General features: G+C 45.0%; 7 protein-coding genes across 37 annotated transcripts; 5 read left to right on the top strand and 2 right to left on the bottom strand.

Moving 5' to 3' along the window:
• Positions 1 to 7,193: 7,193 nt before the first annotated feature.
• Positions 7,194 to 16,994, top strand: TAT (tyrosine aminotransferase). The gene is given in 13 exon segments (XM_030025250.2): positions 7,194 to 7,335; positions 8,995 to 9,237; positions 9,416 to 9,520; positions 10,321 to 10,388; positions 10,770 to 10,928; positions 11,105 to 11,224; positions 11,226 to 11,244; positions 11,780 to 11,832; positions 12,194 to 12,346; positions 13,261 to 13,389; positions 13,829 to 13,912; positions 15,438 to 15,536; positions 16,312 to 16,994. Coding segments are annotated over 12 exon segments (1,368 nt in total). The 5' UTR covers positions 7,194 to 7,335; positions 8,995 to 9,002; the 3' UTR covers positions 16,456 to 16,994.
• Positions 16,995 to 27,069: 10,075 nt separating this feature from the next.
• On the top strand, positions 27,070 to 33,146 carry CHST4 (carbohydrate sulfotransferase 4). Of its 2 annotated transcripts, none has more exons than XM_030025243.2 (2): positions 27,070 to 27,382; positions 31,299 to 33,146. In XM_030025243.2, exons 1-2 carry the CDS (start codon positions 27,270 to 27,272, stop codon positions 32,449 to 32,451), a joined length of 1,266 nt encoding a protein of 421 aa, XP_029881103.1. In that variant the 5' UTR covers positions 27,070 to 27,269; the 3' UTR covers positions 32,452 to 33,146. The 2 variants fall into 2 exon arrangements, with proteins under 2 accessions (XP_029881103.1, XP_029881104.2); XM_030025244.2 differs by lacking the exon at positions 27,070 to 27,382 and adding an exon at positions 30,077 to 30,220.
• Positions 33,147 to 38,033: 4,887 nt separating this feature from the next.
• On the bottom strand, positions 38,034 to 41,292 carry LOC115345883 (TERF2 interacting protein). Its single transcript, XM_030025394.1, has 3 exons — positions 40,793 to 41,292; positions 40,583 to 40,659; positions 38,034 to 39,956 (listed from the first exon to the last, which is right to left on the bottom strand). Exons 1-3 carry the CDS (start codon positions 41,280 to 41,282, stop codon positions 39,513 to 39,515), a joined length of 1,011 nt encoding a protein of 336 aa, XP_029881254.1. The 5' UTR covers positions 41,283 to 41,292; the 3' UTR covers positions 38,034 to 39,512.
• On the top strand, positions 41,276 to 52,920 carry KARS1 (lysyl-tRNA synthetase 1). Of its 2 annotated transcripts, none has more exons than XM_030025386.2 (14): positions 41,276 to 41,401; positions 42,131 to 42,281; positions 42,494 to 42,659; positions 43,067 to 43,160; positions 43,433 to 43,619; positions 43,794 to 43,919; positions 47,762 to 47,881; positions 48,123 to 48,285; positions 48,385 to 48,558; positions 49,292 to 49,377; positions 50,059 to 50,144; positions 50,492 to 50,618; positions 52,298 to 52,441; positions 52,790 to 52,920. In XM_030025386.2, exons 1-14 carry the CDS (start codon positions 41,340 to 41,342, stop codon positions 52,874 to 52,876), a joined length of 1,773 nt encoding a protein of 590 aa, XP_029881246.1. In that variant the 5' UTR covers positions 41,276 to 41,339; the 3' UTR covers positions 52,877 to 52,920. The 2 variants fall into 2 exon arrangements, with proteins under 2 accessions (XP_029881246.1, XP_029881247.1); XM_030025387.2 differs by lacking the exon at positions 41,276 to 41,401 and adding an exon at positions 41,497 to 41,622.
• A 72-nt stretch (positions 52,921 to 52,992) lies between these two features.
• ADAT1 (adenosine deaminase tRNA specific 1) lies at positions 52,993 to 85,890 on the top strand. Of its 14 annotated transcripts, none has more exons than XM_030025389.2 (10): positions 52,996 to 53,107; positions 53,571 to 53,762; positions 54,555 to 54,623; positions 56,352 to 56,406; positions 57,177 to 57,307; positions 58,815 to 59,430; positions 64,496 to 64,641; positions 67,033 to 67,132; positions 69,839 to 69,925; positions 77,678 to 83,720. In XM_030025389.2, exons 2-10 carry the CDS (start codon positions 53,594 to 53,596, stop codon positions 77,808 to 77,810), a joined length of 1,506 nt encoding a protein of 501 aa, XP_029881249.1. In that variant the 5' UTR covers positions 52,996 to 53,107; positions 53,571 to 53,593; the 3' UTR covers positions 77,811 to 83,720. The 14 variants fall into 14 exon arrangements, 13 of the variants coding, with proteins under 13 accessions (XP_029881252.1, XP_029881249.1, XP_040982131.1 ...); XM_041126197.1 differs by having other exon boundaries at positions 52,999 to 53,107; positions 53,641 to 53,762; XM_030025392.2 differs by lacking the exon at positions 53,571 to 53,762 and having other exon boundaries at positions 52,993 to 53,107.
• Positions 83,527 to 92,278, bottom strand: GABARAPL2 (GABA type A receptor associated protein like 2). The gene is made up of 4 exons (XM_030025396.2): positions 92,093 to 92,278; positions 91,703 to 91,758; positions 86,134 to 86,306; positions 83,527 to 84,111 (listed from the first exon to the last, which is right to left on the bottom strand). Exons 1-4 carry the CDS (start codon positions 92,124 to 92,126, stop codon positions 84,021 to 84,023), a joined length of 354 nt encoding a protein of 117 aa, XP_029881256.1. The 5' UTR covers positions 92,127 to 92,278; the 3' UTR covers positions 83,527 to 84,020.
• A 347-nt stretch (positions 92,279 to 92,625) lies between these two features.
• On the top strand, positions 92,626 to 110,753 carry LOC115345879 (carbohydrate sulfotransferase 5-like). Of its 16 annotated transcripts, XM_030025380.2 has the most exons (8): positions 92,626 to 92,802; positions 92,884 to 93,053; positions 94,116 to 94,244; positions 95,571 to 95,714; positions 96,001 to 96,082; positions 96,216 to 96,321; positions 97,214 to 97,258; positions 109,235 to 110,753. In XM_030025380.2, the coding sequence occupies exons 1-8, from the start codon at positions 92,661 to 92,663 to the stop codon at positions 110,442 to 110,444; spliced, it is 2,028 nt and encodes a 675-aa protein (XP_029881240.1). In that variant the 5' UTR covers positions 92,626 to 92,660; the 3' UTR covers positions 110,445 to 110,753. The 16 variants fall into 16 exon arrangements, with proteins under 16 accessions (XP_029881240.1, XP_040982114.1, XP_040982122.1 ...); XM_041126180.1 differs by lacking the exon at positions 94,116 to 94,244 and having other exon boundaries at positions 92,635 to 92,802; XM_041126188.1 differs by lacking the exons at positions 92,626 to 92,802; positions 92,884 to 93,053; positions 94,116 to 94,244 and having other exon boundaries at positions 109,312 to 110,753.
• Positions 110,754 to 120,773: the final 10,020 nt, after the last annotated feature.

The raw sequence follows: 120,773 nt of genomic DNA, 5'->3' as shown, positions 1-120,773 counted from the left end.
TCTGCATTCAGCTCGTCCTGTCCCTCTGTTCCCTTCTCAAACCCAAGTCCCAGCCTTTTCAGTCTCTCCTCACACAGTAGTGGCACCATTCCCTTTGCTGTATCAGCTGCCCTTCTCTGGACCTTCCCTAACTCCCCTAAATCCATCGTATGATGCGGTAACTAGACCTCTATGCAGCACTGGAGACACGAGTGCACCAGGGGTTTGTATCACAGCAGAATGACTGCCTCTGCCTTGTCCTCTGCTTCTCCTGGCAACACATTGCATTTTGTTGCTTCTCCAGCTGCCCAGGCATGCGGAGCCTGTGTCTCCGGAGGACTGTCATCAACACCTTGGGATCTGTCCTGCAGTGCGACTGCCAGGTTCCAGTTCAGCACTATGCAGGCCACGTTCAGGTAGTTTTCTTTAGATGCATTACCTTATATTTATCCATACAGAATCAAATAGACCTCTTCTGTGTCTTTCTGGAGGCCACTTCAGACAATATGATGTGACCTTTTTATTGGCTGCCCCATTTCCATGTACAATAATGTCCTGCTGCCCAGTGGGACTGGCTGCCATCCCACCGCAGGAGGCTGCTGAGCACAACCATCACCTTCCAGCAAAGGAGGCAATGAATTGTTCCTTTGTTTATTGGTGGTTGCTGGAGTGAAGGCAAGTGCCTAAGATCTCACCCATGCACAAATGTAAGAAGCATTTCCCAGGGCTGGTAAGGGCAGAGCTGCTTCAGGAAAGGCTGTGTGTCATGGGAAAAATATAAACGTGGAACAATTCGGAAACACAGAGGGAAGCGTAGAAAACTCCACAGCCAGAGTGAATGCTTTTATCCAGGAGTTTGACCAAACGCTGCCTGGAAAAGATTTACCATTGCAAAGAAATACTTTAGTTGCATTTCAGGAAAACAGACTTTTAGGGAAACAGGGTTACACCATGAGGTCTCAGACACTGTCTGAATATGTGCCCCAAGAGGTCCAAATTTGTCACTAAGATGCAGAAATACATTTCCTCCATCTGTAAGATTGGCAGCAACAGAACGATTTCTTCACCTTTCTGTCCTTGCAACAACAGCAACAACCCTACAGATTGATACCATGAGAAGCCTATAAACTGCAGTACTTCTGCACCTCAGCACTGTAGGAAAACACTCTCCTCAACATTTTGCCTGACTCCACGAAGGACAGGAGATCTGAAAACTCGTCTTAAAATTTACTTAGTTTGGGAAAGAGAAGCAAAACAAAAGAACTCTTTGTTCAACACCCATTTCAGAGGGGACAGGCGCTGGATGATGATGATGACATAGGAAATGAGGAGACCATAGGGAGCTTAGGATGAGGGCTCTGGAGAAAGTGCAGATGCTCAGCAGTGAGGCTGTTGCACGCACCTTTTGGTGTACATACGTTGCATCACTCATGTTCATGTGCCAGAACCCAGGTCTCCTTGCTGCCATGCATTGGATGAGCTTAAAAGCTTTAGCAACCCATTGTATACTTCTAGGATCACAAGCAGTGCCATTTTGCATAGTAGAGCTTCTAACTGCCATGAGAGGGACACGAACAACTAAGCTGACTAATTATGGGTCACAAGAAGGGATGAAATAAGTGTTTCTTACACAGAGTGTTGCTGCTGGTCATCCACCAACCTGACCTGAAGCTTTCTTTGGAATTTGTGATGTTCTGGAATTACTTGTTCAAAGAGAGAGCTGGGAAGCACTGCTCTGTTGTGGTGATGCATTCAGTGTTTTACTAGAGTGTTTGCTGCCAACAAGTGAGGTACAAACTTCAAGTCATTGTAGAACTGAGTTGATCTTACTCCATTTCTGTTGCTATATCGAGAATTGTTAAAAAAATGCTTTGCATCACTCCTGCTCAAAGTACCACAGCTGAGCTTGGTCAGCGTCATCTTCTGGATTCCTATTCTCACTGCCACAAGTAGCAGTCAGCAGAAGACAGCAACAGGAAGCTGAGGACACCGATATTAATCTTCACCTCTGCTTTGGCTTCTCTTTAATTGTTTTTATTTTTGGCTCTTCTGTTTCTGGCTGCTCCTGATGTCATTGCTGCACTAAGGGGAGGGAAGGGCCTGGCCTGGCTTGCCATGGGCCAAGAGCTCTGACCTGGTTCAGTGCCCTCCCTGGGAACTTGGAGGGCGAAGTGGAAGGAGCAAGTCATGAACTGCCTCATATTCCTCCAGTGTGAGGCAGCTGGGAGCTGCAGCACAATCACTGCTGAACACTACAGCCAAATTTATTGACTGTCCCACATAAATAAATAGTCACGGGAACAATGAGCGCAGCATGATGATGATGCAGCAGTGCTGCAGAAAAGAACTGGAGGTTATTGTGAATGATAAACTGAACTCAAGTCCACAATGTCATCCTGTTGCGAAAAAAACTAACATTGCTAGGGTGTATAAACAGGAATGTCACGTGTAGGACACGTGAAGAAATTCTTCTGCCCCCTGCCTCAGCACTGGTTAGGCCTCCAGTCCTGCACGCTGTGTTTCCAGAGACAAGTACATCAGCTGGAGGGGATCCAGAGGAAAACAAAAGAAAGCTCTAGAAATACAACCTGTGAGAAAAAGATTGATCTCAGTCCTCTCATTTGACACAACAGGTGTCTGTTAACAACTTGCACGCTTGTCTAATAGGGAGATCTCTTAACAACTTGCAAACTTGTAAAAAGCTGCTGTCAGAGGAGGAGAATATTTTGTTCTACCTATCTGCTGGTCAGCAAGCAGCGAGCTTAGCTTGAAGCAAAAAGGATGTGATTTAGGCACTCCCAAAAGAACACAATACTTATTCCACAGACACGGACTCCACCACTTTGTAAGGAGATGAGCAGTTGCTGCTGGAGCAGATCGGTTGGGCAGATGGTGGCTTTCCATCACTGGGGCTCAAATTCAGTCATGAGTGGGGCTAGTTTGTCTGTGCTCTGAGACAAGGAGGTGCCTGGTGCTGCCCACCCCACTCGTTGCAAGCTCATGGTGTTGCCTTGCCCCACAAAGCCACCGTGCCCCTTTCCATCCCTTTCCCATTGGCTGGTCACTGTCCCTGTGGCTTCAAGGCCATCAAGGGGGCAGCTGCCACAACAAAGCGTGCAACAGCTCAAGTCTCTGAAGTCATAACTCAAACACAGGGTATGCACTTACATAATGTTTACCTGGATGTAAGCAAAACACAAGGCTGGACAAGGTGTTTCTCTTCACTGTGCCTGTATCCAGGAGCCACTAAAACTCACACTTTGTGGAGCATTCCTCTCAGCATCTGTAATAGGGCTTGCAAGTCTTTCATTGTGGCTGTTGGGCCTGTAGCTCACCAGTGCTTCCAAGTCTCCGTGAACCTGGAGTGCACTCTGTGTCTCTCAGCATGCCTACAAGGGACTTGATGCCCAGGCTGAGCGTGCAAGGGCCCTGATAGCTGCTGGACTCCTTCCCCTCCCCAGTGCTGCAGTGGTCCATGGCTGGGGAGAGCAATCTGGATTGCCCAGCATAGCTGGTATCAATTTGCAGCACTGCATTTGCAGACACTGGGATTGTGGGAGGCCCACAGGATGCCATGGTCATGAAAGCATTTGTTTTTTACATTCCCTAGTTTTCCTGATGGAGGGAAATTGCAATTGTAGGATGTAGCGCTCATTAAGGCAGGTGTATTAATGCAGCTGTTTTCAGCCTGGCCCAGGGCCTGCAGAAGAGAGCTCTACCAGGAGCCTCAGTAATACCAGAGTATCACTGTTCCTACTGCAACGCCCTGCATTCATGCACGGTGTGAACCACCTTGTTGTACTTTCAAAAGAAGCGCACAGATCAGACAGGCCCCAGGTGCCAGTGCTCCCCTTTCCAAAGCCCAGCTCACATAGCTGGCAAGAGCACCCTGCAAACTGCTTGCTATACACAGGCTACTTTTCCAGAATGAGGCTTCTCTAGCTAGACTCTGCAATTTGCCTTTTAATGTCTTTCCTATTTTCATTTCTGAGATCAAATCAGAATTGATCCTAAGTACAGGCAGATAGATAAAGTAGCTACTGTATATTTTTGAGTCACTTGGTTCCTGGCTTTGAGTCCCTCTTCTGTGGGTTGTGTCATCTTCCTGCTGTTAAACACAATGTTTGCACAGCTTTGTAGAATCTAGCTGGGGTTTTTTTGAGCTCTCTGCTCTGATTATGCAAAGAGATAACGGGTGCTATGCTCCATTTCAAGTGAATGCTGGGCAATTAAGATTGCTGGAGGCACAACCATCATTGCAGTTTCATCAGAGACTCATACAGATATATGTAGGTTTGGCACAGCAGTCCCGTCCACACCACCAGGCAGATTTAACTGTGAATATGTACATTTTCAGAGTGCCCATGGGACCTGACCTGTAACAGACAAGGTTTGTCCCTTGCATTTCAGGAGACCTGCCGCAGTGTTATAGAGATAAGTATGCTGTGGGAATCCATAAACAGTCACAAAATTAATGAGAGCCAAGGAGGCTTCATGGCTGTTTGCTCATCTAAATGAGAGATTAACGATAAATTGATGAAAAAAAGAAAAAGGAAAAAAAATCACATATTTGGTTATTAAAAGCTGATTCAACTGGAAATGCAGAGACCAAACAGGGATTAGGCCACACGCGTATTTGTGGATACCAGCCCTGAACTGGTTGGGGCTGTACCAGTGTCAGAAAGGAGCAGACAGAAACTGCTGAAAATAAAAGCAAAATGTGAGGCGGTAACTGGTAAAGTTATTTGCTATTGACCTTGGTGGATTTTTGTGCAGAGTATCAGTTGGATGTCTGTCCCTGTAGCAGCACACCCTGAATGGGGGTGCAGGGCATATGGGCAAAACTTTACTGGTGCATGTCCTACCTGCAGCATGACAGAGACACAGGTTTGTCAGTTCAGCGTTGCCTGAGCCTGTGCTCCACTCAAGCAGCCATTTGTCAGTCCTGCTTTGTAACTGTGGCTGGTACTGGAAGAGGGAACTGCTTGCTCTTGCTGGCTTGGCCTCTGTTCAGAGAAACGGGACTGGGCCATCCTGGTACCAGAGTAAGGCAGTACTAAAAAGCATTGAAGCCATCACAGTTTCTCCTTCCCCTAGGAAGAGACAAAAATTGCTCAAGCTACACAAGAAAGAAGGAGCTGAAGAGATATGCAACAAGATACGTGTGGGGGAGAGCCACTGAGGTAGAGGAGCAAACTGCAGGGGGGGAGGCTAGTCAGGACTAGTGGGGTACAGAAGTCCTGACAGTCAAGACAGCCAGCAGCCTTGCTGGCAGAAATGCATCCTGCAGGGTATGGCCACCTCTTTCACAGCACCACACAAGGGGTGTCTTGGCCATAGTTGTAGAATATGAAGTGCTGAGCTGTGAGCTCATGCTTCAGCCCTGGGAGGCTCTGTGCACAAGGTGGTGGGGGGCTGCAGACCCCATGTGAGAGCATCCAGAGAAGGACTGAAGTCATGCAGAGAGAGGAGAAAGGCATAGCAATAGCAGAAGAAACCACTGACCCCATTGTACGCCACTGTCCTCCCCCTGCTTCTGGCCAGGTCCTCAGCCTTATGTAAGTGGGTCTACTTATGTCTCCAGAGCCACATTTTTTTTTTTTTTCCCCTCTTGGCAGCAGGCTTCCACTGTGCCCTCCCCTGAACCCCACTGCTGTGTACAGTATTATGGGTAGAGCTCTGGTTGCGTCAGCTTCAGGGTTGTTGCTAGGCAGAACATGCAGCATCGTCCTTGAGGCCTCCCAATGCCACATTTAACTCTGGCAGGGCTGCAGCATGGCCAGAGATGGGGCCAGCTGGGGTAAGCGAGACAATAACCCATATGTGCTTGGAGAGGGTCTGCATGAACTTCTGAAGGTCACTCATGTCAGGCTTCAGTAAAAAGAAGAGAGAAAATAGTCTGGAACTGTGCAGCTCTCAGCAGAGTCCAAGCAGTTTCAACACAAGACATTTCTCTGTGGAGTTGTCCTGGTTTCAGGAGTGTTTTTGAAAGGTGCTATTCCTTGTCCAAAGCTACTGTGAGAGGCCTGCCAGCCAGTCTGGAGGTGAGGACCCTGGCCAGACCCGCTGGTTGCACCCTACCACCTCCCACCCTGCCTCCAGCCTCGAGTCCCTGGCCCCCACTGTGGCCTCAGCAGTGCCCATTGCAGCACTGTGGTCAATGGCAGGCCATGACTCCCCAGCAGCATCACCCCAGCCCCAACACTGAGGGAAAGAGCCACTGTTTGTGCATAGGGAGGTGCAGCCCTATTGCTGGTGGTGTAGTGAGCATGGGTTGAGTGCAAGTGGTCCCTCCTCCTCCCACGCAGGAGCAGGTGTAAACAGGCAAAAATCACAGTGAACGCTGGCCTCTGCAATGAAGGCATCAACAGTCTGGGTGCAAGAAGATTAGCAGGATCCCTCTTGTCCCTGAGCCACTCTTTGATCTCCGGCCATTTGCTGCCAAGGCAGGAAGGGAAGACTTGGAGCAGCCCTTGGAAGACAGGGAGGGTGCAGATGCCTCTCATTTCTCCCAGGCCTGCAGGAGTCAAGGGACAGGAAGGCATAGATTTCACATCACTTAGCAAAAAAGGGCCTTCTGGGAATGGTGTCATCTGTGCTTTGCAGTACCATCAGAGCGGGAAGAATTGCATAATTTCTGATGAATTGCCAAAATTATGAGTTTGCTTGGGCCTTGCAGTGACCGGAAAAAAAAAAAAAAGAAAAAAGAAAAAAAAAACCCTAAACCTATGGCAACTTGAGCTTCCTTTAACCCTTCAGGTCCTGGTGCCTCAAAGACACCAGCTAGGGAAGTGCCTGCCTCCCTTCAGCCTATGGAGTAAGATGTCTCCCGATTGTAATGATGCCACAAACTGTCCTTTCTCAGCTGGTGCACTGGGAGCCCAGAGCCTTTGAGGTCAGGACAGACTGATGCTTTCCGCAGGCTTTGGGGTCCATCAACCCACTCTTGGTGCATTACAAGGTGCTAGGGCTGGACTACCTGGACTCTGTGCAGATTTGCTCCCCGCAGTCTTTGAGGGCTGAGGGAAGTGGTGCCAAAGGGTGACAGCCCAGGGCCTCCAGGAAGCCAAGCTGTGTCCCTCTGTAGGCTGCCCCCAGAAAGAGTTAATGTGCAGGCATGTTCCAGCTGTTTGAAGTTAACACAGTTGCAATGGGGAGGAGAGGGCGGTTTTGGGTGGGGAGAGCAGCCCTCTCTGTGAGCCAATGGCTAAACAATTCAGTCCCAACGCCCAGTTTTGGGGCTTATTTCATGGGCATGAATTTGCAGGAATTTCTTCTCAAGGGGATTTATCCTGGATGAAAAGTAGGGACTGGACCCCCAAGCTTGTTGGTGTCTTCCTCTCTGTGCTGTAGAAGGTAAAGTGCTATGCTCTAGTACCTTGCTTCTTTCAGGGGGACAGGTGGGGAGATCTTTCCTGGCTGCCTACATTGAAGGCATCTATTGTGCCTGTGTCTGCATCTCCCCTTTGCATGAGAACCATGTTGCAGAGTGGTGTGAAGGCTCCGCTGGGATAGACTCTGCACTGTGCATTTGGGACTCAGCCCTGCTGTTGAACTGAGATATATGGCTCATTTCTCTACTCAGTTTTTATGTATCCTGGCTGCATGTTTCTGCAGCTGCCTTTCTTTTGGTCGAAAGGAGACCCAGAAAGTATTAGCAGCAGAGAAGCTTAAGTCTTGCTTTGTGACCCTGTTAGATCAGCCTGAGTTGCTGTAAACAGGCTAATGAGGCACTGCTGGCAGAGTAACTGCAGCAGCATGGGGCATCTCTAGGTGCAAACTTCACTGAAACAGTGAGAAGTTTGTTCAGATGGCAAATCCTGCCTGAACCAGCCAATACTACAACCCTTCCAGCTCAGTCTCTGCAGCAAGGAAGGGGTACCTGTGTTGTGAATATCTGCGAGCATGGAGCTAAGTCATTACCATCAAGAAAGGGCCACTGTTCACTGAATTGCCTTTCAGTGGAGCAGAGAAATAGGGCAGTACAGAGAGCATAAGCAGTTTGTGGCAGGATTACAAGATAGTGTGCTGGTATCAGCAATAACAGGCTTGCTGGCTCAGGAGGTCTCTGCCTGTCCTGTGCCCTATTCCTAACATTCTGCAGGTGGAAAGCCCTGAGTCAGCAGCAGTTTGTAAGTAAGGCTTTTGCTGGCTGGGTCTGGCTTGTGCTCTGGGTATACATGCTGGGGTGTGTGAGTCACTTTTGTGTGTGGTTTTGGGCCTAGAAGGCACCTGTTCCTCTGCTGTGCCTTGCTTGTTACCCAGCCTTGCCCAAGACTACAGGCCCTTTGCTTAGGGTAGTGCCACCACCTCCCTGATTTTCCTCTTGGCTGTACCAGTCTTGCTCCATTTTCTAAGCATTGCCTTTTGATCTAGGGTCTCTGGGCTGGGCTGTTGCTCCGCTGACAGAGGCAAGTGTCTGTAACCTATACCCTGCCGCTGCCCAGGGCATCCTGATAACATTGGACCAGAACTACCTTTTTGGCATCTGAGATCTGATTTAAACAGTGCTGCGTTTCTGTCCACAGACTGGAGGGACTTCCTGGATGTGAACACACACAGTGAGCTGATCCTTGTGGTTGCAGCTTGAGGTGTGCAAGTTGATAGCTGGGGGAGGAGGGGGGTGTCCTGGCCCTGACCTTCTGTCAGTGGAACATTGAATCTGCAGTCAAGCAGTGACTACAACATGCTGCTAACTCTTGACTGCTGGCTTTAGCAGGGCCTGCTCCTCCTCAGCACAGCAAGTCCATGCTAGGCAGTGGTGCAGCTAGCACAGAGAGGTGCCTTTATCTTTCCCATTGCATTGTGCTCTCACTTATGTCTGGGGTTTCACTCCATCCTGGACCTGAACACAGCCCTACTTGCTGCTGCTGACTGAGTTGTCATAGGCAGTAGGTAGGGTCTACAGCTTTCAGAAGTTTTACTTCTGGAGAGTCATGGGCTGTGTCCCCAAACAGCAGATCCCTTGTTTGGCATATGTTAACTAAGCCCAGGAAATCCACTTCACACTGACAGCTCTCAGGATGGACTCATACCTGATCCAAGTGAATGGCCACGGAGATCATACCCCTATGCTGGATGTTCATCTCAAGACCAATGGGAACAGTATGTCGCTGGGGAAGGTGAAGGGCCGGAAGCCAAGATGGGCTGTCAGGGCTTCTGAAATGTCAAAGAAGACTTTCAATCCTGTCCGAGCCATCGTAGACAGCATGAAGGTGGAGCCCAACCCAAAGAAAGCTATGATCTCCTTGTCCTTAGGTGAGTGTAGTGCTGTGGCTGAAGCCTCCAGGCAGTGGGGTCAACTCTGTGGCTGGCAGATTGCAGGGCTCTGAAGCACAAAGCTTGTGCAAACACCCAGGGATAGGCCAGACAACTACACAGCTCTGTGCCTGTCACAGATCAGTGAGAACTTTACTATTTTTCAATCTTTGAAAAGGAGACCCGACGGTCTTTGGAAACCTTCCCACAAATGATGAGGTCACACAGGCTGTGAAGGAGGTTTTGGACTCAGGACGATACAACGGTTATGCTCCATCTGTTGGTAAGTTGACAAGGCTCTTCCTGTGAGAGTAGGATGAAGGCATGTGCCAGCTCCTACCCCACAGCAGGTATATGGAGCCCACAGACATCTTTCCAGCAGCACCCTGCAGCTGCCCTCACCAATAGTCCAATGAGCACACAAGTGTGTGTATCCCCCATATACACCTGAGTGCCCTTCCCTGCAGGATCTGTTTGAGGCCCAGAGCCTCCTGCAGAAGCCATGTTTGCTTCCCCCAGTCATTAGAGCAGGCAGGGTTTCAGGCACCCAGAAGGGCTCAAGACTGTGTCTCCCTGCCATGGGTTGCAGCCGAGTTCCTTTCTGATCTGCCTTGACCAGGGGTCCCCCTGGGCTCCCTGACTTTACAGACAATATGAGCCTTGTTTGCAGTTAGTGCAAGAAGCATGCACAGAGCATAGAGCATGCCTGCCTCACAGGACACTCCATGTGATGACAGGATCATTAAACAATGGAGGCTGTGCAATAGCACCTGGCCTCCTGCTGGGTCAGAGCAGCTCCCTGGCTACCCTCCACCCTGCCCCTGTCAAGTTCTGTGTCCAGGACATGCTGGGGCCAGAGCCTGCCTCCCTGCCCAGGGTCTGTCCCTGCTCTTGGCCTGCCTGGCCCAGCCTTGGGGCTGCACGGTGCTTGGCCTGAGGCAGGACAATCTCTGCCACCTTGGGACAGTGTCACTAACAAATGGGCTTCTGCCGGCTGGGCAGCAGCTGTGAGCCTTGTACTGGCAAGAAAAAGGAAACAGTCTCTAAAAACCTCCCTTCCATGTTTGGCTCTTCTTTCCCCAGGCTACCAGTCCTGCCGGGAAGCAGTGGCCGCATACTACAACTGCCCAGAGGCACCACTGGAGGCCCAGGTACTGATGCCCAGCTGAGGCACTCCCACTGCAGTGCAGGCAGGGTGCTGCTGCCTGTGCCTACACCACACGGCATGGGGGCCCTGCCCCAGCTCTCTCCCTCCCCTGCCCAGCTGTGGGACTGAAGGCTAGCCCATGGCCTTGGCCCACAGCAGCCTCTTGCTGCTCTCATTCCCTGCCCTGAGCCCTTTTCCTCCACCCTCCTCAGGAGGAGGCTGAGCTCTCCAGCTGTTGGAGGTTTCCTGCTTTCAGTCAGGCTCTGGACTTGTCTCTGGCTGAGAAGCTCTAACCTGGCAGAGCCTGGGCATTATGTCACTCCTATGTGGCTGGGGCACTTCAGAGTGGCTGTGCTTTCTGCTGACTCCTGTGTGCTCTTGGTAGGATGTCATCTTAACGAGTGGCTGCAGCCAGGCCATAGAGCTTGCCTTGGCAGTGCTGGCCAACCCAGGCCAGAACATCCTGGTGCCACGACCCGGCTTCTCCCTCTACAAGACTCTGGCATTGTCTATGGGGATTGAGGTCAAACTCTACAACCTCTTGGTAAGTGGTGGCAGGCCTGGAAGGGGCAGCCCTGACATTTCTGTCTCAAATACCCTGGCCCTGCCTGAGAAGTGGGTGAAGAGGACCTGAGCAACCCTGGTCACCCTGTCACACCTCACCCTGTGTGGCAAGTACAGTTCCTCAGCTGTTACTTCTCCTTCTTTTCACTTTACTAGCCAGAGAAGGCCTGGGAAATTGATTTGAAGCACTTGGAGTCTCTGGTGGATGAGAAGACAGCTTGCCTTATTGTGAACAACCCGTCGAACCCCTGTGGCTCTGTGTTCAGCAAGAGCCACCCTCCAGAAGATCCTGGCAGGTGAGCCTGCCTGTGTGTATCTAGGGCATGGTTGCAGCCTAGTGTCTGCCCACGTTGCCTATGTCTCGATCACTGCAGCACCATGGGCCCTGGGCTTTGCTTCTCTCCTCATGACTAACTCCAGCTCAGGAAGCAGGGCTTGCTCAGTGTGAAGGTGTTGCCCTATCTGGGCAAGAACATGCAGAGGCTGTGTCTTGCTCTTCCTCAAACACTCTGTGTGGCTTGGACTGCTCATTTCTTCACTCTGGCTCTGCAGAGGGAGTGTTCACAGGGAGCCCTATGCTTCCTGAGCCCTGGCCTGTCAGTGGGAGGGCTGTGCTGCCTGCCCCCACAGGTGAGAGCAGAACTAGGCTCAGCCAGGGCAGGGATCTCCAATGCTTGGGCTCTTCGAATGAAGAGTCTGTAGGAGGAAGATAGGGACCCTCTGCCCTGGGACAGAGCTTCCCTCAGAGCCCTGCCAGGCCCTGCAGCAAAGGGCAAGTCTGCTCCCATGGAGGATTCAGGGTGGCCCGGCTGAATACCCTCTCTCCTACAGTGGCATCAAGACAGTGTGTGCCCATCCTTGCTGACGAGATTTATGGAGACATGGTGAGTGTCGGTTGCAGTTCTTTGCACCCTCATGCTGCCTGTCCTTTCTGATGCACTTGCCCTTTGGCTGTGGCAGCCAGGTCTCTAGAGGTGAGTGGCAGCTCTACTCCCCTCTACTGTGTCTGGGTCCATGCCTGGAGCTCCCAGCCCTCTGGTCTGCAGTCCTGGAGCTCATGTCCAGCTCCTTTCCTCTTCCCAAACAGAAGTGCACTTACCATGTTCATACCTTGAAGCTGGGAGCTTTCACCATCAATTTCGCATCACTTCCCTGACTCCCTTGTTGTGCCTCATGCATACCTCATGCACACACAGCTCTCACAATAAGAGGCGGGGACAGCCCTAACACAGCCTCCTGTCACAGGTGTTTGCTGACTGCAAATATGAACCCATTGCAACTCTCAGCACCAGTGTACCAATCTTGTCCTGTGGTGGCCTGGCAAAGCGGTGGCTAGTCCCTGGCTGGCGGATGGGCTGGATCCTAATTCATGATAGGAGAGACATCTTTGGTAATGAGGTGAGAACCGCTGAGTGTTGCTGTCATGGCAACAGCCCTGCAGTGTCTTCAGTGTGTGGATCACCAGGGGTTTAACTGATACAGGCATGCACTGCTCTTCTTCTCTCACATGGGTGCCACCCAATTGCTTACATGCTTTTCTGCACCTCTAGGCTTTTCATGTCCCTTCCTTGCTCCATCTGCTCCCATACATGGCCTTCTACCCACATTTACACTGTAACACACTCCTTGTCTCTGCTGCTCTTTCATAGATGCCTTGTCCTTTTTGTATGCTTCTAATTCTCTTCTCAGATAGCTCCAGTGAAGGTATACTGAAGGTATTGCATGGCTTATCCAGCATGTGGACTCCATGTGTGGTCTCTATGTGCTCTTATATGGTTTCTCTTAAAAGTAAGAACAAAGCATCTTGCAGTGCTGCCAGTGTTTTACCTGGCTATTTGTTCAGCTGTCTTACAAGAACAACCATCTACTGCAGTGACCCTTCCACCTAGAGGGCTTCCTGCAGAGGAAGAGGGAGAAGAGAGGACCAACTGAGTGAGCAGAAGAGCTAATGTTGGTTGTCCCTACCTGGCTTTGAAAGTGTGGATTGTGGGCCCAAACTTAAGGGAAATGCAAAGTGGTATTTGGAACAGCTCTGGCTTTATTTGTATTAGCTATATTCCAGCCTGGTTTGAGTCAGATTGGGAAGCTCCAAAGGTTGTCTCTGTTGGCATTACAGTATGCAACTGAGAATGACACTGTAAATAGTCTGTGAATACCTGGCATATAGTCAAGCAAATGTTCTTTAGTACTCTGTATGCTCACTGAAGAGAGGGGTGTGAACAGCTGTAGAAATATGGAGAGTAGGCCTTGGAGGTGTCCCTTTCCTTCAGGGAAGCACAGTCTGAGCTGCAAATATCACCATCTTTTTTAAGATCAGGGATGGCCTTCTAAGACTGAGTCAAAGGATCCTAGGACCCTGTACAATTGTCCAAGGAGCACTGGAACGTATCTTGCACCGAACACCCCCTGAGTTCTACCACAACACCCTCAGCATCCTCAAGGTAAACAGGCTGTAACAGGTCAGTACAGTTTGTTCATGGATTGTTTGGAGGGAGTCATATCTCTCTAGCTCATCATCCCTCCCCACCCTACTTCAAGGTGCAGTTCTCTCTGAGACTAGGAGAGCCCAACGAATCCAACTCCAGCAGGAGACATGGTAACTGGAGCAGAAATATTGGCTGTGATAAGTTTCAGGTAGCCCAGCCCTGCAGCCGGAGCTGGTGACCCAGGGGATGGGTTATTTGGCACTGACCTGCTGACCTCAGCTCAGTCACACCTGATGTACTCAAGGCCATGATCACCCATGCTGTTTGCATTCGTTGTCCCTTTATTTGCAGTGGGCAAACCTGTTTATAGTCCTGGTCCAGAGCTTGGCTTCCATTCGCTGAGCTGCTTCCTGGAATTTCTCCTGTTTTGAAATGTCTTCTTTCTGCTTTTCAGTCCAATGCTGACCTTTGTTATGCTGCCTTATCAGCTATCCCTGGCCTACAGCCTGTCCGGCCAGCGGGAGCCATGTACCTCATGGTAAGTGAGGAGAGTGACATGCCATTTCCAGATCATCAATGCTCGCCCTAGGTCTCATTGCCAGTGCTTGTCAGTGGTTTCAGATTGGTGCTTGGCACCAGGTCTCTGTTACAGTGTATTTTCACATTGCCCTGTGCAGTAGATACATCCCTTGGTCACTTTAGAAGGCCAGAACACGTTGTTCACTTCTCACATAGCAGAGGCTGGTACATTTCATCCACTTGCTCCTGCACAGAACTCAATGGCTTGTACTTTGCAAGACAATATTGTTTTACCTGGATTTGATGCCAGCTGGCAATGGGAAGCCCCTATACTACAAGCCAGACTATCATACCTCCTGTTGAATATGTAGCCTTCTTCCTACTAGCGTGTCTGTCTTCTGGCTATGCTGTTGCCTCTTTTTCTGTGTTTTTCCATACCTGTTTGGGGGTGGGGTTTTTTGGTTTTTTTTTTTAAATTTTTATGATGTGGTGCAATTTCCTTTTTCATCTCAACAAGCTCAATTGAGACATTTAAGTCCCTTAAGTTTAACACATTTTTAATTTTCTCTTTTTTTTTTTTTTGTCTCGTACTGTCTCCAGTTTTTCATCAGGTTTTAAAAATGTGGACCCAGAACTGGAGAATACTGCAATAACAGTCTCACTCATGTTCTATAGATAAGTCTTTATCAGTTGACCCTGTTTCCCATCTTACTGATAGCTACACACATCATTCTGCCTAAGCTCTTTGTGTAGAGGCATAGTTCTAAGATTCTTTCACACCTATTGTATTTCTGCAGTATCTGAACATTTATTTCAAACTTAATCATTTGGTAAAACTTTTCTTCCACTGGCTTTTTCAGAACTTCTGCATGCAAATTATCTCTCACCTGGTTTGTTTAAGAATATTTCCATGAGATGTTTTAAATAATCTTTGGCTATAAACAAATGGCTAGGATATCACTGTCTTTATGTGATAAAGGGACAGCCTCCTTCTTTCCAAATACAGGACAGAAATATTTATTGAAGACTTAAGCATTTCTGTGTCATTTTACCGGTTATATCATCCTACAAGGATTTGTTTTGTTTGTGATATTCTAGATCTTTCTATCTTTCTTTTTTTTGTTGTTGTTTTTTTGTTTTAAACCAAAACATTAGTTTGGGTTTTTCTGACCATATGGATTTTTTCCATGACAGAATAATTAATGCATATTGACTACAGTTCTCTCCCAAGCTCTTTTTTAATACCAGATTTATTCCTTTTCACTTCTAATTGGTTACTGTATCTTTGTGATCAGTTTTTTACTAAAGTTGTCCTTAACTGAAATTCCAGCTTTAGGTAGTTAATGACTACTTCTTAATGAAGCCCCAATTTTCATTTATATGTTTCTGTTTGTGTCTTACATTCCAGTCAGCCCAAATCATGAGCAAAAATTGAGGGCAGACAGCTGCACTTGACTGGGAAGTTGTTGGGCCATGTGGGTAAGCAGGGACACTGCGGATAGTTTTGGTACCCTTGGTTGCTATGTTACATCCCTCTGCTGCAGGTTGAGATTGAGATGGAGCATTTCCCTGAGTTTGAAAATGATGTGGAGTTCACTGAGCGACTCATCTCAGAGCAGTCTGTGTTCTGCCTGCCAGCCACGGTGAGCCTAACGCTGAAAGCCCCAGGGAGCTGTGGGGCCAAAGCATGGGGAGGGAAGAAACAGGGCTTTGCAGCTCTGAGCTCTGGGGACAGGTTGGGAGCTGTGTGTGCAGTGTCCATGGTCTGTAATGGTGTGTATGTGCTGGCTGTGAGCGCCAAGCGCTGTGTGTAGGGATGGGGACTGGCAGCCTGTGGCTGACTAACAGCCCTTGGTCAGGCTGCCAACATCTTCCCAGCTCCAGGCTTGCTCTGCATTTCTCAAGTTGGCAGAGCTGTATCCCTGAACACTATGTACCCCCACACCTCCTTGCTGAAGCTGCTCCCTCAGAGGCTTGGGACTGCTCCCACCTATGTTCCTTTCTTCGCCCTGTTTCCAGTCCCCCACCCCTGTAGGCATAGGGATGGACTACAGGCTGAGAACATCTGTGCCCTGTGCCCACCTCCTTCCAGCTCCACTTCCAGCATTAAATACAGACTGGGCCTTGGACACTCTCCAGCCCTCTCCTTCCCTAGCTCCTTCCAGCCCATTTCCTGGGTCCTGCATAGTCCATAGAGAGTCCTTTGGCCTGTCACCCTTACAGCATCACATCTACACAGATAGAGATGGGAGATTTGCTTGGAGCAGAAAAAACAGTCTGAGCACCCAGCCCTGCTGTCCTCAAGTCTGTCCTACACTGACCATTTTCACTTGCTGATGCAGTACATGGCCCCAGGGCAGGGCTCAAACTACAGTACTATGCCAGGTAATCTGCCTGCTTCATCTTTTCTCATTTCAGTGCTTTGAGTACCCAAACTTCTTCCGTGTGGTGATCACTGTGCCTGAGGAGATGATCTTGGAGGCCTGTAGTCGCATTCAGGAGTTCTGTGAGATGCACTACCAGGGTGCTGAGGGGGCCCAGGATCTGGAGTGTGACAAGTAGCCACAGCTGACCTCCCCCCTCTGCCAGGCTAGACCTTGTGTGAGGCAGCAGCGAGGCAGGCAGGGCTGCTTCCAGCCAGCCCCACATCCCCCTGCCTGCAAGCAGCTGCTGTCCTACTACTTCACTTTTTGTGCTCCACAGACCCTTCAGCACTATGGGAAGAAGCAGCCACTTCTCTTTCTTCCACCACTGCAGCTCGCACACCCTCTGGCATCCAGTGCCCGTGGTCTCCATATATTCTGCATGTGCACCCTGTGTTGGACTGTGCTGCCTGCAAACCAGCTGCAGGCAGGGGCATGTGGCTGCTCCTGTGCTAGGCCCCATGTGGCCAGTAGCTCCTGTGCTGGCTGCACTTCCCCTTGGGGACAGGAGAAGGCAACTGTCTCGGAGCACAAGAGAAGAGTACCCACCTCTCACTTACCTGTGTTACCTTAGGAGGCCACAGCTCTTTATACCGAGCCCTTTGTGTGACAAAGGGAGTAAGTTATTGTGACTTTTTTTATTAATAAACATTCTGACGTGCCCGTCCCTGCACTGTGCTCCTGTTGTGCCAGGTCTGTCTTGGCTGCTGTGTGGGTCACCCTCACTCAAACCATGGTGATGCAGTGCCCCAGACCTGCCTCTGCCTTGCAGCTGGCTGCCCAGGGCCTGCCCTGTCACCAGCAGGGGCATGGTGAGAGCGCTTCAGACCTCAAAGGCACCCACCAGGCCCTGAGGGCAGGATGGGCCCTGCAAGCCTGGCACAGGTGAGCTGGCTACTCCTGCCCTGCTGATGCCAGAGGCTTGCTGTGTGGCCTGGCCCTTCCCCACAGAACAGCCCTGTCTGCACCTGCCTGTTGGCCCTCACAGCCTCTCCCCCACAGCCCCTGACAGAGTGCAGGGTGCTGATGCCCGCTGCTGCTGGGAGGCACTGCCCCTGGACTGGTGCCAGCTACGCCAGGTGCTGGTGCCTAAGCATTAAAGGCTGGGGCAGCCGGCAATTTCCTGCTGCAGCGGTGAAGAAGGGGGTGGCACCCCATGAAACGCTTGTACTGTACAGGGTGTTCATGTCACGCCAGCAGTGCCAGGGCTACTGATTGCTGAATACGTCAGCTCCATAAAGTAATAAGGAACTGGTGGCCTGGTGTCTGTCTGCTCATGTGGTGGAAACAGGAGTGCCTGCACAGTCAAGAGATGATAACGCCCATAGGACCACCTGTTCTGGTGAGCTCTTCAGGGGCTCAGGGAGCCATTTCTGAAACTGATGGAGCGGTGACTTGCGGAGTTGCCTCATGTTGTCACCTACAGCTCTGTTCACCTGTCCTGAATTGGGATTCACAGGTCAACCCTGCCTCCCCAATGATGTGGAAAGTGAGCTAGCTCTAGATTACACACTGCCAGACCTCCTGCCAGGTTCTGCAGACATCTCATTGCCTCGCCTTCCCCTGCCCAGGACGAAGTCTGGGTACCAGTACTCCAGTAGAGGGGAGGTATCTATATGAGAAAGATAGCAGTCTATGAAAAGATCATCAACACATCAGCTGAGTGTCCATGCTACATCCTTTCCCTTCAAAGAAAGCAATTCCAGAACAAAAAGAAAGAGAGAGAAGCTGGGGCTATGGGTGAATAGTAAATGGCTTCAGAGATTTCATGCTATTAGACCTCCAAATAGAGCCAAATAATCTGAGCAGCTTAAGACAAAACATTGACAAATAATAAGTAGGGTGGTGTGCGAGGGGTCTGTTGGGCCTGGAGACCTTTACAGCATGATGCTGCTGCATTGTTTTGCTGTCCTGCATCAACTACACCTGTCTCCTTGAACTCTTCTCCACTTATCTTGGGTTCTGTGGCTTTAATTCCCATTACTAATGAACAGATCCTGGTTTTAGAGAAAGTTGCTCCTTTCAGACTGCTCTCGCTTCATGGACCCCTTTCCTTTCAGAGTCCCCTCAGAGACGTCTATTAACATGCAAATATTCTGCAATGATTAACACCATTCTGTTTCTTCTTAGCCCAGCAGCATTTGGCCAGCGACGCTGAGAGAGCCAGTGACATAGGCATATATATATAGCTCACAAATCTCAAGATACTTAGAGTTCTCAAGGCCACATCCTCTATTGCCATCTTTTGCAAACATAACACTGCCTTTTGACCACTCCTAGGTTTTCCCTGCTACAATAGCAAACTAGCATTAAACCACAAATGTGCTAGTATCATTTTTCAGGCATCATACTCTCAGATGCTTTGCGTCATAGTGTGGGTGTAGCCTAGAGCACCCTGCCAGCCATACAAGCTAGCCTAAGCTGGTGTCTGGAGGTGCTTTGTGCCAAAGAAAACCCCTTCAGCACTGAGGCCAAGGAAGAAGCCAAGACACGCTGCTCTTCATCAGATGCTCAGACAAGGTCTGCACTGCTTTGGTAGAACTCCCTCAGAGCCTTTATGGCTGATCCACAGCCATCCTCCCTGTCTTAGCTGGGCACCACCAGCTGTATACTCTTGAGCAGGCTTGCAGTGTGCTTCTGCTCTTCTCTGCACTGTCTGGACTGGCCATATTTAGGGGGAGGGTGACCTACCCCAGACACGGGGACCTAGGCAGTGAGGCAACCTCGTGCCTAGTGCTTTCCTTGGGAAAGAAAGGAACTTCTCAGCTCATGGGCAAATGAAGGTGAAGTGTCTGAGTCCTCACTTCCAAAGGAGCTGGCAGCAGGGCCGAACCCAGCAGGGCAAACTGGCACTGTGGGTGTGTTGGGCCAAATCACACCTGCCTGCAGTGAGGCCATCAGCTCCCCCAGGTGCCTCAGGAACCTGGGTGCAGCCTAGCCCCTGGCCCTGGCCTCGCCCACTCTCTCTTCTAGCAGCCCTGACTGCCCTCAATGGGGCTGCAGCCTGGAACAGTCCCTGAGTGTCTTCCTGCCATGGGGCCATGGCCTTGGTCATGAGAGCCTGTCTGAACTGGCCTGCTCTCCACTAGCGTGTAGCCACCCTGTACACCTGCAGCGGGAAGATGTGGTCTGCCCTGAGCTGGACCCAGGACTGTTGCAGGGCAGCAGTCTGGGGATGATGGGGGAGGCCCTGGTGAACCAGGGCCCAGCCTGCCAGGGAGCTCAGGTGAGGCTCGAGCATCGAGTGGAGGGGGAGGAGGATGCCAGGGGAAGGCGTTCATGCGAAGCTTCTTTGTACATGAGGGCTGGCACATAACCTCTTTTTCCCAGGCTGTGCAGGACTGTCAGAGGCCAGATGAGCTGACCTGCTCTGGTGGCGTTACCCATGAGGGCTGGAGGAGGGAAATACTTGGCGCATGGCAAAGGGAGGCACAGACAGTCTGCCACAAGAAGTGGCCAGAGGGAGACTGTGGATGTAAGAGGAGGTGGCAGCAGTGGGCTGGGAGACACTACCTTCTTGTGACTGGGAAGGATTTTGCAAACCAGACTGTGAGAGGGTGGAGGAGCTCTGGAGGAGAAGGAAGGCTCAGCACGGGCAAAGTCTTGCTATTGACAGGACAGCCACAGAAACCACAGCCTTGGCAGGGTTCCAGTAGCTGGAAGGTACCTAAAAGCTGGCTAGCTAAGCTTAACAACTGGTCAGAACAAGGTTGGTGTTGTATCTTCTATATTGGCCTTCAGTCTGGGATCGCAGCACTGGGGAAGCTTTCTGAGGGGCAGAAGCCTGGATCTTCCTCATGGTTTGGCTGTCTGGCACGGGCTTTCTCACAGTGCTGGGAGCTCAGACCTACACCAGCCCTTTGTTTTGTCATGTACGGTCTTCCATTAGGTTATTTGACTTGAGTCAGTGTTCCCTGAAGCCTTGCCAGTGCAAACAGGTGCTGTCAATAGGTCTGAATGACTGACTTATTTCCTGGATGCCTGACAGTAGTTGGTGCTAGTATAGGGTCTTCTGCACTCTAGCGCGTTGTGTGGACTATGCACGCTTCAGCTCTGCTTATTGCTGTTGTTCCTCTCAACTCTAGACTAGCTGTTCTACTCCAAGCATCAGTGCATGTGCTGATTTCTGGTTTTAGACTGCCTGTGTACATAAATAAGGCAGAAGCTGACCAGTGAAATGAATTCAAAAGCTGAACAAATGCATTTTTTTTCTTACTATTTTTCTCTTTTCTGTAATGTGTTAGTAAAGTATTACGTGACATCATTCTTAGAGCCTTATTTACATTAGGTTCTTTCTTTCCCTCCTGTTTTCCCATTTTCCCATTTCCCCCACTGCTTGAGATATTAGAGTGTTATAGTACAACGAAGCCAATAAACAAGTGTTGCCATTGTGTTATTTTGTAAGACATGGGGACATGGTCCAGTAAGTTTCTTCCTGGGTTACAGATCACTCCTTCCTGCTATTGAACAGACAGTTCTAGGGCAGAGCTGTCTTACTTGTCCAGCCATGGTGGAATACCTTTTTATGTCATTCTGTAAGAAAATGAAAAGGCAGGTAAATGAAAATAAAATCAATTAGTACACAGGTTGATAGTAAAGAGAAAATAGCAATATTAACTCAAGTAATGGCAAGGTAGGTGATACTGGAGACCAGACAGGAAATGGAATAACGTCAGGCAGATACAGCCAAGAGGTTTGTTTACTAATGCAAGGAATCCGCAGTAAAATAGAGGAACTACAACTCCTGGTACGGGTCGTAGAGTGGGGGAAACTTACAGACTGCCATAGACTGGCAATCATGAATGGAACATATGTATTCAAGGGCATGCATTGTTCATGAAGGGTAGAAACACAAGTAAAACTCATGTGACAAATGAGTAATGATGGGGGTAAAAAACACAATTGCTTGTCTGAAAATATCTTTGTAGAGACCTTAGAAGAAAGCATGATGGAAGGGGTCTTATTGGCCCTGTGTGATTACATACACAGATCTCCATGGTATTAAAATAATAAATACAGTGAGGGACTGTGTGATCATGGAAGACTTTCAGCTTTTCAAGTAGAGACTGGAAAAACAAACATTACTAATAATAATAAGAATTGATTGTTCCTGATATGATGGGGAGATTTGTTCACTGAATTAGTGAGCTAATAAGAAGTGACACTACTTTAAAATTGTTTTGGTAAGCAGTCATCATCTTGTAGAAGAGTCTTATGGAAAATAACCTCCAATCATGTGAACATAAACTGGACCAGTTTGAATTACGGAGAGAGAAACAAAGGTCAGGTGAAGTGAGGAGCACAAATACTAGCATGTGGATGAGGGTTGTAACTGTCCTAGACTATAATGTATCTTCGTGTTCAATTCTGTAGTCTGGAACAAGGGCAATAGTTGTTTGCACTCAGCAATGGTGATTTCATGGTACTTGCCAATGGCTTATGATCTACCTAAATGTCTTCAGTTGATCCAAACTTCTACAGCCTCAATAGCAACATACGTTGGTTCTATTTTCTTTCTTTTCTTTCTACAAAACTAGGGCAAAATGATTCAGTTGAAAACTATGCTCTGACGCCTGGAGGTTGAGCATGTTTCATTATGATTTTCCTGCTGCCTACCACTTACCACTCTAGTTCCTGATGGCTGCATTTATAGCTCATTTGTCTTCACTGCATAGTGGAGTCAAGTCTGCGTACATGTTTTGCAGTGTTTTGTTCCTTTCCCAAGCTGTTCAGCTGTCCTTCTCTTTGGATGCATCTCTCTAAGGCAAGATCCGTTTCACTCCAGTCTTGCTATTGCCATCTGAAATAACAAAATCATGGAGTAATTTTGGTTGAAAGGGACATCTGGATCTTTATAGTCCAACACCCTATTTACACCAGGGTCGATTAGAGCAGGGGCCTTGTCCAGCTGAGTTTTAATATCTCCAAGAATGGAGATCCTACAGCCTGTCTGGTCTCCTGTTCTAGGGTTTGCCCCCCCTCATTGTGAAAAATTTTCTTCTTATATCAAGTCTCTCATCCTGTGCCTGTGCACCCCTGAGAAAGTGTCTGGCTCCAGCCTCTCTGCACCCTCCTGTTAGGTAGTGTCAAACAGCAATAAGGCCTTCCTTTTGTCTTCTCCCAGCTAAACAGATCGCACCTGCTCAGCCTCTCCTTGTGCATCTTGTGTGCTTCCTCCTGACCAGTTTTGTGGCCTCTTCTGGGCTCACTCCACTAAAACAATGTCTGTCTTTTACTGGACCTAGTATTCCAGATACAGTTTCTGCTAAGAGAGGGGAAGGCAACCCTCTATCGTCTGCGAACTTGTCAAGAGCGCACTCTGTCCTATTGCCCATGTCATTGATAAAGACATTAAACAGTATGTGCACAAAGATCTCTCTAATTTGGAAATCTGTACCATCTCCACAGTGATATATAAATGCTGTCTTTAACAGAGGCATTAATTACCACTTCTGCTGCTTGTTTTTTGTGAAAACAATCATATTTTTATCTTTCTGCCACTTCATTTTGTGCAGGGACACTTAGGAAACAAACATTTTCATTTGCTTTGATATTACAGGCTCCACTGTCGTTTGGGGGTTTTTTTGCCTCCTTTCCCACAGTGAAAGTGGAAAAAATAGTTTCTTCATCTGAAGAATATTTTTAACCTATTGCTACGCTTAACCTCAGGTTTTGTTTCCATACATGCAAAGGTTTTCACATGGAAATTCAGTTACCCAGTTTATTTATAACGTTTTGCAAATTTGCAGTTTCTAGCTATTGGCTTTGTGTGTTAATCACACCCTCTTCTTTGCTGTTGGTCTTACCAATCTCTCTGCTCCAGTGTGTTTCATAGAGCATTTGCCGCATGACAATAGAAAAGTTCCTTGCTTGTAAGGGTAACTTAGGTCTTTTGTAAAAGAGTTATTTACAGAGACACTGCAACTGCAAGCAGGGTGGGGAAGGGAGGGAATCAGCCACCATCCTTGCTCTCATCTACTGCAACTTTGTGTCCTCCTGTGCCAATTCAGGCAAGTCTATTTATCTCAAACAGCTTCTAAACCAAAATACAACTTTAAAACTTATCTCAAACACAAGGAAAAGGCCATAGCAACACGAGTGCAGGAGCCACACCAGCCTGCCCTTGGAGACATGTCTCATGTAGGACATCATATCAGTCATTTGCCTCATCTTTCCTTGTTCTGGAAGCCACATGGGGCAAGATCTGCTCTGGCTCAGGAGGAACTTGCTCTGACTGGAATTTAGCATAGACATTGCACCTCTGCTCCTAATCATTCTGGTGCTTGCCTGACCACTACATTTCCTTTCCATCCTCTATGAATGATGATTTCTAAAGCAACCAGAGCAACTGTATACACCCCTGCCAAAAAGCTCTTTCTGAAAGCCAGAGTTCTGCTCTGTTGCCTTCATCCCTATGAAAGCGATAAGCAATTGACATACAAACTTCTTTTGTTTCAAGATTACTCTCAAATTTATTTTCAGCAAGGAGCAGGGTTTTCCCTCTGCATTTCAAAACACAAAAATGCAGCAGTACTCAAAATCCAGTCATCAGTACAGGACGTCATGCATGGTCCTTGTGTGAGTAGCCACATTGTAACTTTCTGTCACTCAATCTTGCAGAGCCATAAACTGCCATCTTTACAGCCTTAGTGGTACCAGCTAGAAAACACCTAAACTCCCTCTGCTTTGAAAGGGAGATCTCATTCTGTGGCAAGTATTCACCCATGCATAGTCACCATGTTGACTCTTACGGCAGCTCCCCGATGTCATACCTTTGGGATGCAGGAAATGTGAGCCATCCCATCACACACCTCTTTCAGGTGTATTGTGACACCAGGATCTAACTGATCCCTCTAAATAAATATTAACAGACATATATGAGAGACTTGTACTCTCCTAAATTTGTCTTTCTGCCAGGAAGGCAAGAAAAAGTGGCAGCGTATCAGTCCTTGTGTTTGAGAGTCTAAATGTTTTTCCAAGGTCAAAGTTGTGATCTGAGCCAGACAGGATGTTGTAAGATAGCAAACTTCCCTTCAAATTTTAGAAGAGAATGCCCCTCTCATCTCTGCCTGGAATCCTGTCAGTGAATAAACATTGTTGTCTCCAAAGGAGGGGGCTCCCAAGGGCAGGGGTCATGAGACAGGTGAGTTGATGTATTGAAGAAGAGGGGAGAAGGATGCAGAATGTATGAAGGCCTTTCACCAGTCTGAGTCCCCTTCTATGTTGTGCAGTGTTGTGATCTATCTTGCATGTGCAGATGTCTCCAGGGTTAATAGTCCTCCTCTGCCTTAATTGTGCAGCCTCCTTTTGCAATTAGTGGAAAGAGACACAGATTTCTGCAACATGATTCCCATGAGCTGCGTTAGGTATCAACCTGATATAAGACGAATTGTGTTCTACAAGCTGTCTAAGAGCAGATGCTAAAATCCTGTATAGCTTAAAGACTGTGAATAGGGAGAAATTACTCATTGCCTCTCTTAATAAAAAAGATATTACCAAATACAGTTTTTATATGCCAGGTTCAAAAAAGAGGGGAGTAGTTCTCGGAATACGCAGCTGAACATATTCTCATTGATTGGACAAGTAAATAGAAAAAAATCTAGGTGCTGTGAAATGCAAAGACAAGCTTGATCTCAGCTGATTTTAGACAGCTTCAGCGCAGATGTCTACTCACAAACATCACCCCCCACTCTTGTCACAGGCAACAGAAAGAAACAGGAACTTTTAGGGCATCACTCTCACTAGCTTATTTTGGACACCTACATTCAGAGAGGTGAATCGTGTACTCCAGAGCCTGCTGCAGGCCAGGAAAGTACCTAGGGAGGAAACGTGCTTCTTGTTCTCTTCCCTGGCCATCTGCTCTTGATGATGGCAGAAGACAGGGCGTGGGGTTGGTCAAACCCTTCAGGTGAACTGGTTCCACTGCTCTAGGTATGCCTGTTTCTCTCATCAGACTATCAAAGACATGCCCTCAGGGAGGGAGTCTTCTCCAGTGTCAGCACTTCAGATTTACCTCTAGGCCATACCTTGGACACTACTCCTCAGCCTACTCCTGTTGCTGCTGCACTGGGTCAGGTGTGCTCTGTGTATGTGTGCTGGGGAGCACAGCACACGTTGTTTGCTTCTTCAGGGTATAAGAAATGGAAAGTCTGGCTGCATGGGCAGTTTGCAGGGCTCACTAGTCTCTGAGTCCCCAGAAAACACCTTTAATCACGGAAGGAGGGTAGAAAGCAGAAATGTGATCAGCCAGCGTGTGAGTTGGAAGCAAAGTGGACAAGGCCAGGTGATATGGGGCTGGCTGCAATTAAGCAAAGCCTGACTACCATATGCTTCTGCTTTGTTTCATAAAGCTTATGAGTTAGACATACAGGGAGAATGATGTCCATTGTTCAGGAGCCAGAGGATTCCTCCTTCGCTTTCCACAGTGTGCAGGTCTCAGGAAATGCAATGTGCCAGAATAGTGTGCCCTCCCAAGCCTCGTCTCCAAAGAAGAGTATATTCTCCTCCTCTGTACAACTGGTCATGCCACAAAGGCTGCCTTCTGGAAAACTCAGCCAAGTAGTTAGAACTTGGGATCTGTGCAACTGAAGAAATCTGTTTGACCCTGTGACTAGAGGACTGTATAGTGGTGTTCGGTGCTGTCATGAAGCCTGAATATTGGTGCGCTAAAGGTCCAGCATGCCTTGAGCAAACTACATACAGGTAGAACAGGAGTTTCGATACATCTCTGTTCATGCAACTGTTGGTCAGGGAGGAATAAGGCTTCAGGAAGAGCCACTCAAGTGGTGTGACCTTTACAAACAAGCTTTGTAACACTTAATGACATACAGGTAAAGCCTTCCTACAAATGGTGTCAGGGCAGGGGATAGGAACACATAGCTGAAATCCAGGTTGCACAGAATATTTTATGCTTCTCTCTGCAGCACCCTACCTGGACTACTGCCAGCCTCTCACCTTGCTTCCCAGCGCAGGGTTACCAGGGCTTGACCACCTGTGTTTGCAATGCAGCAAGTGAAAGGGAACATGACCTGCCCCATTCAGGTTGTCCCTCCTGCTTGAAGGACCAGCCTTGCCCAGATTTTTTGCTTCTGCTGTCTCCTATACTCCGCTTGCCCTCAGAGCAGCTCAGTGAGACCTTTGGGGACAGGGGACGCCATCAAGGGAAGGTCTACACCTCTCCAGGCGGTGTGACAGAAATGATGAGACCTGGAATAGGAATGACCCAAAGGCATTGTCTCTGCATGGTCGCAGAATACCACGGGATTCTCTTGAGACCAGTGCTGCCGTGCTTCACTACCTTACCTGGCACAGGCCCATTGCAGCTCCAGCACCCTTGTGAATCATTAACAGGCCAAGTCCGGCTGCTCCTTTCACAGCTTCTCCTTTCACAGAATTTTCTTTCCTGGCCCCCGAATGTTTAACTTAAGCAAGGCACAGACAGAAATGAGTCAAAAAGACTTTATGTGAATCTGCATCTGCTGACAACATGGCAAGCAGCCAGAGCAATAGTAGGCAAATATGCCCTGTCTCTGCACTTGTGGTGGGCAAGATGGTCCTCCTTGCAACAAGAGATCCTGTTTGTCCTTTGCTCTTACGCGCCACAGACATCCTCTTTTTATGGAGAGCAGTCTCTTTTGGGGCTTGCAGTGGGACTTAACATAGAAGCATGTCTCAGTCTCCTTCATTAATTTCTTGGCCCTTCTCCTTTACTAGCAGTGTTTGGTCATCTGTGCCCCTGCAAGAAACTGCCATTCCTGTGCTTTGCTGCTTAGTGCAGGGTGGAGTTTTATAGTTTAAGGCTGGTCAAAGTAGGCGGGCACTGTAGAATAGTCAGTCTTAGAGCTGGGACATACACAAATGAAGGGGACAGGAGGCAGCAGGCACAGGTATAGGTAAAAGCTGAGTACACGTGTATATGAGAGCCTGGCATGAAGGCAGAGTGCCAGTACATGAATGCACAGCTGTTCGTGTTGCTGCCTGGAGGAGTGTGTACTGCAGCAGTGTATGTGTGTGAGGGTAACTTTGCTTGAACCTGGTGTGGTGGTGCTTCAAGAAGACTTGTTAAGGTGAGATTTTCAACCATTTCTTGGTATCTGGTGTGGATGCTCTGGTGCCCAGAACTGTATTTGACTGCTCATGCTCAGCAGCCTGAACTGGGAGATAATTTTTGTAAAACACTGTAAATATGTGGATGCCAGTAAATTGCTATGTGATTCCTCCTGTAGACAGAAGCTGTTGGTCTGGCTTAGAGGGTAGTTCCTGCTTCTCCAGACTGTCTTCTCAGTGCCCCTTCTCAGCATTTCCCACTAGTGACAGTCATGCCATCTGTTCTCCCCTGAATGGGCAGATGCTATGTCTAATTCTGCAGAAGCTGATCAGGCCAAATTGAAGACAGATTTGATAAAACTATGAGCAACCATCAGTGCCATCAAAGACCAGTGTCTGGGGCTTTCCTGGCACTAGATCCTCTTTGCTATGCTACTGCCACTACAGCAGTAAGGGATCTGTACAGGTCTGGATTGCTCCCCCAGACTTGCAGAGCATTCAGCCACAGTCTGCATAGTACGAGGTTATTTGGGGCTGTACTGTCACTCTCTCCCCCAGACATGCACAGGTTCCACATGCCTGCATTCTGGGGACATGCCGCCCATGCTAGAGTGTGTTTGGTGGGTATGTCTCCCTGGGGCTGCTTTCTGCTTTCTGTAATGCTCTTCCTTTGCCAGGATCAAGCTTTTCCAAGGCCCCTCTGTGTTTCTGGAAAAGCTTAAACCTCTGCTCATTTTTTTGGACACCAGCTGCTCAGGCCGGCAGATCGCAGTTCTTTGTGTACTTGTACGTGTGCTGTGGGAGATTTTAACATGGTGACACTGGATTGTCGTATTTTTCAGTAGTTTCTGTTCTTCATCCTTAGTGCCTTGAGATTCTTTCTGTTCTTTCTGCTCTGAACCAAATCCTGGCTCATCTCTCTGCCAGCAGACAGTAACAGTGTGCCTTTTTTTGTTCTGCAGCTGAGATTGTCTCAATCATTCTGGGCTGATCTTTACTCTGCAACACTGTGAGGGCTTCATATTTCACTTTTGCAATATGAAATGAAGTGAATCACTTGTGAGACTGGATGTTTGCTGTAGGGAAAATGTAGTTAAGACAAGATCTTAGTTTAGAAACATCCCAGCTGCCATGATCGAGAGATACAGTGGTGAAAAATAAGGTTATGTAGTATTTCTTTCATATTAGGAAATGTCAGATAGAACCTTTACCACTCTTTGGTGCTCCTTTATTCCACTTCACCAGGCACACACAACTCATCAGTCCTTCTCCCCTCCCTGTGGGACAGACCGGTCAGGGCAACAATCATCACTACTTCTTGTATAAGAGTGAAGAAGCTGTCGAGGCTGTGGCCTCACATGAGGCCATTTCTACCAAGAGCAGTCACAGGGATGGTCTGCATACTCTGTGAAATGTCCAAAACATCCAGCTGTCCCACCCTGGTTTGGCTCAAGATTAAAAGCATACCCTTGCTTCCCAGAAAAACTGAATCCATTCTCTTTGACTCACACTCAGGCTATTCACACACAGGTTTCTGGAGAAATAATGATTTCTGTGGTTTTAAATCTGCCTGGGTATCTTAATGCCAGTGTTCATGTCTGCTCAACAGAGTTTTTCTTAATTAAGAGCTTCTGGCTGTAGTCCAGGAACTCTGTCAGGAGTTAGAATAACGATATTAATGGTGCCAGATAGAAGTGATATCATCAAAGTTCATTTGGAAGCCAAGACTTTTGGTAAACACTGCTGTATTTATTTGCAAGGAGGAAGCTGATATATAACTTACTTTTACAACAGTCTTTGTTTGCATCTCTTCCTAGGCTTGGTCCAAATGTCGACCTGAATCAGCTTCTTGTCAGACCTGAACACTACAGTCCATTTGTATAACCAAAAAAATCAGTGGGCTTCTTGTCCAGGAGATCAGAAGCATGCTGTCTGTCACTAAATGCACAGCCCCATCCTTGAAAGACATTATTGAAATAAAATTCACGTTGTAGTAGTGCTTACTGGCAATGACCAGGCTTACCCATTGGGCTGGGTATTGTCCTGGCTCTGAGAAATTGTAATTGCTGCCTTATAAACCCTAAGCTCAAAACAAATGCAGAGCAGGTAGATTAGATAAACAAGCCAATTTATGCATATATGCTGGAGGGAAAGATGAGTACCATTCCTAGTTGGTTAGCAGCAGTGACTGTACCTGAAAATCTAAACATCAGTGCTACAGAACTGAAATCATGGGAGGAGGCATCTCCGTGAAAATTAGTCTGAAAGCTTTGCTGCAGAGGGAAATTGAGGCAGAACATAAGGAGGACGTTAACAAAATGTTGACTGGGAACATTCATGCATTATCATGGACCTAGAAGATAACAGGGTAAGCGCGTAGCAGGGAAGCAGTGTCTGCATTGTGGCCAGTTGGGGCACACTTTACACCTCTGCTGCTTTAGTAGGGAGGCAGCTGCTCTTCAAGGGCATGGCTACCTGAATTCTGTGCAATTGTGGGCCGCACAAAAGCAGTGTACAAAGCTGTAAGGACCTGGGCTTCAGTGCTGCTCTGTCCAGAACGACTTCCAGCATGCCCTGCAGCCCTGAAGGCCGTGCTCTCTCTATCTTGTCTGGCTGTGGAAGCACCTAGAAGGAATAACCATGACTGAGAACCAGTAAGGTTTTTTAATTTTAGTTCACCTTCAGAAACATAAAGCAGTTGCACTGGCCAGAGAGGCCCATCTCCACTGCAGCACAGCTAAACTGCCAGCATGGCACATGGTGACAGGGGAGCACACCATACTGTGCGGATTTCTGTGCTATCTGAGGAGCCTGTCTCCAGGGGCAGCCAGCACTGCATACACCCACCTATATTCAAGGTACAAACAGACATGGCTAGTGGAGGCGAGGAGAGCAGAGGAGAGAGGAGTAGATGGCAGATGACTTCTTAAAAATTAAGTCAATCCTTTCTGCCTCAGTGTGACAGTGTACTTCCTGCAGATTCCTGTGCCAGCCAGTACTCGGGCTATGAATTGTCCCCAGGCAGCACAATGGATATTTTCCAATAATGAAGTCATCCTCAACAGGCAGAATAGAGATTTAGTGCAAGAAACAAGGAGCCAGCTTTGGGGAGACCTTTGAGTTGGACTAACACATCGTGTTGTACCTCTTCTCATGAAAGACCTACAGGATGAGTGGGGTTGAGGGAGGGGTATTAGCAGACAGTCTTTAAAAAGGAGTTAGGCTAAGAAAGGGGTTAGTTGTAGGTCAGCCTGCCTACACAAAGTTAGATGAGATAAACCCTTGTGGGCCTTTCTAGCAAAATTTTCTATGATGCTGATTGTGGAGGAGATACTGCTGTGCCTGGATTTATTACAGTGCCAAATGCTTTCCTTTGGTATGTGAGTTTTTACCTGTGATGACAATAAATGTTTCCTGAAATTCCAAAAAGAATATAAGTAAATAAATGGAAACCTACATTGTATTTTTACAGCATTCTGGCATAAAAATAATTGTAAAATGGTGGTCAGAGCAGGAGCTTAAAAGTAACAATGTGGAACTGTTGAATTTGCCACAAAAACTGTTTGTTCCATCTTTCCTCCATAAAAAATCGCAGCGATTGTGTACACTAAGTACACATTTGTGCGTGCTGACTTATTTCAATACACTGAACTAACTCTTAAACTTTGATAAAAGTGCAGACAAGCTTTTCAGTGATCTTCTAAGACTGCATTAGAATGGCTTACTGACAAACAGTGGTTTTGTTACAGAAAACTTTCAGCCCTGCAGTATTTATGTCCTTTCCAAAGATACCTTGTGTTGTGGTTGTCACAGTATCACTCGTAGTATGACAGCTTTCCAAAACCCTGAGCCCGCAGAGGGATTGGCAGGAGCCTGATGCACCACATCCTGCCTTCTTCATGATCCTGTGATGCTGAACTTCCTCTGTCTCTGCAGGTGCCTTGCAACCATGATGAAGTCTAGAAGGGTGCAGGTGCTCCTGATTCTGGCAGTTCTGTCCTTCCTTCTGATCCACTTCCAGTTCCTACCCTGCAGCAACTATGCCTCCATGGAAGAAAAACCTTCTCCAGTCCACATCCTCATTCTCTCCTCCTGGCGGTCAGGATCTTCCTTCACTGGACAAATCTTCAGCCAGCACCCCAGCGTCTTCTACCTGATGGAGCCCGCATGGCATGTGTGGGTTAAGATGTACCAGAACAGTGCCAAAGTCTTACACATGGCAGTGCGGGACCTAGTCAGGTCAGTCTTTCTGTGTGACATGTCTGTATTTGATGCTTACATGTCTAGCCAGAAGAAGAAGTCTGATTTATTTCAGTGGGAGACAAGCCGAGCCTTGTGCTCCCCCCCTGCCTGCGACTCATTCAGTCGCAGTGACATAATCACTGCAGGCAATTGCAGAACGATCTGTGGCAAGTACCCATTCAGCAAGGTGGAGGAGGCTTGTAAAACCTATAGCCACATTGCCATCAAGGAGGTTCGGTTCTTTGACCTGAAAGTTCTCTACCCCCTTCTCACTGATCCATCCCTGAACCTCAAAATCATCCACTTGGTACGTGATCCTCGGGCTGTGTTCAGGTCCCGAGAGAATACAATGGCAGAACTGAAACGTGACAGTAACATTGTTGTGGGGTCCCAGAGGACGAAGGGAGAAATGGGGCCCTACAACACAATGCAAGTAATCTGCAAAAGCCACGTTGAGATTTATAAGGCAGGCAGTCAGGCCATTCCCAGCTTCCTGAAAGACCGCTACCTGCTGGTTCGCTATGAAGACATTGTCAGAGACCCGCTAGCAAGAGCTGCTCAGATGTACAGGTTTGCAGAACTCCATTTCACACCAGAACTTCAGAAGTGGGTGCACAACATCACCCATGGGAAGGGGCAAGGAGCACAGGCCTTTGATATTGGGTCCAGAGATGCACTGAGAGTATCCCAGGCCTGGAGGGAGACCCTTCCCTTCCAAAAAATAGAAAAAGTGCAAAATGTGTGCAAGGATGCAATGGACTTGCTGGGCTACCAGCTCGTTCAGTCCGAAGAAGAGCAAAAAAATATGTCGCTGGATCTTTTGTTTGCCCAGAACTCAGAGGAGTAACAAATTCTGAAGGCAGAAAAGCTGCTCTCTGCATGTACTCTGTGAAGGCTGCAGAGTGCAGAACTGTTTCGTAGAGCAAAAGAGGACAGAGGTGCATGCATATGTGTGTAAGAGTGCGTGCATGGATGTGCTATGCAAGGACAAGTAACACAGGAACCCCGACTCACTCATGAGAGCTTTCTCAGCAGCACAGGGTCACTCTCTGAGGCCCCTGGAGGCTCAGCCACAAAGCAGGCTGAAGTAATGAAAGTCTGTTTTCCAAATTAAGTCCATGGTTTATGTGAAAGTGGATGTGTAGGTTGGAGCAAACAATGCCAAAGGAGCAGGACCAGATAGCAGAGCTCAAAGCCCTCACAGACCACAGCTAAATACTAGTGAAACCACATCGAGCAATTGCACTGCAAAGGAAGAGGAGACATAAATGGAAGCTGAATAAAGAGAGCCTTATTTGTCGTGCTGCCACCCAGGATATGTAAAGCCAGAAGAGATGCAAGGATGACCAGACATTGGTTTCCAGAAAGATCCTTTTTTCAGAATGGTTGAGTTTTCAAGCCCAGTTTTTCTTTTGCTCCATTCCTGTGCTTGGGCATCCGGCCTTGGTGGCAATGTTGGGGAAATGTTTGTGTTTACTTACTATATAACGGGCAAACAGAATAAACCAGCTATAGTTGAAAATAAAAACTCCTGGGTTTGCATATGGGGATCCATTTCTGGGACTACGTGTATCCATTTATTTTTCAGCTGAAATAATTCTGTCTTCTAGCTTCCAAAACCAAGAATAGTTGTTCCCCTGGGAGTTCTCACAGTCCACATGTGTGACTGAGAAGAATTCATGCTAAGGTTGAGACTGTAACGACAAGGTAAGGACACAGATTCCGTTGGTATAAATACTGGAACTGGGAAGAGAGGTTTATGGCAGTGGACTGAAGCCAAGAGGAGAATGGGAAGTTACCCTATTGAATAATTTGTTGAGAGTATTTTCTGTCTTAGAGCACAACAATATTATGTTCAATAGACTATGCCGTTCTCCACCATCTCCATTGGAGATGCCATTCCCCCACCTCCAATGGGAATATGTAGCTCAAACTTGAACATAAGGTAAGGAGAAGAGCTTGTTACCACACTTGGGGAGTGAAATGCCTACAAATACCTCCTTCTAAACATCTTCTTTCAGGTGTAAATTGCAGAGTCTCTTTAACATGCACCTATTTAACAGTGAATATGAGCCAGCAGTGTGCCCAGGTGGCCAAGAAGGCCAATCACATCCTAGCCTGTATCAGAAATAGTGTGGCCAGCAGGAACAGGGAGGTGGTTGTTCCCCTGTACTCGGCACTGGTGAGGCCGCATCTCAAGTACTGTGTTCAGTTTTGGGCCCCTCACTACAGGAAAGACACTGAGTTGCTGGAGCGTGTTCAGAGGAGGGCAATCAAGTTGGTGAGGGGCCTGGAGCACAAGTGTTATGAGGAGCGGCTGAGGGAACTGGGGCTGTTCAGTCTAGAAAAGAGGAGGCTGAGGGGAGACCTCATCGCTCTCTACAACTACTTGAAAGGGGGTTGTAGTGAGGTGGGTGTTGGTCTCTTCTGTCAGGTGGCTGGAGATAGGACAAGAGGAAATGGCCTCAAGTTGAGGCAAAGGAGATTTAGGTTAGGTATTAGGAAAAATTTTTTTACTGAGAGGGTTGTCAAACATTGGAATGGGCTGCCCAGGGAAGTGGTTGAGTCACCATCCCTGGAGATATTCAAAAAGCGAGTGGACAGGGTACTTCAGGACATGGTTTAGTGGGCTTGGTTTAATGGTTGGACTCGATGATCTTGAAGGTCTTTGCCAACCTAAATGATTCTGTGATTCAGATATTGCTCCAGAGCTGGAATATTTCCACTACCCTGCAGACAGCAAGGCAGCTGTCCTAAGGCAGGATCACAAGCATCAACAAGGGATGAGGCTTGATTCTGAGGATGTGCATCCTTGGGAGAAGGTGATCAAGGCAAGGCTGGGCATGGGAGGTGATCTGAGGAGGCTCCAGGCAGGATCAGGGTGTTCAAGGCCATGGGAAGCTGTGTTCCCCTTCCCACTTCACCAACCCCCCCTGAGTCCTTGGTTCATTGCTCCTCCTCCCGGTGTTCCTCTTCCCTATCTGCCCTGGCTGCAGCCCCTTGCCCCACGGCCCTGTTCACTTTGTCGGTCAGCTGCCCTCCTCATGCCAGTGTAGCTCTGGTGAGGAGTGCTCATATTAGACCTGCCAGAAGGGCATTTGGTGCCCACTATAGAAAAGTGACAATGTCTACCTGGAGGACTAGACCTCATTTGCATGTTATTAAAAAAGTTGCAATATCTTCTTAAAAAGAGAAATCTATACTGCTGAATTTTAAAATTAGCGGGTATAGTGACTGTGTTCATGTTTGAAGGTGTATAGGCAAGAAACAGTGTCCAGCCTCTCCCTATTGTGTGTGTTTGAAGGGTGACAAGGGGATTCACCTTAACTGAGTAGCGATCTCTAATAGTAGAAAGAAGGCTCTTCTGATGTTCACAGCAGCTGGGTTGGCTGGGTTTTCTTCTACCAGAGACTTAATGAGGGTTTTGTTACATGCTGTTTCTGCTGAGGAAAGTAGGGAAAGCAACGTTATGGATGGACACTGAGCAGTTATGTTGTTTAGCAAGAGAAAGTAGCTGCTAGCTGAAGACCTGTTGGAATGAACCAATGAGCCATCCCCAGTTAACAGTCAGTTCTGAAACCACAAAGAGTAGCAGCTAGAGAAGTTAGGAGAGCTTCCCAGCCCAGAAGCAGCTCTGGAGTCACTGTAACGGGTAGGCATCAGCATTCCAGATCCCGTGTGTCCCTTTGGGGTAAGGGACCACCCTGCAGCATTAGTAAGAGTTGCAGGATGAATTGTGCCACAGCAAGCAGTGAGCAGGGGACGTTAGCAGCCCAGCAAGGCAGCTCTAGAAGCAGAATTGGTCAGCAGTGGGAAAGTTGATACAGGCAGGAGGGAGGAGCCTTTCTTTCAATTTCTGTTACATTCAGCATTATTGTTAATTATTTAGACTTCACAGGCCGGTGTTTTGTTGCAGCATTTCTCTTATCCATGAAATTATATTTCTTCAAATGCCCCTGTGTATGCTCCTGTGCCTTGTAAGGGGTGGATGGGCAGGGGCAGACCTCAGCTTGTTATCCAGTTAGCAGTGTTTTCCTGGTTTCTGGGTGCAGGACTAGATGAATGTCAGTGTTTCTGAAAGAGCCCTTTGAAATTGAATCCAGACATCTCTTACCACTAAACAGGGTCTAGCACATTGAATTATTCAGATCCACTACTAAGTCTGTACACCACACAAGCTGAATTTCTTCTATAGCTGCTGGTGATTCCTTCAGCACAAAGTCAGTCACTATCCAAATTTCACTTTCAATCATGTTTTCTTTTGGACGAAGCAATCAGCCCTGATCACCAAGACTAAAAACATTTTAAAGCAGCTGTGGCTGATTACAGGATGTTTGCTCCTCCGGGACGTGGTTTCTTTCTGGAGACCGCTAAGACAGGGTTGCTCTGAGTATGTATCCTGTTGTTTAAAACAAAGCTCTTATTCTTAGTGGTTGGAAAGACTTCAGGTGATGTTTCTCTATCTTTTCAGTGTCTGAATTTCCATTTCATTATCTATGAAACTGGAATAATACTGACTCAATTCAGAAGAGGTAGATATCAGTCTTGTATTGTGTAAATAAAGGTTTGAAGCCAGATTCATAAAGGAGACACCAGAAGTTGTATCCAACATTTAGGCTTTAGTGACACTTACAGATCACCTGCTACCATAGCAGTGTGCATATCTAAACCCCTAATCCCTGCAAAGGGTGGGATGTTGTATATTATGGAAATCATAGTCTTATTACTAGGGATCCTGTTGCTGAATGACTAAATCTATGCTGAGCTGGCAGCACTGGCATCTTGGTAGAAAGTCCACTGAAAGCAAGGTATCTTCCTTTACACAGTGTTTATGCAAACTCGGAGCAGGCAGGCTGGCATAGAGTAGGACTCATACTGCACCAGAGAAGCGCACAGCTGCTGTTTTTCTTTTGAAGTCCCTTTAAAATGGACCTTAACTCAACATATTCGGCTAAAAGCATAGCATCTCAGAAGCCTGGTCTGTCATAGTAAAGAGCTTCCTACTTTAAGTGCCAAGCCTATTTCTGAGCAAAAATAGACTCTTTTCAGTACCTTGCTAATTATATCTCTACGTTAACCAATGTCAGCTTGACTGGTCTAAGTTTTATTATGAATACTTGTTTTCAGTGGACTCAATCAATTCTGTGTATCAAATGTCTAGCTGGACAAAAACCTTCATAGTGTTACCAGTCAGCTAGTAAACAAATGACATAAAAATAACATATGATGCATTTTCTTAATGTACTGTTTTGAAAAATTACTTTAACTTCTGCTTCCTAAGCCTAATCAGAGAAAAAGCAGGATTGTTGATTTCAGTGTATATCTTTACTACACTCCTTTAGCTATGTTTCCTCAGTACAATAGGTAAGATTTTATTTTTTCTGGAAGCACCAAGGCCACACAGTGTGGTTACCTGGAAGTTTAAAGTTGTCTTAATGCAAGCACAGATGACTTACTTTTTTTTTTTTTTTCTTTGAGTTACAAAAAGAGCGTTTCTGACACTCTCTGATAGTACAGGGACCTTACATGAACATGGAAAGCCAAACTGTCTCCAGCATATTGGAAGGAACGTAACTGTGTCTTTGGTAAGACAAAGCAGAGAAAACAAGGCTTTTTCCTGCAGGAGAAGGCAGAGCCAGAATGCCATGAAGCAGAATCATATCATATAGTGACATCTCCAGGTCCCGTTAATGGGAAAGTGGACTGAAGAGACCTAGACCCATGTGTGTCTGCACAAGTAAGTGTGTATCTGTGGATAAGCAGTGCGTTTCAGGAGTTCAGAACACATGAAAGAGGGCAACCTTGAGTAAGCTGTGCTCTTTGTGTCTTAGTTCCTATGCCTACTGAGTGCCTCAAGTGCATATGGAAAGGTTCTCAGTGTTAGACAATGTCTTTGTATGGTTCTGCAAAGGTAAACATACTGTATGCAGACTCAGAAGTTTGCACTGCCTGTCTGACTAATTGCCCTGAAAAAGACAAACTCAGTCTTAAAGTGCCACTTAGAATTATAAAAAGATATAATAAGCCTTACTCCTGATCTTTTTATGTTGCAGCCACTTAATGTGTTCTACCTCTCACTTTGAATTCTAGAGCAGTTTTGGTTAAACAAGACGACCATTGAATTCTGAGGTTATTGTGGTGCTGAGACGTGTATACCACCCAAGCTAGAACAGGCGTTTTTGGCTGCAGGAGGTGATGGGTCTCCTGTTCTTGAACCCGGTCATCAGCAGTCCTTGGATTTCAAATCCAGCTGGCAAAGTTTCTACTTACTACTTTATTTGCCATGTTGTCTTGCACACTCTCATTAAGTGCTTGCCTGGTCTTCACCACAAGTCTCAAGTAACCAGTCTGAGCAGCACGAATGTACCAAGTAATTCTCACTTTTTCAGCAGGAATGACCTGTCCAGTGAAACACTGCATAGTCTAAAACAGCGTTTTGGCATTTATTTGGTTACATTGGTTAACTCTCCAAATAATCAATTGGTGTTTCAGGACAGTGGTTTTCTGAAGTAGCAGTCTCATTATATGAAGTTATCGCTGACTTTCAATATAACTTGAATTTGGCTTAAAATCAGCAATTTCCTAATTCACCTTAATTTTTCTAAGTGCCACAGTGCAATAAGCAAAAACCCCAAAATAGAATTCTAAGAAAAAAATTTAAAAAAATCAGTCTTTGCTTTTACTAGCCCATTTTATTTCACCAAATGAATGAATTCCAGATTTACAGGACTGATGTAAAATAATATTAAAGTAGTGACCAGAGCACAATCTCAGGCTGAAAGTACTGAGTTTTTCAGATTGTGATTGTACACTAGCAATGGTGTTCTCTCTCTCTCTCTCAAACATGACTTAGGCAATAGATACCTAAATAAACTCTGAGCACTCTTTCTTAACTCGTATCTCCTATGTCAACTATTGCACGTGGCCCTGAAAACTGGTCTACTTTTTCCACCTAGACTATATGGTCTGGTACAAGTGTTACTTTGCCAGGATTAAAGAAGCTGTGACTCTTCAATCTGTAAAGATGCAAGCTGGGGCAGAGCGATTCATTGTTTTTGAAATCATGAAGCAAGATAGTAAAGTTAATGTTATTAAACAAACCCTGCAATATTAGCACTGGAGAACATGTACTGGAAGTGGTAATAAAAATTGAGATCACTGTCTACTAGCCTGAGGTTTTAACTGACAGATCTCTGTAACATGAAATTGAATATTATAGTGTCACAGTGACCTGTTTTGGCCTTTCCCAGTACACATGGCCACTCTGAGACATCTCAGCATTCGTGTGTGAGACCAAGTGCCTCATCTTCTGGCATGAATGTTCTTAATCCCTCTTTTTGAACTGTTATATTTTCATTGTTATCATCTCCAAATGTCTGCTGCTAATCAAGGTTCACTAACAACAACAACAACAAGGTAATGACAACAACTGGCAAAGCAGGTTATTAAATGATCATCCAAACAGTGTGAAGTAAGACAGATGACAGAGAATAGGCTGCTATTGTGCACTAATAATGCATTCATTACAGGTTAGAGCACTTAATGTGATTCTGTCAGATTTTGGTTCCAACCCTATTCAAAATCCTTTGCATGCAGCAATATACAGGTAGGACTGTCAGCTGGTTTATATAGTAGATACACACTTTAAAGGAAATTTTCAATGAAAACTTAATACTATATAGAACCTTTATCTTCACCATTTTCTACTTTTAAATGTTTAATGTACTCAGTATTGCAAATAAAAATCAAATACAAAATAGGCCTTTTATCAAAAAATTATTTTAAAGCATTTCTGAAACTTCGGAATGTTGCATCAAATTTTCCATCACATTTGCATTTCTGAAATGACTTTGGTTTTTTAAGTTCCTGCCACAGTCCTAGATTAGCCATTCCCCTCTGCTTGGCTGTCTAACTTTTCCTAAATGCTACACGCTTTGCTACATTTTCAGCTCCAAATTTTGCTATCAATTTATTTCTGACACGTTCATCATCTTTTTGCAATTCCAAATCATCCTCTCTGCTCCATACAGGGTACCCATCCAAGCGCTGCCCTGTCTGCAGAAAGTATAAAGTAGTCTCTACTTCCCCAGTGTTTTTCAGAAAGGCCTGTGTAACAGTGAACAGGTCCATGCCGAACTTCTCCATGAAGTACTGCATAGTTTTTACTACCTCTCCCACCACACTGGAAGAAGAGCAAGTGCTTGTTGGTCTTTCTTCCCTTTGTAATTGAGTGTCAGGGAGAGCAGAGTCCTCCGGTCCAGTTTTCAAACCAGATGCTGTTTCTCCTGGCGACCTTCCCTCTCCATCTTGTGTAGAAAGTTCTTCTGAAATGTCCGAAGTGTCACTTCCTGACTAAAAAGAAGAGGAGTCATTGATTAGACATGGTATTTTCTGGCAAGCTTCTTTTATCACCACTACCCAAACACCTTCTACCGTGACTCTACGGTATATAAAAAACTGAGAAATTACTATGCATAGTAAAATTCAGTGACTGAAGTGAAGCCGTATGTGTTAACAAGGATATACAAGATCACAGAAAAGCATGAAATATAAGGGAGAATTTGAAAAAACCAAGCATAAAAGGCAAAAGTAAATGTTAATGCAACTGCAGGAACATTTTATGCCTCAGGTGAAAGGATGACTTCCATTTGCCAATACAGCTTTTAACATGACAACACTGTCACGTCAACTTCCTCAAGTGAACTCGGGCAGGGAATCAAACTAAGAAAACATGCCACAGCGAGGCACCGTTCATCACGAGCCACGTGTTTCACGGCTCACAGAAAGCTCCCGCTTAGCCATACCAGAAGGGGTGTCATGGTGCAAAGCCTGTTGAGAAGTTAATTATAAGTCACTCTTGTGCCATTTCGTGACAACCAGGAAGGGCTGCTCTGAGCAGCTGGCTGTCAGCGGCACTGCGGCGTGCAGAAGCAGCTGCGGCAACAGCGCTACTCCCGGTGCCGGTCCTGGACGCTTACCTCCGTGCTTTCGAACTCCCGATTCGCTGCCTCGAAAAGACCCGTGCTCTGCGCGGGCTCCTCCGTCCGCTGGGGCTCTGCGGGAACACGCGGGCATCGACTGCCGGGCTGCAGCGCGGCCCAGGGCCACGGCCGCCTCCGCCCCCGCGCCCGTCAGCCTCCCCTCGCCCCGGCCGCCCCCCCCCCGCCGCCAAGCCGCCCCCGGCTCACCCCCGAGCAGCGGCCGCAGGCGCCGCAGGTAGCGGTCGCGCATGGCCTGCCAGCTGTGCCGCGTCAGGCCGGCTCGCTCCAGCTCCTTCCAGAGCGCCCGGCCGCTCGCCCGCGCCTCGCCCCGCCCGCGCACCGCCCGCAGCAGCGCCGCGTCCTCCGCTTCCGTGAAGGCGAGGCGGCCGCGCGGCGAGGCGGCGGGCGGCGCGGCGGGCAGCCGGAAGGGCTCCAGCGGCAGCCGCTGGTTGCGCTCCACGCACTCCGTCACGTACTCGGTGGAGACAGCCCCGCCGGGCGCCGCCTCGCCGGGCTGCGCCAGCAGCACGGCTCCCGGCTCCTGCACGCGGCACAGCCGGCCGCCGCCCGCCAGCACCAGGGGCGCCAAGCGCAGCTTGGCTAGCCCGGGCCGCACGTAGAACCGCATCGGGCTCCCGTCGTCCCACAAGAACAGGGACCGCGAGCGCGCCACCGCCGCGCCCCCGCGTTCCGCCATCGCCGCGCCGGCCGCGCAGGCGCGGGGGCGCCGGGAGGGCCGGCTGGAGCCGGGAAGATGGCGGCAGCGGCAGAGCGCGCGTACGAGGCGGCGGAGACCGACTCACGCCTCAGCAAAAAGTGAGGGCGGGCGGGCAGGCGGAGCCGGGCCGAGCCGGGCCGGGGAGGCGAGCCGAGCCGAGCCGAGCCGAGCCGAGCGTCCGGCTGACCCGGTGCGTGTCTCCGCCGGGCGATCCGTCGGAGCGCGCCATGTTGGGCCCCGCCGCTGCGCGGCTCTGCGGCTGGGCCTGGAGGGCCACGCCCGCGCTCCGATGGCGCCGGGCACTTCATGACCGAAGCAGGTCGGTGCTATGCGGCCTGGCTGGGCTCGCCTCTTTCCTCATGAAGTCCCGGCCGGCGGGGTCGGGAGCCGCGGGAGGAGGCGCGGCGCCCGTGGGCCGCGGGGGCCCGGGCCGCGAAGGCGGCTTCGGGAGCCTGAAGTAGCGCCTGACTTTTTTCAGTGGAGACTTCGCCTTATTTCGGTTATATGTTACGTGAGGTTGCTAGGCTTTTATGTATTAAATGGCCTGCGGAGGGTCCTTGGGCACGTGGGCAGGCATCTTTAAGGTCTGTTTACGGAATGTTTAATCAAGTTTTAACTTTCTCTGAGTTTTTGTATCTCATGGGAGGTGAACTAAAAAGAGTTCAAAGAAAACACTTAAACATGCTTAAGGATTGTTTTGACTTTTGAGCAGAGTAAAAGAAATGACAGGGTTATTTGTACAGTAAGCTTTCGGCAGAGTCCTGCCAAGTGTTTCCCTGTAGGAGTATCAGAGTTCTTGCTGTATCTGATTTCCTTCTCTTTTGCAGTGAGCTGAAGAGGCGTTTAAAGGCTGAGAGAAAAATAGCTGAAAAAGAGGCAAAGCAGAAAGATCAAAGTGAAAAGCATTCAAATAAGCCTTCCTTGGCTTCTGACTCTGAGAATAATGTTGGTGCTGATGAGGAAAGCTTGGATCCAAATGTGAGCATCTGGCCTCATGCTTATTACTGTTCTGAGAATAAATGTTACTGATTTACATTTGATTTTTTTTTTTTATTCAAGGGGAACTAAATGGTTAAAAGGGGAGAGACCTGCATATTCCTACATAAGGGCAGCTGTATTTTAATTTACGACCTGTAAAACATTTCCAGTTTCTAACAAAATCATTTGGTTTTGTTTGTTTCTGGTGACAGCAATACTACAAGATCCGTAGCCATGCAGTCCAGCAGCTGAAGGGCACCAATGAAGATCCCTATCCCCACAAGTTCCATGTAGACCTATCTCTCTCAGACTTCATAGAGAAGTACAGTCACCTGCAGCCAGGAGATCACCTGACAGACATTACAGTGAGAGTGGCAGGTAAAGGCTTATCTGGGATACAAGAAGATGGTCTGTTGCTTTGCTAAGCCAAGTCTTAGCTGCTTTGAGTGATAGGGTGGTCTCTCTTCGAATTTTGCTGATGCCCTGTTACTCGGTCTTGAAGTCTGTAGCAGTGTTAGACTATTCAGGACATGTCCTTTCAGACTGAGTGGATCCATGCAACATCCCTTACAGCTACAAGATCAGGTTGCAATATGGGCTCCAGGACCCAAAGTTCATATGTTCTTTTGTGCACTGGTATTTATTTTGAGACTTAAGTGCTTCTCTTTCACAGTTAGTGATCAGTTCAGAGCTGACAGTCTTTTGTCCAAGTGATAATACTGTGGCTTTTGCCCCTGTATCCTTTCTGCTAGGAACTCTGATGTCCTGCATACTTTGATATTTAGGTCGAATCCATGCAAAGCGTGCCTCTGGAGGGAAGCTGATTTTCTATGATCTTCGAGGTGAAGGAGTCAAGTTGCAGGTCATGGCAAATTCCAGGTAAATGGAGGTATTCCCAGTAGCATTTTAAACTGAACTGCATTCTGGGGCCTAGAGAACAGTATCTGGGCTTTCTATTGCTTTAACTCCTTAGGCTATTCATCTATGGGTTGGCTTAGGCAGCCAGGTAATGTTTTACTTAGGATGTTGTGGTTGGCTTCCCTGCTAGAAGAATCCTTTTTTTAAAGGATTTGGTCTGGGGAGATACTTGCAGGACAGTTTGGAATGTTGAATTTTAAACAAACCTGCTTACATTGGCTTTGTAATTACAGGCTCTACAAATCTGAGGAAGAGTATTTCCGTGTTAACAACAAGCTACGTCGTGGGGACATTATTGGTGTAGAGGGGAATCCTGGGAAAACAAAGAAAGGGGAACTGAGTATTATTCCTTATGAAATAACTCTGTTGTCTCCGTGCCTGCACATGTTGCCTCATCTTCACTTTGGCCTCAAGGATAAGGTACTTGTCATACCTGTCACTCTTGGAGGTAATTTGACAGATAGGTCTGAATGGATGACCTTTTATATCTGCTGATGGTATCAGTCAACAAAGGAACATTAGTTTTGTTCTGGTATTTTTTCCTTTGGCAGCACATTTTGTCTAGCTTGTTCTAAAGATATTTGTTCTTTACAGGAAACTAGGTATCGTCAGAGATACTTGGATTTAATTCTTAATGATTATGTGAGGCAGAAATTTATAACCCGTGCAAAGATCATTACATATATTCGGAGCTTTCTAGATGAGTTGGGCTTCCTTGAGGTAAGGCTTCAGTGTTTATTTGTCTCTGCATGCTGAATGTGTTTAGAGCTTCTCAGCTTCAAGGATGTATATATGTTCAGGCTCATATGCAAAGTATTTACAGAAGTGAGAATAATTACCTCGGCACAATGTGTTTCATCAGTTTAATATAATGGGAGGCATTTCTTTCCTCTCTTTTTAAAGTTAAGACTATTTCCTCAGTTGGTGAGGTTATGACTCGGGAATCTTTTATCAACGTAGTACTTCAAACTACTGCTGTCCTTTCCTTATTTCAGTAAATTAAGGTAGAAATAACATCTCTGAAATGGTGTTTTGCCTCTGGAGGTAAATGCTGGTTTTACTTCCTGTAAGTAAAATTGGTTTTATCTTAAGGTCTGTTGTGGAGTACCATATGAGAAAATAATACTAGCTCCGCTCTCTGTTGTGTCCGGATTCTTGGTTGTACTTTACAGTTAGCAAAAAGATTAGAACTTAGTGTAGTTTATTTACAAGTGTTTATCAACTGAATCTGCAAAAGCTGCCAGTGGGAGTTTTTTGAGAGCAGTGGGAATCCGAACGTGTGCAGTGTCATCTCTGTCATATGTGTAATGGCTTTAATGTCTGTCTTTGATTTGTTTTTTTTCTCCAAATAATTCTTAGTCTAGTACTTACAGATTTTACTGTTCTGATAACTTAATCAAAAAGGACCCTAAGAGTCCTTCTCAATTTATATGAAGTTTTGACTTGTTGGAATAATGGAGTAAGTTACTTAGGCTTGGTGAGAATGTTGGGAATAAAAGGCAGAGAAGTCAGGGAATGGCCTGCTATACAATAGTGTAGTCTGGGGGTACATGAATTGGGCAGTGCTCGATCATACCAGTACTCCTTATGGCACAGTGTAGTGTCATGCCATGGACAGATACTAGTTAATTTTGAGAAAAATTAGTCAAAATGTCTTGGGTATTGTAGCGTGCTCTTCAGCTGATTGTCAGGGCTTGTTAGTTCAGTCGTCATCAATTAAACTTTATTTCCAATTCAGTACTGTCTGGGATGCTGGCTGCTTTCTGTTTTCTGCAGCTCAGCTTGTTTTATAGTGTAGATCTGTTTGCAGAATCCCATTAAATACTTGTTTAGGGAGCTATACTAATTCATAGTCTACACAATTTCTCCCCTTTTTTAAGTTCTAGCTGCATCCTTGTTCTCTTTTTATCACACATTGACTTACCTTTTTTTGCCATGAGCTTTGTTATTTCACAGGAACCCTGAGTCTCATTCTGTTTCGTAGAAGCGTTCCCCTTCCGTGTAGCTATAAGTAGTTCTGTTGTGAATTGTGAAATTCTGTTGTGAAAATACCTGTTTTCGTGCTTCTGGGTCAGTAACAGGGTATTAATTCTTGATGCTAAGATGTGAGCATATGGACAGGCATACTGAAATTCTTTGTGTTAACATGAAAGCCAAGCTGATTTCTAAGCACAGTAGTTTAAATGTGGCATATCCCACAGAATCAATTAGAAAATTGTTTGGCCACTTTCACCAGCTGTCTGTGTAGGGGGCCAAGTTTTGAGTTGTAAATTGTTCTGCTACTCTGTTTTTCCATCATTTGCAGCTACTTTCTCTTTTCAATGTCAAGAGACATTGAACTGAAGTCTGTTTCTCACATAGTCGATAGTGTATATTGCTTGAAGCATAAGTGGTCACCTTCTAAACATCTAAGAAAATGCAGCTTCTGCGAAAGAAAATTTGTAATGATTTGAACTAAATTAGTTCACTGAAGCCTGCAGTAGATTGATTTAATTCTTTTTTTCTCCTTGAAATGATGTATCTCTTCAGAAATTAATTCAATTGGACTCTAGGATTCCCCATACATACAGAAGATCAGTAACAGCTTTTTATCTGAAGTGAATGTTTCCATGTATCCAGATGTTCCCAGCCATTCTCACCACCAAATATTTTTCAATGCTCGAAATGTAATTTTTTTTCCCCAAAAAAGCAATATTATTAAAATTGTTTAGTTTTTTTCAAAATTTGCAGTATCCATGGCATTTAATTTCTTTCAGGATTACTGCTTTACAGCTTTGCTACGGAGACTATCCTAAAGAATTTACAGCATAAGCAATGATATGGAGAAGATACTGAGGAAGGCTGTTCCCTCTCATAAGTTTTATGAAGCAGCTTGCTCTCTTACCCAAGTGGATTGTATTGTAGAATCACAGAATGGTTTGGGTTGGAAGGAACCTTTAAAGATCATCTAGTCTAACTCTCCTGCCATGGGCAGGGCCATCTTTTGTTAGATCAGGTTGCTCAAAGCCCCATCCAACCTGACCTTGAACACTTCCAGGGATGGGGCATCCACAGCTTCCCCGGGCAACCTGTTCCAGTGTCTCACCACCCTCATTGTAAAACATTTCTTCCTTATGTCCAATCTAAATCTGCCCTCTTTCAGTTTAAAACCGTTGCCCCTTGTCCTGTCACTGCAGGCCTTGGTAAAAAGTCTCTCTGTGCCTTTCTTATAAGCCCCCTTTATGTGTTGAAAGGCTTCAAGAAGGTCTTCCCGGAGCCTTCTCCAGACTGAAGTCTCTCAGCCTTTCTTCATAGGAGAGTTGTTCCAGCCACCTGACCGTTTGTGTGGCCTTCCTCTGGACCTGCTCTAACAAGTTGTTGTGTTTTAACTCCAGCCAGCAACTAAGCACCACGCAGCCGTGCACTCACTTTAGGGGGGAAAAAAAGTAAAACTTGTGGCTTGAGATAAGAACAGTTTAATAGGACAGAAAGGAAGAAAATAACAACAGTAATAAAATGACAATAATAATAATAATAATAATAATAAAAGAATTGGAATATACAAAACAAGTTATGCACAATGCAATTGCTCACCACTCACTGACCGATGCCCAGTTAGTTCCTGAGCAGCGATCTGCCCCCCAGGCCAGCTCCCCCCATTTTATGTACTGGATGTGATGTCACATGGTACAGAATACCCCGTTGGCCACTTTGGGTCAGCTGTCGTGGCTGTGTCCCCTCCCAACTTCTTGTGCCCCTCCAGCCTTCTTGCTGGCTGGGAATGAGAAGCTGAAAAATCTTTGATTTAGTATACTAACACTACTTGGCAACAACTGAAAACATCAGTGTGTTATCAACATTATTCTCGTACTAAATCTAAAACATAACACTATAGCAGCTACTAGGAAGACAATTAACTATCCCAGCCGAAACCAGGACACAGGTCCACCTCTTTCTTGTACTGGGGACCCCAGATCTAGATGCAGTGCTCCAGGTGGGGCCTCACAAGAATGGAGTAGAGGGGGAGAATCCCCTCCCTCCACCCACTGGCCACGCTGCTTCTGATGCACCCCAGGATACGGTTGGCTTTCTGGGCTGCAAGTGCACATCGCCAGCTCATGTCCAATTTTTCACGCCCCAGTCCTCTGCAGGACCGCTCTCAACCCATTCATCCTCCAGGCTGTACTGATGCTGGGAATTGCTCTGACCCATGTGCAGGAGCTTGCACTTGGCCTTGTTGAACTTCATTTTCTGCAATGTAGAGAGATGATTTTGTGATAATGCTACAGCCCGGTTCCCAGCAGGTTCACATTTATAGTAAATATGAATGATTCTTGATAGCAACAAATAGTTTTAAGTAATTTGTCTTTACTGACCATGTGGGAGAAGTGCTCTTTAGTTCAGAATTGTTTTCATATACTGGTATGTCAGACAATAAACGAAATACAGAGCTCTTTCATCAAAGCTAGCTGTGGAGACAGATTAGACAAAAGCAGGGCGTTGACGTAGGAGCCTGGAAATACTTATGCCATTTATGCCATTGTTAAATTCATTTTTTTGTTGTTATTATTGTTATTTTACAGATTGAAACTCCTATGATGAATATAATTCCGGGTGGAGCTGTGGCAAAACCTTTTATCACATACCACAATGAACTGGATATGAATTTATATATGAGAATTGCTCCAGAGCTTTACCATAAGGTAAAATACAAGCCCCTCATGGCTAAGCCTATATTCTCCAGACTGTTGTGATTTTATTCTAAGAAGGTAAATGTAGCTAAACTGAGGATTATTCTTGAAGAAAGGTGGAGTCTTTGGATTGGAGGAAACAAAATGTACCTTGAATGAGATTTGTATGGTCGCATTGCAGTTGTCTGTGTTTGAACTCTCTTTAGTTCTTTTGAAAAAGTTGGTGTGTTTACTAGAATTTCCTTTTGTTTAGATGTTGGTGGTTGGGGGCATGGACAGAGTATATGAAATTGGGCGCCAGTTCCGGAATGAAGGAATTGATTTGACTCACAACCCTGAGTTCACAACTTGTGAATTCTATATGGCTTATGCAGACTACCATGACTTGATGGAAATTACAGAGAAGTTGCTTTCAGGTGACGTATGCAATATTAATTAAAAAAGACTAAGCATCTCTGGAAGAATTGCATATTATGTGGCATACTCTTCTTCTAAACTTTGGGTTCCTTTTGTAGGGATGGTGAAGCATATTACTGGAAGTTACAAGATCACTTACCATCCAGATGGTCAAGACGGACAGGCCTATGAGATAGATTTTACCCCTCCCTTCCAGCGGATTAGCATGGTGTATGATCTGGAGAAGGTCCTAGGAGTGAAATTTCCATCAGCTGAGTGTTTCGAAACTGAAGGTGAGATGCTGAGTGTGAATGTCCTATAATTAGTCCTTAACAGAAAGAGGGCAGAAGGTCTCGAGTTCTCAGCCTGCAGTCTGTCAGCTGCTTTTTTGAGGTGGTGCTAACACATGGGATTGCTTTTCTCTGGTTTTGTCTGCTAAGTAAGAGTCCAGAAAGAAGCCTTCATGTCCTTGCAGTCTTTGGCAGGATCTGACTCTTTTGCCTCTTCTTTTGTTGTGTATATGTGATGCTGTATACTCAAGAGGCATGATCTGGGGAGTTCTTGATCTATTGAAGAGACCTAGCTTTTTATTTCTTCTGTCTTTTGTGCAGTTAAGTCTCCATGCCTGTGATCATAGGTTAGGAGTACGATTATTTTGGGCTTTCTTCAAAATGTGTGTATGTGCTATTTTATTCCTGGAATCCAAAGCTATAAGGAAAAAAGTTCATATGCTTTTTGGTGATTTTTTTTTTTTTTTCTTTTTCCTCCGCCCCCCAAATGTCCAGCAGTCATGTGGGGTTGTGCTTAACTGTTGTCAAGTTTCTGAAATATGAAATAACTTACGTTTTAGTGTAAGCCGTTTAAAAACAAACACTGTTTTTGTAGATTGACATTTAAGCTCATGTTTTCCATGGCGTATACCATTAAGATCTTAGAGTGATTTATAAGACACATTGAAGGATGCAGAAAGAAAGAAAATGTGGTTGCCTGGGTGGCTTTTCTAATTTTTGTCTACAACAATTTCAGAAACTCGCAAGTTCTTTGATGACCTTTGTGCAGAGAGGAATGTTGAGTGTCCACCTCCCAGGACAACAGCCAGGCTTCTTGACAGAGTAAGTAAAGGTGGTGTTTTTATAATCCTAATGTCTTTGAGGATCTATCTGTATCAACAGAAGTCTCTTCAGAGCAGAAGTTTAGCTGCATCTGGGAAAACATGCTGAAATGCACTTCAGCTATTTCTGTATCACAGTGAGAAAACTTGCTGTGTCAAAATCTTACTTTGTGTTACTTGTCTACACCAAGACATAGTTAACCGATGCCCGCTTAACGTGAGCGCTGGAGGATTTTGATTTGATAACTGGTCTCTTGTGCTTAAAGCAGATCTGCTTTATCTTAACGTCAGTTTTGTCTGTGAGATCTGTGCATCTGTATGTACCTTACCAAACTGGTAGGCTTACCAAATAGTTCTTCTATCAACTGTATTAAGTCTTCTCCTTTGTACCCAAAATATTGCCTGACAGCTGTTTTTCTGCTGCTTTTCCTATTGGCCTTTGTTGTAATGTCCAAATTGAATTATGGTACTATTTTTTTATACAGTCTTTGCCATGTCATTTTCCTTATTCAACTAGGACACACATTCTCTGTTCATGAAGACATGACCATGATCTGGGAAACTTTTCACTTTGATGGTACCTTCTTCAGTAGTGAAGAGAGGGAAGTAGGATGATTGGGAAAGGCAGTGCTAGGAAGGTGATACTGTACTCTACATAATTGTTCTGCTTTTGTTTTCCCAGTTAGTTGGTGAATTCCTGGAAGTCACTTGTATCAACCCTACATTCATCTGTGATCACCCACAGATCATGAGTCCTCTAGCCAAATGGTAAGAGTATGAGACACATTCAGTATGTAGCTCTTTTAAACCCTCTCCTCTTTCTTAAAAAGAAAAAACAGAAAAGTAAGAAAAAAAAAAAAGTCACATATGTGAAAACTGAGATTTTGACGTTGTATACTAGTTTGTGAATTCTGACACCAGCCAAGATAGTCATTGGTTCCTGAGCTGTGAGACCCATCATCCAGGGAAGAGGTGTGCTTGTGCTGATGCTTAGTAGTTTGAAGTTTTGACAGCTGAGATGGCTAAGCATGGGCAATCCTTCTGAAGTAATGTATGTGCTCTTTGCTTCTGTAAAGATGTTTATTTTAAGGTATGGTTGTTTTGTCTTCACATAGGCATCGCTCTCATCGGGGACTAACAGAACGCTTCGAACTCTTTGTAATGAAGAAGGAAGTGTGCAATGCATACACAGAACTTAACGATCCTTTCCGGCAGCGGCAACTTTTTGAGGATCAGGCCAAGGTATGGCGTCCTGCTGATAGTGAATCAATGATATAGGCACGTAAGCGAAGAGTATTTCCTATGTCTATTGCAAATCTGTTGTTAGTCCCTACTGCTGAAAAGGGTTGTTACTACTTTGAGCAAGTGTTTCTCAGTCAAGTGAAAGTCTGTCATTGAAACTTAATTCCTTTTAAAGAAACCTTGCTCTCTTAAGGTAAACAAGTGCAAACACTACTGTTGATTAGTTTTTTAGTAGTGCCACTTTGTTTTGGAATATCTTCCCTTTTACTGTACCTGAAGTACTAATCTGGAAAAAAGGAAAATGTGCAAAGCGTTTTCTCTGTCTTGCTAGGTTGAGAGTTATGTTTCCCCAATTCAGCATCTATGTAGTCATACAACATTATACTTCTAGGTTGTTAAATAAATTTTCATGTCCGGTAAGAGTTTGAATGGCTCATTTCCTGAACTGAATTATTACTATTTTAAATTGGCTCACAGAATAGAGCTGCAGAGTGGAAATTATTAGGCCTGCAAATTTGTAGTACTGGCTTTCTCTGTATAAGCCTCAGAAGGGAGTAACTGAAGCTGATTCTGTTATTAATTAGGTATACACATCCATGAATGCATGCATGCCCACATATGATTGAGGGCAGATGATGCGGTCTGCAGAAACAGAGTTCCTGTTCTTCCTACTCTAATGGCTTCACAGTGCCTGAAAGGATTACACAGTTGTCAAAACCAGGAAAATAGACTTATGTTAACTAACTTACTTGATAGTAAATTTCAAAGTGTTCAGTCAGGATGAATATTATTATAGATGTCTTTTTACCTTGACATTACCTTTTGACTTATACCTGTTGTATATATGATTGGTCTAGTTGTCTCTCATGATTATAGCCAGACTTTGCAGATACATAATTATATGTGTTGAATGAAAATTTGTCTGAAAATTTAATGTTAAGGTGGAGACTGAGATGAAGGATGGCAGTTCGCATTTCAGGATTTAGGACTCGGGCAGAAAAGTTTCCTGTAACAGTCTTTTGCAAAGTCTTCCTTGAAACTGTGTGAGCAAAAATGTTTGTTGTTGTTTCAACACTTACACTTGGCATTTTCTAAATTTGAGAGGGTTGGCTAGTCTGTGTTTTTATTATTATGACTTATGGCGCTTGGAGGCTGTCAGGGTCAGATGCATTAGTTACCATCTTGGTGCAGATCTTTGTACTTGAGGGGAAAAAAGCAATTCCTAAACTTCGTTTCACGGAGCAACTACTGATGATTCAAACAATTGTGCTTCATAGTTGTTTCTGCAAGCATTAAAGGGGGGGGATGTTGCCAGCAATAAGGAACTTGAGAAGCCTTTGAAAGCAATTTATTCCACTGTCATCTGCTGCCTTATGGCCCTGGAGATAGCTTTTACTGAAGTGAAGGGCCTGGGCCTTTGCCTAGAAAGGAACTCGCAGATCAGACAGGAATTGAGCCTAGAGGTATTTTGGAAACACCTGTACAAGTGACCTCCACAGTTCTCCAGGTGCTGAGATTCCTTCATCTGTTACTCGCTTACACAGCTGTACAGGCCTTTGGTTTCATCAGTTACATGACTGTTACAAATAGCGATATTCCTCCTTTTTGGTAGGGGTTAGTGGAAGTGGTACTATCTAGCTCTGTGCAACCCACCTTTTACTACTGATTTTCTCATTTAGGCAAAAGCTGCCGGTGACGATGAAGCCATGTTTATTGATGAAAACTTCTGCACCGCACTGGAGTATGGCCTTCCTCCTACAGCTGGCTGGGGCATGGGAATTGATCGCTTCACCATGTTCCTTACAGATTCCAACAACATCAAGGTAAGTGTGAGAAATGGCAGCGTCTACTGCTGGCTTTGTCAGAGAACAGGGAACGAGATGCTGCAAAGCGGGCCATCTCTCTAACACGCAGTGTAGCCACCTGAGGTTCTTTAAGAATTCCACCTCAGAAAAGCTCTCCTTTGGTGCACTTGCTCGGAAGTTGATGCGGAGCGCGCGGCGGCGAGCTCCGGTGCGCGCAGCGCCGTGTGCCACCCACGCTGCCGCAGGCAGCCGGGCCAAGGGCCGCTCTGGCAAGACTTGCCCTCGGGGCCTCGCTCCCGAGGCCGGGGCGGAGGGCGGTGGCGGCGGGGCGGCCCCGGCGCCCGCTGACGGTGTCCCTTTTCGCAGGAGGTGCTTCTTTTCCCTGCCATGAAGCCGGAAGACAACAAGAAGGAGGCGCAGCCCGACCCGCCTGCCGAAGGCACCTCTGTCTGAAGTCCGCGGCTGCGCGGACCGTGAATAAAGGCAGCGCGCTCTGGCGCCCGTCTCCGTGTCTCTGTCTGCGCCTGCGCAGGAGCTGCCGCTCCCGGCGGGCCTCGCGCGCGGGGAGAGCAGCTGCGCGTGCGCGGTGTGGGTGTCGCTGAGCCGGGCGGCCTGGCGCGGCCCCGGGGCTTTCGCAGCCGCTGCCCGGCCCGGGCAGGAGCGGCGGCACCGTTAACCCGCAGGGTAGGGGCCTGCGCTGGGGGCGGCGTGAGGTGCGCTTGAGCGCTGCACCCGCTCGCTCGGGGCGCTGGCTGCCCCGGCGGCGGAGCGCCGCGCTCCCCGGTGGCAGGGGCAGGGTGGAGGCCCGGCGGCCTCGGAAGGAGTGGGGTGGTGCAGGGGACCGCACGGAGTCGGTGGTGTGATGGACGCTGTTGACTGCTGCGTAGCGGGAGCCTTGGGAAGCTAGCAGTCTCAGCTGCTGCTGGACTATAAGGGTTCTAGCATTTTTTTTTTTATTATTCCTAGCTATTTGGAAAAAAAGGTTTTCGTTTCATATATTTCTTATAAATAATCCTGAAAGGGGTGATGTCATTAGGCCTTGGATATTGGAATCTGGTGCAGGAAGGTGTCATGCAGAACAAGGTGGTAGGGTTTGAAGAGGTGGGGGCCGTTAATCAGTGTCGTGATGGAATCCAATTCTGTTTAGAACCTGCACTTGCATCGGGAGCCATGTGGTCAGCTGATGAAATTGCTGAGCTATGTTACCTGCATTATAGGACCAGACTCCCTAAGCAGGGGAAACCGGATCCAAACAGGGAATGGACTTCACTGGCAGCTGTTGTCAAAGTGGAGTCTTCCACCCAAAGAGAGGTTCTTGCTAGTCCAGGGAATCTGCAGGGTAAGAATGAGTTGTGAGAATTGGGGTGGGAGGTGGGGAAAGGGGAGAGAAGGTGACAGTCCTTGATTCCTCCCCCCCCTCCCTCCCTTTTTTTTTTTCCCCAAGATACCTTTTAAAAAACATACACCCCTTCCTGACCCATTTCTGTCTCCACCCAAGTTCTTTACTCTTGTGATTGTAAAAGCTTTTACAGCTTCTGTCTGGAAAGAGAAAGTTATAGTGAAATGCTGTTCTTCCCAGACTGTAACTAAAAAGATGAAAGCCTGCATTTGTATTTGGCTGTTCAATAAGTGGCAAAAGTCTAGGCAGGACCTGAATTCCTAATGTAAACCCTTGCAAAAGTATGTTTGGCTGCTCTTTGAGAGAATCCTAGAAAGGTCTCAGTTTGCTCTCCTTTAACAGCCTGTGTTATTGCATTGTGTGTTTGCGTTAGTTCACCATCATCTTCTTTTCCCTTACTGGTGCTTCCATGTTGTCATGCGGATTGTATGCCATGCTTCTTTTTTAGGTGTTTGAGGAATTGTGTGCCAGCATCCGCTGTGTGTTGCCTAGCACATCAAGCCTGCGTTAGCATTCCCGCTATGGGATCATAGACTTTTCCTAGCACTAGTGCTTCTGCCTATTGTGTTCAGTTTTCCAGCTGATACTGTTTCTGTTCTGGAATGTTGCATGGCCTGCCTCTGTGTACCTTCCCTTCTACACAATGTTCTCTGTGTTGTCTTACCAGAATGACTGTATGAGAGCAATGCTTCTGGCAATAGTTTGTTCAGTTAATGTTGTTTCTTCTTTCAGTAACGAAGGAAATTGTTGCTATGGGAACCGGAACAAAATGTATTGGCCAAAACAAAATGAGAAAAACTGGTAAGTATGGTGTAAAATCCAAGAACAGACTACCTATGCTACCATCTTTCTTGCTGGTGTCATAGAATCAGTGAAAATGTCCAAGGCATTGAGCTCAGACTTATAGATTGAAGCCAGAAGTATAAGGCAGACCTTACCTCATCAAGAAGAGAAGGGCTTAGGCAGCCAGAATGCCTGCCCTGAAAGTTTGCTGTGTTTGCTGCACTTGCTGCCTTAAAGGTGAATGAACTTTTAATATGTGGAAATGTGTAGTTTAGGCCATGAGTCTGCATACCTAAAGACTTCATAACTAAAAGCAAAACAAAACATAAGCAAAATAATTGTGCTTCGCCTGTTACAGTCTAGTTTTGTTGTGGTCTGATGCAGAAGATACCACTGCTGAATTAGGGTAGGGGTCACACCAGAAAAGTGCTAACAGGCTTTTTCTCCCTTACTGTATGTTCTGCAGCTAGATAGTTTTAAGTGTTGGTACAGTAAATGTATGGGATAGATCTATGACTTCTCACAGCTACTATTTCTTACCATTTATTTTAGGACTTTCCTTGCTCTGCATGTCCATTTGTTTATTCAGAATGTATCTGTCCCCTCTCCTAGGAGAGGGGAGAAGCCATAGTAAGTAGTGCTGAAAAGTGACTAAGGAGGAAGAGTGTAAATATGTAGGTACAGGGATTTCTACCTTCTTTAGATTTCAGAGGAGGAGTAGAGCAAGATAGGAGAAATGGTTTTGCATGCATGAGTTTTAGGCTGTTTCATGTTCTATATAATGTCCTTCATATTGAAATGAATTAGTGGAGCAAAAGAGAAGAAACTAAATTCTGTGTCTTAGATTTTTGTGGATGTTTCTTGTGACTTAGCCATCTTAGAAGAGTACTAGGACAGACATTTTTCTGATGGATCTAGGAAAATTGTGGTTAAACTGTTGTACTACTTACAATTTATGTATTAAGAGTCAAACTAGAAATTTGACTAGGAAAAAGGTAAAGCTAGTTCCTGTCTCTGTTGTTTGTCTTCAGTGATCTTAAGTTTAGAAAATACTTTCCTCTTATGATGACATTAATTTATTTTTAAATTAACTTGGTTGGTAGGTCATGTTAATGGTTATGTTTTAGAAAACTTTTAAACTTTAAACTTTTAGAACTGTTAAAGAGGACTTTTACCACCTGGCCTTTTATTCCTGAAATAAAAACTGATCTACAGATCCTGTTCCTTTAGATACCGCAATAGGCAGACACTGCAGGAAGTTTGAAGCTGAGATGTGTAAACCTGGTAAATATCAGAATTATTTACAAAAAAAAGTAATTTAAATTGTAGGACATAGTGCAACAAGAAAGTTCAACCAAAAGCTTAACAAACACTTGAAATTTTCTGTATGTTATGCTTAATCTGAGAATATCAAGATTTACTATTAAGAACAAACATCAAGAAGGTTTTGAAGGAAGCCAGTCTTTATTCAACTCAAAGGATTTCAAATATCAGAAGAGTTAAAATTTGGTATTTAAACAAGTCTCTGACTTGCTGTGGAGTGAAGACTTTTATCCTTCATTATGTAGGCTATTGACCTCCTTTGGCAGTGATTGGAAGTTTAAATATCTTGCAGTAACCTAATACCAATGTTAAACCTTCAAATGCTAACAAATCTGGAGAACTGTCATTTGTCAAATTCTGTTTGCTTTGTTCGTCTCCTTTTCAGTAATGATGTGTATTGTTCTCATTTGGTTGTTGCTTTAGGAGACATTCTGAATGATAGTCATGCTGAAATTGTGGCCAAGAGGAGCTTCCAGAGGTGAGGCATGAAGTTCATGTGCTGTTGTTCAGTGCCGCTTGAGGTTGGTTGGTTGTGATCCAAATGGTTTTGACCTATAGCTGAAATAGCCAGATTTTGCAGCTTCAGGGATGAGAATGTAATGAAAGAGACAGTATTATTTCTGTATAGGCAACACTTTTTTCCCCCTCTTTGTTAGCAGGAGTTTAACCTAATTTTTACACTTCTAGGTGGTGTTAAGGCCCTTTCACGAAAGCTTGTTTCTTCCTCATTCTTCTAGAGCCTCTGTACAAAGAAGTATTATTTGACTTCATGTGATGTCAATGCTGGTCTGATGACTGGTTGTCAAGGGTAGCCTTTTTGCTGTTTCCCACATACCAGCCCTCTTGTTCACATGGGGTAAGCTGGTTCAAGAACTGAGCCGGGAGAATAGTAATGCTGCAGAAACAAGTACATTTCTTGCAGTTTGATGCCACTAAACTGGCTCTCACAGAATCGGATGAGTTGCAGTGCTGGTAAAAATACAGAGTGGGAGGAGGGGACCTTAGATAAACGATTTGGGGAGATTAACTCCACTGAATCCAGCCTTTTGAGGTCTGTTATTAAGGTTCCAGTGATGTGTTTGTGTTTATGGAGTATGTTGGATCCCATCTATCTGTAGAAGCGTAACTGTAGAAGCTCCTCATAGACTTCATCAGGAAAGAACAGGCACTAGTGGGCATCTAATTTTTGTTGTTTTCCCATGCATCAAAAATGAAGTAAATGTTTCATGAAAACTTTCTGCCTGACAGGTATCTCCTCCATCAGATATGGCTGGCAGCTTCACATCAGCAGTGCAGTATCTTTATTCCAGGAACTGAAACTGGCAAATGGAAACTCAAACCAAATACCATATTTGTTTTCTTCTCCAGTCATACCCCATGTGAGTATGCTGAAGTGAACCAATGTCATGGCCCCCACTTCTAGAATCTTTTCTGCCCGTTGCCCTTCTTTGGTCTCTCTTTGGTCTGGAGTGAGAGTGAGGCAGTAACTCATGTTATCAGTATGTACCCTAAGATATACTTAATTGGTCCTCCACAGATACATTTGGCATTTTATCTCAATGGATGTGATTCATGAGAACTCAGTAAATCTGATATACAGCTCATTATGTAGTGGAATGCTTCACTTTCTCTTTAAACAATAATGGCTACTATTTTCTTTTCCGGAAACTAACATACTTGTCAGAGGTCCTGTCATATCTCCTGGTTGCTTTGCTTTAAACGTTGTCTCCTTGGATTCAAATTTTAATAAAGAACATTGACATTTACCACAGTTACTCAAAAAAACCCCCACCAAAAAAACCCACCAAAACAAAAGACAACAAACAAAAAAACCCCCCAACCACACAAAATCCAAACCACCAAACAAACAAAACCAAAAACCCAAACCAAAGAACCAAAACAAACCAGGAAAAAAAAAAACAAACCACAAAAACCCAACAAACCAAAACCAAACTCGCAAAAAACAACCAAAAAAGCCCCACCCACAAAACACCACCACCCTCCCAACCCAAACCTTCTTATGGAATGGAATGCAACTTTTTGTTTTGTCATGGAAAACACTCTTTGTGTGTTTTAAAAAAACAGCACCACAAAGTTGAGGCACTGTTGCCAAAATGTAGGAATGCGACCTCTTGGTCTACCATCTTATTAGATGTCTTGATGTTACCACGCTCCTACCAGTGTGTTCGTCAACTGCTAGTCTGTTACCAGAGCAGAGAAGTCTAAGCACTCTCAAAATATGCCTTATCAGTACTTCACATAGTGAATTAGTTGCTCATACATTTTCATGATTTTGATGGCCTTGCTGGAATATGCTATGATGGTTTTCTTTGTTAGTGCAATACGAGAATAGAATCTACATCTTCAAATTTAAGAGCAAGAATAATTTCCTGACTGCCTTTTTCTCACATGCCTGTCAGTCTTTGTTTGCTTTGAACTGAGCTTCAAAATTTTGGTTTTGAGCTTGTTTTAGTGATGTGGATTAAAATTTCCATCCTTATTTGATAGGTTATTCATTAGTTATTCTTTTGAGATTTGTATTGTTTAGTGAAATCAGACTAGTTTTCCTGTGAGTCTTCAGCACTGCTTGTAGTCTGTTAAATGCCTTTGACACCTCTTGCTTTATAATTTTTGTTTTAAATTTTGCTTTTTTGGTTATTTCTTAGGTGGAATGCAAAACTTGAAGTTAAACATATATTGGCTCAAATTTCAGCCAAGTCATCATTGTACAGGGCAACGTTGTTTGAAAAGTGTGTTCTCGTAGTTAAATCTTCCTGAGTGCGAATCTGTGAAAGCTAGTAGTATTTGTAATATTACTGATGTGATGTGTTCCAGTCATGAGAGATGCATTTTAGGACAATTTTATTGTCATTTCTTTTGTTCTAGGTGGAGATGCTTCTATTATTCCAATTAGCGAACCAGAGAACCGGCTTTCTAAGCCAGTGGCTGGAGATGATGCAGCTGGGCAATCAGAGCATAGAAGTAACCGTGATCATTTGGGTCCAGAAGATAAAAGGAAATCAGAGAAAATGGCAAGTAATCACATAATCAAGAGAATGAAAACTGACGATGATGGTTATTTTTCTGTAATCCCTGAAGACCTGACTGTTCAGCAAGTATCTGTGAAACGGGAAGACGACACAAATCCAAAGAGCTGTGAATGTTCTGCAGACATGCAAACAGCTAATAAGGAGACTGGCTTAGGGAGGCCGAAGGTAGTAGATGTTTACAGAACTGGAGCAAAATGCATACCTGGAGAGCTGGGTGATGCCCGAATACCTGGGCTGGGGTATCACCGTGTGGGATTATTACGAGTGAAGCCAGGTCGTGGGGACAGAACATGCTCTATGTCCTGCAGTGATAAACTGGCTCGCTGGAATGTGTTAGGGTGTCAAGGAGCTCTTCTGATGCATTTCCTGCAGTATCCAGTGTATCTGTCAGCAATTATAGTGGGGAAGTGTCCATATAGCCAAGAAGCTATGCGGAGAGCAATTGTTGAAAGGTAAGTGCTCTCCTTTGGAAATCAGATAGTGTGTACAGAGCCAATGAGTTACAGAAGACAACGTGTCACACAAAATCCAGGACTTTGCACCAAAGTGATTTGCAGAAAATGTGAATTTCTGTGAATTCACATTTTCAGAAAGTAGCCCTGTGTAGTACGGAGAAAAGCTGACTCCTGCTGATGGATCAGACTTGAAGATTCACAAAAGAATTTCCATTAGATTCAGAATCCCCTTTGTTGTCCCTTGATGGAGCAGTGAGAAGCTGTTAACCCACCTGAGTTTTTCTAGAAGCCTTCCAGCAGAAAAAGCATCCAGAAGGACACAAACTTAGCATAGTGAAGTTTTTTAGTGTAGTGAAGTTGAACTTTTCTTGCCCTCTTCCTGATTTTATTTCCTCAAACAGGGTCAAAAAAAGTTTTAATTTATTCAGTTATCCACACTTCACAAAGTCATTCTGAATATCTAAAAGTTCCCTTTTATAGAATTGTGTTGGTGAGCAAAAGCAGCTTTTATTTCTTGCAGGACCATTCCTAAAATCAAATTAAAAAGCCCCCAAATGCGTTCATCCTGAAGGCACTCTGACCGAATTGACTCCAGATGAATGCATAGGTAGACTTTTGCACTGTGCAAAGGATTTCTTTCTGGTTGTCCTTACAAACCTTTTTATAACTTAGCCTTAAATGAACTTCTTAGTTCTTCTGAAGCTTCCGCTGATTTTAGACCCTGCTTTCAGACTTACTTTCCAGCAAGTAAAAGATGTAGTATTTTAAACTTGCTTTGAAGGGAATTCCAGTAAAATCAGTTTACTTTTTGCTGTCTTCCTAAGCTTGGATCCAAACTTAAAATTTTCCAGGAGGTTAATATGTGGGTTATTGCGTATGCATGCAAGTCCCTCCCATGTAAAATTTTTAAAATTATATTGTCAGTCCATTCTCAGTAGAGGTTTTTGAAAACTGCTATTCTAAAGTTTTGACTGTATCATATGCCTTCATGTGTGCTGTGCAGCCCATGGAAACTGAGTTCTAGACCTAACGCAGAAATTGCTGTGGAGTGATGGAGTACATTTAAGTTTAGAAAGATGGGCACTGGTCGGCAACCAGATTGGAAAGTCATGATTTCATGTCAATACTTGTTTCTATTAGTGTTAATTGTCAGTTTTTTGCTTTTAGAGCAAAACTTTGTGCTTCTGGGACACTTGCCACTTGCGTGCAAGCAAATATCTCTCATTGGTCTATTCCACCACTTATATTCACACTGATTTGGATGTGCAGTGCAAGCTCACCTTTTGTAGTCTTGATGCATTCTGAGGAATTCTACCATGAGACTCTGGGCCTTCAGCTTCTGTAAAGGATGAGGTTTGTGGCTCTGCAACTCTGGCTTTGGCATACTTGTTTCTCATCCTCCTGCTCTGCAATATAAAAGGAAGTGGAATTTTTGAACCTGATCCACCTTTAGGAATGATTGAAATGGCAGATAGAGGAACCAATGAGGAGAGGTACTCTGCTGGCCCTCATATTCGCCAGCAATGAGCAGCTCATTGGGGAGGTGAAGGTCGAAGGCCTTAGTTGCAGTGACCATGAGATAGTGGAGTTCAGGATTCTGAGGGGAGAGAGGAGACTAAAAAGCAAGCTCACAACAGTGGACTTGAGGAGAGCAGACTTTGGCCACTTCAAAGATCTGCTTGGAAGAGTCATATGGGATAAGGCCCTGGAGGCAAGAGGGGCCCTTAAACTGGTTGATATTCAAGGATCAGCTCTACCAAGCTCAAGAGTGGTCCATCCTGACAAATAGGAAGTCGGGCAAAAATGTCAGGAGGTCTGCATGGATGAACAAGATGCTCCAGGCCGAACTCAAACATGAGAAGGAAGCATATGGAGGGTGGAAGCAAGCGCAGGTAACTGAGGAGGAATATAGAGACAATGTCTCTGTCTGCTGGGATGAGGTTGGGAAAGCTAGAGCCCAACTGGAATTGTATCTGGCAAGGGATGTCAGAGACCAGAAGGGCTTCTTTAAGTACATAGGTGACGAAAGAAAAGCTAGGGAAAATGCGAGCTCATGCTGAATGACATGGTGGACCTGGTTACGCAGGATGTGGAAAAGGCTGAGGTACTGAATGCTTTCTTTGCCTCAGTCTTTACTAGCAAGACCACCCTTCAGGAATCCCAGGTCCTAGAGACCGGGGGAAAGTCTGAAGCAAGGAGAATATACCCTTGGTGGAAGAGGATCAGGTCAGGGAGTATTTAAGAGCACTAGACATGCGTAAGTCCCTGGACCCTGATGGGATGCACCCAGGAGAGCTGAGGGAGCTGGCAGATGTTGTTGTGAGGCCACTCCCGATAATCTTTGATCAGTCGTGGCGGTTGGGAGAAGTTCTGAAGACTGGAGGAAAGCAAACGTCACTCCATTCTTCCATAAGGGCAAGAAGGAGGACCCAGGGAACTACAGGCTGGTCAGCCTCACCTCGATCCCTGGGAAGGAGATGGAACAGCTAATCCTGGAAACCGTTTCCAGGCACATGAAAGACAAGAAAATCATTGGTAGTAGTCAGCATGGATTCACCAAGGGGAAGTTATGCTTGACCAACTTGAAAAACTTCTATGATGGAGTGACTGGCCTGGTAGATGAGAGGAGAGCAGTGGATATTGTCTACCTAGACTTCAGTAAGGCTTTTGACACTGCCTCTCGTAAGATCCTCACAGAGAATCTGTTAAAAGTATGGGCTAGATGAACAGGCAGTGGGGTGGATTGAAAACTAGCTGAATGGCTGAGCCCAGAGGGTGGTTGGTGATCATTGGACAAACTGTAAATAGAGGTGTAACTAGCCGTGTACCCCAGGGGTCAATACTAGGTCCAGTTTAATATCATCATTAATGATCTTGATGATGGTGCAGAGTATGCCCCCAGGAAGTTTCCTGATGACTCAAAACTGGGAGGAGTGGCTGATACGCCAAGGGATTGAGCTGCCATCCAGAGGGACCTTGAGAGGCTGGAGAAAGGTAGGAATGTCATGAAGTCCAACAAGGGGAAGTGCAAAGTCCTGCACCTGGGCAGGAACAGCCCCATGCGCCAATATATGCTGGGGGCTACCGAGCTGGAAAGCAGCTTCGCAGAAAAGGACTGGGAGGTCCTGCTAGATCCCAAGTTGAACGGGCGCCAGCAGCGTGCCCTGGCAGCAAAGAAGGCTAATGGCATCCTGGGCTGCATTAGGCCAAGTATCGCCGGCAGGTCCAGGGAGGTGATTCTACCCCTGTAGTGGCACTGGTGAGTCCAAGCCTGGAGTGCTGTGTCCAATTCTGGGCTCCTTGGTATAAGAGAGCCATGGACATACTGGAGAGAGTCCAACAAAGGGTCTCGAAGATGTTCTAAGGGATTGGAGCATCTCTCATATGAGGAAAGGCTGGGAGGGCTGGGACTGTTCAGCCTAGAGAAGAGAAGGCTGAGGGGGATCTTACCAATGTGTATAAATACCTGAGGGGAGGGTGCAAAGAAAATGGAGCCAGGCTGTTTTCAGCAGTGCCCAGTGACAGGACAAGAGGCAGCGGGCACAAACGGAAACACAGGGCGTTCCCTCTGAACGTCAGGAAACACTTTTTTACTGCGTGGGTGATGGAGCACTGGCAGAGGTTGCCCAGAGAGGTTGTGGCGTCTCCCACCTTGGAGATACTCAGAAGACACGGTCCTGGGCAGCTGGCTGTAGGTGGCCCTGCTTGAGCAGGGGGAGGTTGGACCAGGTGGCCTCCAGAGGTCCCTTCCCACCTGGTTCAGGACAGCTGCCATGTGAAGCTTGTTCTGGTCAGCTGGAAAACAGCTAAGAGTTACCTTGCACTGGCATGGCAAAGCTTATGTGCATTTCCCTGGTGGTAAAAATTTATCTGCTTCTTTGATTTGAATTACATCCAAGATTTCATTTTTCTCCCTCCTGTGAGTAGTAGAGCTCTGACAACACAACCTGTCACCTCAGGGAAATTTGTGTGAGAGGTGAAGTGCACTGCTGCTAAATGAGAAGAGTCGTCATCTGCTGTGCACTGGCTTTCTTCCTCCTCAGATCCTTGAGTTGATGAAACCTATCCCAGCAACAAAAGGATAGGAAGTGGATGTTTTTCTTGCTTGGGAGGTTGAATCAGTGCAACAAAGGAATCTGCAAGTATTAGAGGAGAGTAAATGGAACTGGGCAGAGTGGAGGGAAAGGAGAGCAAGAAAGAAATCAGGGAGCTGAACCACTCCCTTTAAGAAGCAGTTAACTTGACAAGTTCATCTGAAAGGTTTGACTTTTAGTAACTCCTTTTCTCCATAGCCTTGCATCCTTCTAGGATGGTTATAAAAGCGGTCATAGTATATTAATAGGGGAAGCTCTACCTACCTATCCAGTGGAGTGTACTGGATAATCCTTTCCTCACTCTGTAACACGAGACAAGAATTTTCCCAGCCTCACTAGACTTTGGTTGCAAAGTCAGGCACTTTTTCAGACTATTACATCTGACAATATGAACTTTGGTCTTAATTCATTCCTGCTCTCTGTAAATATTATGATAATTATACTCGGGCGGTTTTTTCCTCGTCGTATGAACCTAATCCCATTCAGTGTGTAATGTTAATTTAAGGTAACAAAGATGAGATTATACATGGAACTGTAAGTTTATTTTGTATCTTTCTAGTCTTTGATTATGAACCTTTAGGTTCATAAAACAGTTGTTAATGTAATATGGTTGACTATGTAAATACTTTATGATGATTATTTTTCATTGTGATTGCAGAAGTATATTGCAGTTTTTATCCTGCATACTTTATCTCCATTGTTTATACTAGCTTTTAACTAGACCTTTGTTAAAATCATCGTAGTTTTTCTAGGATGGACAAGGTCTTAATAAAGTATGTGGCTTTGTTTTTCTAACAAATAATTTTTTGAAGGGAAAAATGCCTCCAAATCTCCTTCTGTAATTTATGTACAATTCAGTTTTAATGTAAAAGTAACATATTTTAGATTATGAAGGGAAATTGCACAAAATCGGCTTTTTTGGAAAGACCAGACTTAAAATCACTTGCATTTTTCCGTGTTTACTTTAGGTGTCAGCACATCTCATTTTTGCCAGATGGTTTTCTCCCTCAGGAGGTTAAGCTGCTGCAATCGGATCTTCGATTTGAACACAGCCGCCAGGCAATTCAGGAAGTTCAAACTAACAGCAAAACAAAACTTGTTCCTTGCAGTGCGGGTGAGTTAACTTGGGCTAGTTGCATAACTGTGCAAAAGTGCAAATAGAAATTAGGTGGTTTTGGTGGTTTCCTAAAATGGAACATCTTCCATTGCCAGTGCTAGAGGCAAAGTGTGACGTATAGCAAAAAATTAATTTCAGGCCAGAACTTAATTGTTAATAATACTCAGCTCAGCCTCTAGTTCCCTGTAGGGAGTTTTCAGACTGAATAAACAACTTGGTTGATGCCATTAAGAATTTATAATCTAAACAAAGACAGAAAATAACCAGCAAAAGTTCTGAGGGCAGTAAGAAAACAAAAATATCAAAAGACTTCTTGTTTTCAGTTAGTTTTGCATTCTCCTTGGTAATGAACAGAAGACTCACCATGCTGAGTTATGCTTGCAATTGCTCCAGAAACCTGTGAACGTAGAAAGAATACAGAGCAGTATAGTGTAAAGGTTTAATTGATAGAGGTTTTGGACATTGCATTTTTTGTCATGGTGATGAATGAATATGCAAGTCACGTTGTGTTTTAGCAACATGGTCTCATTTGGGGAAAAAAACCAATGGAACTGCCACTGTATGTGTATGGTTAAGCAGTTTATTTAAACTTGGACATGACTACCTTCTGCTGTTGTATACTTTTCTGGCTTAACTGGAAGTGGAAGTTGTTCCGTTACAGTAGAGCTGATGATAAAATAGAATGGAAACAAAAGGTTCCTTAATGAAATTCACATTCATTAAATTGGAGTTATTTACAGGTGCCAGGAGGGAAAAAGTGTTGATTATGTGAGGTAGGACACAAAATCCATCATTGAAAAATGGTGCCAATTCACTTAGCAAAAAAGATCTGAAGGCAACTGTGACTAAATTCCTGTGTATGCCTGCCTTTCTGTACAGTTACTCAGGTCATTCTGTTAAATAAAGGTGAATGACGCTTTATTACACTTTTTTGCATATATGAATTATGCCTGGTTGATTTTTTTTTCTTGAAGGGGTGAAAATCAGAATAAATTCAGGGCTGTTACACTGAGTATTGAAATATGTTTGATAGGAACAGTTCGGCTGGTATTTTTAAAAAGAAAGATGTGTTCCACTTAATATTTTGAAGTTGGCAATAACTATGAAGAAATGAAACAATATAAAACGTTTTCATTTTTAAGTAAATTTTTATCTGCTTGTCAGAATCTGATATCCTCTGACCAGGTGGTTTTAGATATTCCACATGTGGAGGGTTTAATGTTTAATACCAGTTGTATGTATTTAAAGTTATTTGACAGTACACAGGATTTTAATTTAGTAGTGTGATAGAGCATTGTACCTACATCACAATGCAAGTACATTTTACGCTTAGCAGAGTGTGTCAATTGCAGCATACAGATGAATCATAATACGAGTGTGATTAACGTAACCAGTCTCCATAATATGCTTTATAATGTGTAGGTTTTGAGCATCTTGAATGGCAAGATGGTATCATGAAGGAGAGAGGCTGTGAAACTTGTCTTTAGAGTTAAGGCATGTGCAACTGTTTTGCTTGTTAGGAACACAGAGAAATCGGAGAACTTAGGGAATAAAAATTGTCTCAAGGCAGTAGAAATTAAAGGAACCGTTGCTAGGTGATGGAGGGACAGATTGGGCATGTCAATCAGTTTTGTTTCCGTTAACATGCTGATGATGCTTTGCTAGTTATTTATAACTCTATAAGGTATGGTATGCAGAGTTGCAGCGTTAAGAAGTTTACAGTCTAAGATGGTAATAAGGTTATCAGAATGGGGGTAAAGGATAAGGTTGTTGCCACTTGCTATCTCTTCCAAAAAATTGTTTTTATTTGACTGCTAGCTAATAACATTTTTCAAATAAAGTGTACAGGTATTTGATGTATGTCAGTTATCAAACATAAAGAGAACTATTCAGAGTATACAATATACAATAAAATAATAGCACACAATAAATTAATAAGGAAAACATAGAGTGACTGATGGAAGTAACTTGGAGTATTTCACAGCCTGATATGAAAATAAGCTGTCTGACTTGGAAATTTCTTCATGCTTTGTCTGGACACGATGCACAAAAGAAAGTAGAATCCCCCTAAAAAGGGGAGAATTACAAAACTGGAGACCAAATATTTAGATGCATGGCTTCTTGAAGGAGCTGATAAAGATGAAAGTTGTGTGTGTGTATGCATATATATATATATATATATATATTTTTTTTTTTTTTTTTTTTAAACAGAATTTACCTGTTCTTTTAGGTACTGGAATCCTGACCCTAGAGAGCCATGGTCCTCTTTACTTTGAATTATTTTGGGAAGCAGCATGGTATCATGTGAATGCATAGAATGAAAGGAACTGCTAAGTTCTGCTTTTGTGATGAGAGCACCTCCCTTGTTCATAATCCTTTCTTCTACAGCTATCAGTTGGAGCGCAGTCCCTGAGCAACCTCTGGATGTCACCTCAGATGGCTTCCGGCAGGGAACGACAAAGAAGAGGATTGGGAGCTATCAGAGCAGGTGTGAGAATGTTGTGGTATCTGGATGCATGTATCTTATTTGTTAGCATACATGTCGGCTCATGTGAAGTGTAGTACATTGTCAGAGCAGAAAGAAATCTAGGGAGTGGGGAAAAAGGGGAAAGGTAGGGAGCGAGGGAAAAGGGAGAGTCACTGTGTAAGGGAGAGAAGGGGAGTTGGAATGAGAAAAATTGAATGAGGAAGTTTATCCTATTTCTTCTTTGTTGCTATTGATTAAAGAGAGCATTGTAGATAATGGTGGTGGGGCACTATGATCAATTTTTATTATAAGATAGCTTATTTATTGTGAAGTTAGCAGAATTTTTGCTTTGTATCTTTTGGGTTGATGACTGTAAAGGAAATGTGTGTGTTGCAGGTCCTCTTTGCAGTTTTCTTCTTCTGTAAGACTCAGGCCAGCTGACCTGGATGTATGATTGTTAGAAGTGTTGCTTTGAAATGTGGCTTTCTGCCTTAAAGTTTGAAAATGCTATGGAATGCTTGCAGCAGATTCCTAACACAAAACATGTCACCTTTCCAATTGTCATCTTGACACTGTGCTCTTTAAGAACCATCATAATCTTCTATCAACTATTAATGTTTAAAGAAACAGTGATGTATTTTTCTTGTGGTTGAGAGGAATTACTTGTAAATATCTGCAGACAAATTTCTCCATCTCTCTACACTTCCCTCAGTTCAGGTGAGGTGACCAAAATTATCATTGGTCTGTGGATGTTCAGCTTGAGGGTTGGGGTCATGTTTTGGTTGTTGACTGCTTATACAACCAATTTATCAATGGTCATGTTGTTCATTTTCCTCAGGCTTTCTGGGAGAAAGAAGATAATCCTGACAGTAGTGAATAAAATGATAAGTAGATCTTAGGCAATTCTTGTGGAGAATTCATTCACTTGCCTGCGAGTTGCACATTCTGAGCTTCTCAAAGTTAGGCCTGATTTGACTGAAGTTTATCCTGGTATATCCTAGTATTTCTAAATTTTCCCTGGAAAGAAGAGGACCAGGAACTTTGTAGTTTGTGACCAGTATTGGTGGCTGGGGTATTGTTAGCACAGGTTACCTGGGTGACTTAGTGTGGCTTTATGTGCACTGTAGAATATTAGTTTTCAATATGTAGTGTGTAATGTATTCCAGAAGATGTGTGAAAGATCAAACAAACAAACCAACCCCGTTTTCTCAGTAGGCTTAAATTTGTTATGTAGCTTTTGTGTATCAACTCAAAAACTTTAAAGCTATCTGCTAGCTGCCAGTTTGCACAAAACTGTAGGAACTTAATTATTGTTGAGGTCCTCCTCTCTTTTTCACGTGTGCTTGAAATTCACTAAAACATTCAAAAGTTATTAGAGAGGACCTACAAGACTGTGTGATTCCAAAGCTCCTGTTTCCTTAGGAAATCAGGATTAAAAACAGTGTCAAGGAATAAGTAAACTGTTTACGCTTTTGTGATAAACAGTCACAAAAGGAACTATTATCATGAAAAAAAGCAATTTATAGCCTTATTGGGGTGTGTGTGTGTTTAGTAATAAACAAGACTTGTATTTCTACCCTGGTTTTTTTCCCTCAAGGGATCTCAGGGTGCTTGGTGGGGGGGTGGTGTTTGGGTTTTCCCCGCCCTGTCCTCAATATGCTAGATAACACTAAATATCAAGGAAGGCAAAGCTGACTGACTAAAAGGAATTTGTAGGTAAATGTCTGGTATGTGCTTTTGTTAATGCTTAATCAACTAGAACACCAAAAACTACAATATGAACCTTTGACAGATTAACATGAAGATTAAATCTTAGAGCATCTTTGCATGCCAATTTTGGGGTTCTTAAAGAACGTACTAACAAAATAGGAAGGTTTTTTTATTGGTAGTTTGTTTTTGTTTGGGTTTTTTTTTTTTTTCCCCAATGCTTCTGGAGAATCAGCTTGCACATGTTTGAGAACTGAATCAGTCATTGTGAAGACAAGTGTATAAAGAGAATTTAATTAAATAGAGAAGATAGCTGGGGCTTTCAAAAACAAACCCTGCTTCATAAACAGCTCTTCTGGTTGCCTTCTCTTTGGGGGAAGAGAAGGGCTTAAAGCTGATAGGGATGCATATGGTATCTTCAAAAGACCTTTCAAACTTTGACTTGCTTTATTTTTTTTATGAGCCTCTTCGTATTCAACTGCCCTGCAGCTGTTGCTGAATGTGAATGTGTCCTTGTCACTATTGTGAAAAGAACAGCATTGTTCCAGATACTTCTGCTGGTTCTTTTATTTGTTCTGAATAATACAAAGTTTGCCAGTTTGAACAAGCCTTTGGAGTCCTTCTGTGCTTGTTTGGTCAGTTCTGGGACTCAACTTCACTGTAGTTGTGAGCTGATGACGGTGCAGTCTCACATGGATAACGATGTGGGGATGTTAAAATGTTCTCTCTGCAGACAGAGAGTGCTGGCTGGGACAATGGGGGCAATGCAGCTCTTTGTCAATATAACATTTAAAACAAAGAGAAAAGGCAGGTGGTGTGGCAGTACACTGTAACAGGTGGGCAGCTTGGATGGGGTGGAAAAAATTAAGTTGTGGTGAACCTTTTACATTCTTTGAGAAGTGAACGTAATGTTTTTTATCAAAAATGTTCAGCTGGGGTCTACTACCTTCAGCTGTAAGAGGAATGTATTTCTGATTTCTTTTTTTCCATCAGAATTTCTGACTTCTTTTTTTTCATCAGATCCAAGATCTGTAAAGTGGAACTCTTCCATACATTCCAAAAGCTGGTGACAAGTATTTCACAAGAGGATCTACCAGACACTCTCCGGTAAAGAAATTTTAGTTATATTTAGAAGAGTGAATATATCTTAATGAAACTGAAGAATACTGTGATGATACCAGAATCTGCTCATGAATCTCACTTTAGATAAGTTCATTGTTAAAATTTGATACTTGAAAAATATGGCAAGTGCTTGATGGATTAGGAAGACTCTCTTTTTGGTCTTTTTAATCACCTCCTTGGAGAAATAGCTATCGCATCTCATGTATTAATGACAGACAGAAGAAATTGCAGGTGGTTTGTTTGGAGTTAAGGTAGGAATTTGGGGCAGCTGATCTCTTCTGAAGGCTTACTACTTTTCAAAAGGGTAAACTCTGTTGCTGATTAGTGGAGCCTTGTCCTTCTCTTGCACTAGATCTGGTGTCTGTTGGACACCTCTGTAAGCCTCTTCAACTTGCTGTCTTGGCAGGAAACTCTACATTTTGGTGGATGTGGTTGGTTTTTTTTTTTTAATGAGGTAAAGTGGTCTTGTCTGAAAGTGGCAGTGGACAGCTGGGGAAGGAGTGAAGAGGGAGATGAGAGGAGGAAGTAGTATCTTTTTTGAAAACGTGAGCTGTCAGATCAGCTGCATGCAGCACTGTACCCATGTTGGCATTCAAACTCCCCGTCCCAAAATTGTCATGGGGGTTATTGATATCTGGTTGGTGTTTAGTAATTATATCAAATGCCACTTCTTTGTTTCACAAGAAGGAAGAGTTTGAGTAAAAGTTTAGGCTAAAATCATTTTTCATCTAAGTGTATGATGGAGTAAGAGCTGGTAAGGTGAGAGAGTGTGTAGGGCTCTTTCTGCAACGCATACGTTACAGAGACGGAGACTTTCTGGAAAGAACAGAAAGAAGCTTTTGTCTGAGGAAGCCATACTTGGAGGTTTCTTTTACATTATTAGAAACAAGTTTGGTTTATCAGACTGGAGTTTCTTGTGGTAATCATCTGGTCTGGCAGTGCATTATGTGCATTACGTATTTGGTGGTATTCCAGCCTGAATAACTACCATAGAGCATGGCATAGTTTCATATATGCAGAAACTTATCTCTCACTTCCACTTAGAGATTCTGAGAGATGTAGAAGGTTCCAAATCCATTGCCTTGGAAGGTTTATTTTATTTTAGACTTACTTCCAGGTATGGTTTCACCAGCTCTGGGATGCAATTATACCAGCTCTTGAGCTAATTTAACTGCTTGTAGCTGCTGATGAGGATGGTCCTGCAGCAGTCTCTGCTGCTACTGGCTGCAGATTCCTGTTTTCTGTCTTGTATCAGTAGCACTTCTCCAACCTTATAGTGAGCCAGTTCAACTAGCTAATGTGGCAGAAAACAATTTCCTTGTCTTCTGTGTTTTCTGTTGGACTAATGAGCTGAATTGGCTCATGGAAAGCTAAAACAGATAATAAAATGCATGCAAAGGAAGTAGGAGATACGTGTGGCTGGAAGTAGGGGAGATAGGCCATTTCTGCCTTTCATGGTACCAAGACATGACATGAATTTAGCCAAAGCAAGCGCACCCTGGATCTTTAATTACTAGCTCTTGCTTGCTTTTGAGTTTTGTGAATTAAAGATTGCAGTTACCTTCTGTGTCTGTAGAAGTGTCTCATAACTATTTTAAAGTTCTGATGTCAACATGAGCCGTGCTGTTGCTGAAATGGTTTCAACTGATTCTATAAGTAGAGATACACTTTCCCATAAATTCAGTTTTAAATATAAAATTATTAGCCTCTTTTGGGTGGGAGATTGTCCTTACTTGTATAGCCATCATAATTTCCTCAGAACAGAGTGTGAGCTGGTGCATTGTTGGGTACTCATTGTGCTGATCATGTGCTGCTTACATAAAGTCACTTCACCTCAGGGCTTTTCTAGACTCCAGTGGCTTTGTAATTTCCTTTGACTTTTTTGTCCTCTACCATTTTTCTGTCTGGGCTTCTCCTGACAAAGTCCAGCTGATTTGCAGATGTGGCATCATTTTTAGGCTGCACAAACTCTATTTTTACAGTAGAGGTGCTAGCTCACCAGTCAGCTTGTCCAGTTGCTTTCCTTCTGAAGTCTTTGTTTTTCCTACTCTTCACTTAAAAAGCAAAATTAAAAAATGTCTTCGTATTGCTGTTTCCTTCTTCTTCCCTTTCCCTTTCTACACAATATTCTGATGTGTTTTCTTCCTTTCCCCCTTGTAGTCTGAATTTGAGTGGACTTCAGATAAAAAATCCCCCACTCTCAAATTGTTTCCTCTAAACTTCTGTGTATTCAACTGTTACCCAGTTTTGCATTTTTTTCCCATTCAGAGGTATCTTGTTATCTCCTCCCACCAATCGTTGGCTCTAGTGCTATGCTGTCACCCAGTTTCCTTTTCCCACTTCATCCCCGAGTTCCTGCCCTGCCTCTTCTAGTCCACTTTTTGGTGTTTTGCCTCCCATCCTTTCTGCTCCATCAAGGGAATCTCATTCTGTAGTCCTTTCAGATTTGCTGAACAGCTTGTCTTGGTAGCTGTAGGCTATATTAGGACAAGGATCATACTTTACTTAACCCTTCCTTCATCTATGGTTGTCCACTGTCAGACCTAAGATACTGGGGCAGTTAAAGCTACATGGAACTAGCATACTGCTTCTGATGTTCTTTTGGTTTCTTCTTTTCTGTGTCTAAAGCTGCTTCTCCTGCTTTTTTGCCTTCCTTTCTCTTTCATTCTTCACTTCTCTCCAGTGGATCAGTGCTGGCACTGTTAAATTGGAACAGGTAGAGAGCCTACTGGGACAGAACTTCACTGGCTCTCCTAAAAGTCAAGTTTAGGAATTTGTAGTGGTGTAGCTTAGCTAAGATGCTAAGCATAACATTCAGCAGTTGTTTTTTTCAGGATTTAGTTTATTTGCTTTCAGCTGAGACTGTGAGAAGGAGGTGGTGTTTGGCTGGCATTAGCTACTTCTTCACCAAGAGCCAGATAGTGCTGTATTGTGCTGTCCCACTTTCTTTCTTCCTTCCTGATAATTTCTATGATCTCTCTCTTCTGTGCCTTACTTAAATTCTCACTCATGTCTCTAGCTAGACTATCTAAAATGTTATTTGTTTCTTTATAACCTGTTACCTCCACCTGCCATACTTCATTCTTTTCTGTTGACTCCCTCTCACATGCAATTTTGTGTTAATGTTTTGAAATTACTGGTACGTAAATCCATTTTTTTTTTTTCCCCATGTTTTCCATGCTCACTGTCAAAGGCATGATGACACACCATTGGGCAGTGTTGTGCCATTGCTAATCTGAATTGTTATGTAAAAACCTCTGCAGTATTCTTGTTGTTTACAGGTCACTTGGTGGCAATATGGCAAAGGAGGGTTTTTGCATTGTTGTTTTTTTACCCTGCTGGTAGAAAAAAACCATGCCTTGTTCATCACCTGAAGAAGTGAAAGCCTTCTTTTGTCATACAGTGGCATCCACCATACAGAGTCACCAGGCATTGCTGTTTGTGCAAGGTGTGGCTGGCTGTGCAACCCTTTGTCTGAATCTAAGGGAGACTTTGTAACATAAACCTGCCCCAGGTTTCTTGCTGGGCTTGTTAAATGGATGACTGATCCTCTTTTCTCTTAAATTGTAGTCAGGAGCCATCACAATTAAGATTGTGCTTTCTTCCTTCTTCCCATTCAGTCTGCAGTATGGGCGATTTCAGTTCCAGTGACACCTAACTGGAGGAAGTGGGCCGTTGTGCAGAGGAGTGCAAGGACTTTCAGATAGCTTTAAGATTTAAATATCTAGACTGAATATAGAACCTTCACTTGGGCTTCATGTTTAATGCTCTTTGCCAATGTTCATTTGTGAAAAACAAAAGGATTCTGCCAGATGACCGCTAAATATTTGCTGCTGGAGTGAGTGAGGATGATTGTAAGGAAGTATCAGCCTAGTGAAAGTAACTGTAATGGGAGAGGTGCGGTTTCACTGTTACTGCTGTTCACCAATTAAAAAAAAACACAACCATCACATTTGGCAAGAATTTTGTTGCAATTTTCTAGTCACTTTTGAATTTTCTTTTTAAAGTTTGCACATTAAACAATTCCTGTGATGGTCCTACTACTCCATAGAGGCCTGTGGGACAGTTAGGGCCTCTGATCTAAGAAAATCTTTTCTATACTGCACATCACAGGTGCTTGTTAGGTCTTTGCTGGATTGAAGAGCCTTTTATTAAGTAGTAGTTTCTGCCCCATGAAAATACTTACCCATCATAATTATCTCAAGACTTGATCTTTTTTTTTTTTTTTTGTAATTACTCTATTGAGCTTCTACATCTTTTCCTCTCTGAGATTAATTTTTTCCACGTTTCAGATGACATTGGAAAAAGCCACAAAGCTCATTTTCCAATTTTTCAATAATGTTTTGAAAATCTGGTCTCCCGAGCTAGACAGAGCAATGCAGTAACAGTCTTCCAAATGCTGCAAAACCTTACATTACTGTTAAAACTTGTTGTATTTTAGTGGAACTCACTGAGTTAGCTCACTCTGTGACTTTGTTCTGTATCTTCTTAACAATTGGTGTCAATTACAAAGTTTGCCTGTAATGACTGCGTTTTATCTGAAGCATTGAAGAAGATACTAATAGCATCAGGCCAAGTATGGTTTTCTGGCCCCCTATCGTTATGGATTCACAACAGACTTGTATATATTGAAGATCTGTGAGCTTTTGCCCTCTTAGATGCGATTCATTAATTTTTGTGTAAGAGGAATGTTTTGGTTGATGCCTTGTGCTTATGTCAACATTTTCTTGTGCAATATGTCTGTAATCTCAAAAGTACATTATGGGTTGAATGTAAATGTTTGAAACTGAATATGGGGTTAAAGGTAGGGTTTGTTGCCAAGAAGAAAGTATCGCAGCAGCGTATTGCTTTTCTTTGCAGGCTGCCTTGCTTGTGAGCCCATTTCTGCTCAGCTTTGCACATGCCTGAGCACATGAACGTTTTAAAGCACAATGGTGATTTGTGTAAAGCTTTTTCCCAGAGTGTGATACCTTTCAGAATGAAATCTGTGCATTGCCTCTCATGTCTCTGGCGCACAGCCATCGGAATCACTCTGTCTCTCTCTTACACAGTAGTGTAGGGGCAAGATTGAAATAGTAAAGGGAAACGTAAAAGGAATGTAGTCAGGCAAACCTGGATAGGCTGGAGATCGTATGATTGCACTGGACTTTGCCTGGGGCAGCAAACTACTGTTCACTTGTGCCAAAAAAGTCACAGGTTTTTCATTACTAATGCTCAGAGCCTTAATGGCCCAACCAAAGCTGAGATACAGTCAAATCATGTGAGGTTTTTAGGCAGATGTAATGTACTTCAAATTTGAAAGCATTTTTCCTGTATATATGTTGAAAATTTCTTAGAAGCTTAATGGAGAAGTTGAGCATGAATTAAATAAATCTTTGATTTTGGCAGTTCTTTGAGAAAGCTGTTTAAGATGCGGCTTTCTCTTGCATCCACTGTTAAATCCTGGAGTGATATTGTCTGCTTGGAGAATGAGACCCCAAGAGGCTGCAGTCACATGTGCTTTTATAGCTGCTACAGTGGGGTGAAAATACTGAGCTGCTCCTTACTGTCTATCCTGCTTTTGTGCTAGCTATGTTTTCCGTTACTGTCTACTGTAACAGTTTCCAAGCAAAGGTCTGTTGGAATAATCTAGGTTACAAAAATCCCATATGTGTTTTAGTTAAATTGAATCAGTCTGCCGGATATGAGTTGAAGAGCCATTGATTTGCCAGCAGATGCAGGAAAAAGAGCAAGATTTAGCAAGGGAGAAATGAAGAACAGCTAGGCATTGGAGTCTCGTTCTTGGCTTAGTGGCAGGTGGAATGTGTCGATCTATCTTTATCTGGATGTATATCTATATATGTGCATCCGCAGCAAATGCAAGGAAAACAGCTGTTTCACCTTTAACAGGATTGGGTCAGTTGAAAAAATCTGTGTTGTGTAATTCTTTTTTGATCTTTGACCATCCTAAATGTGCCCTCATAAGTACAAGTAGCTGTGATTTGAAGATGTAACCAGCATCTGATAATTAGCTACTCTATGATAAAGGACAAATATAAGTCATTAGATGCATTTATAGTGAAGAAGGGCAGGGTCAAAGTCTTAAACAAATATGTCAGATGTACTTTAAGTGCAAGAAGCGTGCTAGCATAAGAGAGTTTCTTCCTAAAGAATGATTCAGTCATTATCCTCGAGTGTAAGCATGCATAGTGCTCCCCAGAGAGGTGGAGGAGAAGATGCAAGTGGTTTGTACCATGTCTGAGGTACAAGCTGGAGTACCTGGGAGAGGAACAGCTTGCCCTCACTAGGGATTTGGACCTGGTTGTGGTAGGTTGACCTTGGCCCTTCTTGGACCTGTGTTGTTTGTTTCCTGAATGCTGCTTATGCAGGTAGTTGCTGGTCTTTTGCCTGTTCAGTGATACTCCTAAACCATGATCCACCATTGATAATAGCGTTCTGTGACTGTTCCACTGGCCAGGTGGAGGAGAGTTGCAATGGGCCCTTCCATGGAACTTTCCAGAGCAACTCGGAGGTTAGTTTCACAGAGTTTGATTAATGCAAAAGAGGTAAAGAAAGCAAAATGGATTAGCTGTGACAAGAGTGCAGGCAGGTTTGTAAGAGAGTATACATCTCCCACGTTCAGCAATGGCATGGACAGGTTGTCCACTCTTGCACTTTCTGAACCTAAAGTCTGCAGGATAGATAATATCTCAAGGCTTGCTATGCACGTCACAGTGTTCCAGAAATACATTTATAGCAGAATGCTGAATGCCTGAAATACAGCTTCTGGTGGTCTGCTGTTAGTTTTTTTGGGTTTGTTGGGGTTTTTTTTGGGGTAGGTGGTGGTGATCAATATTGCCTTTAGTGCAGTGGTTCTCAGACATTTTAGATTAGGGTTCCTATAGTAGCTTGGCTCTTCCTCTTTCTTGATGAAGGTCATGTTGCCTATGATCTTCCCTTCATATTGGATTGAATGTATAAACATTACGTGCCACATGTGGCTGACAGACTGTTTGGCAAAAGGAGATGAAAGAGGCTGGGAAAGGAATGCAAGGAAAGGGAAAAAGTATTGATGAAATTGTCTTAGAGGCACTTGTGTTCAGATACTCTTGACCTGAATTTCCCTATTTTGAAAATCAATGGTATAATGTACTTGGCAGAGTGACCAGTGGTTCTGCTGAGATTGTGGGGAGCAGCAGGAAGGGGAACAGAGCACCAAAAAAGCTGAGTCTCTTTTGCTTCAGGGAGAAGATTAAAAAATATTTTCTCCTTTGTCTTGCACTTCCCCATTGTTTTGTGTTGGAAAAGCAAAGCTGTCCCGTTCGTCCTTGTCCCCTTCCCTTCCAGCCAGCAATCGTATCCATTCTTCTAGCAAAACAAGGCTACTTCCACCCAAATCAAAGTGCCTGTCTCTAGCCACCTTTTCTGCTTTGTGTCAACATTTTTTGCTATCAGGGAAGTTTTCTGTAACCTATTGTCAAACACTGACACTTCTATTGCTGGATAGTGGGTATGAAGCATGGTAGAGGAGGAGTTTTGCTTCCTTTTGGAAGACTGCTGACAATGTCTAGATATACTAGCTTCAGGGCCTAGGCCTCTCCAAGTCTCCCTAGAAGCACAAGAGAATTTCACTTAGTAGCATTAAAGAGCTCATAGGGCATCATCATGTTCTTAGATGTTTGATTGCTTTTTTCGTTTTGTAACATTCCATCCAATAGGATAATAGAAATGTTTTTGTTGTTGTGCATTTTCTATCAGGATGAAGACTCTAGAAACTTACTGGGACTACAAGGAAGCTGCATTAAATTATCAAGAAGCCTGGAAAGTACTGCGTAGCCAAGCCCTGCTGGGTTGGGTCAAGAATGCCACGGAATACCTGCACTTCACATGAGAATACATGCGGCTATGTAAATCCAGCAATAAGCCCTGGTGCACAGCAGATACATCTGCAATTCAAGGGCCAGGAAAAGATGTCCTCTAGTTCATGTGCTGTAAGGAGACAAGGGTGAAAAGGAAAGCAATTTAGAGAAGTCTTTATTTTGGTTGAGTTGAAGCTCCCTTTTTATTGAAATATAGAAAAGGATCATTGCAGACTTAAAGTACTGAGCTGCATGAAACAATATGCCTCCAAAAGAAAGGAAGCAGTGATGTGCTATCCCCTGTTATCTGAGGATATGATCTATCAGCCATAGTCCATTGCAGTGGAAGTAATGTCAACTGAAATTGAAGCAGTGCTATGGAAGAAAGGCTGTCATTGTAAAATTTTAGTGCTGCTTTTTTCTTTCACTCTTCATAATGTTATGGTTGGTTTTGTGTTGCTGGGACAACCCTAATGTATAGTAAGTAGTATTTTTATAACTCTTGGCTCTCCTTGTCTGTTGCCTGGAAGAATTTTCTGTGTCCCCAGGCCCATTGCTTCTAACTGGAAATACTAGTTCTGTTAAAGGGTCTTTTTTCTGGCAGTCCTTCATATAAGCTTCTATTTACTAAATATACCCAAAGCAGAAGCAAAAGAGTGCTGGGGAGAAGGCTGTGCCAAATAATACCACTTATGATATTCCATGCATCTCTCTTAATTTCAGGACTTTGCCAGATACCCTTTGAACTGCTTTGCTTCCATGGACAGGAAAGAAACCTCCTGAATTACCCGGTTCAAACCTGTCAATCCTGTCTAATTCCAGGCAAACATTTACCTACTTTCTATTGTTTCAAGCACTGTCCATCTCCCTGTCCCCCTGTGATACATGGTAAATTAAAAGCAGGGATGCCTTAGCCATTTATGTCACTGTTTCCTGGCAAGTGTTCATTAACAGCCTGGCAAAGGTGGAGATGCTTTGGGGGGGACTGGAAGTAGTCTCTGGCAGCCTTTGTGTTTTATTACCACATAACATCTGCATGGCAAAACAGTCAACATTGTGAGCTGCGGGGAAACGGTGGGTAATCCTCCTTAAACTTTCTGTCCCAATTGTTGCCTTTTGTGAGCAGGACTATGTAACTGCTGCTGAGCACACTCCCCTTTTGTACTTTTTCTATTGTAAACTACAATTCATAAAATGTTTGGACAAGGCAATGGCAGGATGAAAGAAGTGGATAATTTGGAACTTAAGAATTCTTTAATGATTTTGCTTTTCTGTTCTTTGGTATCTTACTATAGTTCTGGATTTGAAAAATGGGCACAACAGTTCTCCAAACAGCCTTTACAGTCAGCCTACTGAGCTACATACAGGACCGAACAGTACATATCCATATCACATTGCAGTCTGAGACTTGATTACAGCAAATCCTTTTACTTCACACTTGGGTTGACTTCTCAAATAAGAATAGTTCTCTCTTACTCGTTGCATAAATAACAAAGAACTTGAATTCTGTGTATATAAGCCTGTCCTCTCAAATCCAGCACTAAAATGCAGAAAGAACAGTTGTATTGATGAGGGGGGGAGTCGCTGTATGTGTTTGTAGAGGGCAGGGGATTATGGAGAATGGTGACTTGCGTTAGTCATCAGAGGATGAAAAATGGCCAGATGCCATTGCAGATGGGCTACAGGGTGAACTGCTGAAGAGAAATGGTACCAGTTATTGTAATTGAGCAAACAGCATTCCAAGGGCAGAGTCCTGTAGTGTACCTAAAGAGATAACCAGTAAATTTGTCCTTCCCTGAAATCTTGCAGAAACTATACCTTAATGTACCTAGTTTCCCTTTGTTAATCAACAAGGCCTGTAGTGACCCTGCTGGCCAGACTGGAATGTTCCCATTTCCTATCCAGCTGCAATATTAAAATGGGTTATATAAGGCTAGTTGTTCTGTAGTCTTGGCATCAGACTAGTTTTCAGATGAGCAGTTACATGATGTAAATTCTTTTAACTCTTTCCTAAAATCTGAGCCTGGCTGTTAGGAGAGATTGTTCCTGGTAAGATCTTCCCGTGCATTTGTAAAATACTTGTGAACTGTAGACTGCTGCTTTCTGCTACTTAACAGGTTTAAAAGTAGTTGTAGAGGTGCTGAACACTGATATTAACCTCATTTTTTGGATGGAGTTGAGGACCTATTTAAGCCTAGAGTGAGTCAATGAATACATGAAGAGAGGGAGTATAAGCTCCTGCAGGCTTAGCCCCTCAGCTTTTTAAATGGTGCTTTGTTTTAGCTCCTTTCCCTCTCTGGCATGCCTGGGATTGAAAGTAAGTATTTAAATGCTGCATCTGTTTAATTCCAAAATGTCAGCAAATGCTGTAGGCAGTACTGAGAAACCGCTCTAAAAATCAGAAGGGAAAAATGCAGAGAGAAGAGACAACACAATCTCTGCTTTTGGAAGAGGTAGCAAACTAAACTTTCATCATTGTCAGCAGATCTTTGGAAGAACTGCTCCTGGAAGGTAGCAGCTGACGACATGTTCCAAGCTTCTATCACTCCTTTGCACTGGAATAGCTGACACTGAAAAACAGATAGGCAAGGTGTAGGGAGGACAGTAGAATGCATAGACTCTGCCACAGGGGAGCAGTGTTGTGGGGAGATGAAGTAGAGGGAATGAAATGCCCACACTGCATGGTTAATGAGGACAACCAAACAATTGGTAATGGGAGCAGCAGAGCATATGAGGGCACCAAGATTCCCAAGGCATGTGTGAATGCTCTACAGAGGATATCTGTATTACCCAGATAGGTCCTTGACTTTCCCAAACTAGTATGGGGACCAATGGTCCCTATTTGCCAGAACAAAGAAACTGTAATCTATATTTTGAGTGGTATGTCTTTAACAGTTTCACTATTGGAGAAATCATTCTGTTCTCAATCACAGTAAGAAGGCAGGGCAGACCACCTGCTTATCTTTAAGGAAGTCAAAACCAGAGCATAGAAACAAGTGTTTTTGTCCAAGTGTAGAAGTAAACAATCTGAGCTGGAGGCCGCAGTTCCACGAGACAAACATGCTAGCATCCCACTACCTTTGAAAAAGCAAGGTTTTGATGTTCACAGTGTGTTTTCACTGCTCACCTTACACAGGCTGGAGTGCTTACTGATCTCAGTATGTTCAGAGTAAATCAAAGACTATTCAAATTACTGTCTTTGTAGAAAAACAAACCATGAGCCCAAAACAAGGTGTAGCTTTTCACCAGAAGTTAAATCAGCTTTGCAATAAGCCTAGTAAACATTGGAGGAAAGGAAGAGCTAGGGCTGTGCTGCTGAGGGCAGAAGGAGGTAGAGCTAGGGTTCCTTTCACTTGTTAAAAACTATTAGCTGGTTATGAAACCCCACCTGGAGAAAATGCTTGAGGTGTGAGTATGGAAATGGAGTGTGAGTTACTACTGGGAAGCTACTGTTGATAAGGAGGAAAGAAAGGTGTTGGGAGTAAAATTGGGACGGAGCAGTTCTTTCTCTCAAAGCATAACCATCCCAGGAATCTGATAATGTCATTATAATAGGGTTGCAGCAGTGGTTTACAGGTGGAAGAAAGATAATGAGGCTAGACCATCTAAATTCATCTAGTACTGGCTTGGTTATATCAGAGATGACATTTCAAGTTAGCTTAAAGATAGGTGATGTACAAGTGTTGCTGTAGGAATAGTGAGGTATTTCTTCATTTTCTGTTCAGTGTATAAATTGAAATGTCTTGCCAGTCCTGAAGGTTTAACAGAAAGTAAAGATCATAGGGGACCCAAATGCTTGTGATAATTTTACAAGAGTGACTGCTATCTAAAGGGATGCATTTAATCTGTGCATTTCAAAAGGAAATCTCTTGATGTTTTATTGCCATTTTAAATGCATCTGCAGATGAAAAGTAAAGTTACTGCTGTAGAACATTTATTCTTGCATTCTCTGGAATTACTTGTATACCTGGGCTCCTAAATCTAAACTAATAACTACAGAGATGTTAAAGAGAGTAGATCTGTGGCTTATGAAGGGTATTCCAAAAGTCACCTCAATCATAACATTGGGAATAAAACTTCATCTTCCCTTGTTTTGTTTAGATACATCTATGTGCTAGCATGTAATTAGCTTTATCTAGCAGTTGTAAGTTGTGTTTCTTACTCTCTTGTTAACAGCTAGCAAAAAATATTACTTGATAACCATAGACAAACTGTGAAGTTTCAGCTTAAAGGAAACAGAACATTTTCTGGTAATGAATCACAGATGAAACCACTTTTCTTCCTTCTGAATCAAAAATTCTGTTAAGAGTAAACATTAATACTAAATGTGTGGAAAGAGGGGGGTGGAAGGAATTCACGATGGAAGCAGTGACGGAATGTTTACTAAAGCAGTGCTATACTGAATAATGAAAGGCTTACTGAAATCAACAGCACATTTTCAGATGCAGTAAGCACATGCAGCACAGTTACTGTGACAAGCCTTGATAATAGAGCAGTGTCAGCATTTCACAGGCTCCTACCTTCTCATTTTGGAGTCCTTCTGCCAGTACCTGGAATAACTGTAGAGCCAAACATAATTCTAGGCATAATGTGACTTCATGGGAGTTTGAGTTAGTATGACTTTAAGCTTGGAAAGTGATAAAATTTCCACTGTGACTAAACTGTTTTAAAAACTAAACTCTTCTGTACCACGTAGTGTGAAAACGAAGTAAAATTTTTGTTAGGAATCTAAACTGTAATTAGTGTTTCCTTGCTGGCTTAGAAAGTTCAAAGTGATGCTATTTTTCCAACCCACTGTTACCCTTTATATCAAAGTCTGAACTCCAGTACGGTGCAATTAGGTCAATAAGGTGTTTTTTCTGCCCCCCTCCCCAAGAGTGGAGTAGAGGAGGAGAATCACCTCCCTTGACCTGCTGGCCATACTTCTTTTGATGCAGCCCAGGATACAATTGGCTTTCTGGGCTGCGAGCACACATTGCCGGCTCGTGTCCAGCTTTTTATCCACTGGTACCCCCAAGTCCTTCTCCGCATGGCTGCTCTCAACCCCTTCATCCCCCAGCCTGGGTTGATACTGGGGGTTGCCCCGATGCAGGGGCAGGACCTTGCACTTGGCTTTGTTGAACCTCATGAGGTTCAGATGGGCCCACTTCGAGCTTGTCTAGGTCCCTCTGAATGGCACCCCATCCCTCAGGTGTGTCGGCTGCACCACTCAGCTGTATAGAAAGCTGTTCTTTCACATACTTGGTTCTGTAATGTCCTTACAATATCTACAGAATTTTTACTTGGAAAGGACAATACTTATATAACTACCTGTAACACAACTACTGTTTGGTTTTTTGGGGTTTTTTTTGGCAACTGTTTTAATTTGAACTCCTTACCAGTTATTTCTCTCTCTGCAGTAACTCTCATGTACAAATTATACCTTCCAGTTCTCCAGCTCTCTGGTCTCCTATTTGTATCATTCCCTCTCCTAGGTGCCCCTTCCTTACATGCTATGTTTTTGTCACCCAGGTCCTTCTTTCCAAAGCCCATGGTATTTACTCCTCCATTGATAGCCTGTGGGCAGGCATAGCTCTTCTCCTGCTGAGATCTAGTAGCTCTGAAGCTATTGGTTTTGGAACCTACAGATAGCTCCTCATTTCTTCCTTGTATCACCATACTAAAGGTTGTGAAGCTGTACAGTGTCTAGTAAATGTGATGTATAACTTTCTGGCTAAAATTAAGGTAAAGAAATGACAGCACTGCCTGTTTGTGACAGGAATTTTTATTGTACTTGTTTGTTAATTGAGAAAGAGGAACATATTAGCTCAATTCAACATGATCAGCATCTTGTTCCTGCTTAGGATAAGCCATCAAATCCACTGTTCCCAATACTAATTTAATGTTTTTATTTTTCTTAAACTAACACTTCAAAACAGAATAAATGCGTATTCTTCTTTTCATGTTTTAGTAGCCAACTACTTTGCTTTATTATTTAATCAGTGTCATCAAATGTATCCCCCAAAGGAGTGAGGCTCTGGGAATTCATAGCCATGAGAAAAAAAAAAATGCACAAAAACCAACAAAACTTTTTTTTTATATAATTTAACAGTCTAATATAACAAGACCTATCAATATATTAAGAAATAAATCCAGTTACAAATGCATGTTTATAGAAGGAACTTCTGTGGATGTCAGAACAGAAAATGATTAGCTATTTACAAGATACACAGCAGGATGGTATACTAGCCAAGACCCACCATTCAGAAACCAAATGTGTTCTCTCCGCTGTAGGCAACATACAAGAATCCATCCTCATCCTTTTCCTTCTCATAAAGTTGTCCCATAGTTAAGCTTGAAGGGGGAAAAAAAAAGAAGTTATTTGCTTGGATCGTGACAGCTGCAAATGGTAACAGTAAGAACCTCACATAAACAAAGATTAATAAAAGCTAAAACTTTTAAGTCTGTGTGTAAATTAAAATCAAAAAATGAGGATATATGAAAAGCAGTTGACTCCCAAGTTAGCAAAATTATCCTGGGTTTTCTGCAGTGTCTAGGTTTTTGTTAATTCTTCACAAATGCATTTGTCAGAATGCTTCCTTATTTCATTGGAAATTAGTCACTGAATGTATTTCACGTTCTGAATCATCCATTATTGATGCCATGACTAATATCAGCATCAATAGCCTGAAAGCACCTTCCTTGAATGCAGCTGCACTAATATCTTCTTGTGTGAGCAGCCGCATTTCTCTCTCCACCTGGTGTAGTTCTGAATGTTCAGCTGGTCTCGAAGTCTATCAAACTTGCACTTTTGGACCATTTCTTGGAGGTCCAGGTTGCTTTGGGGAGTAAAAGCTTTGTTTTCTATATTGTTAAAAAGCAATGACTTAAAATAGTTCTGAACTAGTGCTTTTTCAGTGGATAAGGTTTTGAACATTTGATCAAATGAAAATTTTCTTAAACTAAATAGGCACGTGGGCCTTCACAGTCTAAGCAGTTGTGGTTTTTAGGGCAATGTCTGTATTTTGAAAACAAAAAGAAACCCAAGCAATTACTTGGCCAGTACAACTGCTCCAACCATCTATCTACAGATGAAACGGGCAGCTGATGTCAGTCAGTTGCACAAATGATGCCTCCTCAGCTCGCCTTTCTCTGGCTTCCCTGAGACTGAGGAAAGGCTAGTGAACTGAAAGATGCAGGCTGAATGTGAGTGATAGGGAAAACAATCATGGCTTTTTACCCAAGAGAGGAGCTGGGAAGAGTTGCAGGCAGTACTTGAAATGGAAGGGAATTGGTGAGTAGTAGATACAATTTCTGGAGGAGAAGGATGTCAAGAGTTAGTGCTCTGTGTAATAAACTCAGCCGACAAGAGGAGCAAAGCCATTAACAGATTAGAGTTTTGTTTATCTGTTAACAGGTTATCATTTTTGCATTAATATTGAAGTTTCAGGCCCTATTTTTCCAGCAGAGATGGGACATCTCATCATGAACATCTGAGATGAGACAATGTGCCCTTTCTTTTTTCCTATTCCTAGCAGTTCTACAGCACTGTTAAGAAGATGACATATAGGCATTCCTACAAGCAGAAAAAGATGGTTCTCGCAGGTCCCTGTTGTGTATTACAAAGTAAATAAAAATATTCCTAACTGAGTCTGGACAGGTTACCTGGAGGGACTGTTACTATTACACAGGTAAGGATTAATAAGAATAATATTATATCTAAGCCACATAACATCATGACATACTATTTCCTCAAGCACTGTTAAAGTATCTCACATAGAAAGCAGTTGTAGTAGCTGCTTCTGCTATACATTATTCTGTATGTAGCGGACAACAATGAAACTTATATAAAAGCAATGTGAAAAACCTTTCTATAGTAATTTTGCATTTTGTGTTTATAGAATAAAATAAGTAATTTTTAAAACAAGTAACAGCAACTAGTCTGCAATGTCATAATTTCTTTGTGAGCTGACAGGTTAATGTTTTTTCAGAATAATTTATGGTGTTTGCTTTTGAGTATTTAACATGCAAATTTTTTGTTACACTGAGAATGATTTGTTTGTTTGTTTGTTTTTGGCATTGATGATGTAAATGTTCTTACACTCAACCAAAGATATCATAATTAACTCCAGAGCTCACCCTCTTGCTATGGAAGTAAATCACAATATATTTTTTGGTCACTTTTCCTTTCAGCCTAGCACAAGAAATAAGATGTTTATCAAACTCATGAGAAAAAAAAGCTATCATGGTGAGATTAAGATGTAACCAAACACCTCCTAAAATCACCAAATAAGCCTCAAAGAGGGGAGCTACTGTCCCTCTGATACGCACAGGCTTGCTGAAATGGTTCTGAATACCAAGTGAATAGCCTCTCACCTGGATTGTGGGACAGTCTTGTCTACAAAGAGGAATATTGCTTTCTCAGATGGCAGTTGAATCCTCTTCCTGATGATCCACATGAACTGGGCCACGGTGATGTCAGATGGAACTAAGTACTTCCTCTTGTCAATATCAACAATCTGAGATCCTGAGACCTTCTCCACTATGACCTGTAAAGCGCAGGTGTGAAGGTCAGGCTTTTCAGGAATGGTATGAACAGACAGCTTCGGTAAATCGCTTGTTGGTACAGGCTTACAACAGTGAGCAGAGGGGAGGAACAAAAAAGTTTCTTGACTGCAACCAAATGAGAGGTAGGACTGGCTCAGCACTGTAAAACCTGGTTTTACAACTGCACTGAAACCTACAATCATATACACAAGGCTCAAAACTTCCTATGCATGGGGTAAAAAGATGCAATATGCCTAAAAGAAATCCATGACAGGAAAGTATGCACATTTTTTAACTTTTTGTACACCGATGATTCGAAATTATTGCAGTGTGGACCTCAAGTTGAACAGGAGCCAGCAGCGTGCCCTGGCAGCAAAGAAGGCTAATGGCATCCTGGGCTGCATTAGGCCAAGTATCGCCGTCAGGTCCAGGGAGGTGATCCTACCCCTGTAGTGGCACTGGTGAGTCCAAGCCTGGAGTGCTGTGTCCAATTCTGGGCTCCTTGGTATAAGAGAGCCATGGACATACTGGAGAGAGTCCAACAAAGGGTCTCGAAGATGTTCTAAGGGATTGGAGCATCTCTCATATGAGGAAAGGCTGGGAGGGCTGGGACTGTTCAGCCTAGAGAAGAGAAGGCTGAGGGGGATCTTACCAATGTGTATAAATACCTGAGGGGAGGGTGCAAAGAAAATGGAGCCAGGCTGTTTTCAGCAGTGCCCAGTGACAGGACAAGAGGCAGCGGGCACAAACGGAAACACAGGGCGTTCCCTCTGAACGTCAGGAAACACTTTTTTACTGCGTGGGTGATGGAGCACTGGCAGAGGTTGCCCAGAGAGGTTGTGGCGTCTCCCACCTTGGAGATACTCAGAAGACATGGTCCTGGGCAGCTGGCTGTAGGTGGCCCTGCTTGAGCAGGGGGAGGTTGGACCAGGTGGCCTCCAGAGGTCCCTTCCCACCTCAACCGTTCTGTGATTTATTCATACCAGGACAGTAATGTCCTATTGTGTTTAAATATGGCTAATTTTCAAAAATATTCTGAAGTTCCCCATGTGCACTATCCAAAAATAGTGTATACTGCAACAAAAGCTTGGGGGCAGGGGCAAGAGAGGAACTGGTGTCTATGAAGACATTTGAAGCACAGGCAGCTTGAAAACCTCAGGTTTAGAATGGCTTGTCTGCACCATTACCCTTAAACTGACTGGTGATTGAAGGAAGGAGTCCAGGACTTCCGTCTTCTCACTTACTCCAGTTGATAGTAACAAACTGAGGAATCCATTTAACTATATTCTTTCCTTGCCCCACTCAGCTCTAGTGGAGTCATGAAAAATTCAACTAGACTGCAGCACTGATACCTGAGCAACGGCAGGTGATCTGAGGAAGTGCATTCCCTTTGTGCAGATGCTGCCTATTTTGTTTTTGTCACTATAACCATGTAAAAAGAAAGAATAGAACTGAATAGTTCAGTTGCAAGGGACCTACAACAATCGTCAAGCCCAACTGCCTAACTGCTTCAGGGCTGACCAAAAATTAAAGCATGTTATTAAGGGCATTGTCCAAAGGCGTCTTAAACACTGACAGGCATGGGGCATCAACTGCCTCTAGGAAATCTGTTCCAGTGTTTGATTACCCTCTTGGTAAAGAAATGCTTCCTAACATCAAGTCTGAACCTCCCCTGACACAGCTCTGAACCATTCCCAGGCGTCCTATCACTGGATCCCAGGGAGGAGAGATCAGCACCTCCCTCTCCACATCCCCTCCTCAGGAAGCTGCGAGACTGATGAGGTCACCCCTCAGCCTCCTTTTCTCCAAACTAGACAAACCCGGAGACCTTAGTCGCTCCTCAGAGGACATGCAAGTGTTATCATCATCATTGCTTGAAATCTTGTGTTACACAGAATTCTAGTTTGCAACAAGCATGCTCTATCCTCTTTTAAACTGTCATATGACTAAAATCCCACAACATGAAGAAATGCAGGTTTAATATACACACCACCTCCACCCTTCCAACTTAACTGTCTTCTTTAAACAATGTCCCAAGTTGCTCCTAACAGATGACAGAACTAACTGCCTTGATATGGCATATAGCAAAAGAAAAAACAAAGTAAGAAATATTAGAAATAAATTTCAGTAACACTGAAGCTAAAAAAAAAAATATCAGCATTTAGGTAAATGGGAGGCAGAACCACCAGCCTAGTCTAGTATCTAATCTACCATTTTGCCTGTTGTGCAGAAACCAGAGATGCCAAAATAGCTCTCAGGCTTCCGTCTACAGCATCAGAATATTCATTAATATTTTCTCCCTGAAGTCTTTTGTATTCATCTGTGCAGCATACTGTACCATTACACAACATGTACCAGTATGTCAGAAACTGTCATGCTATGGAGGGGCACATGCATACTTCAGGTGACTCAGTCCAGAGTTGAAGAAGCCACGTTATATATGGATACAGTCAAAACTCTGATAGAGTTACAGTGTGAACTGTGGTATAATGCAAGGTTCTAGCTGGCTATAGACCACATTCATTTTTTTTACAATGCTTTGCAGTACTGCTTTTGATTTGACATCCATGCTCTCTGCATTTCTATAATTAATCTGGCAATGATTACTGACTTCCCACAGCTAGCCACTATGCATTTCAGCCAGGCTCAACAATGCCTCAAGGAAGAGAAATCAAGCATGGCTGCAGTATGCCCTGGAATACCAGTTGGCCTGCCAAGGATGCCAGTTGAGCACTTCACCAAATCACCAGAAAGGTGCTGTGATGTGATTTTGTCTGTGTGCCTCTGCTCTACCAGACTTACACTGCCAGATAATACAGCCGTGTATGCATCTGATGCTAAAAACTATATGATTACAGCTTCAGTTGATTGGATGAAGTTACAGGGTGACAGTGAAGCCGTACTAATAAAGTGTAGGTTTTAGCTATATATGAATGAGAGCCAGATGGAATATGTAGGCTGTAAGGAAAAAAATAAAATAAAAAAATAAATAAAAATTCACAATCCATGCTTATGCTGCTAGACCACCATAGGAATTTGGCCGTTCTCTGCCTACACCGGGAGCCTTTGGTAACAGAAAGCAGGTAGGAACCTAAGCAGAGATGCCTAGATAAGATGATGTTTGCAGCATCAACAGGCTTTTGTTTGCAACTTTGAAAAAAAGATTGCCTATGTTAATCACTATTTTAGGATGTCTGTAGACTCAGGTCTGCAATAACACACTGATTTTATCACTGGAAACCGGATTTTTTTTAATGTGTTATTCTGAATATAACTGCACTCCAAGGCATATTGTTTGTTCTACCATGTTACTGTTGTCAAGGTACGACTCACTGATGCTATTTTCTGCTTTGTATTATGCTGAACTGACAGTAGAGTATCTTTCTTACTTCATACATTAGGAAATTAGAAGTTGACTACAGGATGGAAAGATGGCAAGATGGCCACAAATAAAACCAAACAAAAAGCAACGGGTACAGGAAGAAGGAGAATTAAGTATTATTTGTGGAAAGAACCTGAGGCTTATTGCTCCACACAGGCTAGTCGTTAAATGAAAAATGCAGCACCTGGGGAAATAAGCCTTACAAGAGATTCCAGTGTCTCCGTTCCTCAGCTGTATGTTCCCCATTGCTACAACATACAGGTAATGCTCAAGTAAATTTACGAAATATGCTATCTTGTGATCTGGAGAGGGTTTTCCTTATGATTTCTTCAGGTCTGCCTACAGAAACAGAAGGAGGGCATAGTAGCTGCCCCTTGCAATTTAGCATGAGGGAACTGTAAAGAGGACCAAGAACAGCCTGAAAGAAATATTGTAAGCCTTAACAACTGATACTTTTTTTTTTTAAGATTACAGTAACACACTAGGCATTTTAGCTTCATAATGCAGAAACTGTTGTAACTGGAAGTCAAGGCTGTTGGTGAACTGCTTCTAGTAAAACCTTTAACCCTTAGACCACTTGATTCCCCAGGCAAATTTAAAATTGCAATGCTTACCAAGCATGAATTTCTTTCACCTCCCATATTCCTAAAAGGCCTACCCTAGGACAGAGGCAGGCTGTTCATATATTATTTTAATAGGTTTGAACCACTGAAACATCTCTAAATTCAGGTGGACAGATACAGAAGCTGAGAACTGAAGTCACTTTGACCTCATTCTGGATGCAGGCTATAACCTGGAAAGCGGGAAACATACATTAAGTCTGAAAAACACTTTTGACTATTAAATGCCAAAAATATATTTGATACCAACTATTTTGTGAAAGGTACATGGCTCAATCTGAATCATCAAGCAGAAAACACGTACCAGCCCAGACAAAGCATCACACTGCAATCTGAGATTTAATTTCTGTATCCATCCACACCTTGCTGTCCGTTTCTGATACAGCATCATGTAATTTTGACTCACACTATGAGTTTCAATGTCTCTTTTTCCCTTAGGGTTATGATGGATATTCCTGAAATGGACAAATGGGTATCTGTGGAGATGTATGGTCATTAGCATGCTACAGTCTATATATGAGGGGATAGTTAACCAAGCAGAGAATGGCAAGGATCAGGTCAGCTTGCCAGACTGCAGCTAGAGAAGATGCTGTGACTAGGTGCAACTCAGCAGCAGAGAAAGTCAATGAGATTACAGGTTCTTCTCTGGGCTGCACTAACGGATAAGTTATTTACCGAGAGGTCAGACAGGAGTGGCACTAACTGGCATGTGGTCAGATGGGATGTGGGAAATTGTACTCACAAGCAGGTAAGTTGGAAATAAGGACATGTTGCTAGCTGTTACATAAGGATGTGCAGTGTGGTCATTTCACTGACTGAAACATGATAAAAGGGATTGTGGAGTGACGAAGAGAGGTCATTCACTATTTAGGAGGTAGGTAGGTATTAATGCGGAAAGGAGGGGTCACTGCTTGCACTGGCTCTTCGAACAACAGGGTTTGCATGGGGAGCTTCACCATGATAAGTCTGGTTATAGGCATGTAATACACGAGGGAAAATCACCTTCCTCATACAGCCAGGATGGAAGATTGTCAAGATTTAAAAGAAATTTGTGATCTTTCTTAGGATCAGGCACAGAATGAATCCTCAAGACACTGATGGTATTTGTTGGGATATAATTGTGATTAGAAGAAACCAGGACACTGATAAACCATAAACATGCCTGGAAAGTGTTTAGAAAGTCAGGTGCTCTTGCTTACTTGTCAATATGCACTGGGGCAGAGGAGGGAATGTTGCATTAGTTAGATGTGTTTGGGGCCTCTCTAAAACATCTAAGAACACAAAAGGGAAGGTGAGGTTACTTCGTAGGATCTGATCAAAGAAGAGACGGCAGGATGGAAAAAATGTATCCACCTTTGCCTCTAAGTACTCAGATGAATCTGGCTTGGTTACTCACCGGGACACGGTCAGGGTATTTGGCTCGGATTTTTGCCGACTCGACACATCTGTGCTCTGTGAACAAAACTCGTAGTTAGTCATTGCATAGTAGTAGTATCGCCAGTGTCCTAGGCCGAGAGGGCAGCACCCGCAGGGGCGGGAGCCTGCGGGGATCGCGACCCTCTTGCCGCCCCCGAGGGGGTCTCCAGCTGCTCAGGCAGGCCGTCCCCGGGCATCGCGCCAGCCCTCGGCGAGGGCCGTAGCCGGCTGTCCGCCCACAGACATGACAACCGGCTCGGGGAGCCGACCGGGCACACAGAGTCGGGAGGCCCCGGCGCAGATGGCGACACAGGAGACGGAGGGCGGCGGGGCCGCCGGCGGGGAGCGCCTGGCCCGGGCCCACCCTTACCCAGCGCGTGGTCCTCCTTGAACATCCACTTCATGGTGCGGGCCGGCGGGAAGCGGAGCCAGCGGCGGCGAGGCCCGTGGGCGGGCGGGCGGGGGCTCGTGCCGGGCGGCCGGGCCTGTCGCTGTCACGGTCCCCGTCACAACAACAACGACCACGACTCGGCAGGCGGGACTTCCGGCTCGCCAGTTCCCTAGCAACCACCCGAAAAGCAGCGCTTCCGGCCGGGGGCTAGAGGGGCGGAGCTGTAGCATCCGGGCATGCAGTCAGCTGGCGGGTGCGAGACAAGCGTCGGCTGCGCCCAAGACGTTCCTGGGCCGCTGGAAGACGCATCGTGGGCTGCGCCGCCGCGGCAGGTGCCCCCGTCTCCGTCCCGCCGCCGTTCCCGGGCGCTCTCCCGCCTCGCCGCAGTCGTCGGTCCCGGAAAGCAGCGGTACACGCTCATTGGCTGGCGCCCCCGTTCTCCCCCCGCCCCCTCGGCGACCTGACGCGCTGATAGGCGCGGCGTCCCGTCAGTCTGGTGCCCCGCTGTTGCCAGGGTGAGTGCACGGGCTGGGGCGGGCGGCTCCCGATGGCTGGCGTGGAGCTGTTCTCGCATCCCGCGCTCTACACGCGCTACCGGGCCGGGCTCTGCTCCGCCGCGGCGCTGGCGCTGTTGGTCATCACGGTGCTCACCTATGTGCCGCCGCTGCTGGTGGCCTACCGCAGCCACGGTGAGCGCCGCTCGGCCCCGCGCGGCCCGGCCCGGCCCGGCCCGGCGCGGTCCTGAGGCCTCGCGCTGTCTCTGCCCGCAGGTTTCTGGCTGAAGCAGAGCGCATACCTGGAGCAGCCCACTGTGCGGTTCCGGTACGAGGTGCTCTTCGTGGCCACCATCGGGCCCGGCCCGGACAGCTTCTTGGCGTGGAGCACGTTCCCGGCGTTCAACAGGCTCCAGGAGGACCGGCTGCGAGTCCCACTGCTGTCGGTAGGCCTGCCCGGGGCGGGCCCGGCGGCGGTGGTGGGGAGCGGGGCTGGAGAGTGGGATCAGGGGAGCGGCAGCGGGCCAAGGGGATGGCTGTTGGCGGCGCCTGTGAGCAGGCGGCCGATGATGCACTGCTGCCTTCAAGGAGCAGCAACTTCATGCATAACCTTGTGCCTCACAGCAAGACTCGAATGGGGCATGTGAGTTTTAATCAGTCCAGTCTTATTCCCTCTCAGTGTTACAGAATCATAGAATCAGTTAGGTTGGAAAAGACCCTTAAGATCATCAAGTCCAACCATTAACTGAACACTGCCAAGTCCACCACTAAACCATGTCCTTAAGACCACTGGTGGTTTGCATGAACACATCAGTTTACTTTCTCAAATTATTTGTGCTCCCGCCCCCCGCCCTGCCATACAGCTTATCATGATCTGAAGTTTGCAGGGGTTGCTAGGTAGCCCCTGATTCTGAAAGCAGGTATGTGCTTTCTGATGCACATGGTGTCTACCCTAGAGCCATTGTTCCTTCTGGGATTCAACAGTGACCGTTACTTTTCTGCGTTGCCTCTGTTATGTTTGCAGATAGCAGAAGTACTGGGCATTTGTGGCACAGAAGCTTTGCAAGCCTTGGCTCACAACCAGGAACTGGCATAGAGAGGCCGTTAAGAGGCAGGCTGCAACGGCAAGAGGCAAGCCTGACCATCAGTCACACATTCACACAGGATCTGACAGAAGATCCAGCACTAAGGCATGCTTTGTAGCATGCAGGGGAGATGGTTGGAATGGCATAAGACAGAAGAGACCTTGAAGAGTCTGATGAGCTTTCCCTCCCTGGGGGGCATATAAGACATTGTGTAACAGACAAAATTGCAGGCTTCTTGCTTGTCTCCAGTCTTGTGTTTATAAAGTCAAGCAGCTTTTTATTGCTTTCCTAACTATGCAGCTTATTTGCTTCCTTAGTATGTGCATGCTGCAGTTGTGGAGATCCCCTGGGGTTTTAACTTTTTTGTCTTTCTTTCTAACAGAAGTTCCCATCTTTAAAAAAAATTCTTACTGATTCTTTTAGACTAGAGAAGAAGACAAAAATCAAGATGGCAAAATGGATCAATTGCATTTTAAATTGGAACTTCCGCTGCAACCTACAGAGCATGTAGTTGGTGTTCAGCTGATTCTACTCTTTTCCTACAAGCTTTATGTGAGCATTTTTAGTTTTGTTTGTTGTGACATATAGACCCAGTGTAATATTCCAGTAGTGGTTATGCAGAGGATGAAAGAACCTTTCCACATTTGAAATTCTTATCTAAAAGATTTATGTATTTTACTAATAAATATTTAATTTTCTCTTCCTCTGCTGGGTCATTCCTAGTCTAGCTCTGTTGTGTGTTTTGATATGTTTCGTTAGATTTTTTTTCTTTTTTTTTTTTGAAGCTGTGTATTCTCTTGGGCTGTAGTGCAGCACAGAGGACAGAGATGCACAACAGTGGATATCAGTGTGGGTGGCATCTGGAAATAACTGAGAGTCTTGCAGTAGGCAGAAGGATGTGCGTTCTTACATACTGCTGTGTCTTGACATTACCAGTTAGTTTTCTGAGGTGGAGGTGCAGGCTGTTGCAGCAGCCTAAAACTCCATAGATTTTGCTTACTTAACAGCTCTTGAAGCAATGGTAATCATCTGCCAGGATCTTCTGTATCTTGTAAGTGGGAGGGGGAAGAAGGTATTATAGGGAGACAGGAAAATAAAATTCTGCTGCCATTGTATCTCAAGTGACAGTGTAATTAATACCTAAACACTAGTGCACAGAGAACCCATGGGCTGTGTTGGATGCAGCCACAGAGACAAGAAATAGTTTTACTAGGGAGATTAGGCTTAGTTTATCCAAGAGACTCTTGCTGATTGCAGATGGACAAGTTAAGAAGCATAGCTGTGTGGTGTAGAAAACATTCTTAAACCTATGAGGCCCAGAGTAAAGGCCTGACCGTCCTAAATTTGTGCTGAATTAGGTCAGTGATTAGTATCACAGAGAGTTCTGACATTCACACCACCTTTGTTTTATAGTAAATGTGAAAATTTTCCTTCAGAACGAGTGATTGATAAGGGGTAAGGAACTTCCTTGTTTGGTCCTTATTGCAGAGCAGGAGTCCTTAGCTGGCTTTGACTGCTGAGTATTTTAAATTGTGTCTCCAGTGAATGTATTTAGTCATCTTGCTGCTTTTCACATGTTATAGCAAGTCCAATCCATCATTAGCCACGGACTGTTGGACTTCACTGAATTTCTTGTGGAACTTTGGTTTATAAAGTTAGTTAACTAACAACTAAGGTAGTTCACTTAAAAAAAAGTTAATTCATATTTCTTATTTGGTGTTCCCTTGTTTAGATGAATGTGACGATCTGAAACTTGGGAGTCAGAAAAAAATCAAATCCATGCAGAAAATCTGTAGATACAAAGAGGTAGAAAGTGTGTTGTGTTTCCTCCCACCCCCAACTTGCCTAAATTCTTTTTTCTTGTGTTCATCATTTCAGAGAATGTCAACACTTGTGATGCAGAGCATGGCTTTTCTTCAGTTTTTTTCTCCTGTGCCAGGGTCTCAGCTCTATATGAATGGAGACCTAAAATTGAACCAGAGGCAATTACTTAACCATTGTGGACTGGATACCAGATACAATGTGAGGAAACTTTTTTTCCTTCCCCATCCATTCCCCCCCCCCCCTTTATCCTCCTAGTACCATAGGTGACACCCTAATTATTTGTACTCATGCACAGAGTGGAGCGTAGAACTTTGGAACTGGTGTTTTCTTGTTAGGCTGAAAGGTGGAAGAGGTTATTCTGCCAGAATGTTCAGTCTGATGTTTATGTGCATTCCTTCAAGGGCATTGTTACTTTGCATAAGAAACTCAGTAGAATTACTTTCTTGAAGAGTGGACAAATAATGCAAGTATCTCCTTGTAACAGGTGTCTGTGGTCAATGGCACAAGTCCTTTTGCAAGTGACTATGATCTAACAAACATCATTGCAGCATATTGGGATAGAAATGGTAAGCCTGAATGTATAGCTGCGAATTACGGAACAGCAGTAGTTACCATATTGGCAGCTATTCTGTGAGGATTTGAGTTCTGTATTAAGACTGAAAAGCCCCTTAACTTGGATGTTTCCTTTCGCCATTTTAGTGACAACAGTCTTTTCGGATCCCAACCCTGTTTGGATGACTGGAAGAGCAACAGATACACCATTTATCATTAATGCTACTATTCATTACCCAGTGGAAGTTATCTTATATCCTTTGAAAACTGCATAAACTGTGATATAACTAGGTTGCATTACCTGGGCCTTTACATGTAGACCAAATTAAAACTTTTTGTCTAGACTTGTTGCTAAACTTTTCCTTTGTTAGCCAAGCAAATGCTATAGTTCTGGAGTTAACTGAATACCCATTTGCCTGTTCCTCCAGGTGGTTCTGCTTGCATAACCACTTTTTGCCTTTCTCTACTGGGAACCTGTGTTGCTTTTCAGCCTTACTAAACTGGCTTTTAAGGCAATTTCTTAGCCATTCACACTGAACATTCTTAGTAAGTCTTGCTTTGCTCCTGCAGCACCTGCTGTCCCAATCTGTCATGGATGCCACTAGCAAAGCATGATACTGTATTCTGTGACCTAAAGCAAATCATTAGAAATCTGCATGCAAGGTAAGCTCACCAAATAATAACTCCCGCAGTAGATGTGGCAAATCCATTACATGCGCAGACAGACCTGATTTTTTTTTTTTTTTTTCCCTACAAAACAATTCATCATTCATTATGTTCTTTACTCATTTTCTCAGGCAAGAACAAGCCTGTGATTAAAAGAATCTGTATGGAGCACACTTGTTACGAGGTTTGTTTACCTGCCTGAATATTGCCAATAACTACTTTCTGGTGAGCCGGGGACGAAGTAGGCACTTTCCACAGAATTGGTTTAAATGTCTTCTAGGACAGATGTTCTCTGCAGCTTTTGTTAAATACTACGGTAAAAGGCTTTTAGGAGTTTCACTGGCTCAAAGGCTTTGCATTTGGCACACAAAACTGATGTCTAACAAGTTTTGTGCCTTTCCACCTCTGAGTTCCTTTGTGTAGTTATTGCAGTGGTAGTATCAGAAGCTTCTTCATTAACATTCCTTGACTTTCTTTAAATATCAGCCAGGATTTTGGGAAATTATTAAATTTGCCTGGATCCAGTATGTCAGCATTCTCCTTATCTTTCTTTGGGTGTTTAGTAGGATTAAAATGTTTGTGTTCCAGAATCAGGTGTTGACTACAACTCCAATATCACCAGTTCTGCCGGTGTCTCCAGTTCTGTCCTACAAACAGCACCAGTCCTGAGGAGATGCCTGAGAACACTTTAAAGAAATGCAGTTCAAAAATAGATACCTGCTTTTATTCTGTATACACTTTTTACTTCAGAAGATCAGAACTTTCTAAGTATGTTCCAAGTATGTTCTGTTCATGCTCCCTTTTTAAAATACATGTTCATTCGTCTGTTTCTCTGGGAGGACTGCTTTTGGACTGAAAATTTTAATACTTTTGACAGTTAAAGAAGAACCTAGTTATTTTTTTGCAACTGGAACACACTTCAAAGACCAGTAGAAAGCAATGAGACTGCTTTTGCATGATCTTAATTTTGCTAAACCTTGAAGACTGAAAATAATATGCTAACAGTAACAACTATTTGTACATGAGTTTATGTGCACTATGAAAGGAAAAAATATAAGGAATGTGAAAAAATAGATGGATGAGTTAAGGTCAGAGCCACACTTCAGTAACTGTGGCTATATGTTATCGGCTCACCGATTTAGTTACTAAATTGGAGGATGGATAAATTCAAGGTTGATGTGAGAAACTGGGTTGTGGGTGACAGTGACTGCGAGGTTTGCACAATCACTTACTATTGGCATTATTCCTGTAGCACTAGACCATTAGTTGTGAATTGGGAAGAGTAAAACAGAGAAGCCTGGTATTTATTTAAAGAAAACTAATTAAAAAGCTACCAGAGAAGCTTCAGAGTTCCAAAGCAAGTGAATAATTACTTTCAGAACTTAAATGATAACTCAGAACAGATAAAAAGTAAATAAATTATAATCACCCGGTAAGCACTGAAAGACTATGTCCCTCATTCTTGATGGGGGGAGTGGTGGTAGGGAAGATTACTTAATTTTATTTTCTCTTTCTGGGCTTACTTTTTATGCCAAACAAGCTTAAAAAAGAAAACAACAAAATTTCCATTATGTTTTCAGTTTTGTAGTTAAGATTTAATTGTAGCAAAGCACTGTTATGGCAGGAGAGAGTCTAAAACAATTCTGGATGCTAGTTAACAAAATTTTTAGTGTCTTTGGTTCTCTTGAACTCTTAAGATGTGGTACAGCTATGAAATGTGAAAGCACAGCTTGTACAGCAGTACCCCACCTTATGGCCATTGTCCTCTAGAATTCAACATCCTGGCAGTTTGGAGACCTGCCTATTCCTTTTTCATTTCTCCTTCTCAAAACGGCCAGCTTCTTTCTGAACTTCTGTTTAAGCTTATTTTAAACTTCGTAGTCTTGCTGCTTGCATTTTTCCCAAGTTTTACATGCTGGATGGACTTCAGCCTGTTCTTCAATGCAAGTGAAACATTAATGTGGGGAGCCCTGTCTTGGTTATTCAACGCATTTTTGTGCATGTGAAACTTAGGTGTTTACATGTGAATTGTAAATTATTGCAAGGAGCATTTGTTGTATATACATATATGTATTTTGGTTGGAAATCTCCAGTTTGCTCTTTGATCTTCGAAGTCTGTACCTGGCAGCCTAGGACTACTGATAATTGGCTTTGTATCAGAGCGCACAGTCAAAGCAACTGTCTACTGCTTTTTAGTGTTTCTAGGTGTTACACAGAATGAGCAAAGGGGCCCGTGAGCTTCTTTCCTCAATATCTCAAGCTGATGTACATCTGGTCTGCTGTAGTCCCATCTCTTCTTTCTTGCAGTGGTGAGAATGCTTGTGTGACTGCATGAGTTAATTCAGGGAGCTCATTATGGCGAAGATGATCTTTACCAAATATAGTCACTTTTGCAGACAAGTCAGTTCCCTGAATGAACTTGGTATGTGTCTGCACAAGCATTAGGGTGGGCATAAGCAAGGGATAGAAATCTCCGGAGAGACCACAGAACCCCATTTTAAGGGTTTGAGCTGTTGTACTCCCACAAAAATGGAATGCGTAACAGTCCTCTAAGCTGAACAGAAGCCTGTTTTTAAGGTAGCAACTGGAACATGAAAGAGGCTAATGCCAGATAACAACAATAATACTGGGAGACTCCATTATCCCTATCTCACTTTTCTCTCCTATTGTATCCTTCCAGATTAATTTATGACAAATGACTCTGCTCAGAGCAACAGTTCAGTGAATGCACGTGAGGTAAGAAATGGTCGGGTTCAGGAAACAGAGAAAAATATCCATATGTTCTATTTGCCTTTAGAAGGAGAAAGCTGGAAAAAATCCTCTACAGTAATTTAAGAGGAGAACTATTTAAGTTAAAAGGAGGAAATCAAAAAAGAATTAATGCTTGCAGGTGGCATGTAACTGTTGAGTATGACATAGAGCAATCGCTCCATTTCGTTTGAAAGAGGTGTGTTTCACAACTGGGACTAATAAGTGAATGCAGTGTAAAAGGAGCAGTAAAGGCAGATGTGACTACAGCAGGGGGAAAAAAAAAAACCTGTGATACCTCCGCTGTGGTAACTTCCTGGATCACTTTTATACTGAGCATAGTTCTTGCTTCAGTTCTGACTCCTTTTTCAAGCTTGGAGAGGCATTCTACTTCTGTAAGTAACCAAGCAATAGAAAAGAGGTAGGATTTTACGGCTGTAGCAATAAACTGAAGTACAAGGGAAAAAAAACACCTGAGAATCCACTGCAACTAGCATTAAAAGGAGCTTTAGGTAGGAGGAGTCTTTCTTGGAAGGCTCTCTGTAAGGACTCTTCCTTTAGCTTGCTAAGCAACAGAGAGAATGAAAAGACAATACCACTGCAGTCCGCCACAGTGCTACTACACAGGTCTTCTGTGTACACATACACCAGAGAGCAAGCTAAAGGCTGTTCCCTGAGGAAGGACACAGAGGCACGTTAGGATTAATCAGATTTGTGCGAGTGGCTCTGTAAGGGGAAAGTAAGTCGTTGGTGGAAAGTCCTGTGTGTAAACAGAAGTGGGAATGTGGACGTGTAAGAGCCGTACGTCGGGGCGTTTTACGGGGTGATGCTAGGATGAAAGAAAGCACCTCTGTGCTTATTTCCGAGCTAACCAAGCAGCCTGTTTGTGGGGCAGGACGTCCCGCTTCTCGCACGAGGCCGGCAGGATGCGGCCGCGGCGAGCACGGCCCCCCGGGGCTGCGGCTGGGCCGGGGGCGGGCCGTGGGGCCGCCCGGAGCGGGGGGCGGCGGGCGGTTGTGGCAGGCGGGCCCGGGGCGCTGGGGAGTGCCGCGGCCGTGGGGAGATGCAACGGGACGGCTCCGGTGAGCCTACCGGGACCGCGCGGGCGTTTGCAGGAGGCCTCTCCGCCGTCTGCTGGCGACGGGGCGGGCACAGCTGCTCCGCCGTAGCCGGTCCCGCTCGAGCGGCCGGGTGCTGGGTGGTCGGGTGCTGCGCTGTGCTGTGCTGTGCTGCGCTGTGCTATGCTGTGCTGTGCTGCGCGGCGGGGCGGGGCGGGCGGGCGGGCCGCCTCTGCCGGGCTGCGCCTTTGCCCAGGGATGCGCCGGGTGCGGGGCGGATCGGCTCCTTCCCGGGCTCCTCCCGCCGCCCCGGCGCCTCGGCCACGTCTGAAAGCGGCTCATTGTCTCTGTAGGCAGCTGGGATCCGCGGCGGTGCCGGGAGGCGGCGGGTAGGTACGGGCGGGCCGTTGGGGGTGGGGGTGTCCCACAGGGCTCATCGTCCCGGTAGGCGACCCGGGCGATGACAGACCTTTTTTTTTTTTCCGGTAGCTAACAACGGTGTTTGTAATCGCTTGCACTACCTTTCAGGGGATGTTTTTGAGCCGTGCGCTAACGCTGCGACTCGTGCTGGTGAAGTAGCGGCAATAGCCGGTGCGGCGGGCACCGCGGTGCCGATGTCGTACCGTTCCGAGCTGGGCGTTGCTTGAGGTGTAGTCAGTTGTTGACAGAGGTAAAGCCGTTGAAAATCGCCCCCCCCCGCCCCGAGAACATGGCTGATTCGGGTTAATGTGGTTTCCTTTGCTGGAGTTAGGTGGTGAAATCAGGTGCTTTAGAGAACATTTCCCGTCGTTCCGGGAAATGCCTTCCCATTTTTCTACTATGTCCAGCCTCTGTTTCTAGGTGAAAGTGACGTACTGGACCAAAGAATTTGTCGTTATTTCTTAGTTGCAGTGGTTGCTTCAGTGGGGCACACAAGGCACCCCTCAGCCCATTCGTCTTCAGACTGTTTGAATTTCAGGACACTGTTGTACCGGTGTAGGCAAAGACTCAAATAAGTGAACAGCATTCAGTTACTGGGAGTGCCTCTTTGTCACCCCAGTTTTGCCATCCTTAAAAATAGTAAAAATTCCTAACAAAAATTGCAACCGACCAGACCTCATTTCTTGAACACCGGTGATTCTAGTAGCTGAAAACACTTTGTGATCTTCAGCTGCATTGCATGGAGAAATAGGTGTTGTAGGGCTATGCCTCGACACTGCCATTTGTTCAGGCTGGACAACTTTATCTAACTCCAGACAACATAAAGAAAAAAAAACCCAAGCCTTTTTAAAATAATTTTTATGGCCATATCATGAAATCTGTGGTATGCTTCATTGTATTGTAAAGTATTTAAGCCTGATGATTACCTGGAAGCGACTCTTCCAATCTTATTTTCCACTAGATTGTAAAAGGAAGTACGTTTTCAAAAGCTAAATTAACACAATCAGCTGAAATGCTAATATAATGTCAGAATTCAAAATGTCCGATTACAGTACATTTTCTGTACTTTTATTATTTCTGTTGCAGTTTCACTGTTGTATTAAAACAGTTAAGGAGGCTTATTAATTTTTTGAACTATTTAGCAATGATTAGCTATTGGAAAGACTTTCAACTCTTTTTGAAGTACCAGTGGTTATAGAAGGCACCATCCAAACTAACTTTTTCTTTCCCCATTCAAAGACCAATCTGCATATTGTTGGCCATACAGTAAGCTTTTGCCTTGTGAAGATGTGTCATTTCTAGCTGTGGAAGAACACTGGAAAGTGACGTTTTGTCGGCTGCATGATTTGTTGCAAGGATTACTAGTAATATTGTTGTGCATTTTTCTTGGACCAGCTTTGTCACATTCCTGAGTTTCACTTTTTTGAGAGCGAACTATGTTTCTAATGTTAGCTCATAGAAGCCATTCTGGTGGTGGTTGTACTGGTGCAATGTCTTATAGGTGAAGTATGTAGTGAGTAAACTTCTCCATAAAGTATAGTAGACCTTCAGGTGACCTTTGCTCTGTTTATCATGCCATGCACAAACATTTTCCTATTAATTCTATAAAATGCATGATGACATTTACAATTATCATTCTTTTCACAGTCAGTACTGAGGTGTTTTGGTGAATTGTAAGTACATAAATGATGCTTATATTTAGCTCATATGATTGCTCTGAAAGTCAGCATTTAGTGTATGACAAGCATACAGGACAAAATAGTTTTTGGCTAGCAAAAGGTTGAGCACATAGTATAGCATTAGCTATTCTTTTTTCAGTGGAAGGGAACAATCTGGGAAATTGAATGTATTTTTGCATTTTGTGGAAGTTGAAGTAATTTCTGTGTAATCTGTAGAGACTTTGGCTTTAAAAGTGCTGCATAAACTGTTTTAAATGAAAGTGTGCTGGAAATTTTCTTGGACACAAAATAGCCGGGGAGACTTTGACAAAGACAGCTAAGATTCAGTTGCTCAGAAGTCCTTTTAGGGGAGCAGGTACTTGTAATTCTTCTCTCAGTTGTTTTGCTTTATGCCAGCCGGATTTTTCAGTCTTCCTGCAACAGACCCAGACCTGTTTGTTCTGAGCGAATCTTTCATCCCAGCCTTTTGTCCCAAGCTCAAAGAGAGCCCATGTTTCTTTACAGCTCTAATGTGAGGCACTCCCTTTCTGTCTTTCTACAGTCTTTTTAGTATCCCAGAAAAAAAATGAGCAGCATAATAGGAGGGTCTTTTTTTTATTAAGCTATAAAGTTAATTTTTGTTAATTTGCTAGGTGTCTTCAGGTTGAATTCTGTACTGAAAGGAAGTTTACTCTGCAATTGTGCTCCTTTCAGGGCTGACCTGCAAAAATCTGATTACTTGATTCCAACATTACTTGTGTTATGTGACAAACAAATAAAAGTCCCCGAAAGCAAAAGCTAAAAGGTCATCCACTGGACAATTTATTTCTTTCCTCTTCCATTCTTTTCTACCATTCTGGGTCTGAAAAGCGCTCTGTTTAGAAAACAAGCTTTCTGGGATCAATACGACTGCTCACTGTATTTTTACACTGCCTGGTAGAACTGGATAGCTTTCAGTAGTGTGTCTAGTCTCTTGGCAAGCAATGGCAGATGCTAGTGGCCCTGCAGCTCAGCATTCCATCAGAGCCAGTTTAAGTGATGAAGAAAATCATTGTTCTGTTGGCCAGTTTGTATTATTAATTTCCTTTGCACAATATGTAAGAATAGTTATTCTGGGGCAGACCCGTTTTTCATCTAGTCCAGGATCTTGTTTCCATTAGTAGCCGCTAGTGCACGAGCCCAGTGACAGAGCTTGACTCAGGATTGTCAACTAAACCATATGTGCAGATGCTTTTCAGATAACATTTTGAACACTTGCATTGGCTTGTGAAGAGATGATTCTGCCTCAAGAATTCGCTAGAATTAGACTTTTGATTATGCTACTGTTTGCCAGAGCTCTCCCTGAAGAAATAGTATCACAAAAGAAGTAATACTACTATCACAGAAAAGGAATAACATTGTAACTGTTACTAAAATAATTTATGCTTAGCGGTACTCATTATGTACAAAAGCATGTATTGTGGTACCACCAAGTATTGCAATACTTCAGACGTCTCAGCTGAGAGATGCGAAAGCTGTCGGAGTGCTCTGTGCTGCAACGTGATGTCCCTCAGCCTGTTTTTCAGCCTCTTGTAGCTCCTTCGCCACTTCTGGTCAGTCTGATTTCATGCATCAATGAAGAGGTGCTTGCTAGAGGGTTTTGTCGCTGGGATGGCAGCTGAAGTGGCAGTAATACTAGGGCATCTGGCCCCTCTAGTGCTTCTGCCTTTCCCCCCATGTTTTTAGTCAGCAGGCCTGCTCTAGTCAGGCAGGTGCAGACACAAGGAAGCACTGCTGTGAAGCAAAGGAGGAAGAAAGGAGGTGGGAACAAGCCCCTTTTTAGCTCTCCTGAGGGGAGCTTGGGATAGGCAGGTAGGGCTGCTGAGCTGTAGGCAGAGGAGGGCACTGGCAAAAAGAGAGGCCAGGCAATGCAGAGCAGGTCACAGACTAGTGTTTCACCTACTAAGGGAGTTTTGGCAGATTGACTTTCTGTGCTGAAAGAGTGAGCTTGCCTAACAGCACCCTCTGGTGAGTCCTGCAATGGAATAAACAGAGGATCAGAGGGAGCATCCTTCATCACAAGGCTCTGTGCCTCACAATTAAGGCAACGATATCATGTAATCTATTCAGTATATTTATAAATATATATATGTGTGTGTGCATATTTATTCGGCTACTTTATGAGAAGGTGACTCTTCACGGTATTCAAGAGCTGCTTTCTGCCTCAGCTAACTTGTCAAAAGTCTTGAAAGAGCTTGGTGGGTTCTAAAGTTGCACATTAAAGGGGTGTAAGTTTAACCCGGGCTGAAAGCACCTTAACTGCAGAATGCAATTGCAAATGGTAAAAGGGTGTTTACATCCAAATAGAATTGCACCTGCCCAATGTGAGAAATGCAGAAATAAAAGGCACTGTGTACAGAGAAAATCCAGTGAACTAGATGTGTATTTGGCCTCATGCACTGGAAACTCCCTGAGAGAATACTCTTACAGATGCTGCATTTTGTTGTGTAATTATTCATTTCCTTGTGGTGTCTGCATGTGTGCATATTCCTTAGAAACATCCCAACTTTCCCAAAAGGGCAGAAGATGAATCTTGAATACTGAAAATGGGTATGTACTTAGTGCTTTACTGTGATATTGCACTTTTTCTTGCAGTTTATATCATACTGAGGAGTAGGCAAATACTTTAGCTACAGTAATTTTACATATTATTTGTAGTGCTTATGGTGGGTCAGACACAAATTATGGACTAACATGCATGTTAGCTGGTTTTTTGTTGGCACAGTATTGTCTGCAACAGTGCTTGGGTGGGAATCAGAGTGAGGAGAGGACCAAGAGGCAGTCAAGGCAGATGCTAATTAAAAAAAATGGCTTTTGGTTTGACACCTACATGTTTTTATTACTCACTCCCCCACCCCTTGCCAATAAGGTATAAAGAACAGTTAGTGTTTGCATTTCTGCAGAGTGATCATGATTGCAGTGGAGCAGCAGTTCTGTGTAGCTGGAGTAGAAACACGAATTCTTTAAAAAGCATCATGGGTCTCTAAAAGCTATGTGATGGGCTAGACTGTGAGAAGCTGCAGAATGCAGTCAGTGCAAAAAATGGCTAATGTTTTGCAGACAAGAAAGAGATTTGAGGTAGTTATGGCTGACTGGCTTTCAGGCATAGAATCTGTTTCAAGAAAACTCCTTGAACTAGCAAACACAACTGCTCTTCATTTTTCCTTAGATTCTTTCATCACCTCTGTTTGGCAAAGTGTCAGTGCAGGCTGCCTGATTGCTGATAATCCTCACAGCATAGAGAAACTCATAGATGCTTCTGGTGACATAATATGCAAAAATTCAGTATTTGAACAAGGCAAATTTTATCTATGAAGAATGGCCATGCTGAATTACACCAAAGGTTTATCTATCTGCTCTTGTGCCTGACAGTAGCAAGTAGCAGATTGCTAGGGAAAAAGTTAAATAATACAGGAAATGTGATTTCTCCGAGTATACCTCCCAGATGCAGGCAGATAACTTGGGCATCTACAGTTTAGGGAATTGCTAAGCCACCAGCTGTAGCCTCATCTTTGCATTTAGCAGTCCTTGAGAGGCTCTTCTTCCATTAATTACTTTCAATTGATGTAATAATTTGTTGAACTTTTATATACTCTTGCTGCCACAGTATTTTGAGGCAGAGTTTCACATTTTTATAGTGCAGTGTACAAAAAGGTTTTGTCATGAGTGATTCTTTAATTGAATTCTCCCGATTTTCCTGTTTTGAGCGGTCATGAGAGAGTGTTTTTGCAGTTGCTCTTTCCAGGCCAGTTGTGATTTTCCTGTCCAGGGAGGCTGTCTTCTAGGCTGTGGAGTGACAGTCGTTTCAGTATTCCTTTTACAGAAGTCATTGACTGTCCTTGTGCTTGATCTTTACACCTTACTGTATTCTGCTATACTGTCTTGAAGATTCCTTATTGTGGGCAAATTAGCACGCAGAATGCGATGCTCTAAAAAAAGTCATTGGTCACAATCAGGAGATCTTAGAGCTGTGCCGAGGGCCCGATAATTCCATAGTTAACATTTCATGGTTTATTGCAGTACCAAGGTATCAGTTTGTAGACCAGACTACACCTGTCATTCTTCAGTTCCCTTTAAAGTACAGCTTTCATATTGTACAGCAAAACACAAAAGCCAGCTTGCAGTGTATTTGGTCCACAGACACCCCGCACCCCCATCCTACTGCCAAAAATTGGTGGCATATTTGTTAGCTGTCCAGACACTATTGCCACAGCAGAAAGAGGAGACTGGGCTACTTTTTCCATGCTTGTCTGCCTGGATATATGAATAGCGATTTGAGTGAATGTATTGACATCTGGGTCTTGTGAAAAGGTATGCTCATTGGGACTATGCAAGAGAGGCTATGGGGAACATGGGTTTCATCCCAGGAGGTGCCATTGCGGTCACATGTTACAGATATTTGTGCAAAGTTGATGAGAACGTGGAACCACTGGAGAAAAGGGCCTTGCCTCAGTGGGCAGCACAACCACTAAAACCTTGGTGATAACCATGGTTTTAGACATAAATAAATGCTGTTGCTAAGCTACAGAAACAGATTGTATGGTGAAGTAGGGAACATAATAAAACAGTAAAAAGGCATTTTTACCTGAGTGGGTATAAACTAGAGCAGATGTAAAGAGTATACAGAACTTTGCTTCCAAAGAAGAGCAACGAAGCTGGTGAAGGGTCTAGAGAACAAGTCTTAAGAGGAGCGGCTGTGGAAACTGGGGTTGTTTAGCCTGGAGAAAAGGAGGCTGAGGGGAGACCTTATCGCTCTCTACAACTACCTGAAAGGAGGTTGTAGCGAGGTGGGTGTTGGTCTCTTTTCCCGAGTAATAAGCAACCAGGACAAAAGGAAATGGCCTCAAGTTGCGCCAGGGGAGGTTTAGATTGGATATTAGGAAAAATTTCTTCACCAAAAGGGTTGTCAAGCACTGAAACAGGCCTGCCCAGGGAAGTGTTTGAGTCACCATCCCTGGAGGGATTTAAAAGACGCGTAGATGTGCCACTTAGTGCCATGGTTTAGTGGTAGACTTGGTAGTTTTAGTTTTACGGTTGGACTCAATGATCTTAAAGGTCTTTTCCAACCTAAATGATTCTGTGATTCTGTATCTTACAAGTGAGAGATGGTACTTCGGCAGAAAAAACTTCGGGAAGCAAGTTAGTACCTTACTCATTTGCATTACTCTCCTTATAAGACACTGTATGATACTGAAGGTATATGCATTTATTGACTCCTTTTTCCTACTCAGCTCATATTTCTGCTGTTTTTCTTGGCTTACAAACAAAAGTTTAGTAGTAAAATCGTGTTCACTTAAGATAGAACGCATTTCTTTATATTGTGAAGAAACATTTAAGCAGTGGCAGGAGCCGAAACTGCCCATTTCTACTATCTCTTCTGTTTGACCATTTGTTTCAGCTTTTGGTACTAATTAATAGACTTTTTCATGTTTCATTAGGCTAGCACTAAGAACTTAATGCATTTATTATGTCAGATGAGTATGTATCTATATTCGCTCCTCTGCATAGTTTACTTTCAAGAGTCCAGAGTGCATTGATGTATGTACCTTTCACTGTAACAAGAAAAAAATGGTCTAAATGCAGCTAGATAGCAAATGCCTATATGTAAAACTCTGGAGATGATCTTCATACACAAGGATTCTAATTTTCCTAATACTGTGCCTGCTAACATATACTGGCTGCTTACAAGTGGAATCTGCAAAAGTGAGAACACAGAGGGGTAGGTGCGAAAAACCTCTGGTAGAAAGTTGTGAGGAGTGCATGTGGCTTGAACTTTAACTTCAAAGTAAAACAGAAGTCTCTTGGGGTTGACATGCCTAAAATTTTCCAGGAGTTACATGCAGACTAATTCTAACTCACAAATGGGTAATGCCTTAAATGCAAACTCAGGGGGTTCCATCATGGGGTATATGCACTCCAGCCCAAAGACATGTCAGCTGCTTTTTCATTGTAACATCTGTGGCCAGATGCTTCTTCAGGTTGTGATTTTTCATCCATCTCCTGCAATTTGGAAGATAGAGGGTTGTGCACAAGCATCAGTTGCTGTAGCGCCCTACCATCACCTCTACAGGGCACAGTGCTCACGTTAGATAAGAAGGTGATTTTTATTTCAGTAGCCGCAGTTACTGATGTTCCTGTCTACTCCTTTAAAGGGATAGAAGCCCTTGTAATGTTAGACTGAAATGGAAATACAGTGAATTGATTCAGAAGGTTTTTTTCCCTCAGAAGTATTTACCAGAATTCAAGTTGAGGGCTTTGTGTATTTTGTAGATTATTTTTTTTTTCTCCAACAGTTGAGCTGCATCAACCCAAGGTTTCCTTCAGCATCAAACATTTGCTCCAAACTAATTTCTGCTGTGATCTTGCTGTCATGCATTACTTACTTTCAGTTTCCGACACCTGTCACCTGCAGATGATCGTCTCTCAGTGCCGCTAATTAAGGAAGCAAAATAGTGCCAAATACATACATGCATATTTGAAGAAAGGTTTTACTAATGCAAGAGTTTGTATTGTGTAAGTTTATCATTATTGTGCCACAGGAGCAATGGCTCACCAGCATTTTCCTTCTCTTTTTCAGCTTTTTTTATTTCTTTTCCTCGGTGAGAATGGCAAGGATTCGGATTCCTAGCACAATCGTTATACTTTTTGTTACAGTTCAGACTGGATTCTTACTCTTCATGTATGCCCGGTACAGTAACTTCATGCCTCAGTCTGAGGAGAAACCATCTCAAGTCCACATCCTCATTCTCTCCTCCTGGCGGTCGGGATCTTCTTTTGTCGGTCAACTTTTCAGCCAGCACCCCAGCGTCTTCTACCTGATGGAGCCCGCGTGGCATGTGTGGGTTACGATGTACCAGAACAGTGCCAAGGTCTTGCACATGGCAGTGCGGGACCTAGTCAGGTCGGTCTTTCTGTGTGACATGTCTGTATTTGATGCTTACATGCCTTGGAAAAGAAACTTATCTGATCTTTTCCAGTGGGCAGTGAGTCGGGCTCTGTGTTCAGCTCCTGCTTGTGACTCCTTTCAACGTACTGATATAACCAGTGAAATGGCATGCAAGACTCTTTGTGGACGGTACCCATTCAGCAAGGTGGAGGAAGCCTGTAAGACTTACAGCCATGTTGTCATCAAGGAAGTTCGATTCTTTGACTTGAAGGTCCTCTACCCCCTTCTCACTGATCCGTCCCTGAATCTCAAAATTATTCACTTGGTCCGTGACCCCAGGGCAGTCGTCAAGTCACGGGAACAATCGGTCAAAGCATTAGCCCGTGACAATGGAATTGTTTTGAGTACCAATGGCACTAAAGTGGAAGACAGCAAATACAAAGTAATGCAAGAGATTTGTAGAAGTCATGTTCAGATTTATGAAACAGCTACTCTAAAACCACCTAATTTCCTTAAAGATCGCTATTTAATGATCCGTTTTGAAGATCTGGTCAGAGATCCATTATCAGAAATCTCAGAAATGTATAAATTTGCAGATCTTAGTTTGACCCCCATGCTCAAAAGCTGGATCTATAATATCACACATGGACAGGGACCAGGAAAAAAAAAAGAAGCCTTCAGAATCACGTCTCGAGATGCAGTTAGTGTTTCACAGGCCTGGAGAAATGTTCTTTCCTTCCAGAAAATTAAGAAAATACAGGAAGTTTGCAAAGGTGCCATAAATATGCTTGGCTATCAGCTGGTGGATTCAGAAAAAGAACAGAGAGATCTGTCATTGGATTTAGTATTGCCAAGACGACAAAATCAATTCAGTTGGTCATCATTTAATCCAAAGCACTGAGACATCATTATTGAGAGATCCTGGGGGTGGGGGGGTTGTGTAGATGGCTGAGTATTTGTCTACTGTGCAGCATATAGGTAATTTGAAAATCCTTGGCTGGTAAGTTTAATTATCTTCCTGTCTGCTGTTTTTCTGTAATGGAAGGAGGTTTTTTTCTGAGTTTCTTACACCGCAAAAACAAAAAAAACCCATTGGAAATGCCGTGAGATACTTGTCAGATTGCAAATTTACAGCTGAGCTGCGCTGTTCTCAGCATTGTTTTAAAAATATAATTTAAGTACTTTCTATTAAAAGATGAATTGTCAAAAATGTCTTTGTTCATTCATAATAGTTGACTTCTGTCTGTTTTCATGCTTTAAATATTTAAGAATCTCAGTTCTTAATTTGTATAAATGGAACAAAGTAGAAACTAAATTCCTTCACTTTGTTCAAGAATCACTTGACTTTCTTCTTTTGCTTTAAAGTTGTTGTGCAGTTGTGTATTTTTTTAGGCTTATCTTGGTGTTTTAAATTTTAACATAAAAGTTCTCCAAGAGCTGGGGCAGCTGCAGCAGTTCTGTTGTAAAAGGCTTAAGCAGGAACTTCGTTTGTTGATAGATTCCTTAGTGCTTTCCCTGGAATGGCAAAGTTTGCAATCAGATACTTGAATGCGATGTTGGCATGGAGTGCTAAACGCAAGAGATGAAGAAACTTTGAGTGGAATTACTGTGGAAATAGCTGTTAATGCCGCCCCAATCATGCGTTCTAATGCTGCGACACAGAGTAGGCACATGCTTGCTTCTGCAGCGCAATTCATACCATTATCCTCTCTTTTCAGAACTACAAGTTGTTAATGAAGATAGCTGAGAAATTTAAGGTGCCTTGGAAATCTGCATAAGATTATACTGCTCTATGGAAGTGATCAATTCAAACAACTTTGATAGCATAGACAGATACCTGTGTATGGGGTTTTTCTTTGTTTTTATTTTTATTTTTTTTAATACAGCATGTCTCAGGATGGACAGTACATGTTTGGTCCATACCAGATAATCCCGTTAGGGCTAATTGAAGAATGTCGTGCTATAGCTTATTTAGGATGAGCACAAAAGCTCCTCAGTGCCACTGCTGTGATCTGCTGTAGGAGGAGGTGGATGTGCCTAGCGCTCTAGATGCTGGGAGGTGGGCCTGTCGATGCTGTGTCTCCTTGGGGGGGGTTCTCTAGGGCCACACCCATTGCTGCTGGAAATTTTCCTAAGTGTTCCCCAAGCTATCGTGGGGCCTGTGGAGCCATATTTTTTTGTCTTGGTGGCTTTTCCAGGGACTCTGAGATTGTGCTGTCATCTCTGGTGCATTCCTCGGTTCTTCAGGGCCATTTGCTTACTCCGGTTATCTGGGGCTTCTTCCCTGTGTCAGGGAATCTGGAATTTTTGGGTGGGAAGGGTATCTGGGCTGTTGTCTGTAGCCCAGGAGGTCTTTTGGGCTCCCCAGTAGAAGCGAGACATGGACATACTGGAGAGAGTCCAGTGAAGGGCCACTGAGGTGATGAAGGGACTGGAGCATCTATCACATGAGAAAAGCCTGAGAGAGCTGGGACTGTTCAGCCTGGAGAGAAGATGGCTCGGAGGTGGGATATCTTAGTGATGTATATTATATAAATACCTGAAGCAAGGGTGTGAAGAAGACGGAGCCAGGCTCTTTTCAGCGGTGCCCAGTGACGGGACAAGAGGCAGTGGGCACAAACTGAAGCACAGGAGGTTCCCTCTGAGCATCAGGAAACACTTTTCACTGTGCAGGTGACAGAGCACTGGCATGGGTTGCCCAGAGAGGTTGTGGAGTCTTCCCACCTTGGTGATATTCAAAACTCATCTGAATGCCGTCCTGGGCAGCTGGCTGTAGGTGGCCCTGTTTGAGCAGGGAGGGGTTGGACCAGATGATTTACAAGTGGTCCCTTCCCACCTCAACCGTTTTGCAATTCTGGGGTCACTACTGTCAGTCACATCCAGGGCCCTTAGCTACCACAGGCATGAGAAACTTGCCCCAGGCCTCAAGGTTATCCAGCGCGCCTGCTGCTTTGCTCCAGCCGCAGTGCTCGTGAAGAAGAGGTGCAGGTTAATTTTGCACTTGCAGGGCTTTTAGGGCTCAGTGGTCGTGTTGGGGCAGGGTTGAGTGGTTGGGTTCTTTGGAGGGACAGTTTGAGAGGGCATTTGAAATGCCCTTGCAGGGTGAAGTGAGGCAGGAAAGAGGGAGTTAAAGTCGGCAGGGGAGGGGGACTGCCCTGGGTTGGAGTGCTGTGTGCATGTGGGTGCCAGTACCTCTGCTGCTGTGTGTGGCTGTCAGTGTTGCAGGAGCTGTGGAGGTGATGGGCTTTACTATGCCTCCCCCAGAAAGCTCTGGCTGACAAAGTTATGCCACAGCAGAGACTGCAGCCATCAGCTCCGCTGGGCGCTAATAATGACTAGCACAGGCCTTGTGCTGTACTGAGTCTGAGACGTCTTAGCTTTCCTTCTCTTGTCTGTGTTGAATGAGAAGGCGGATAGGTGAGAGGGTTGCTTGTTCCCTCTTTCCACTTTACGTGTGTTTTCATGCCAAGTAAGACAAACACTTGTAACATTGCAGTGTCTGTCTGTGCTGCAGTTTCCCTGAGGAGTACTATCTGCCAAAGGCGGAAGACATACGGGTGCCTGAGCGGTTAGGTAGCTTGGACTAGAAATGCTCACGATGTGGTTAATAGGCTAAAAACGTGTCTAGTTTACATCATAAATATTTCCTCATCTGTAGTGGGTTACCCTTGTTCTGGACGCTGTGTGCCATCTTCTGGGTAGCGTGGATAATACAAACATTTGTTGGTACTGCACATGAATTAGCGCTCACAGTGTGACAGGTAGGTTCAGTGGAAGTGCAGCTTAGTACAGTCGTATGTATCACTTCTTGCATATGGTCACATTTGAATGGTGGCTAAAACCAAGCTCATAAACAGTAACTGTAAAGTGTCTGTGAGGTGTCTTACAGTTCAGCTGCACTCACAATTGAAGGGCAGGTGTTTTAAGCTGTGGGCAGAAGTTCCTTGGCTTCTGTTTACTGTTTTCCTGCTCACATGTGCTTTGGTTTTTCTTGTGTAAAACAGGGTTTGGAGGTTTTGTGCATTTTTTTGTTCAGAATTTCTTGTTGAGGATTTCTCACTCAGGTGTTGTGGTTTATTTAATTTTGTGGGACTCAGTATTTATCAGTCAGGATTTACAGTTTACACATTTACTGCTGAGGGCATAGGTTTTAAAATCTAGCCTCAGCCATAAATTGTAAAGCCCCAGCAACCATCTGGGTTCTGAGATTTGCAGTTTTTCAGCTAGAGTTCAGGGTTTACAGCTTATTGTTAAATAGACAGGTCTAAATCCTGAGATAATAAACTTTGGGCTATTGATCCCAGAGAGAAAGGCACTCACACTCCACAAGGTATCAAATAAAATTCCATTTATTGAACGCCAGAAGGAAAAAGAGGTTAGTATGGATAGTTCTGTGTCCTTCAGATGCTGGGCACTCTTGATTTGCACAGAACCAGAGGGACCTTCAATGAAGGCACGGTGTGTTGTGCAGATCCCTTCTGTAGGGAAGTTCCACGAACATCTTGATCTTTAGAGCTCTTACAGCATTTTCTTAGAAGAAAATCATTCTGTTTGTCATTTCTGTCATCAAACAAAAGGATGTTCATGTGGCAACCTGCTGCTTCACTTTACTATAAAGATGTGCAGGTGCTGTAATCACCAGTGCCAAGTGGGAACTGCCTACAGTCTCCTTTGTTACAGTTAGCCAACTAAGCTTATTTTGTTAGCAAGGGATATGCACAGCACAACACAGGCTGGAAGGTGAAGCTATACGTGCAGCATAGTACAGCTCAGGCCTGCATCTTCTCAGGTTAACTGCTATGTGTATCACTAGCTCTTCGATCATACAGTAGTCGTCTGGTTAGGGTCACTACAGTAACCTTCCAACCACCCAGCATTCAGCTCTGTGCTCTGATCCGAGGCCTCAGTTTGCTATGATGCAGGAACGACGCACTGAGTCAGACTGCTGAGGTGGCAGGCGACCTGAAAGCTGTGCAAGTTTCTTGCAGAGTCCTAGTCAAGGGATAGGGCAGAGGAACAAACGGGTGAGGTCAGGGGTCTTCCTCTCAAATACCAGAGCTGAATCCTATCCCCGAAGGACAAAGCAGGGGGGGGAGGCTCACAGCCGCTCACTGACTTGCCACAGCAAGGGCTGCAGTAGGAGCTGACCCTTCCCCGCCAGGCTGATGAATGCTGCTCCGGTAATTACTCTTAAGGGGTCACAGGGGAAGGGTGAGCATACTGATGCTGAGCCTCATGGCAGACCCACTCCCAGGTGTTAGGTGCATTAATTAATAAATAATTGCTTTGTTCTTTACAATTGTGGCTGCGGGTCTTGCAGTCCCTTTACATTCAGTAAGAAGTGCCTGAGGACAGTACCCAAGGGAGGGAGGCTACCTACTACTTCTGAGGGAGTGGGAGCTGGTCCCAAGGTCTCTTAGACCGTTTTTGGGTCACTGGGGGCATCCCAGAGAACTCCAGCAACGTTCACAGGGCTGCTGGGGATTTATGGATGCTTGGGGCTGTTGGTGGCAATTCCCATTATCCCAGGGGCAGCCAGGCCCCGCCCAGGGCTGCATGAGGTTCCCCAGGCTGCTCCTGACTTTGCCTACAGCACCCTGAGATGTTCCCAGTATGTCTAGGGCAGAGAGTTGGGGCCTGTGTGGATGGTGCTGGGAGATAGGGATTCTGTGTGCCACTAGGCCTTCTGCTTTTGGCTGGCTGTGCTTCCCAGAGTCATCAGTTTGTTCTGTCATCCTCCGCTGTTTTTATCTTCATTGTGCCCCATAGCTGTCAATTTGTTCTTTTCCCCTTAAAACTCATCCTTTTTCCTTTTTGTGCACCCAGAGCTTCTCCCTTTAGCAAGCTGCTCTCAGGAGCTGGGGCACACTGCTGCCCTGGTAGCCCCAGTTGTCACTGATGAGGCTGATGGTGATGGTTCCTGTTCCTGATGTGCTGCAGCTGTGGGTTGGGAGACTGGGGACAGAAAGCCCCAGGTGTAGCCAGTGGGGCTAACAGCAATGGCCCCTCTACATTCAATGCGCTGTGGTTGAGCAGGGTCTGTGCAGCTCGGGGTGGCTGTGCCAGGGTCTATTTGGGACGGTGGAGCCACTGCCAAATGTTGCCTGCTGGGACCAGGACAGTGACCTCAACTGCAGAGAAGGTGAGCTGGGACTGGGGGTCAGTGCTCAGGGCTGATGGGGTCCCTGCAGCTGGGAACACCCTGGGTAGTGTGCAAAGGCCAGCATGATGAGATGGGGAGCTGTGCTGGGGCTGTGAGATGTTGCTGGGGTGAGGGGTAGCCTGGAGCCATGAAAAGGGGGACATGGTGCACCATGGCTCACCTGTGACTGACCCCCGTTCACTTCTTACTCTACCCCAGACGCCCCTTCCCCGCAGCTCTCCAGCACCACCCGACACCTCCAGCATGGTCCTGAGCTGTCCCAGACCCCCCCACCCCGCCACTCTGCCCTAGGACCACCATGACCTCCCCCTCGCGCGGCTCCAACCTGACCCAGGTCCCTCCCAGCACCTCGGGTTGGGTGCCGGGGGGAAGAATCGGCCTGTGGGGAAAAATGGGAAACCAGCATCACCATCCCCTCCTGCAGCTCGCCGTGCTTGTTGCCCTCATCTCATGTACCCCCCCCAGCCCGTGCGCTATGGCACAGCCCCGTACCCGGGACAGCCTGGCCCCGCGGCTTCCCGGGAATGCCCCTGCCCGCGGATACCGTGAGTGTGCCTCCCGTGCGGGGTGGGAGAAAGGTTTGAGGGGGCGGGAAGGGAGGCGGCAGCCGGATGGGACCGTCGACGGGACTGGGGCAACCCCTGCTCCCGGGCTCTGTGCTCGCACCCAGCTCTCCCTGGCTCGGGATAGGATGGGGCTGGACGTAGCGAGGGAACCGCGGGACGGCTTCTCACGGCCGGGCGGAGAGCAGCACCCGGCCCCGCGGGGCTCCGTGAGGTAGGGTAGGGCCCGGCACCGAGCGGCAGAATGGGCACCAACGGTAGCCCAGAGGAGCGGGATCGGTTCGGCTCGAGCTGGCGGGAGGTATCAGAGCGAAAAGGGACGAGAACCGTCCCGGAGCCTCCTGCAGGAGGAAGGTCGAGTCCGCAACCGGAGAGCCGTCGAGCACGCTGCTGCAGCGGCCCGGGCAGCGCTTACGCAGGCGCGGGGCTGGGGCGCCTGCGCCGGCCCAGAAGAGCGGCGGCGCTTGTCCCGTTCTGGAGTTTCGTTCCGCTCCGGGCCGTGCGGTAGCCGTGTCGGGGCAGGTGAGTGGGGGGCTACGGGCCCGGCGGGTCTTGGATGTGGCATTTCCCGGCCGGAGCCTCCGCGGGCGGGTCCGGGCTCTGCTCTCCCGGGACCGGCGGGGGCGGAAGCTGCCCCGGGGTCGTTGCCGGGGGGGGGTTTCGGGGCCGAGCCCGGGTACGGCCGGGGGGGAGCGGGGTCAGGGGCAGCCCCATCCCGTCCGCGGCTGCTCCTCGCTGGGGCCGGGCGGCCTCTGCCGCTCCCGGCGGGGGTCGGGCAGCGGCGGCCTGGCGGGGGCTCCTGGGGCGGCGGGCGGGTCCCGGTGCCCGCGGGGGCGGGGAAGGGCCCCGGCTGCTGCCGGTGGGGGCTCCTGGAGGGGGGTCCGGGCTGGGGGTGGCTGGGCCTGGCTCCCCGCGGGGGTGCTTCGGCTGGGGCGTTTGGGGTGCGCGCCCGGCACTGCCGGTGACGCTGGGGAAATAAAGTGTGAAACGGCAATAATGAAGCGACACCCTGCCTGTGCTGGGGCTGCCCCGCAGAGGCGTGGGGCCGGGCCCTCCGCAGGTCGCGGGCACTCCCCAAAACTGCGTGTGGGGCCCCGGGGGTGCGGGGCTGTGGGGTGGCTACACTCCCCCCAGCATTGCCCACGGGGACTGCAAAGGGGGTCAGCTGCTTTGGGAGCCAGGAATGGCGACTCAAGTTTTATGTTCCCGGGGCTTGACGACAGGCTCGCGCGGCTGATTTTGGGGCTCGGAAACAGACCGAGCTGTGCGGCTTTGGGCCCAGAAACAGAGGTCCGGCCCTGCGTTTTTGGGCCTTGAGAACAGGCTCGGCAGCCGGGGTTTTTGGCTCCCAAAGGGGCCCCGAGTCCGCTGGCGTGGGGGCCAAAAGCGGAAGCCGGCGTGGCTGGTTTGGCAGGCGGGTGGGAGGGTGTTGGGGGCTGCGGGGGGAAGCAGGGGGTGGGCAGGGTGCGTGGACCCTCCCCGGAGATGGGGGTCTGGTGGTGTCGGACGCCGAAGTTCGGGAGGCCGGCGCGCAGCAGGCCGCACTCAACATCTGCGATGGTCTGTGGGGGGAAAGGCGCTTTTCAGACCCCACGTGCCCTCTTTGAGTCCAGCTCTTCTTTCTGCGCTGCTCAGAATAGTTGTTCAGTAATTAATCGCCCGAACTAACGACTATTTATACGGCGTGTAACTCTGCTGTTTAATCCCAATGCTCCAGTTTTGACAGCAGTTGATATACAACCTTGTGGAAAGGCCAGACCGTTGCACGTAGCTGGAGCTTGCAAGGAGAAGCAGCTGAAATCAGCCGGAGCTTCAGCGCGGAGCTGGGGCTTCAGCGAGCCAGAACTGTAGCAAGCGGGAGCTGGAACGAGGTGGGGTGTCCGCTGTCTGGAGCGTGCATTAGCCAGAGGCGAAAGTACCTGCGGCTGTAACGAGCAGGAGCCGCGATTAGCTGGAGCGTCCGTCGGCCGGACCGCGCTCCCAGCACGGCCGAAGGGCGGCCGGGCGCAGGCAGGGCTGTCGGCAGCAAGCAGCTCCGAGCAGCAGGGAGGCGAGTTGTCCTTCTGCCGGCGGGGAGCCCGGCCTCTTCCCTCGGGGATGCAATCCGCGCCACGCTCCTCTCTCTGCGTGGAGGGTCTCGCCCGGTCCGTTCCCGCGGGCAGAAACGAGGTGGGGGTCCCCCGGCTCTCCTGGGGCAGCCCCCCTGTGAGGGGGCGCGGGCGAGGTGTCGTCGTCCCCTCGGTACCGGGCAAAGGGGAGAGAAACGGGCCGGTGGGAGCTCCTGGGGTGCGGAGAGCCCTTCCGGCAGAATCCTCCCCTGTCTTTTCACCGTTGGCTGGGTGCGACAAGCAGGTTCATTTCTTTGTCTCCTCTTTTCCCAGCGTCACCTTCCGCGTCACACGAAGAAAATCCTGCGTGGGTAATTCCGCTTGCTGCTCAGGTAATCGCACGTATCGGGCTGGGGGAGCGGAGAGAAACACTTGCGAGTTCGAGGGCGCTACGGATGCTCCACGTTAAACCCACAGAAAAGGCAAATTTGCTGCTAGTGCAGAAAAGCTGATGGAAAAATTGCTGTTAACAGATCGTGCCCTGTTCTTGCACTGGTCCCTTGATACGTTTTTGCTTCAGGTGAAAGAACGAAATTTCGTGTCTGGTAAATTCAGAGCTGCCTGTTAGCTTCTTTAGGGTCGAGTGTTTCTCTTTGCTCTGTTCATACGGATTTTATGGGCAAGTTGGAAACAGCCTTTTACTTTTTTATGTGTAACTGAATTTTTAGGAATATGTGGTGTCCCTGTAGTTCATTTTTAAGCACCTAGATGCCAGTAGAAATGTCATGAGTGAAACGTGATGGAAACTGGTACTTAAACTTGATTTTTATTTGATTTTTTTTTTTTTTTTTTTTCTTCTTCCCCATTAAGAGTGTCGATGGCATGTTGTCCCGTGGCACAATCCCCATTCCGTTCAGCGGAGCCTTCAGTCTAGGACTTTTAAGTAAAAAAGTTTGTCCTTCCAAAAAAGGACTAGTCAGTCATTCATAGGACCGAGGCATAGACTTGGAGAGTCGCTTAAGTACGTGACCGGAATTAAAGCCAACTTTCAGTTGATGTTGCTGCTGTTGGTCTTTGCTTTCATTGATTTCTCCAGCACTCCGTCATGGTTGGGAGCTCTGAAACGTAATGTTTTTCAGTCTCTAACACGTTTCCACCTCCCCGCCACCCCCCCAAAAAAAGGAGAGGCAGTGCCTAAAAGTTAATTAGTTTCCTCACAAATGCGTGAGTAAATCAAATTTGAGTTATGATGATTAAAACCATAAAAATGACACCGGTCTGGTGAGACAATAGCAGATCTGGACTACTTCTGAACAGGCATTCATCACACGCAAAAGTTGTCAGGGTGCGGATCACCTGCGCTTCATGCTCTGACGAGACAAAATGCTGAGGCAGGGATGAGCTCTGAAAGAGGGGGGAAAAAAAAAAAAAAAAAAAAAAGCTACAGGGTCATGGTTTTGTTTTGTTGTTGTTTGTTTTTAAAAGAGTGCAATATTGACTGGTGCCAGCCTGCAGAGCTCTTCTGCTGCCTGACCTCTCCTTCTCTTTCATGGCTGTAATTGTCGTTTGGATAATTGTAGAAGAGCAATTAAGTTACTTGCCTCTGTGAATGTGCTGGTAATACCAGGAAGGCAAATGCTTGAACCAGTAGTGAATAACTTGGCTACAAGTAGAATTTCTGAAGGAAGAACAGCAGCAGCAACAGGAAGCAAATAGCGAGTGACCAAAAATTTGCGTGCGTCAAACACATCAAAGCTTTATTGCCAAATGTTGTTTGGCAATATGTTCCAAATGGCTTTTTTTGGTAAACGTAAATTTTTAGGAAGTTCAGGGTTGTGTGTGGCAAAAGGTGTCCCTCTGCGTACGCGTCCTGCTACGGTAAATAGCATGGGTCAGTGGCAAGTCCAGCGGCAGGGCTGTTGTTCCCTACTCTCGACGTTGCCAGAGCAGTGTTGCGGTATTGAGACCTTAACGGACGGGCTGAGGAATGGAAGGAGAATGCCCGTTTTCTGTAAGGGCTCAGAATGCCAACCCTTTTCTCTGTCTGCCGCTCCCCTGAGCGTGAGATGAAGCTGTTTTATTTTTCTCCCTTGTTCCTGGTCTAAATAATTCTGGAGCTGTTGCTGCTGTGGGTTTGCAATTTGTGTTACTGCATTTTTGTAGCGTTCCAGCGATGGGTCGTTTCTACTGGGGCGAAGCATCGAGATGCGGTTTTCGGTGTAAAGCGTCAGAAACTACATTCACCGAAACCGGTAAGTCGCGGCAGAGGTGAAACCGATCTGGCGCGTGCGGCTGTGCTCGCAGGGATGCTCGGTGGCTCCTCATCAAAACGTCCACACACACACGCACCCCTTGCCATCTGTAGGGTTGCGCTCTGGGTCCGAGAGCGTTAACGTATTTTTGCTGTGGGAAGATGGAATGGAGCGTGTGCCTGTCAAATGTCAGGGCAGTCAAAA

This window comes from Aquila chrysaetos, chromosome 9 (assembly GCF_900496995.4).
Source record: "Aquila chrysaetos chrysaetos chromosome 9, bAquChr1.4, whole genome shotgun sequence".
NCBI classification, from domain to species: Eukaryota; Metazoa; Chordata; class Aves; order Accipitriformes; family Accipitridae; genus Aquila; species Aquila chrysaetos.
Note: the sequence above shows the minus strand (reverse complement) of the source record. Positions and strands in the feature narration are given on the sequence as shown.

Bases quoted from the DNA above. Each gene is read 5' to 3' on its own strand.
- CHST4 (XM_030025243.2), top strand. From the start codon at position 27,270: ATGCACAGCTGTTCGTGTTGCTGCCTGGAGGAGTGTGTACTGCAGCAG. The intron at 27,383-31,298 runs GTGAGATTTTCA...CTGTCTCTGCAG, and splicing joins CTTCAAGAAGACTTGTTAAG to GTGCCTTGCAACCATGATGA.
- LOC115345883 (XM_030025394.1), bottom strand. From the start codon at position 41,282: ATGGCGGAACGCGGGGGCGCGGCGGTGGCGCGCTCGCGGTCCCTGTTC. The intron at 40,660-40,792 runs GTGAGCCGGGGG...GTGTTCCCGCAG, and splicing joins CCTGCGGCCGCTGCTCGGGG to AGCCCCAGCGGACGGAGGAG. The intron at 39,957-40,582 runs GTAAGCGTCCAG...TCTTCTTTTTAG, and splicing joins GGGAGTTCGAAAGCACGGAG to TCAGGAAGTGACACTTCGGA.
- KARS1 (XM_030025387.2), top strand. From the start codon at position 41,531: ATGTTGGGCCCCGCCGCTGCGCGGCTCTGCGGCTGGGCCTGGAGGGCC. The intron at 43,161-43,432 runs GTAAATGGAGGT...TTGTAATTACAG, and splicing joins CAGGTCATGGCAAATTCCAG to GCTCTACAAATCTGAGGAAG. The intron at 52,442-52,789 runs GTAAGTGTGAGA...CCCTTTTCGCAG, and splicing joins CAGATTCCAACAACATCAAG to GAGGTGCTTCTTTTCCCTGC.
- ADAT1 (XM_030025388.2), top strand. From the start codon at position 53,450: ATGTCATTAGGCCTTGGATATTGGAATCTGGTGCAGGAAGGTGTCATG. The intron at 57,308-58,814 runs GTGAGTATGCTG...CTTTTGTTCTAG, and splicing joins CTTCTCCAGTCATACCCCAT to GTGGAGATGCTTCTATTATT. The intron at 67,133-69,838 runs GTGTGAGAATGT...TTTTTTCATCAG, and splicing joins ATTGGGAGCTATCAGAGCAG to ATCCAAGATCTGTAAAGTGG.
- GABARAPL2 (XM_030025396.2), bottom strand. From the start codon at position 92,126: ATGAAGTGGATGTTCAAGGAGGACCACGCGCTGG. The intron at 91,759-92,092 runs GTAAGGGTGGGC...TTTTGTTCACAG, and splicing joins CAAGGAGGACCACGCGCTGG to AGCACAGATGTGTCGAGTCG. The intron at 86,307-91,702 runs GTGAGTAACCAA...TGCGCTTTACAG, and splicing joins AATACCCTGACCGTGTCCCG to GTCATAGTGGAGAAGGTCTC.
- LOC115345879 (XM_030025380.2), top strand. From the start codon at position 92,661: ATGGCTGGCGTGGAGCTGTTCTCGCATCCCGCGCTCTACACGCGCTAC. The intron at 94,245-95,570 runs GTGAGCATTTTT...TCATCATTTCAG, and splicing joins TCTTTTCCTACAAGCTTTAT to AGAATGTCAACACTTGTGAT. The intron at 97,259-109,234 runs GTATGTCAGCAT...TCTCTTTTTCAG, and splicing joins ATTAAATTTGCCTGGATCCA to CTTTTTTTATTTCTTTTCCT.